This window comes from Melanotaenia boesemani, chromosome 11 (assembly GCF_017639745.1).
Source record: "Melanotaenia boesemani isolate fMelBoe1 chromosome 11, fMelBoe1.pri, whole genome shotgun sequence".
NCBI classification, from domain to species: domain Eukaryota; kingdom Metazoa; phylum Chordata; class Actinopteri; order Atheriniformes; family Melanotaeniidae; genus Melanotaenia; species Melanotaenia boesemani.
The window spans coordinates 36,148,561-36,291,957 of NC_055692.1; the positions used below are offsets into that span (position 1 = coordinate 36,148,561).

Here is a 143,397-nt window from a genome sequence, read left to right on the forward strand (position 1 = left end):
GAAGTCTGGACCTTTAAAAGGATGGGAGACGCGTTGTTCGAGGCCGCTGTGAACCATTAGGCCCACAGTTTGCCATTGGGGATTGTTTGTTCAGACGCTGGTCTGCGAGTACGAATTTGGTGGTTGGAGCCTTTAGATTTCCCTTTGTAAGTAGTTGAATGCACGGTTGTTCTTTTTATGTTAAGATTTGAGAAGAGACGCTCTCACCTTTTGAGTAGCCATTTAATCTGTCTCAGTAGGAGACTATTTTGGTTTGTTTATTGTATTAATAGTAACTTTTGTTTTGAAAAGCTCTTGTTTTGTTTTTGATTTAAGTGATAAGCGTTAACCTTAAATTAAGGACACCTTTAGTTAATTATTAAAGTAAACGTTTTCTTTTGGTGACCGGACTGATACAACCTGGAACACTTTTGTTGTTGTTTATATTAGCTTTTTGTTTGTTTGTACCTGGGAATTGTGATAAGTTAAATATTGTTGTACCTTTTTACGTTTGGGTCTGGTGTGTTTTTGTTATTGAGCCCGTGTCCCCTGGATGAAAAACATAACACCTAGCTTCTTTATCCACTTCATCCCTATAATGGTTAAACAAGCCAGGTGCAACAGAAATATTAGCATATGCACCGACTACAAAGATACTATTATTTATTCAAATCTGAGGTTTTACCACAGTTTCCTCGTGAAATCCGGTTTGTAATCCTACCCACCGACAGGATCAGGATAATCAAGTTTTCTTGGATCAACGTTATCTGGATCCAACTCAGAAGTTTTGAACAGCCCATACTGAGGGTTTTATCCGGATAACAACCAGGATCGGATTCCGTGATCCAAGCCGATTACACAACAACCCATTTTCAAGCTTTGATCCTATCTGATAACCGAAATCTGATCGGGTTACGTTTGAACAACTGGGCCACAGAGCTTTCATGCTTCTAGAGCTTTTTGCTGCCTTCAGGAGGGTCGGCTTCTTCCTTTCTAACAGACTCTGCGCTGAGGTACCACAGGGCTCCATGTTAGGGTCCTGTTTTATTGATCTATTTATTGTTTTCAGTTTTCTATGTATGCTTCGTCAACACCCGGTAACTACTGAGTTGGGCTCTAAATGAACTTGTTTGTTTCAGCGGTGTTTCTGGTAGGCTTTGCTGAACCTAGCAGTCACATTTTCTTTCTCATGATAAATAATCCAGATTATAAATGCAGCTGAATGCATTTAATCATGCATGTGTTTTTCCCACGAAAATGCCAAACAGCAACAAAAACTTTCTTTAAACGAAGTACCTTTGTTTCTTAATAAAATTAAGTTTTAAATTATCGACTTTATGAGCTTACTAGGTTTATTACAACATTATTTAATAAGAATAATTTAGTCTGTCCAGAATTCTTTAATATTTGAACAGAAGTCAAAGATGGAGCCAAATGTTCATAACTCAAATTTCCTCAAAGCTCTGTCACTCTGAATATTTCAGATATTCTTAGTTAGCTTGATGTTTGTGCAAACTGTGACCATAAACTATCTGAATACCATCTCTCAGTGGCTTTCATCTTCTGTTTGGTCGTGGACATTCTTCTCTACTTCCTTTCTTCTTTCTTGTAATGAAACCTTGTTCTCTATACCGTTTTTTCTTCTACACATCACCTCATTTTAATTTTTCTCCTCATTCTGCAGCTCATAACCGACACCATGCAGCTGATGGATGGATGATAGGTCATGCAAACGTAGTGGCAGCGCAGGACAAAAGATCTAAATGATCCACTTCATTCATCACCTGGCAAACCAGGCAGTAAGTTTTTATTTAGACCCACTAATATGAAATTTAACCTGGGTGGTCATTTAGAGTCCTGCTGCTGATGTTGCTGTATGTTACTCAAAGTACTAAATGGCAGCACAAACAGGAAGCCATTGCTTTAGCTTCCAGTACCTTGGAGGTATTTTAGACCAGGATCTGTTCTTTAACTCATACAGTATGAAAACAGGACCACCTTCTTTTATCTACGTTATAGTCACAAAATAAAAAACACCCTGTATCAGACAGGTGGAAGAGCTCCACTGTCAGGTTTACTGGTTAACCTTCAGTTATCGGACCCTCACTGAGGAACCGCTTCAGGAGCCAGACACCCTCCCTTCAGTCTCACCTCTGTTTTCCAGTGAGCTGATGTACGCCTCCATGAACTCTTTCTCTCTGCTGTCCTTCACCTCCTCCTTCTGCTCCCTCCACCTTCTTCTCTTTTCCTCCTGCTTCTTCTTCTTCTCCTCCTCTTGCCTCCTCTTCCTCTGCTCTTCACCGGCGGGGTTGTCGTACAGACGGATAAACCTGTGGGAGCAACAGAAACCATGCTTACAGGCTGCTGAAAATCCGTCGGTAGCTCTCAGAGCTGTGACGAGGCTGCCTCCAGTCATACTTGATGGTGGGGTTTCTGCACAGTTTGGTCGGTATGCAGGTGAGCTCGTCGCCGCTGACAACAATCATCTTGATTGTGCTGATGTTGGTGAGACAATGAGGGAGGTAAGAGAGGTTGTTCTTATGGAGGAACAGGGTGACGAGCTGCTCTAACCTGTAGACGAGGACATATTAGCACAACAGCTGAGGTCTACCAAGTGAAACTTAGCGATCTAACCCAGTGACATCATCCGTTACCTGTCCATGTCCTCCGGCAGGTCGGTCAGTTTGTTGTTGCTCATGTCCAGAACTTGCAGGCTGGTCATCCTCAGAGCACAGATGGGGATTGAGACAAACCTGTTCTCCGCAATGTCCAGGTGAACCAGCTGCTTCAGGCTACTGAGCTGCAGGCAGTGATGACAAGGTGACATCATCTCAGAGAAACCAGAGCGAATCGACAGGACAGATGGAAGACAGCGGACCGAAGCCCTCTCCTGAAAACCTCCATGTCTCTCTCACCTCGAACGGCAGCTCTGACAGGTTGTGGTTTCCTGTGAGTTCCAGTTTCTCCAGCTTCTCACAGTCTCCCAGCTCTGGAGGAATTCTGGACAGACGATTGTAGCTGGCGTTCAGCTTCCTGAGCTCGGTCAGTTTACCTTAAAACACAGAAGGTGGATCATGTGAATAGACTTGGGACCTGAGTCCTGAGTTGTCCCTATTATTTTCTGTCACACAGACTGCTTGAGTGATCCATGCTCTCCATCTACAACTAGCAGCTGGTAGTCGATCCATTAAGTCCCATCTTATAACCCATTTCACCGTTATGATTGGCTTCTCTTCTGTTTATTGCTACTGTGATTGGTTGACCATGCTGTCACTCACACTGTTGCAGGAGCTAGCGCTTGTGACTGGTGCTAGCTAGTGGCAGAGAGCTAATGATGGTTGTGTCTTAACATAACAGCTTGTCACATATCATTTTGGAGTTATTAATAGCATACACTAAGCAAAAAATCCCATTTCCTAAACATGCATCAATGTTTTATTTTGTCAGGAGACAGAATCAAAGCTGCCGTTCAGAGAGAGGAGAAGATGATGAGGAAGGTGAGTTTTAATAATCGGAGTTGTGACTTGGTCTAAGTGGAATTTAATCAAAGTCATACTGAATTGTTTATCTACCGTTGATACTTAATATTGTTCAGACTTCAAAAGACATATTCGTTGGTAAAGATCCTTAAAAAATACAGAACATAATGATGTTAACATGTTTTCAAATGAGAATAATAATGAGGTTAAAAATGTTCTGTGTAGGTTTCATTAAGCTGTTAGTACATTTCCTGTCTTTAAAAAGAATATTTTGCACCATTTTGCTTGTTCAGACTTCCTGGTCGCTCAGTTATATGATGAATAAATGTCTATCATAGGTGCAATAAAGCACTTGTCTTCCAGTGGACTCTGTGGGACACTTTCTGTCTCTACCAATGTCGGAATGAAACTCAAGCCCTTGTGATGGTTGTTCCACTACTGCAGCACTGATACCAGAGTCCTGCGATTTGAACTAGGCGTGTCGTCATGTTTCTGAGGGAAACATTTAACTGTAACCATGACAACTCGCATCACAGACTCACCGATCTCTGGCGGCAGCTCTGTGATGGCATTTTTAGGAATCTCTAGTATGGTGAGCTGGGCGAACAGAGCCAGGTAGTCGGGTAGCTGGCGGATCTTTGTCCCTCTGACGTACCACTCCTCCAGGTAGGTCATCCACTGCAGCTCCTTGGGGAAGTCCTGCAGGAAGGTTTTCTTACACGTGAACTTTACTGATCACGTCACTCACAAAGTTTGTCCACTTACAATCCAGCGATCTCCATCCAGCTGAAACACCAGTTTTTTCTGATCTGGATTCTTCTGAGCTCCCTGGACTGGCAGATCCTGCTGCTGGTCTTCGGAACAAAAGCACATCATCATCATCAACAACAGATGTGCAAAAATCTGTTTATGGATATAAACCTGTTACATCCTCCTCATGTAAAGCTGATTTTTTTTTTTCTCTCTATTTTCTTTTACCTGTTCATCGCGGGACAGCGGCCATGTTTACCTCTGCATGCGGCTGAATACGTGGCGGCCATGTTTACCTCTGCATGCGGCTGAATACGTGGCGGCCATGTTTACCTCTGCATGCGGCTGAATACGTGGCGGCCATGTTTACCTCTGCATGCGGCTGAATACGTGACGGCCATGTTTACCTCTGCATGCGGCTGAATACGTGGCGGCCATGTTTACCTCTGCATGCGGCTGAATACGTGGCGGCCATGTTTACCTCTGCATGCGGCTGAATACGTGGCGGCCATGTTTATCTCTGCATGCGGCTGAATACGTGGCGGCCATGTTTACCTCTGCATGCGGCTGAGTACGTGGCGGCCATGTTTACCTCTGCATGCGGCTGAATACGTGGCGGCCATGTTTACCTCTGCATGCGGCTGAATACGTGGCGGCCATGTTTACCTCTGCACTCTGTATATGGCTGTATATCCGTCAGTGTAGACCTCTCTAGGTAATGATGCAGCTGAGTGAGTTCTTTGCTTTTCATCTTCTTGCAGTAGATGCGATACTGCCACTGACGGTCAATCCTGGACAGACAGACGTGTGAAAAATCAGCATCGTATCAGATTCCAGTTCCTGCTCATCATCCACAATCGTGACCTTTGTGCTCTCTGCAGGCTGATCTCCAGTCAGCTCCAGTTACGCTGTGCTATAAATAGCACCACGCATGTGTTCATATTTCTAAAGTCAGCCTCTTCTGTCATAGTTCATGACTAACAACAGTCAGCTGTGTCTGTCATATCATGTTAAATAGTTTAATTCACTTCAAAATATTATGCCAGAGCGTGCAGGCTGGATCATACCGAGTTTATTATTTAATTTGCTTTTCATATTTGCAGTGAGCTGTGAATGTTAAAACTGAGCCATGTATGTATTTAAAAATGCAAATGATTGTATTTGTTTATTTGTCTATTTATTTGTTTGTGTGTATGTATGTTTGTTTGTTTGCTTGCATTTTTGGGTTCCAAGTTATAGTTTTGCTGCACATTTCCAGCCGGAATGAGCAGCAAACAGCAGAAGGATGTTTCCACCAGCAGCTGGTGGAGAACAAAAACTGATCTAAAAGAGACCCAGACTAACCAAATGGAGGATTATTTGCCTCCAACTAATTTCAGCTGCTACTTTATTTAAATTTAATTTAGTTTAATTTAATTTACAATGCCAATTCCAAAAAAGTTGGGGCTCTATGTAGAATGTTTGCTAAACGAATTCTAAGTTTTCAAAATCTCATTAACATATTTTATTCCCAGTAGATGATGATGAAACTGAGACATTTTAACATGAGATAAAAATATGAGTTGATAGTGAATCTGATGCAGTAACACGTCTGGAAAAGTACCTGGTACAAACCAGAAACACCTGGAGGAGCATTGGACAACTAACCAGGTTACCTGGCAACAGGTCAGTAACATGACTGGTATAAAAGGAGCATTTCAGAGAGGAAGAGTCTCTCACATAGAAAGATGGACAGCTTCACCAATCTGAGACAAACTGGATCTAAAACTGGAACAATTTCAGAAAAATGTTCCTCAGACTTTGAAGATCCTCCATCTACTGTGTAGAATATAATCAGAAGATTCATAGAATCAGGAGGAATCTCTGTATGCTTTTTACACCATGCTGAACATCACCCTGGAACTACTTTTTACACCATGCTGAACACCACCCTGGAACTACTTTTTACACCATACTGAACACCACCCTGGAACTACTTTTTACACCGTGCTGAACACCACCCTGGAACTACTTTTTACACCATGCTGAACATCACCCTGGAACTACTTTTTACACCGTGCTGAACACCACCCTGGAACTACTTTTTACACCATGCTGAACATCACCCTGGAACTACTTTTTACACCATGCTGAACATCACCCTGGAACTACTTTTTACACCGTGCTGAACACCACCCTGGAACTACTTTTTACACCATGCTGAACATCACCCTGGAACTACTTTTTACACCATGCTGAACACCACCCTGGAACTACTTTTTGCACCGTGCTGAACACCACCCTGGAACTACTTTTTACACCGTGCTGAACACCACCCTGGAACTACTTTTTACACCATGCTGAACACCACCCTGGAACTACTTTTTACACCGTGCTGAAAACCACCCTGGAACTACTTTTTACACCATGCTGAACATCACACTGGAACTACTTTTTACACCATGCTGAACATCACCCTGGAACTACTTTTTACACCATGCTGAACACCACCCTGGAACTACTTTTTACACCATACTGAACACCACCCTGGAACTACTTTTTACACCGTGCTGAACACCACCCTGGAACTACTTTTTACACCATGCTGAACATCACCCTGGAACTACTTTTTACACCATGCTGAACATCACCCTGGAACTACTTTTTACACCGTGCTGAACACCACCTTGGAACTACTTTTTACACCGTGCTGAACACCACCCTGGAACTACTTTTTACACCATGCTGAACACCACCCTGGAACTACTTTTTACACCATGCTGAACACCACCCTGGAACTACTTTTTACATCATGCTGAACATCACACTGGAACTACTTTTTACACCATGCTGAACATCACACTGGAACTACTTTTTACACCATGCTGAACACCACCCTGGAACTACTTTTTACACCATGCTGAACACCACCCTGGAACTACTTTTTACACCATGCTGAACACCACCCTGGAACTACTTTTTACACCATGCTGAACACCACCCTGGAACTACTTTTTACACCATGCTGAACATCACCCTGGAACTACTTTTTACACCATGCTGAACATCACACTGGAACTACTTTTTACACCATGCTGAACACCACCGTGGAACTACTTTTTACACCATGCTGAACACCACCCTGGAACTACTTTTTACACCATGCTGAACACCACCCTGGAACTACTTTTTACACCATGCTGAACACCACCCTGGAACTACTTTTTACACCATGCTGAACATCACCCTGGAACTACTTTTTACACCATGCTAAACATCACCCTGGAACTACTTTTTACACCGTGCCGAACATCACCCTGGAACTACTTTTTACACCGTGCCGAACATCACCCTGGAACTACTTTTTACACCATGCTGAACATCACCCTGGAACTACTTTTTACACAATGCTGAACATCACCCTGGAACTACTTTTTACACCATGCTGAACATCACCCTGGAACTACTTTTTACACCATGCTGAACATCACCCTGGAACTACTTTTTACACAATGCTGAACATCACCCTGGAACTACTTTTTACACCATGCTGAACATCACCCTGGAACTACTTTTTACACCATGCTGAACATCACCCTGGAACTACTTTTTACACCATGCGGAACATCACCCTGGAACTACTTTTTACACCATGCGGAACATCACCCTGGAACTACTTTTTCCAGACGTGTTGCTGCCAATGTATGATGTGGGGTTACAGATAATCACTTTTAAGTCCAAGATACACTTAAAAAAAACAATCAGCTTCTTTCTGTAGTTTAATGTTAAGTTATTTAGTTTTGTCATCTTGATTCTGCATTAAATGATCAGATTAAATGATTCAGATTTATCTTGCTTTGCATGAAAACCCTCCACTAGAGGAAGAAGCTGCTCTGAACTGAAGCAGTGAACAGAAGCATCAACACCTTCAGGCTTCTGGATAACACCGTTTATCAGACTGTTGTCAGAAAGGCTGGACGACTTTTAGCTAATGAGAGTTAACAAAGACTTAAATAGACATGTTATACTGGCCTGGCAAGAGCGCTCTTCTCCACCCTCTCCTGCTCCTTCTTCTGTTTCTTTCTGTATTTCTTGGCCCGGACCTCCCAGATTCCTCTGATCAGAGACAGATCATAAACCGGAACATCCACCTTCCTCTCTGGACTCATCTTTGATGCTGATGGAGGAAGGAGAACCATCCACAAAGATGATTATCTGAACAGAGTTTTGTACCATTAAATGAAAACATAAATATACCTCACTGTGCTGCAGCAGTAATGTTTCCATTCAGGGATCAATTAAGGTCATCAGGACATTACGTCTACATGGAGCAAGGTCAGCCCCAGGTCAGATCTACATCTCAGACTCTCCAGGCCTCAGCTAGCATGCTAAATGTTAAAGTTCGTGACAGTCCAGTTAAAAGGATGATGACTGGGTCAGACGGTGGCGGAGGGATGGTGATCTGGACACCCTGCAGTCATTGAGTGGACCATGAACTCCTCTGGATGCCAAAGTATTTTAGAGTCCGGTGTGAGTCCATCTGTCAGCTAAAGCTTGGCTAGAACTGTCTCATGCAGCAAGACAAAGATCCCAAACACAGCAGCAGGTCTACAACAGAACTAAGGTGGTGACCTGGCCCAGTCAGTCCAGACCTCACCCTGACTGAGATGCTGTGGTGGGACCTTCAGAGATCTGCAGACCTCAATGATCTGAAGCAACCATGGAAAGAAGAGTGGAGCATGAAAGCCATGACATCAGCTTCCTGCTGCTGAAGGAACTTCTAGAAGCTGCTGGATCATTAAGTGGAGGCAGTTTTTCTGGGTAAATAATGACGTGTGATCTGTCCTGTTGTTGTTCTGAAGCTGGACTTATTGAATTTTATGACAAATTATTTTCCCCATTTTTATGTCCTGATAATATAAAAAATTGATTTTATTCTCAGTAAAATGAAAAATATGACTCATGTTTGGAATTACTTGGATTTTCCAACTGAAGACAGAATAAATGTTCATTTATGGGCTGCCAAGAGTAAAAATGTGTTTTTCATTATTTATCTCGCTTTCCTCGTATCAACTTGAAAACACACTGTTAATATAATTGTTAACTACATTCATTCTTAACCCAGTGATGTATTTGCCACGTACAGTTTCTGAGACATTTTGCTTCAATTTATGGTTTAAACTTTGCTCAAAATCCTGTTGAACACATTGTGATACTTGTCTTCTGTCCCCTAATAGAGACCCAGAAAAACTATCACGTGGTAATAAATGGTAGATACCCTCCTCCCAAAAAAATGTTGATCTTCTGTTACATTTTGTTAAAGGGCCAAACAAAGACCTCATATTTAAAAAACTGGACTTTTCTTACCATTTTTTGATGTTAACGGGTTAACAGTCATATTCAGCATATAATCCTTAGATTTTATGTTTAGATTTAACACATATTTATATTTCTCTCAAGCGTCACCCAGAAGTTTAAATTTAACATTATACTTTTACTTAGATTTAAATGTTTAGATTTAGATTTAATATTTAAATGTTTATATGTGGTTATGGATCAGTTACATCATAATATTTTAAGTTTATTTCCATCTTAAAAGTTAGAAAGATGAAATAAATAATGAAAATGTCTCAGGTGCATGAATTACTTGTAAATAAATAAAACAAAATGAAAACAGGAAAAAAGTTGATATTAAATAATGATTAATAAATAGAGAAAAATATTAAAATAAATATATACATTTGAGTGAATAACAGCAAATAAATACAATAAATGAGGATATAAATAAATAAACTGGAAGGCAGGACGGCGCCTCGGTGTGTTGGTGCGGATTTCACCAGAGAAGAGCTCATGAACATGAGGGAGACAAGTCCTGCTGACTTCCAGCTTTCCTCGCCTCGTCCGTGGAATTACTGCATATTCTGGACAAAGGTGTCCTAATCTTTGTCCACGCTGTGAAACGCCGGAGGAGACGGAAACGTGCCGGTGCGCCAGTGCGTCTTCGCCGGTGATATTTCTCCTCAATGTGCGTCCACTGTGCAATGAAAGCAGAGATGTTTCTTGCGTTTCACGGAGACGTGGCTGTGAGGAGGATCGGTACCGGACTCTGCAGCTGCAGGATTCCTGCTTTTCAGGGCGGATCGCGACTCTCTGGCCATGAAGGGTGGAGGCATCTGCTTCTACACTAACAGCGGCTGGTGTAGCTGCACAGCATTGCTTTCCTGATCTGGATTATTTGATCATTAACTGCAAACCTTCTACTCGTGAGTTTGCTTCATTCATGGCCAACGCGCACGAAGCACGGCGCGCGCTCTCCGACCAGATACTGAGTGTGGAGCAGACACACCCGGACTCCTTGGTTATCGTTCTCGGTGACTTTATCAAAGGAAACCTCACCCACGATCTCCCAAAATACAGACAGTTTATCAAATTCCCGACCAGAGAGGGATTTTCTACCTGTCACGCCGTCCCCGTGGTCACGCTGACCACGTCACGGTCCACCTGATTCCTACAGGCGGAAATGAAGGCTTTCCAAACCTGTTGTGAGGTCATCAAAAGCAGTGGACCAGTGAAGCCAGGGAGGAGCTCCATGCCTGGACTGTACTGACTGGGATGTTTTCAGGTCGCTAGCAGCTGTCTGGGTCACATCTTACATCAGCTTCTGTGAGGAATTTAATAAACTGTCTGAACCATCACACACCAGTTAACAATAACAAGCTGCTGGTTCACAGCTGAGCTCAGACAGCTACGGCTGGAGATGGAGAAACATTCAGAAGTGAGGACATGGCCAGGTTTAAAGAGTCAAAGTACAGGTTTACCAAGACGGTGAGAGACGCTAAACGACTCAGAAACTCCAGCAGCAGTTGTCAGCTGACCGCTCCGCTCCTGTCTGGAGGGGCTGGTAACCAGCTAACCAGCTAACCAGCTAACCCAAAGCCTTCCTCTCCACTAACAACCTGCCGGCCAACCACCTGAATGACTTTTATTGTCGCTTTGAATACAGATGGGACAGTCCTGACACATCCACCATGACACCTTCCACCACCTCCACTCCACCATCTCCACCCCACCCTCCACAGCAGGGGCCTGGGTCCTCCCATGAATGCCCACCCTGGAGGCCCCCTCCTCCCCCACCACAGTGAGGACTCGCTCTATCCTGGAGAACGGCAGAACCCCCACAAAGCAGCCGGACCAGACTCGGTCTCTCCCTCCACCCACTGTGCTGATCAGCTGTCTCCGGTGTTCACAACACCTTCAACTCCTCACTGGAGACATGCCAGCCTGCTTCAAAACCTCCACCATCACCCCCGTCCCCAAAAAGCCAAGGACCACAGGACCTAATGACTACAGACCCGTCACCCTGACCTCTGTGGTAATGAAGTCATTTGAGCTCCTTGTGCTGTTCCACCTGAAAGCCATCACCAGCCCCCTCCTGGACCTGCTGCAGTTCACCTACAGAGCCAACAGGTCTGTGGCTGATGCCGTGAACATCGCCCTCCACTTCATCTTACAGCACCTAGACTCCTCAGGAACCTATGTGAGGATCCGGTTTGTGGATTTTAGCTCAGCCTTCAACACCATCATCCCGACTCTCAGGTGGAGGTGGATCACAGACTTCCTGTTGGACAGGAAGCAGCATGTGAAGCTGGGAGTGCATGTCTCTGACTCTCAGACTATCAGCTTCGGTTCTCCTCAAGGCTGCATCCTTCCCTCTTCTCTCTGTACACCAGCAGCTGCACCTCCAGTCATCAATCTGTCCAGCTCCTGAAGTTTGCGGATGACACCACCCTCAGTGGACTCATCTCTGGTGGGGATGAGACCGCCTGCAGGTGAGAGATTGACCATCTGGTGTCTTGGTGCAGTTAAAACAACCTGGAGCTCAAAGCTCTAAAGACAGTGGAGTTGGTTGTGGACTTCAGGAAGAAAGCTGCTCCACCCGCCCCCATCACCCTGTGTGACTCCCCTGTCAGCACGGTGGAGTCCTTCCTCTTCCTGGGCATCATCGTCAGCCAGAACCAAGAAAGCTCAGCAGAGGATGTGCTTCCTGCAGCAGCTGAAGAAGTTCAACCTGCCAAAGACAATGATGGTGCACTTCTACACCTCCATCATCGAGTCCATCCTCACCTCCTCCATCACCGTCTGGTACGCTGCTGCCGCTGCCAAGGACAAGCAGACTGCAGCGCATCATTCGCTCTGCAGAGAAGCTGATTGGCTGCAGTCTGCCTTCCCTCAAGGACCTGTTCACCGCCAGGTCCCTGAGGTGTGCAGGAAAGATGGTGGCTGACCCTCCCACCCGGTCACAAACTCTTCCAGACCAAAACCTCACGCCATAAAAACAGTTTCTTCCCCTCTGCAGCCGGCCTCATCAGCATGGCCCGGGACCCTCCATGACTCTGGTTCCACCATTTTACAACTTTAAACATGTGATTTCTCAGCATCTGAAGAAACTACAACCATGAACCTGAAATAATTTAATGTGAACGCCAGCGTTGATGTTAAATGATCCACTTTGTGCAGAGTCGGAGCTTCATGTTGAACCTTCGTGGTTTCCGTCACAGAGACGGATCTGAATATGAGAAGCTTCAAGTTTAACGGTTACAGTAAAGTCTGTTGTCCATAAAAAGAATTTCTCTCCGTCTCTGGTTAAATGTCGGTAAATTTCACTTCTTATTCAGCAGTTTAAACGTGATGCTAAAACTTCTCTGAACTCCGTTTCATCCATACAAAAGAAAAGAATGTCTAAATCATATTTTTAAAACACTTTGTACACTTTAAGACAAAAACTTTGAAAGTTTTAAAGCTAAATATGAACTCGTTTTTTAATCTGAGTCCCAGTCAAGCTGCAGAACCCACGCTGGTGCATCCAACACACGTCAAATAAGAATGACTGATGCAGTTTTTAATTAGAAATCATTCATGACAAAGAACCGGGAACCACTGCAGCAGCGAGCAGGAGGAAGAGAATCATCTGACCTGCTGCAGCATCTAACAAGCTTTAAATGTTTCTTCTCTCAGCAGGAAAACACAGACTTCAGATTAGTTTCTGAGTCTGAGTTGGACCTCTGCAGCTTTTTAAAAGCATTTTCAGCTAAATATCTCACCTATTCACCTAGTTCCCAGGATGTGACTCATGTGTAACATTCAGAAGTTTTCTGTTGAACTTTGAATGACTGGAGCTGAAATGATTTTACCTGAACGTGGCACCCTGACCCCCCGACTCCTACAAATATGAAACTACCGGTTAAAACCACACGAACACACCTGATGGACTTAAACATGCTGACAGAAATGTCTTAAACCTCGTGTTGATGGTCTCTAGAAGTCATTCACACAGAAAGGCCCCTTTAGTCGCCCTAACATCTGCCTGGAAACATCCTGAGGTCAGAAACACCCTGTGGCTTCTTACCTGAGCGTTACCCTCTGTCCACTTGTTTACCCACACTGACACACACTTGCTGCTGTGACATGACTCTATGTGTGCGTGACCCAACAGGCTATTTTTACCGTCACCCGGCTGCATGTGTGTATGCATCACATGCCTCTGGGAACAGACCCCCTCACACACCAGAGCTTAACTGGATCATGATGTGTAGCTCCTTTAAAACAAGGCTGAGTCATACATGGATTTCCTTCCTGTGGGGCCCCGGCATGAAGAACGAGGCCCCCTGCCAGGTTTAGAACCGAATGTTTTCTCTAAGTTCTACGTGTCATTCTACTACGAAGTGAATGTTATTATATTATATTATTATACTTGCAACTAATTTATTCAAATTTTTCATGTGTGTGCAGCATCCGTCATTTATAACAGTGAGACATGGAGGTGTGTAGAGAAAAGATGGAGCAGGATGACGGCTCTTTGGATGGATTTTGGGGGGGTGTTGGGGGAGAGGCCTGCCTCACAGCCAGAAGGTCGCTGGTTATAAAAAATGTTTTATAAAGCTTTGAGTTCTCTTGTTTCTTCTTCTTCTTTTTTTCTTCTTTTTTTTTTTTACCCCATCCTGTCCAGCATCCTAACATACAGAATGGTGGTCTGTGTGCCATATTTTGCTTGACAGATTTGCTCTACCAAGGGAGACATGTAATATACATGGCTGCCCTTGATATTTTAATTATTTTTATTGTAATCTTATTTTCTACCTGCAGATGAACGTACCAACACACAAACATCAGCTACATCTAGTGAGAAGCGGATGGAGAGACGAGCACGTTTGTGAACATGCACGTGTTAACGTGCATGTGTGGCCATGCAACAAGGAGGAAATGTGTACCCGCAAGGGGGCCGCGATCACGCCGCACCCCGAAGCATCAGCGGGGGACGGGGGGAGCCCGAGGCCCCAAAGGCCAAGCAGATCCACAGAGTACCAAGCCCAGGACAGCCAAAGCAGACAGAGCAGCGGCCCACCCGGTCCAGAGCAGAGGGGTCCCCAGACCGGAACCCCCGGCGCGACGGGGCAGGGGCACCGGGCCGCCCAGGGCGACGGCGAGCAGGCCCAGCGGGCGCCGGGTGCTGCGGTGCGGGCCGCACGGAGGGGAGGCGCCCCACAGGCCCAAGGGCCACCCATTCCCCCCAGCAGAGCCCCACCCAGGAACCCGACGGGGCCCGACCGCCCCAGGCAAAACCACCGTGGGCCAACCCAACCCAGCACCAAGGCCAGGCACCCCAGGGACAAGAACATGTCCGCAGGTCCTCCCTCCCGCCTCCCAAAAAAAAAAAAAAAAAAAAAACTTTTTACCCCAACCCTTACCCATTCATCGGGTCACAGGGGTCCACTGGGGGATCCCGCAATGGGGACCCCTCAGCCAAACCCACCTCCTCCACCCGCCCCACAGTGCCCTATGTGTAGTGTGTATGATGTGGGGTGGCGGGGGGAGGGGCACAACTGGGAGAGAGATCCCCGTCCCAGGCAGCCAACTCCTCAGCTGGCCGCTGTAGGCGCCCCCACCTCCCCAAGACCACCCGAGGGAAGAGGGGCAAAGGCCCGGCCCAGCCAAGAGCCCAACGCTTCAGTGCCCCGGACGCCACCCACCCCCGGCAGCCCACGCCACCACACCAGGGGACCAGAGAGCCCCAGGTTGCACACATATATCCTGGTCGGGTCCAAGGCACAGCGCCCCTATCCACCCCTAAGGAGCCCCCGGCAGGGGGGGAGAGAGCGAGAAGGAGAGCAGACTCCACCCCCATGAGCCCTAATCCCCCCCACTGCCCACCAGGACCCCCGCCGCCCCCCTTCCCCCTACCCCTCCCTTAGACCCAACGGACACATTGTAATCCCAAGGGTACCTGCCCGGCATCGGATCAGCCCGACCCCGATGGCATGCCCAGGGCGACCAAGCCCCCCCGAGGCCCAGGAAGGGCCCACTGAGCTGGAGGGAGGCAGCCCCCAGACCCCGGGGCACCCCCCCCCCCCCCCCCCCCCCCACCACAGCAACCCGGCCGCCCAGCCCCCCGACCGCCCCGGATCCCTGGTCGCCCCCCCGGCCCGCCCCCAGTGAGCACCAGCCCCCAGGCCCCGGATCCAGTCAGCCACACCGTCCCCTACCTAATGGCCCTTCCGACCACCGACCCAGAGAAATGGCCAGGACCGATGGACCCCCAAGGCCCCCCAGCCAGCCCCACCCCCGACCCCCACAGAACGACTAGACCCCAGCACCCCTTCCCACTACGTGATGTGACTAATCAGCGGGGTCCAGGGAAACTGAGAGTTAACTGATTGGTGTTTAATGGATGCTGATACAGTCTCTAGACTGATGTGATCCAACAGGAGATTTCTGTACTGGTTAATATTTAGATTGTTTTTAGACTTCCAGTTCACTAGAGCATAGCCAAAAGCAGGTGGAAGCTCTTGCTACGGAGAACAACACCCTCTGAGACTCGGTGAAAACCCTTACCGAAGGAGTAAGCCGACTATCAGTGGAAAATAAAAAAATGAAAGAATAAGTCCTAGATCTACAGGCTCGTAGCATGAGAGATAACTTAGTTATTTCAGGGATCCCAGAGCAGGTGGAGGAAGATACAGAGGCAGCTGTTAAACAATTTATCAGAACCAACTTGAAACTTCTAGAGGAAAAGGTAAAAGCCATCTCCTTTTTCAGAGGGCAGACCCAGGCCGATAATAGCTAAATTCATTCTCCACAAAGAAAAAGAAGAGGTGAAGCATTGCGGCAGACAGCTTCATGGGACTGACCTTAGCATGAGCCATCAGTTTCCCAGAGATTCCTGCAGCATCGCAAGATCTTGTTCCCCATCAGGAGAAAATTCCTGGACGGAGGAGCCCGCGCTGTCATCTCGGTGGACAAGCTTTACATCAATGGACGGCTACATCGTGACCATAACACCACTCCCTGGCTCTACTGACCTCAGATATGTATCCACACTCAGTGATATAAATGCTAATCAGACTCACTGGGCTTAAGTCACAGAGTTTAATGTTTGTTCACAATAGACAATAATACTGCCAGGTTCTAAAGTTCACAAAAATGGACTTATTTTTTATGGGTTCATTTTCTTTTTTCACCCACTTCCCCCTCTTTTTTGTCATTTTCTTCCCGCTTTATTCTTCTTTTCCTCTCTCTCTGCACTCTTTTTTGTTTTTGTTTTTTTCTAGCTGCCACCTCACGAAACTATATAACACTAATGCTAAGCTGCACAGTACATTTAGTAATACCTGCATATATAACCATAAACTCACATTTATTAATTCAAGTACATTTAATAATATTCAACACAGGCACACAACATTACGCATACATATTCATACACTTACACACACACACACACACATACACATTTATATTAACAAGAAGCATCCAACACTCACTTTCTCACCACAAGCATGACCATCCTGGGCTGGGACCAGAGAGAAGAGACTAAAAGTCTTTAATAGATTAAAGGACCTGCAGGCAGACATTGTGTTCTTACAGGAGATTCATATGACAGAAACATCAGTGAATGCCCTCTCTACAACCCAGTTTCCTCATGTTTACTCAGCCTGTTATAACTCCAGACAGAGAGGGGTGGCCATTTTGATAAATAGAAAAATAACATTCACAGAAATCAGCGTTATCACAGATCCAGAAGAAAGTTTCATCATAGTAAAATTATCTATTCAAAATATGAAGTTATGCTTAGCTAACTTATATGGCCCAAATGTTGACGATCCCTCCTTCTTTCACTCTTTCTTCACATCACTTTCTGAACACACAGATAGCACACTGATCGCAGGAGGGGATTTTAACACGGTTCTGGGCTCAGCTGATAGATCTAGTAACACTGTAAACCATAGAAACTGGCAATCCACAAACACTGTAAAACACTATATGGAAGATTTTGGACTTTGCGATATATGGCGGTCTTATCACCCTAATATCAGAGAGTACACCTTCTTTTCCTCAGTTCACCATTCATACTCTAGGCTAGATTATTTTCTGGTTAGCAGCTCTTTGGTGAGTGAGATTTCAGAGACCCAGATTCACCCCATCACTATCAGCGACCATGCACCAGTTTCCTTCACTTTGAGGAACATGAGAATCAAACCACCGACTAAAAGCTGGAGATTTAATACAGCGTTGCTTAAAGATCCCGACTTTATCAGCTACTTCACAAAAGAATGGGCTATATACTTAGAAAACAATGACAAACCAGGAGTCTCAGCATGTGTTCTGTGGGAAGCAGGGAAGGTGGTAATGTGAGGCAAAATTATTATTATTAAAGAAAACTAAAAAATATTAGAATTAGAAATAAGAATTAAATCATTAGAGGACGCCTACAGAGCTTCACCAGATGAACCTATGATGAACCAAATAAGGAAGGCTAGACTGGAATTAAATGAAATAATCAACAAGAGAACAGAATTTCTGGTGCAAAGATTACGCTTGGAGACATTTGAACACAGTAATAAATCTGGAAGATTTTTAGCTAACCAGTTAAAAATAAATAAGGAAAAATCTACCATATCAGCTGTTAAAGATTCAATAGGTAATATTACGCATGAGCCAGATGCAATAAACAACATCTTTAGAGATTTCTATAAAACTCTGTATACATCACACTTAGATCCATCAGACAATGATATCCATCATTTTCTTAACAACATAGATCTTCCAGGTTTACAGCAGGAACAAGTCACGGCCTTAGATTCCCCCCTCACAGTGGAGGAGCTACATGAAGCCCTTAAACATATGCCCTGTAAAAAAGCCCCAGGTCCGGATGGCTTCCCAGCAGAGTTCTATAAAGAATTCTGGTCAACACTGACCCCAACATTTTTCAAATGGTGACACAAATAAAGGAAAATGGTTACTTACCCCCAAACATAAACTCTGCCACCATTACTGTACTATTAAAACCAGGTAAAGACCCCACAATACCATCCAGCTACAGACCCATATCACTGATAAATGCTGACCTTAAAATAATCTGCAAAGCGTTAGCTGGAAGGTTAGAGAAAGTAACTCCTCTCATTATACACCCTGATCAAACAGGCTTTATAAAGGGCAGATATTCCACTGTTAACATGCGGAGACTAATTAATATAATAGATTATTCTACCATCAATAACCTGGAAACAAGAATAGTTTCTTTAGATGCAGAGAAAGCTTTTGATCGTGTTAACTGGAAATATTTACTAGCTACTCTAAACAGATTCGGCTTTGGCCCATCTTTCATTAACTGGATTAAAATCTTATACAGTTCTCCTAATGCGAGTGTTAGAACAAACGACCAGACCTCTCCAAGTTTTAATCTACAAAGGGGTACCAGACAAGGTTGTCCACTATCTCCCTCACTTTTTGCTATATTTATTGAACCGCTAGCCGCTGCAATTAGACAAAATAAAGCTATTAAAGGCATTCAGTCCAAAAATATATTTCATAAAATAAGTCTTTATGCTGATGACGTTTTACTATTCCTCCAGAACTCACAAACCTCTCTATCTGAAACAATCTCACTAATTAATAAATTCTCATCACTGTCGGACTACTCCGTTAACTGGTCTAAGAGTACAGTTCTACCCATCAATTGTAGCTTTCAAAATCTACCCAGCATCACCTTAAAATCAGGTAACATTAGATACCTGGGTGTAAATATTCCCTCCAGGCTCTCAGAACTAACAAAACGTAATCACACTCACCTTCTTAAGACTATAGAAGATGATCTTGCTCGCTGGAAATCTCTACCCATTTCACTCATGGGGAGAGTCGCCACCATAAAAATGATGGTTCTACCCAAAATCAACTATTTGTTTTCTATGATTCCTATGAAACCCCCCTCTACCTGGTTTAAATCGCTAGAATCACACATCTCCCGATTTCTCTGGAAAAATAAACCACCCCGGATCAGTTTAAAAACTTTACAGAAGCCGAAAGATAGAGGAGGATTAGACCTGCCTAACTTTCAACATTACTTCCTAGCTAATAGATTGCAATATGTCCTAAAATGGCTCAAACCTAGTCCACTAGATGACCTGTGGATAGACATAGAACAAACATTTTGTGACAATTTGGAAATTTCTGATCTTCCTTTTTTCAGCTTAAGTATAAAAAAGCAAAAGTGCTTTAAAAGTGTCAACATCAGCACTTCTCTGACAGCCTGGTGGGAATTTCTCAATAAAACCAACTCCTCAATAATACCATGTAAACTCACACCCATCTGGAACAATCCTGATGTTCTACTAAACAAAAATATGCTAAACTTTAACCAATGGATTAACAAAGGAATTAAATACTTTGAACATATTATCCATAACAGAAACATTTTATCTTTTAATACACTCTCATCACAATATGGGATTAACAGCAACAGATTCTTAGAATATCAACAGCTCAAAACCATAATATACACAAAATTCCCCCTTCACCGAACAGATCTGGAACTTCCTCCAATAGTAGCAGATTTTATGGACCTCTGTACCCCCAAATTACTTTCAAAAATATACAGATTAATGTTAAAAATAGATGACTTAAATTCCTCACCTACTTCAAAATGGGAGATAGATTTATCCATCAATCCTAGTCAACCATTTTGGTTACAAATATGTCTTAATGCCTTTAATATGACAGACAGCCCAAATTTACAACTCATACAATACAAAGTCCTCCATAGAACGCATTATACAGGACAAAGGATGTTCAAGATGGGTCTTAATCACTCCGATATCTGCACACAGTGCACAGGTAACACAGCAGATGATTACTTACACGCTTTATGGCTTTGTGCACCTGTCCAGAAGTTCTGGAATAAGGTTTGTGAGGATTTATCAACATGGGTTAGATGTAATATTCCTGCATGTCCAAAACTTTGTTTACTGGGTGACCTAAGTGACATTAATATAGACACTAACAAAGCACATATGGTCCTCACGACCTTATGTATCTCAAAGAAAACTATTCTAGTGAACTTTTTTTTTTTTTTTTGCCACCTAATTTCTTTAGTCAGTGAAATCTTGAATCCACCTCAGCAGTACGATGGTGAGGTGAACAGACTTCTGGGATTCGGTGACTATGGGAATCCTCATTTGTAGATTCTATACTTGTAAGAAGACAAACTCATCCAGACAGATTTTAGGGTTGCTTGTAAATCCTTTAGACCCGTGTTTCCTGGGACCCTGCTGCCCTCTTTTATATGGTTCCTTGCTTTAAAATAAGTGACACAGATGATCTCCTCAAGAGGGGCTTCTGAAGCCCGTTAATGCCCCACTAATCCAGAAATTTCACTGTAAATGGGTCTGCAGTGTGAAAGTTGTGATCTCTTTAAACTACATCCTTTGATGTGTTTCAGATGCAAGTACGAATCCTTTTGTTGTCTGTTAAGGGCACCAGGATTGGACCCCAAACCAGGTGATGAGAAGCCTGTCTTCCAGACATTTCCACAGACAGAGGAGCGACCGGCTCAGCACTTTAAAAACATTAAGTCTAAGCAAGACCCCATAAAAGAAAATTAATGAGAAAGTCTGGGGTTTGTAGACCATCAACACATAAACACCCTTTTTTACAGAATAAATTAGTTGTAAAATTTAATTAATTTATTCATTATTTAATTCAGATAAATAAAATACTATCTGGTGTCAAATCACAAGATTCCTGTAAAGAAGTTAAGTGAGAAAGTTCTTTCTTTCCGGGTGTTTGGGCTGCCATGTCCACGTGGAGCTGTTTATCCCACTAGGTTTAATCTCAGAGCTGAGAGCCCTGACAAGCTTCCATCATGGATCCAAACGTTACGTGTGACTGAGTCATGCTAACTGCAGACGACCTAAGATCATCTTCAACCACATGAAGGGAGATTGCCTCATCCGTCACAGGAAAACACCAAGCTGGAAGAAAGAGACTTGGGGTGAAGTGAACGTGGCTTCAGCACAGGACGGAACGAGAGGACGAGAACTGTGATCCTCTGACTCCATCATGTGATCATCATCGCTCGATGTTTTCCATCAAAGCAACAGAGAATCGAACTCGTTCCCGAGCTGGTCGGTCATCTTACAGCTACTTTCTTAATGTGCTCACTCCGTCTGAAGTGGACTTTATTTGTTGTAATTACAACACACACATTTAAAAATATCAGTGAGAACAGCTTCATTTTAACGGGTCACATGACCGTTTAAAAGAAAACAAAAATCTATGTTTTAAGTGTTGTCTCTATTTTTCCAATAAAATCTCACACTGACCCCAAATTAGTCCACCTGTTATTCTGCCTTTATCTTACTGTAATATTTAGTCCCAGTCAGAACCCTTTCTGTCCGCATTTGGTCATCCTAAGTCTGGATCTGGATCACAGTGATCCAGTGATCCAGTCCCACGTTGCTTTAGAGATGTGACGTTCATGAACGAATCGATTCTTTGAACGACTCTTTTAAATGAAGGATGGGAACCGATTCACAGTTGTGAGCCGTTCATTTGTGAGCCATTCTTTTTATAAACAAATTTTTGACCTTCATCAAATCAAATCAAATCAAACTTTATTTATAAAGCGCTTTTCATGCTATAGGCAACAAAGTTCTTTACATGATTAAAAGCACAAGAATAAAAACACTCAATGAAATCTTTCACACAGTCACACGCACACACATATACACAAACACGCCAAACCCAATCCCCCCCCACCCCCCTTCCAGCTAAAAATGACTGAATAAAGAAATAAATGAATAAATAAGTAAATAAGAAGTAGTACAGTTGAGTAAAATGAAAAAAAAAATGAAAAAAAATAAATAAATAAATAACATGTGTGACATCATAGAAGTCTGATGTCCAACACGCTCCATTCATGTGAAGCATCTATGGACAGAGAGTATTGTTTGGAAACAAATACTGTGAGTTCTATCCAAAACATTTACTAGAATTTGCACTGATTGGTCAGGTTTATCCTTTTTTTATCTACATTTTTCCTATAAATTTTTAATCTTGTATAGTAGATTTTATATAGGTACATATTTTGATTGTTGGTCATTCTTATATTGTGAAATTTTGTAAGATATTGTAAGAACGAGCCAGTCTTTTGAATGGCTCTTTGAAAGGAACGGCTCCTCAAGATCCGGCTCCCTTCAAAGAGCCAAAAATCCCATCTCTACCATAAATCCCATCTCTACCCATCTCTACTTTGAACAACCAGGATAAAAGGAAGATGGATTATGTGATCCTCCATCGGGAAAAATGTGATTCCCAAATCTGGATAACTTTTATCCGGAATAATCTTGTGAACACACGAGTCCTGGTGTTTACCGACGCTGACCCTCTCCTCTAGAAGAATACTAGTCTAGTCTGCTGGGGTCTGTCTACTAGGTTTTAGTCGTCAGTTCATCAAAACCTGCCAGATTAGACCAAAATCCTGATCCTCAGATATCCACCACCCCAGGATCACAGACAGGAAACAGGAAGTGAGGCGTAGTTGAGAATCAAAAGGCATTTACTCCACCCAGAAGTATAAAATAAGGTCATCAACTAGTTTACTGCTGCATCTAGTCAGTGTTTGCTCAGATTCTAACGCATGCTAGCTAATGGCACACTGCTGTTTGATGCTGGATGGACTTACGAGGCTACACGTGTCTGTCAAGACAACTATTAACTCATTCATGCTGCAACATGCTGACCTTTCTCTCAAGCTGCTTCTTGCAAGTTACATTAAGACAGTGTTTAAAAGAGGTCTCCACTATTTTGTGTAACAATGAAAATATGTACAGACATAAACTGTGTGTGTTTTAGTGCCACAGCAGGTGGCCTGGAGCTCAGCTTCCCACGTTAATGCTGTGGCGCCCCCTCCTGTTGACATGTTGCCACTCTCTGGTGTGTGAGTGTGTTTGCAGTCACACCGACAACGTTGGGCAGCTTCAGGGGAGCAAAGTGAGGAATGTGATTGGCAGATATAACCCAGCATGTTATATGAGCCATGAAACACCTTGTTGTGTTTAGAATGAAATGACTTAAAACTGCTTGAACTGGAGAACTTATCCTGACTTTGAGCAGGTTTGGACTAGTCTAGTCTAAAACTGTTAACAACAACGTAGATGTGACAGTAATCTGCAGTCAAACGCTCATCAGAGCAGCACAAGTCAAACACGAAGTTCGTCCTGCATCTAGACTATTTCATCGTTTGAATATAGAGAAACCAGAACTTGTTTAACACTGGTTTTAAATCTTGACAGAGATGGAGAGGTGTGTGTACCCGGTGATAATTCCAGTCTGCACCACGATGCTTCAGCAGCAACAGCCTCTTGTGGTGAGACTCGTAGACAGATGGAGACAGTTAGCTTTCCTCCTAAATCTGGTTTTATAGAAAAGTAAAGATTTGAATTGTGTTTATGTCGTAAACAGTGAACATTGATGGAGAAACACAGATTATTAATAAGTTAGATCGTTACAAGCTAAATGAAAGAATGAATGAATCCAGGTTTAGATGTTTACCTGGTGTTGGTGGACTGATCTGGGAGCATCCTCCAGTTCTGGGACAGCTGATTCTCCTCAGCTGCTCCGAGCAGTAAAATCATGTCCCAGAACAACTCACACTGCTTCGTCCTTATTTGTTGCACGTTGCAAACTACAGCTCGAAACAAACGCGTGAAAATGATGACTTTATTATTAAAATGTTATTTTAAATCTGGAAAGTCCAGAACTTTCTGGAGTGTGGACAGTGGAAGCAGTTGGAATGGAGACCTTCAGGCATTGTTTCTGCTCATGTGGAAAAAGTAAAAAGTAATGACTGGAAGTACTCTGAGAGAAAAGAGCTCTGCCAAAACACTTCACTGTTTGTTGACAATTATTAAACAATGCTATCCCCCCACAGTAAAGAATCCTTTAAATCCAGTTGGTGATCATTTGGTCATTTATTCCAGTTCTGAGATTTCCTGAAAATTTAATCCAAATCCATCCATTAAAATTTGAGTTATGTTGGTGACGGACAGACACTCTGAATACATGACCTCTGCCTTGATGGAGAGGAGGAGGATGCACAGCGCCCCTCTGTGGATGAAGAGGAGGATAATAGATCCTCAGTGTTGTAGGGATAATTTTCCTGACAAAAGTCCACTTTTATATGATTTCAGGTGTTGCTTTTCCACACACAAAAGACATAAATATCAGGTATCAGAGTCCTCATAGAGATAGAAGAACAAACGTATGGCTGTTTGTGGAAACGTTGGGTGACAACACATGTCTGACATTTCAGCCTCTCAGGGAGGGACATGACTCCCCCACAAGGTGTAAAACACACATTCCTGTGTGTGTGTTTCTGTCTTTGTGAGGATGCATTCCCTGGCCTCTTACATCATGTTTATGTTTGTTCGAGTCACCGTGGCTCCGAGCACGCGTGTTTTCTCTGTTGGAGTTAACACCAACTAAATCTTCTGCAAAGAGGCAGGAAAGTGGTTAATGAACAAGGCAAAGCGGGTTTATTTATAAATGACATTTCATGTACAAAGTGTGTCACATAAAGCATTAAAAGCATTACAGCAGGGTGTAAAAGAGACATTTAAAACAAACTAAACATAATTTAAATCATGAAACAAACAAAATGAGAAGTGAGATTATTATCCTAATAAAAATAAATAAAATAAGCAGATTAACTTCGGGGAAACTCTGATCGAGATGTTAAGATGTGAAGCAGAGGGGGAACGAAGGAGAAGAGAGAAAAAGGAGCTGACAGAAAACACCAACCTCATGGTTTATCTTTGCTCCGATTCACGTTCACCTTGTTTTTATTGACCATGTAGTGACTTCCACAGTCACTAGTGAGGCTAAAGGATGGGTTCTGTCTATTTGTGTGATGCGCCGTCCATGTCCACAAAGAAAACGCTTCAACCTGATGCCTTTCTTTCTTTATTGATCGTCTTTCATGTTTGCAGGCTGCAGCAATAAACTTGTTTTTTTCTTAACATGTGATCGTAAATATTGGCTTTACATACACTCTGGTCTATCCAGCTCAGTGTGTTAAGTTCAGCGTGTTAAGCTCAGCGTGTTAAACTCAGCGTGTTAAGTTCAGCGTGTTAAGTTCAGCGTGTTAGCGTACAAGTTTAACAAATAAGTTCAGCGGTCAACAAAAACTACGGCTACCCAGCCCTCCTCTCTCTGGCAAAACCACCCATGACTGACTGACAGCTCCTTCTTAACAGTTCATCCCATCACCTACCGCATCCACGTGACCCCACGCTGCAAATCACCATGACAACCAAAATAAAACAAATCATCAACCCAGTGATCATTACTTCAAACATGTTTTATGGCTCCTACAGACCAAATGCAGCCTGCGCGAGGTTAGAATAACCATGATTTCTTCCTACTGACTGCAACAAGGCTGATTCCCAGGTCAGACCTTTACAACTCCAGCTTGAATCTGGTGTGTTGGAGCCTACAGTGGTGACGCCATAACCGGCCTAGGCAATTATAAATCCAGCTTGAGTGTGCTTACATGCTGTTGCAAATATTTTTTAAACATTATTATTCATTTACTCATTTACATTTCATCCTTAGATTTTAGTAACATGCATTAGGCTCTGCTTTTAATTAATAGAGCTACATTATATAGTGGTGCTGAAGTGAAAACAGCTTAATTATTATTATTCCTTCACAGCTTACAGACAGTGCATTCACAAACAGGACACAAACTCATACAGGGTTACTGAGTTCAATACTGGGAAAATAACTAGGGACCTTGAAACAGGTCTGGGTGTCCAAGCAAGGGAGCTGTTGTGAATATTCTTATCTATTCCCTCCAAGCAGAGCAGAATTATTAAAGAATAGCCTTTGTGTGAATATTGTGGGAATGGAGGAAGGGAGTCAGTAGAAAGGCAGAAAAAGATAGTGAAGCAGAGCATAGTATCTTTTTCCTTTCAGCTCTGACGCACCTCAGACGAAGGACCTGGAGGAATCGAATTCCCGGAAGAAGGATGGACCACCTTGCAAAATACACATTCACATGAATGCGCACCACATGCACGCACATATCCACAATGCATTGTATCAGTATAAATGAGGAGGATAACTTAGGTAGGCGGGTCTTTTGGCTGAACCGAAGGGTCCCAACACTCCGTGTATTAGTTGACCAGAAGCTAAGCTAACAGGCCTCCTTCTCGAGAAGATATGTATTGTTTTCTTATTACTGGCTTAACAAAGAATTGTCAATTCTACTCAAACTCTGGTGTTTTTGCCTTCTTTTAAAAAAGTGGATTTTTGAACACTCTTCCTTCTGATGATTGATTTACAGGTGGTGAACAAATCTTTTAAAGCCAACAAAGAATATTTTAAAACTTCAATGCACACAAGATTGTAAATTCCCTAAAACCAACCACACGTGTTTGCACACAAACACACCTGACATGTCCTTCTAGAGAAGACGTGAAGCCCAGCAAGTCTTCATCCAAGCAAATATCAGTGGAGACTGGACTGAGGAGCAGAGGGCTCCTCATTCTGGCTGGTGGCAGAAGGAGCTTCGAAATATTTCCCTTTAATTTACATTCAAATACAACATAAATTCACACAGAACATTCAGCACGTGTTTGAAATAAAAATGTTACTATGCTAACTTTATTCAACTTTCAGAATGCGTAACACGACAGTTAACACCCACTTTTCTAAGATACACACACACACACTCAAGTTACCAGAAAAGTTTACCAAATATAGATTACAGTTTGTGTAGACACACACAAAACATTAAAAATTCCATTTTTCTGACCACAGGAGATGTTAAACTGTTACCTGGCTGGACTGTAAGTATGAAATATACGACCTCATGCCTCAAAATTACAAAGTTTTAGTTCAGCAAGAGTAAATAATAAATACAACTCGTAACAAGAAGCTAAAACAACATATTAACTCACTTTAAGCCGTTTCATTACATCCATTACACTCATAGACATGATACATCTGCAGACCTTCATGTTTGGTCCGTTTCTCCTCATCCTCCTTCCTTCATTTTCTAATATTAACACCTGATGGATTGTTTGATCTTTATTCAATATGTGTTTATTGGTCAAGACTACATCATGTCAATTTATTCACCTAAATGTGCAGATTCATGTTTATTTTTTAAATTTTCTTTCATTTCAGAACCTTATAGTCACTTATAGTATTTAATAATGATAATACACACACTACTTATTTTCATCATGAATGAAAACACTGAAACTCACCGATAAAACTAAAACATTGTGACTTCTCGTTAATGCTGGTCCTTGTCTGCAGCCGGTTTCTACCACGCCTGAAGATATGTTAAACTTCTTAAAATGATTTGAATAAATAACAATCTGAACATTAATTATGGACTTTTTAGATGTACTGTGATGAAATTTTGATAAGACAAGACTAAAATAGCCACTGGTGTGTAAAATCTAATCAACAAGTTAGTGTTATGCTGAAATTTGATTCCCTACCAAATCTGATCCCCTAAAATGAAAAAAGAATCAGAATGAGATTTTATTTCCACATCTGCACATACAAGGAAATTGTCTCGGGTGGAATTCCACAAACAAGAATAAAACAGTATCTCTGAAGCAAAGAGTGAAGCCCTTCAGTCAGTGTGAAGAAGAGAGTCTCGGCCAGGTGTTTAAGATGATTCTGGCTGTATGGAACACAGCCAGCAGTCGGTGAGCATGCAAACTTGGATCTGGGTCCAGGGTAAATCTTGGATGACTGTGAAGGTCATTAAACTTAACAGGCAGCACAGAATGAGCTGAAGACATGACGCCGAGTGCACAGCTTTCACCACTTGTCAGTCCAGGACCAGGTGATGCAGTTTTCACGTGTTTCAGGTCAGAAAATGTGTGTTATGACCACCGTTCATTACAGTCCGGTTGAGGTGAAGATGAGCTGATTAAGCTGATAAGTGGTTATTATTACACCAAGTGTCCAGGATAAGAGTGAAAATCGATGTGATGTCCTCTGAAGTGGTGGAAACATCAGCAGGAAAACCGACCCTGAAACTGATCTGAGTTCATAATGATGTCATGGACAATACATACGTATGTTTGTGTGTTACAGACCCTGCTGTCCATGAAGGCATGCTGTGTGGAAATAGAAAGCAATCCCTCTTTTAAATGACGCCCTGAACATGACAACACATTTTACAGGAGTGTGTACACGTGTGTGTGTCAGTCTCTTGTCTACTTCTGAGAGGACCTCTGTGACAAAAAAACACCAAACAGCTAACAGCAGTTGTTTAATGTTAGAATAATTTACCCGTCAGGTTTTCTAATTATCATCTAATGTTCTTTGTTTGACAGACCAGTCTCTCTGCTGCCATAATTCTCCAAAATACTAAAAACTCTTCATCAATAGACTGGATGAATTCATTGATAAACACAAGCTACTTTCTGACAGTCAAATACGCCAACATCACGTACTGGAACCGATAGAGGAAAAAGATCATTTGACACTATTGATCACAATAAATGACTATAAAAACTGTCACGCTGTGGTGTTAGAGGGGTCGTGCTGGAGTGGAAAAAAGTTACCTGAATAACAGACAGCAGCTTGTGAAACTGGGTGACGAGTGTTCTGTGTGGTTGGACATAACCTGTGGAGTCCCACAGGGCTCAGTGTTAGGACCCAAGTCCTTCATTTTGTACAGAAATGATATTTGGAAGGTGTTTACTTAAACTGATTCTATTTGCTGATAAAACAAACATGTTTTGTGCTGGCGTTAATCTACAGAAACTTTTGGATTATGTCACTTCTTAGCTTGAAAAGACAAACGTTAGGTTTGACATAAATAAACTTTGATGTCTTCAAACTTGAGCAAAGCTAAATTCATGTTATTTGGTAATTACAATAGAAACAATTATGTAAGGTGTTACACTTGGACTCCAGGGAGACAAGGGGACGTTTAACAGATGTATTAACAGAGTGGAATATTGAAGATACACATACAATTACCGACAGGGGCTTGAGGACTCTGGAGACGGAACGGGAGTGAGTCCTTAAGGTGTGTGGTTTAAGGTCCGACAATGAGTGACTGAACTGTTGGGGTATGTAAAGGACTGGGGAACAAGGGAAGACAGGTGTGGCAGGTTGACTTGATTACTGATGAGGATCTGGAACTGGTGTGGAGGATCAGGGAAGTGATGAGTGAATGGAGTGGCAGGACAGGGGAGTGCTGGAGTGACAGGACAGATTGTAACATAAGGATTCCAGCTGATAGTTTTCCAAATTAAAAAGTTAATGAAATGAAATTTCTTGGGGTTACAGTCAATAGTAAATTAAAAATCACACATTAAGCATTTACAATCCAAACGTTTAAGATGCATTTCAATCCTGAATAAAGTAAAACATGTTCTGGGTCATAAAACATCCACATTCTGTACTGCACATTAATTTGACCATATTTAAGTAACTCTTCAGAGATTTGAGGCAACACGAACATAACATCACTGCTTACATTACTTATACAACAAAAGAGAGCGATGAGCTCAGCATCAGGCTGAGTGTCAGCAACACACTTTTCCTACAGACAAGAATATTTAAACTCTGGTTAAATTTCACACAGCGCAAATGTTCAGGACAGGAAATAACACATTACACATTAGGAATGAGTAAAGTAATCCTGGGAATGAATAAAGTAGTCCTAGGCATCAGAGCCGGCTCTAGACTTCATTGGGCCCTGAGCAGAATAAGCTTCGGGGGCCCTACCCCTTCATTCCATGAACAAAGTTTTTGGGTAAATGTGACAGCCTAAGTCATGGTATATAGTACTGGGCAAAACCGGCTCTGCTAGGAATGACTAAAGTAATTCTCGGAAAAGAGGAAAGTAGTCCTAGAAATGAATAATATAATCTTAGGAATGAGTGACGTGTGATGAGGAAGTGTGCTGCAGTAGAAAGTTTAAGTGGATGGCAAACATCTTGTGTACTGCTCGTATTTCATGCTGCCTCCTGTACAGGGCTGTCATCAGAAGATTAGGCAGACGAGTCGTTCTGAACAAATCTTTATTTACAACGACGGCTGGGCAGCAGCTGACTTCTGAGCTCTGAATGACATGTCTGACATTCTTTGGTTAAAATAACACAGACTTTGTTGCAGCTCTGTTTTCTTACATTCGTGAACTCTGTTCAGTCTGAACATTTTGGGTCATGAAGTAATCCGTGACTTAACTCCGCCTCCATCCTCCTCCGGCTCCGCCTCTTCATGGATCTGAAGTCCTCAATAACCCCCAGAGCTGCTTATTACAGATAGAGAGAGCAGACAGGAAACATCCAGTTTTCTGTTAAACACAGAAAAAAAGACATTTTTAAAATCTAAACTATTATTAAACTCACCAACCAATCAGTGCAGACATCAGCGAGAAGGTGGAATAAGACCAGTTTATAAATGAATTCATTCAGAGCTGTGAGCTCTCCTCTGTCCTCTTTTCAGTTAACGGCCAGCACAGTGTGAATATAAAACATAGACAGACTGGTTTACTGGCTGCTTCACCATGTAGAACATTCATGTCTGAGGTGTGTGGGGTTGGGAGGAGTTGTGGGGTTGGTTAGGTTGGACACACTGAAGTCCAGCAGTCGAGTTCCTGCAGTGAAGCTGACGCTCAGCTGAGGCTCTGACTCCAGGTTTGTCTTTTCTCTGCATCAAACCGGTTTTAAGCTGCAGTCTTTGCTGTTCTTCAGACTAATTAACATATTAAATGTCTGAGCTACTGATCGTTCTTTAGGAAAACCTCGAAGTTTCTCCACAGCGCAGCAACTATTGAATATTTCCTCAGTTAATCAGCTTTAAATGCTTTGACAGGCTTTAACACCTAAAACTCACAAAATACTCAGTTTGCTTTAAAAAAAGAGAAACAGCATCGAGTTGTTCTCATGTATGAAGGTGCTTTCTGTAACCAATGCACTAAAAATCTGTTGTCTGGATTAATGCAGCTTTACGTCTGTGTGGGATCAGAATGGAAATTTCTGGTTGGAAAATGTTTGCATGTTCATGTTTTAATAGTTTGGCCACAGCGCAGGTGAATTAAAGAGGGTTGCATCCCAGTTAGAGGATATTCTGCTTATTTGTTTATTTTACAACTAACCAGCATCGTATGGCTACTAGTTTATTCATCACAAGGTCATATCACAACATTTAACACTTATAATCTATAAAAGCATATTTTCTTGATATCATGTAAAATGAATTGAGGCAACTTGAACATTTAAGTTGTTTAAACGTTTTCAGACATTTTCAGCATGAGTTGTTTCCCGTTTAAAGACATGAGTAGACCTGAATCTCCGTCCTAACGTTGTTCAGTTTTCTACTTTTAGTTATCCTCCTCATTTATGTTCACACAACACCAGCTATTTTCACAGCTTTTAGTGGTTTGGGTCATAATGTCGCCTTATTAATGATGTAACTTAAATATTTACAACCCTAATTTCAAAAAGTTGGATCTCTGTGTGAAGTGTAAATAAATACTGAATGCAATGATTTCCACCCCTCATCAAGCCATATTTTACTCCCAGCGGAGGATTAACAACACATCAGGTGATGAAAAAGCAAGTTAGTATTTACATGAACACGCTTTGTTGAAATCCAAAGCATTTACAAGTAAGGCAGAGGCTGGCTGGCAAAATATACAAAAATACACATGTACTGTGTTTACATATTGATCTGCTTTCATGTAGGGCTGGGTGGATCAATGCAACTATCAATAGTATCAATACCAAGGTAAATATCGAGATCGACACCAGCGTGATGGGATGGATATTTTCCTTGCAGCCGACCAGTAGCTGGTTTTGCTGATCTGCAGCGTTGACTTTATTTTTCGGAAATACAGTAGTTGTAATAAAACGGAACAACAGAGTTATTGTTTTGTTACATCGTTGATGTTTATTTTGTTTACGAACAAACAAATCTTAAATTAAATTTTCTCAGTTCTGCCATTCAGTCATTCAGCTGTGCTGAAGCGGGGAAACGTGGAAAACCTGCTGGACTGGACCTCGTAGGTCCGCATTGAGTAGCCCTGCTGCAGATGGAGGATCTTCAAAGTCTGACGAACATTTTTCTGTAATTGTTCCAGTTTTAGATCCAGTTTGTCTCAGATTGGTGAAGCTCTGTCCATCTTTCCATCTGAGAGACTCTGCCTCTCTGAAATGCTCCTTTTATACCCAGTCATGTTACTGACCTGTTGCCAGGTAACCTGGTTAGCTGTCCAGTGCTCCTCCAGGTGTTTCTGGTTTGTACCAGGTACTTTTCCAGCCTTTTGTTGCTCCTGTTCAACTTTTTCCAGACGTGTTGCTGCATCAGATTCACTATCAGCTCATATTTTCACCTCATGGTGAAACGTGTCGGTTTGATCATCTTCTACTGGGAATAAAATATGTTGATGAGATTTTAAAAAAAGACTGAATTCTGTTTTTATTTACATTTTACACAGAGACCGAACTTGTTTGGAATTGAGTACTTTCGGAGTACGTACGTAGTGATGTGACTTCCTGTTACTTTCTAAACTGCCGATGCGTGCAGTCTTAGCGTTAGCTGCTAATGTGGGAGCTAGCTTACCTTCTTTAAACTCCGACCTCCTGCTGCTGCACACCAGCAGGTTTTTCTTTCGTGCTTCACTCACGTTGTGCTTCATCTTTTAAGTGGAAGATGTTGAAAAAGCAGAAACAGTTGTTCTGCTTAGAAATCCAATAATGAACTGTAAAATGTGGACAGAGATTTTGGAAGACATCTTAAATCTGATTATTACAGTAATCTGATTACTCCCAGTTATCGGATTTTGTGAACAGGTTCTGATGGTCGGATTGGGACCAGTAACAGGACTAGGACTTAACCTGGACTTCACATCCACTGAGATGTTGAGTCCATTACCGCTGAGCAGGCTAGGGATCAGCTGGTGGTCAAACATACCCAACAGCGCCACCTGTTGATTACACCATGCACACACCAGCTTATCCACCCCACACCAGCTGGTGGAAATCTAAACACAGTGATCAGCAGCTACAGTACCGTTTCTGTTGAGATTATAGCAGAGAAAACAGAAACTTTGAGCAGGGGCAGATCGTACTCCTGGAGTTGGTGCAGAATCACCAGCTATCCTAAGATCATTGGACTGAAGCTGGAGAACCTGAAGGGAACCAACGCATGGAGGCGACAGTGTTTACCACCACACCATCAAACAGACCAAAAAGGAATCAAACAGCTGTAGAAAAAGAAGTAAGTCTTGCAATAATCTGATTTAGTTTCCCTGTGTTGTGTTGTTGCAGATGAATCTGGCTCTGGTCCACGATCGACTGCTCATTAAGACATTTTGGGAACAGAGGGTCAACACTCATAATCAGCGTGATGAGGTCGAGGAGCAGAGGATGAACAAAAGTGCCCTGAACAAGTCAGTAACATCACACAGTTCGGTCCAGCAACACTCTGTTTCCACCCACATTACATCATCTAAAAGTCACTGTGCAAAAGTCCCCATCCTACTCTGATTCCTTCCCAAATTTCTGTGAAAATATGAAACGGCTGCAGTGATTTATAAAAACATGTTTCCTCATAAATATAATCAAGCATTTGAGTCACAATCAAAGTTGGTCCAGTTCTAAGGATCTTTAAAGTGACGATTTGGTCGGATCAGCTTTCTTCTTCATCTCAGTCTAAACCCTCTAAAGACCCATTATGTCCTACTCTAAAAACAGGTACAGAGCTGTCTGTCCATCTCCTGCATCATTTAACTGCATGATTATGTCAGCAAACAAAGCAGTACCACTGGAAACGTGGGGGTAGTGTTGAGCAGTATAGCTGATGTTTCGCTGATGAGACTAAAATGTTCGACGGCTGATTGACATTAAAAATGACATTGACATTTCTAAACGCAATCTGTCAGTCAATCTGCCACGCCCACCACCAGACGTGCAGTTTATTCATTCATAGGTGAATCATGGCGGCAGCATGGACGAAGGGCTTCGGTGGAAGCGATGAAACGATATTTTAACTATAATCCACCATAGTTCCACTGGCAGACCAGGTCACGTTGAGCATGTGTTCCTCATCCTTTGCTCATATTTTGGGCATGTTCAGGGTGGAGTTTTACACTTCAGAAAATTCTCTGAAATAAATCCACAGTTACCAAAGTCAGGATGTTGTTGCTCGTTGCTTTTTTGGAGTAATTGATTCCACAGTTCAAACTTTTTCTGTGTAAAGCATCAACCTAAGTAGATCAGAAAGTATCTGCTGCTGGTTGGAAACCTTCTAAGTCTAAAAACATTCCTTTTAATTTAGTAATTATTGATGAAAATAACCAAACAACAAGCTCACAATGTGTTGTTATATGTCGAACTTACAGATCTGATGTTTTCTTGTGTGACATGTTTGTATGATGAAGCATCAATTCCTGAAATAAAGTTTAAATATAGAAATAAAAGTTTCTGTCCAGCAGCAGGTAAGTAACACGGCAGCATTTCATCCCTGTTGATGGGAACGTCTCGGCTAAAGCTTTCAGTCTGGTAAAGGATCTGGTTATTATGTAAAAGCTTTAAGGTTACTTTTGTATGAATTACTTGTTATAACATGTCAACCTTTATTCCACTTTTTAATACGTATTATTGACCTAAATTAATTTGTTAAAGACTAATACTTTTTGTATTATTTGACTAAAACTAGACTAAAACCTTTTTGAGTTTTTGTCGATTAAAACTGGACTAAAACAGTCAAACTTAGAAATTACTAAAATGTGACTAAAACATTTTCATCTTGAAGACTAAGACTGAGATGCCTGCAAAAACAACCCTGCATTCCAGCTGGTTTGTAATTCTGAGCGGTCGAGATTAGGTGGCGTCATTACCGGGTCGTTGGCGTTCCCGCTGCACCAGCTCAGAAAACCTTGCCAATTAGTGAGCATCTACAATTTAGCTGTATAAAAGTAGAAAATGACAAATAAATATACAAACGAGGGTCATGAGAACACCGGAGAATTTAGGAGAAATTAATAAACCACATATTGACGCAACATTTTACAAACAACATTAACAACATAATGATCAGTAAGAAGAACCCAAAAATGGGCACAAAACATATTAGTAAAAACATCTAATAAAAATAACAATGTGGTTCTGGGCACAGCCATGTTGAAATCTGGAATCTCGGGGTCCTCTGCATGTTACGTGGTCTCCGTTGGGAAAATCAAAGTCACTTTGTCATTTCTGGCAAAAGTTTCCTTTGAGAAACGACCTCGGAAGACGACTGAACGTACAATGAATGGCTGCATAGACCTGCTGTTTACCTCCGTTTTTCTCTCCTTCTGAGAATGAATTTTATCGTGATCTTGTCCACTTGAAACCAAATTTGCTGTTGTCTGAAACAAGCGTTGGAATTTAGAGGTGAAATCTCAACTCTGCACGGTCCCCTGGTGGAAGTACTGGCTAACGACCATGCCATCATGGGAGTATAGCCTCGTTTCCACAACGGGTCCGGCTCGGTTTGCTTCGGGTCTGGACATATGTTTTGTGTTTCTGCAGGTAAAAACTGGTACAGAGACAAGAATAGCTGACCCGAGCCATCTTACCTTTTTTGGGTCCCAATCTCACTGATCCGACCCTAAAGGGTGGAGCTCGACACGCTGCAGTCCACTGATTGGTAAAAAGAATCATGACTTCCGTGGTGACTCAGCAATCAGAACAAAGCAGGAACAGCTCCACGTTTAAAAACACAGAAGATTTATTGTTGTTTAAAGCCACATGGCACGAAGAAAGAAGACAACCTGCTGGATGTCCACCGTCCTCCTCCTTTGGTTCTGGGTCAAATTTTGCTTCATTATTCCAGGTCCACCAAACCGTCTCGTACCGAGCCGGACCGATTGGTGGAAACATGGACTATTATGATGTGTGCCTTTTTATTTTTAGTCCTATTCTTTGGTGTGTGAAGGCTTTTAAATTTTGTTTTTAACATGCACAAATTGTCTTTATTATGTTGTTTTCTGCATGAAAAGTGCTCTATAAATAAAATCTGAATTTGAATTTAAATGGTTAAAACAGACGTTCCTATGTCTGTATGTAAAGGGAGCTCAAACAGGCTTTTAGACAAACCTTCATTTCTTTCAGTTCTCCAGACTTCTTAAAGAACTTTCTAAAGTTCCTCTTTGTTTCTGCCTTTTGTTCTGTCCTCTGTCCAAATGATACCGCACTGTATCAGTCATTTTGAGATCCGGGTTCTGGGGAGGATCCATCGCTCCATCAGACCTGCTGCGGTCTGATGGAGGCTAAAGATCCAGTTTAAACCGGCTCTTTGCTTTGTTGTCTGTTACATGTCAACACAACTCTGTTCGTCCTGAGTTAGGAGCCTTTTGTCTGCCTGAAGGAAGTCAGTTAAGTTCTTCTGAAAATGTTCGAGTTTATTTATACAGCCCATTTACTGCAACCCCAGTTGCCCAAAGTGCTGAAAAATAAAACAACTAAAACATAAAACACTACAGTAAAAATAAAAATCAGTAAAAAACATTTGTTATAAGATCGGAATAAAAAGTAAAAGCAAGAAAATGTCAAGCTCAACTTTGTTAGAAAATGGTCCGGTAGCAGGACTAGACTGTAAACGTCCAGAGAAAAACTTTAAAAGACCTTCAGAAAGATGGAGAACTATTGATCAAGACCATTTTAAAGATGACAGCAAAGCCAGAGAGGACGGATCAGGACTCCTGCATGGTTTTCAGAATACAAGCCTGAACATCATGACATGACCTTCAAGACCTGAAGATTCTGCGTCTTATTATCTCAACATCTGAAATGAAAATAGGGATTAATTTAATCTAATGATACAAATCTTTTTTCAGTCAGCCAGGTCTGAACCCTGAGCTTTCCATGTGAATACACCACTATAAATGCCTGTTTCCACATATCTTCTTAATTAGTGTATCTCGTCTTTCTGCAACCAGCAGCTGTTTCAAGGGTAACAGTCCGAACGAACTATAAACACTTGGTTTCTGGACAGCTCGTCCTGCCAGCCTCAGTCCAGGCTGAGACGCCTCCGACAGCCAAAGTCACTGATCCATCCAGGTCTTTGAATCCGGAGTCTGTTACCACATCGTGAATGCATGTGGTTTCATTTGGGGTAGAGTAGACACATCTAAAAACAGCCTCTCTCATTACAAACAAGTGCATCTCTCAGCCTGCTGCGGGACATGCCAGGACTGACACACACTCGACCCTCACCGACAGTCTGGTTGTTTAAAGGTCTCCGAAATAACGAGCACTAACGAGCGGAAACATCAGCCGTCCTGCAACCCGAAGCCTCCTTATCCTGAAGCACTCCTCACACACCATCATGTCCAGAAGATTAATCCTGCTGGTTTCAATCATCATCCGCTTTCTTTTTCCTGCTTGCATCACCAGCTCTGCTATCACTGTTAAACATGAAGGAATCTCTGTAGTCATGTGACATCTCATCCTCTGCATTGGCTCAGTGTAACAGGAAGTGGCTCATTGTAGACCAGTGTGGTTGATGTGTTTTTGTTTTCTATGGTAAATCCCTCATGTTTGTGTTGTTTTTGGATGTTCTAGTTGTTACTTCAGGGCAGCTGTAGCTCAGGAAGATGAACTGTAGGTTGATGGATTGATTGGACAGAACTCTAAACAGTGCTGGGTAATAACACATTACTCTTTAAATAAAGACTCACAGCAGTCTGACTACTACTTAATGATGACGTCTCATCCTGAAAAGTGTCTGCTAAATGTAGAATAGAACAGAAAGTTTACCCTTCGGTGTATTACATCATTACTCAGCAGCTGTGAGCTTCCTGTTTACAGCAGCGATGCAGCACGACACGGGCAGTGTGGCAAAGTCCACTTCTTGGGCTTATTTTTCTCTGCAGTCGCTTGTAAATGTTGTCAGTCGCAGGTTTAGGTGTCGTTGCTTACTTGGCTTTCTCCCGTTGTAAAGCCGTCCTGTTTCTCTCACAGCTGTCTTCCACAGAGAGTGAGCCAGTAAGTCATTTATCACACCACAAACACCAGGTAGGAACATGAAAAGTGACATTTCTCCGTTTAACCGGCGTGTACGAGCGGCACGGTACGGTAGCCTGATGTATCGTATATTAGCACAAAGCTGCGCTTCGCAGCTTTCAGAATCCACATCGATAGCATAAACAGGCTAAGTTAAACGATTAATGCTGCATTTTCAAGTTGCCATACTTTGTGACATAGTTTTAATATCTTGTGTTTGTATTTGTTGATACTACAGTAAATGTATGTTTTTGAAGAGTAGTTTGATGTCATTGGATTATTTTAGGAGGTATTTCCTTTAAAGTTTTGGAACTTGTCTTGAGTTTTAATTTCTTGTAAAGCCACTTTGATGGACTATTAATATTAATATTTAATAGTTAATATTGAATAATAACCTTTATATATACAGAGACACGCAGTCTCATTTACAAGAGAGGCCGCTTTACCCAACCTAAGATCATGTATCTGGACACTGCCCTCCACCTAATAAATTGTTGAAATTGATGGTTGATCATAAAAAAACCTGCATATAGAATATGGACCAATACAGAAAAATGCTATAACTACTATCATTAATTTAATAACATTATTTAACATGCTGAAGCTAAAACCTGCAAGGCAAGTTGCAAATGAGCAGGCGAGAGAGAAGGCAATGTTTTCCCGCAGGAATTACTCTCTAAAATTTTACTGTTTATTGTCCACCCGAAAAATGAAATGGGATTTTCACATCTGGGTTAAAAACCCCTACATATATTTAGTCTGAAGTGCTGTATGAATTTGTGTGAAATTGGGTGAATATGATGTGCAGTGTTGAAGAGGCACTACTGAACTTTGGAAGATTTTCTCTGTAAGATACCCTCAAAGACTAATTCAGCATCCATCTACATCCTGTCTCTTCTCTGAGATCTCTCCAGCGAGTAAAAGTCAGTCTGATGTAAATGGTAAATGGACTTGTACTTATATAGTGCTTTTCCAGTCAGCTTGAAACGTTGATTTTTGCCATATCTCTTGCTCTATTCCGTTCTCTTTCTTTTCCTCTCTTCCTCTGAAATTGTGCCCTAGCGTTTCTGTGCTGAATCAGCTGCAGTGTGCATACACAGGGCGTTCAGATCTGGTTGCTGACATGGTACGTGGTGCGTAAAGTCACGTGGCATCCTGGAAGCTAAAGTTGTACCTTGTGGTTTCTCAGCCTCAGGACACTTCTGGGTAGCGACAGCTCCAGAATTGTACATAATCAATGTCAATGTGCCATCAAACAAGTCAGAAATGCATTGACACTGGAACTGTTTAGTCCACTTTTAACAAACCCTGGTCTGCTTCCACAAATAGTACCCTAAGTTTGGGGCAGTGTGAATGCTCATTCACCCTCTGGTGTGGACCAGTGAACTCTGGTCCTCTTGAAATCCAGGGCTCTCTCAGGGTGCATTCACAGCAGCCATTCTGATTCAAATCCTAGTTCACTTGATGGGGAAGTCTATTTGGGGAATTGTGAATTTGCAAACAAACTTGAGATTCGGATTAAAGAAGCAGCCTCTGGTCCCAGGACCATAAATGTAAGTCTCAGTCAACTTCAAGTGAAGCAGATACAGTGCAGGAAGAGGTTTACAACACAGTGGGGTTGTGTGTTAAAAAAAAAAAAACTAAAACAGACACGGGTGTAGGATGGTGTAGGTCGTTCTTGGAGAAATGTCTCATAGTCAGAACTTGGTAGAAGCTTGGATAGAAATCTGATCAACCCAAGGCCGCTAGGTTCTGCTGAAGCTCCATGTTTTACCATGATGGAAACAGACGTCCTGCATTAACCAACAAATGAACCAGTTTTCTGGTTAGTTGTTTGTTTTGTCCTCTGCTACACAGACAGGTCTTGATCAAGCAGCAACCTCCGGCGGTGAAATGTGAAGCCTACGCTAAGGGCAGGTAAGTGACGCTAATGCTGTAGGTGACGTAGTTCCGGGGGAGACGGCAGATTCAAACTAGGCGCCCAAACATTTCTACTTTCATTCGATTGTATTTTGTGCCAACTTAATCAAAATATTCTTTAAAGTAGGACTATAGTGTCTTTAAAAGGTACACTCTGGAGCACAGCGGGGAGGATTTGGCCAGCCTGACAGATTTTATAGATCGTTGTTACGACAGAATCGTCATGGGGAAACCAAACAACACGTCCACCCCCTCCACCTCATCCAAGTCCAAGAGACAGCGAAATGAGGATTCACCTGGAGCTGTTTCACCACTGGGGAACGACTCAACGGATGTTCTGATCTCTATAGATAAGAAACTCAGTAGTTTTGATGCGCGTTTGAGTCTGGTAGAAATTCTCCACAAGGAGTTCCAGGCGCTACGTGAATCGTTAGAATTCAGCCAGAAGCAGGTGGAAACTCTGGCTGCAGAAAATGCCGGTCTCAGAGAGTCGGTAAAATCCCTCACCGAGGGCTTGACCCGTCTCTCAGATGAAAATAAGAAGATTAAGGAAACGGTGATCGATCTGCAGGCGCGGAGCATGAGAGAGAACCTGGTATTTGCAGGGATTCCAGAGCAGACGGAGGAGGACCCCGAGACCACGGTGAAAAACTTCATCAAAACCCACCTGAAGCTCCCGGAGGAAACGGTGAAAAACATCTCCTTTCACAGAGTCCCTCGGCTCGGGGGGAGGAAACCCGGGTCCAGCAGACCAAGACCTATTGTAGTGAAGTTCGTCAGCTTCAAACAGAAGGAGCAGGTGAAGAACCAGGGCCGCGAACTGAAGGGAACCAACTTCGGAGTAAACGACCAATATCCGAGAGAGATTCTGGACCGACGGAGAGTCCTGTTTCCCATCAGAAGGAAATCTATGGCTAATGGCGCTCGCGCTGTCATCGCGGTGGATAAACTGTTTATTAATGGACAACTGTACCGCGACCCGGACATCACTCCGTGGCTCTTCTGATCCCAGGTGCTGTAAGTCAATCTCTCCAAATGATCACTCTTAACTCGCCATTATAGATCACTGACAGTAGAACACACTGCTCGTCTCACCACAGCCTCTACACCTAGATCGATGTATTTTTTTCTGTTTTACCACTCTTCTCACTTTTCACTTTTCACTATCTTTCTATTTCACGTCCTCACTGTTAATTGTAATCCAGCTCGTAATATCAGCAGCGCACGCAACACCGTCAGGACGCACAGCCGCACCATACATGATACATATAAACACTCGCGTTTTATGTATGAGAGAACACGCATTAAGGTAGACTACATATACGGACATTTAACATACGGACAAACGCGCGCAATCAGGCTGCACGCAAACACGCGCGAACACGCAAGAGGGGCGCACAAAGACACACTCGTCAGTAACACGCATGAAGCATTAAACCGTTCACAATAACCATGTTAAAAATCGTCTGTTGGAATGTACATGGAGCCGGTTCCAGGGAGAAGAGGTTGAAGATCTTTAATAAATTACAGGAGCTGCAGGCTGACATTGTCTTACTACAAGAGACTCATTTAACAAACTCAACCATAGATCTTCTTAAAACAGCTCAGTTTCCTCATGTTTACTCAGCCTGTTATAATTCTAGGCAGAGAGGAGTAGCTACTCTTATTAATAAGAGACTAAATTTTGACATAGATAGCACAGTAGTGGATCCGGAAGGCAGATTTCTGATAACTTTATTATCTATTTGTAATATCAAATTATGTATTACCAATGTATACGGCCCCAATGCAGATGATCCCTCCTTTTTCCACTCCCTGTTTGCTACACTCCAGAATTATTCAGATAACAGAATAGTGTTAGCTGGTGATTTTAATGTAGTCTTGACTGAACAAGATCGCTGCAGCACATCAGGTAGTCATCGAGTCTGGCAGTCGTCAGAAACTATCAAACAGTACATGAAGGATTTTGGTCTTTGCGATGCTTGGCGCTCTCACCATCCTAAACTAAGAGAATACACCTTCTTCTCTTCAGTTCACCACTCCTTCTCTAGAATAGATTATATTTTAAATAGTAACTCACTAATGGGCGACATTTCAGAGACTCAGATACATCCAATCAGCATTAGCGATCACGCACCAGTTTCATTCACTCTGAGAAACAAAAATAATAAACCGATTGGTAAAAGCTGGAGATTTAACACCTCTTTATTGAAAGATCCTGAGTTTATTGATTATTTTAAAAAAGAATGGTCAATTTATATAGAAAAAAATGACATGCCTGAAACTTCAGCGTGTCTCCTTTGGGAAGCAGGAAAAGCAGTAATGCGAGGGAAAATAATTTCCTTCTCCTCACATAAGAAGAAGAAGGAAACAGCAAGAGTTTTAGAATTAGAACTCAGGATTAAATCATTGGAGGAGGCTTACCGCATTTCCCCCGAAGAGCACACAATGAATAATATAAGGAAAACTAAATTGCAGCTTAAAGAAATTATAGATAAAAAAACACAGTTTTTAGTGCAAAGACTTCGCTTGGAGAACTTTGAACATAGTAACAAATCTGGAAAGTTTTTAGCAAATCAACTAAAAACAAACAAGGAGAAAACAACAATCTTCTCTGTTAAAGATCAAGACGGAAACATCAGCCATGACCCAGACAAGATAAATGACACGTTTAGAAGCTTCTATAAAACATTATATGAATCACAGATTAATCCAACAGATGAACATATTGAACAATTTTTAAACAACATTAATCTACCAAAACTAAAAAATGAAAATAAAATAAATTTAGATGCACCTATTACTGTAGATGAACTCCACGAAGCTCTCCAACATATGCCCAACAATAAAGCCCCGGGTCCAGATGGTTACTCAGCAGAATTTTACAAGGAATTCTGGACAACGCTAGCTCCTACATTTTATAATATGTTGTTAGAAATACAGGAAAAACAAAAAATACCGCAAAATATGAACTTAGCTAATATAACACTATTGCTAAAACCAGGCAAAGACCCCACACTTCCATGCAGTTACCGTCCCATATCTTTAATAAATGTAGACCTGAAAATAATTAGTAAAGCTCTTGCCAGAAGGATAGAAAAAATAACCCCTCTTATAATACATCCGGACCAGACAGGTTTTATAAAAGGTCGACATTCATCTACTAACACGCGTAGACTAATTAACCTCAAAGATTACTCTACTTTACATAATCTAGAATCCACAATCATTTCTCTAGATGCAGAAAAAGCCTTCGACAGGGTAAACTGGAAGTTTCTATTTGCAACACTAGACAAATTTGGGTTTGGACCTTCTTTCATAGAGTGGATTAAAATATTATATAATAACCCAAATGCATGTGTGAAAACCAACGATCAAACTTCTCCAAGCTTCCGCTTACAGAGAGGCACCAGACAGGGCTGTCCACTCTCCCCCTCACTTTTTGCCATTTTCATAGAGCCGTTAGCAGCTGCTATTAGACAAAATATAGAAATTAAAGGAATCCAGGGCAAAAACATAGAACATAAAATAAGTCTTTATGCAGATGATGTATTACTCTTCCTTCAGAACTCACAAACATCACTCTCTGAGACAATCACGGTTATTAATAAGTTCTCATCAATATCTGATTATTCTATTAACTGGTCTAAGACTACAGCCATGTCCATCAACTGTGACCTACAAAACATCCCTAATATCAAAATACAGACAGGAAACATTAGATATTTAGGTATAAATATTTCCCCCAGATTATCAGATTTAACAAAATTAAACTATGTTCAGCTACTAAAAACAATAGAAGATGATCTCTTACGGTGGAGGCGCTTACCCATCTCACTAATGGGGAGAGTTGCCACCATTAAGATGATGATTCTACCTAAAGTTAATTATTTATTTTCAATGATACCCACTAAACCCTCCACCAGTTGGTTTAAATCTCTGGACTCTTTCATATCCAAGTTTCTTTGGAAAAACAAGCCGTCACGTATCAGTCTTAAAACCTTACAGCAGACTAAAGATAGAGGAGGACTGGATCTACCAAACTTTAATCACTACTTTATAGCTAACAGGCTGCAGTACATCTCAAAGTGGCTCAAACCCAGTTATCTGGATGAGCCGTGGCTAGATGGGGAGCAGGCTTTGTGTGAGGACTTAGTCATCTCTGACCTGCCGTTCATCAGCCCAACCATTAAACCATATAAGTGCTTTAAAAGCCTTAACATCCGTTTTTCCTTAATGGCTTGGTGGGAATTCTGTAAGATAACCAGATCTTCCCTCTTTCCATGTAGACTTACACCCATCTGGAACAACCCTGACATCCTGCAGAACAAAAAGATGATAAACTTCACTCAATGGAAGACTAAAGCAATACAACAGTTAGGACAGATAATAGAAAATGGAAACTTTGTATCCTTCAACACAATTGTCTCACAGTATGGAATCAACAGCAATAAATTCTTAGAGTACCACCAACTAAAATCAATTATATGTAAGAAGTATACCCCTGTACAGTTAGACTTGCAGCTTCCTGTCAGAATAGCAGAATTCTTGAATCTTAATACTCCAAAATTATTATCAAAAATATATAGATTACTTGCAAAGCTTGAAGACAGGATATCTCTCCCAACTTCAAAATGGGAAGATGATTTATCTAATAACTTTGATCAGAAAAGATGGTCACAAATATGTTTAAACACGTTTAAAATGACTCAGAATTCAAATATACAACTAATACAATTCAAAATTCTCCATAGAACTCATTATACAGGACACAGGATGTTCAGGATGGGCCTTTCACCATCAGATATCTGCCCACACTGCTCTGAGAACACTTCTGATAGCTACATCCATGCGCTGTGGTCCTGCACACCTGTCCAAAGGTTCTGGATTAGGGTGTGAAGATCTCTCAAAATGGTTTAAAACCAGTTTTTCTGCAAACCCCACACTTTGCCTACTGGGCGACCTGGGTGACACTAACATAGGAATACACTCCATAAACTTGGTCCTCGCAGTCTTATGCATCGCAAAGAAAACTATTCTTGTGAACTGGAAAGATAAGAATAATTTGTCTATCCAGCAGTTTAGAAATCTCCTGTTAGATCACATCAGCATTGAGACAATGTCTGCCTCCTCCAGGAACCAATCAGATGACTTTCATTCCCTCTGGTCCCCTGTGACTGGCTACATCACCTAATGTAGGTGGAGGATTGCGGCTTCGCTGGGATGGGGGTGGATATGGGTGGGGGGTCCCTGGTGGCTTCGGGTCTCCGGTTGTCTCCTGGGTGGGGATCTCGGCTGCTCCGCTGCTGGGTCGGCTGGGGGTTCCTGTCTGGGCGGGCGGCATTGGGTGGGCCCCGGGGTGGGGCTGCCTCGTGGCGGTGGGGGGTGGCTGCCGGGGTGCCTGGGTCGGTGTCCGTCGGCCCCTGGCCGGGTGGCCGGTCGGGCCCGGGGTGGGCCGGGTGGGGGCCCCGGGCTCTGGGGTGTCGGGTCTCCCCCCTCTCCTGGGGGTGGGGGGTCTGCCGCTGCTGGGGGGGGGCTGGGCCCGTCCGGATGTGCCGTGCCGGGGGTTGGTCCGTGTCCTGGTGCTTGGTCGCAGCCCCGGAACCTGGGTGGGGGTGTGTTTGTATATAGGTGGGTGTGTATGTGTGTGTGTCTGTAGGTATGCTGGTGTGTGGGTGGGTGTAGAGGGATGTGTGTGCTGTATGTGTGTGTGGGTGTGTATGAAGGTCTAGGTGTGTGCGTGTATGTGTGTGTGAGTGGTGTGCGGGTGTGTGTGTGGAGGTCTATGTGGGATGTGTGTGTGGGTGTGTGTGAAGGTGTGTATATATGAGTGTGTGCACGTGGAGGTCGAGGTGTGTGTGGAGGAGTGAAGGAGTGGGTGGAGGCGTGAGTATGTATGGAGGTGCTTGTGTGTATATGCAGGTATGTATGTGAGTGCGTGTGTAGTGGTGTATGTGTATGGAGGGGTATGAGAGTGTGTGTGTATGTGGGCACCGGTGTGTGTGTTTATAGGTATGTGCGTGAAGTGTGTGTGTGGAGGTATGTGCACGTATTGAGGTGTTGGTGTATAGAGGTGTGTGAGAGGGTGTGTGAGTGGCTGGGGGGAAAAAAAAAAAAAAAAAAAAAAAAAAAGAGTGTGTGTGCGTTTGCAGGGGGTTAGGACGTGTCCTCTGGGGGGCGGCCTGGCCGGGTGTTGGGAGCGTGGGCCTGGGGTTCCCTTCCTTTGCCTCGCCCCCCTCCCACTCAGAAAAAGGAAAGTGGCCCCTTGGGCTGGTGGCTGGCCCCTGGGGGGGTTCGTGGCGTGCCTGGGTTGGGGTGCCTGCTCCGGGCCTGTGACGCCCTTCGGGGCCGGCGGGGGACGGGGGCGCCCTAAGCCACTGGCGGGTCGTCTTCCAGGGGGGAGGCTTACTCCCCTCTGGACCTACATCTCCTGACCCCTCCCCTCCCCCACTCTTCACTACATACACAGGTAGGGCTGTGGGAGGTGTGCTTGTTGCGCTGGGCGGGGCAGGGGGGTCATCATAGTGGCCCTGTTGCTTCGCCGAGCGGCAGCATGCCTCCCAGCTTTTAATTCCACTTAGTCACTGAGCACAAATAACATTTGCAACATACAAACACGTTTTGGGGGGTGGAACATGCGAGGTCAGGTGGGTGGGACTGCTCAGGTGGCCCCACCCCCTCCTCAATGCAGTTACTGCCCCCCAATTTTAACCCTCTTTTTTTAATTGCAAACAGCACATAATATATTCCATCACTAGTGGGGGAGGGAGGGGGGATGGGGTCTTCAAGCGCCCCTGTCTCCATGGATGGCCCGGGGGCGGGGCGGGCCGGGTGGCCTGTCGCGTTGGCCCGGGGCGTAGGCGGGCTGTCCCGGGGGGTTTTGGCTGCTGGCCCTGGGGGGAAGGTGCTGTTTTGGGGGTGGGGAGTGGGGGGGTGGGGGCCTGGCTCGTGTCTCCTCGCCTCCTGGCTGGGGCTGTCCCCCCTCGGCGTGGGGTGGCGGGAGGATGGTGGTGGGGGGATGGTGTTTGTGTGTGTGTGTGTTGGGGGGGGGGGGGGTGGTGTGTGGGTGGGAGAGGGGTGTGGGTGTGGGGGGATGGGTGGTGGAGGGATGGTGTGTGGGAGGGTGGGGTGTGTGGAGGTGGATGCGTGGTGTGTGGGAGGGGGGGTGGTGTGGGTGTGGGAGGATGAATGGTGGAGGGATGATGTATGTGTGGGAGGATGGGGTATGTATGGGAGAATGTATGGTGCAGGGATGGGGGAGTGTGTGGGAGGATGGATGGTGGAAGGATGGTGTGTGTGCGGGAGGATGGATGGTGTATGGGAGGGAGGATGGTGTGTGTGTGGGGGAGTGGTGTATGTTTGGGAGAGTGGGTGATGGAGGGGTGGTGTGTGTGTGTGTGTGTGTGGGAGGATGGGGTACGTGAAGGTGGATGTTTGGTGTAGGAGAGGGAGGACGGTGTATGTGTAGGAGAATGATGTATGTGTGGGAGGATGGGTAGTGGAAGGATGGTGTGTGTGTGTGTGTGTGGGAGGTGTGAAGGTGGATGAATGGTGTATGAGAGGGAGGATGGTGTATGTGTGGGAGGATGAGTGGTGGAGGGATGATGTGTGTGTGGGAGGATGGGGTAGGTGTGGGAGAGTGTATGGTGGAAGGATGGTGAGTGTGTGGGAGGAAGGATGGTGTGTGTGTGGAAGGATGGATGGTGGAAGGATGGTGTGTGTGTGTGGGAGGACAGAGTATGTGAGGGTTGAATGGTGTATGCGTGGGAGGATGAATGGAGGAGTGGAAGGAGAGTGTGTGTGTTTGTGTGTGTGTGTGTTGGTCTGGGGGGGGGCAGGACTGGTTCTCGGGGTGTGCGGCTGGGCGCTGGGGTGTGGGGCTGGCCTCTGGTGGTGGCCGTCTGGGCGGGCCGGGTCCCCCCGGGTGGCGTGCTGGCCCTCGGCCTGTGGGGGAGGGGGGTGTCCCTGCGCTCCTGGGCCCGGGCCCTCTGCCCCGTCTGTCCCGGGCGGCCGGTGCCCGGGGGGGTCGGGGACTGCTGGCCTCGGCCCGCCGGGGCCGGTGCCCTGGGTCCGCGGGGCGGCTCCTGCTGGGGTCTCCTGCTGCTGCCTTCCTGGGCGGGCGAGTGGTCGTCTCTGTGGACCGGTTGGGGTCTGTTGCCTGCGGGAGGGCTGGTGGCCTGGGTCTCGGGACCGCTGGCCTGACTCTGGCCTCTGTTCAAGTGAGGTGGCATCTGCATGATCACTCTGCATGGTCACTCCTTCCTGAACGTCTCCACACAGTCTCTGCGTCGCCGTGTGGCCGAGTTCTCCAACACATCCACACAGGTTTCTCTGCGCGTGTTCTTGAATACAGCAGTTTCACTTATATCTATTATCATATTTTTTTTTCTTTTTTTTATTATTTCTGTTCTTATTATTATTATTACTCTTACTCTTATTATTATTATTGTTACTATTATCAACTATTTGTGTAATGACCTACTGGCTAGGATGATCTTAGCTATATATGTTGTAAGTAGTATGGATTACATGGTCTTCTGTATGATGCTTCAAGTCCCCACCCGCACTCCCCACACCCTTTCTGTCCCTCTCTCTCCCCTCCCTCTTCTCTCTACTTTCTTGTCTCTCTCTCTCTCTCTGTCCCCTCCGGTCGAGTCCAGCATTAAGAGTCTGATTTAATAAAGTTTCTCATGTCATCAAGAGGGACTTTATACATGTAGTATAAATCCCTGCTTGATAGAGTAAAATTGCCCAGCACCAGACGGCAGCCAGACAATCATTCTGTTTGCAACGATGCTGGACAAGACAGGTTAAAAAAAAAAAAAAAAAAAAAAAAAAAAGAAATGTGAAGCCTACGCAAAAGTGCAAAAACTTGCAGTTCCCCCCTCATCCACTAGGGCTGGCTCTAAAACAGAGCAAATCCCCATGATACAAAAATTCATTTTAGGATTAACAGGTCAAGTTTACCTTCATGACAACTGTGAGAGGGGCGAATTTTTTTCTAACTCATCCTTTTGGATGTTATTTAATTTTGAAATTTGGCATAATTAGGGGAGAGTGTAGCACAAACACGGTTTTTAGCCGGCTAAAAAAAAACAGAGCTTTAGCCCACCTACATTCATTAGCCGGATTAGCTGTAGTTAGATCCAAGTTGGCTCAGTTAGCTCTTAGCTACAGACAGCTTGGAATTTGATAGACGTCATTCATCCACCCCCACGCTCACGGCCCCCTCTCAGCTCTGCCACTTTGCCCATTTTTGTATTTTCCGGGAGGGATGGCAGGTGTGACGCTGCCAAGATGGCGATGGTAGGAACCGCCCAACGAGCTTCACTTTTACTCTTCAGGAACCTACGGGTGACGTCACGGAGGCTCTGTCCATCTTTTATATAACATCTATGGTTTTGATGCAGCGCCATCTATGGTGAAGACAGAGAAAGTGCAGTGTGAAAGAATACTACTGAGTCTAGCAGGCTATCCGCTGTGAATGCACCCTAAAACAGACCTTCTAAGGGTTCTTGTGAAATCAGGGAGACAGATCCAAGGATTTATTGAAAAGACAGAGAGAAAAGACCTGTAGGTCCAAGATGTTTCCCTTCACATCTGATTCAAATCAAATGGATCTAACAAGCCTATCAAGTTCTGCACACAGACTTAATAAAGCAACAGCAGCAAGGAGGTCATACTGTGGTTTAATGTCTGCAGGCAGATCTGGTGTCCTGCTGACAGCTGGACTGTTATCACATTCACTTTGTATCACCATCACACCAACGCTGAGTCTCAGTCTAATTTATACTTCTGCTCCATCACATTTCTCTGATATTTACTGCACTACGTTCAGTTTATTTACAGCTGTTACTACGATCACTGCTGGTAGCTAAATACCTGAGCCGAGTCGTTTCGTTAATACCCCGACAACGTGCAGTGGTAAGGTGTCCCTTTCCATGTAAGGTTCAAGCTGTAGGCCTTCAGTAGGAGTGATGAGGACCTTCTTGAAGCCTACCATGAAATCCTGGAAAGAAAAAAAAACACTTACCAGTTGCCAAACAGAGGGGTCAAGCAAAGTAGAGGAATTGGTTACTCAGATTTGGTTAGAATTAGGTTCCTTGTCTGTTAGTTTCTGATACTATATGTTCCTGGTAAATTAACCTATAAAAGTCCAAAGGGATTTCTTTTGATATTTATTTTTTTCTCTTTGTGGATTCATCAGAAATATAGACGATATCAGTGATAGCCTTCTGGGATGCTGGAGATCTACTTTTAAAGGGTTGAAGCTCATTGGGTGTAATCTTGTTTATGTGTTGGTGTAGCTGCATTCTTCCAGGCTGGGTGCCTCAGGTGAAATTAAGAGAGTTAACAGATTACAGTCATGGTAAAACAACACGTCTGCTTCCTCTGGTTCTCTTTGTGAAAGCTGGCACTTTAATATAACATTATAAAGGGATTTTCAGGTTATACAGTACATCCTCTTATTAAACCTTCACCTCATGCCGTTACACCAGCTCTTAGTCCTATCCCTCCTAACTCCAGTCTTCTCTAATAACCCCCTTTAACCTCATGTTACATCACACCTAATCCCCCTGCTCTCCATTACCCTGTACCCTAATCCCCACCTATCAATACCATGTATCTCCTAATCCCCTGACTATCTATTACCATGTACATCCCCAACTTCACAGCCATCCACTCCCCCATCATCCATAACCCCGACTTTAGTAACCGCTAATTGTGTGCAGTATGTATGACCCGGCCAGAGGCTGGAAAAATGTGTTGCTGAGAGATGAGGCGATAATGTCAGAGTGATGAGTGATGGAAGCCAGCAGAAAGCACAGACACACCGGCTGGATTTAGACATTATTCTGATATAGATATTCAGATGCAGGCCTTTCTGTCCATGTGTCTAAAAATCTGGAGCTTGATCAAATTGAATTATATAAAATGATCCAGATGCAAAGTTTCTGTGTTTCACTGGAGCTGAAGAAGCCTCTGACTGAACTCACTCCGTTGTTTCTTCACAGTGTTGTGTGGAGGACGAGAAGAATTGCCCATCATGTCCAGCAAGTTGTGCAGCATTCTTTTCTGACCAGTTATCTGTACTCAGCTTCTTGTCCATCACTGATACTCCCCACAGCTGCAGAGTAATCAGAGTATTTCTCCAGATGACAGGACTCAGGACTGTATTGGAAGTCTAAGGTGTACAGTGTGAAGAGTGAGGTGTCTGGGCATGGCATTTGTATGGTACACACTTAAGTTTTTACCATATAAGGTTCTCTGTTCCACAGACTGGATTGACACAAGAACATGCATTCCATGCAAATGAGCATCCTATAGGCAAACTCTATGATTGGAGGACACAGGACTGAGGAATTTTCTTTGTTTAAACCCTATATGAGACAGAACGACACATCAGGTCTTTAGGTCTTCGTTCTGGCTTTGGGACCTCCAGATTTTGCTGCAGAAATCTGTTTTGATGTCTGAACTTTTGTTATAAACTTCTTTTTATTATTCAAGTCAGCGTCCAGAGACGTTTTTTGCCTGAAAGCCAATTTTTCCACATCTGATCAAGACACATCAAGAGAAATGGTGAGAGTACAGACCCTTGTGGTGCTCCAGGTCTGCTGACCATCTCAGACACATAAACTCTGATCTGGTTGTTAGCTAGTCATTCATCCAGTTGCTGGTGGAGGTTCCACCTGGAAATTATGCTTCTCACATAACAGAGCAGCTGAATTGTATTATAAGCATGTGAGAAATGTAAGAACATGATCCTGGTCCTCAACCAGAAAAGGGTGGCATGTCCTCTCCAGGTTGGGAATGAGGTGCTGCCTCAAGTGCAGGAGTTCAAGTATCTCAGGTCTTGTTCAGGGGTGAGGGAAAAGACCAAGGACACGCTGGAGGGTCTACATCTCTCAGCTGGCCTGGGAACACCTCAGGATCACCCTAGACTGGAAAAAGTGTCCAAGGAGAGGAACGTCTGGGCTTGTCTACTTAGGCTCCTGCAACCCAATCCTGGATGGATGGATGGATGGATGGTTGGATGGATGGGCGGGCAATAAGCAAACTGTTGGGGGTCCTGAAAAGTGCTGACTTGCTTATAGAGTTTGGGAATGTGACATCACACTACAAAGCATTGTGGGACTAGGTGTGTATATTATTTTAATTATAATGATAACAAAAGTTGGGAGTATGAGCCTAGTGGTTACAGAGGTGGGCTCAGGTTTGGAGAACCTGGGTTCAAGTCCACAGGCTGGCAACTAAGGTCAACCACTGTGGGTCCCTGAGCAAGGCCCTCAACCCCCCAACTGCTTCCTGGGCACTGGAACCTGGCAGCCCACTGCTCCTAGCAACTAGCATGGGTTAAATGCAGAGAAAGAATTTCCCAGCTTGGGATTGATAAAGCATAATATTAATAAGAATAATTTTAAAAAAATGCAGTTCCCACACGTCCATCAGAGGTCTGCAGGCTGAAAGGTCCAGTTACCAGTAGAAATATTATAGATAACATTGATTATTGAACACATACAGGAATTATTTTCTTAAAAATATAAGAATTGCAGTTCTTTCAGACTGACTGACAGGAGTGATATAAACCTTTTAAAGAGAGCTGGGATTGCATAAAACAAGGTGCACATAGCAAAGCTGTGAGGTCTCTCTGAAGCTGGATTTATACTTGCACGGTGTCTGCGTAAGGTCGGTCACAGTGTCACCGCCTTATGCTTTGAGGAGGTTTGATGTGCACCTCTTCCAAACCTGACGTGCACCCTGATTGGTCGGTTTGTGATTACATGTTTACGGATTTGTGCGGTAACTGCGGAAGAGACACTGCGACATGATGCTGTAACTACGCTTGAGCGTAAGAGCACATTTCACATTTTCTTTCACCATATGCAGACGACGTGTGAGTATGAATCCAGTTTAAATCAGTTTTAAATTTACTGAATCACTTTTAACCGTCTCTTTTATCTGTTGGTACGGCTCCCTTTCCCTCAAGAACAAGAACAGATTGCGGGGGATTGTTAAACTTTGTGGGAAAACTGCAGGGATCTCCCTGAATGAGCTCTCAGTCCTGCATCAAACCAGAGTGCTAAACAAGGCTCATTTAATCCTTGCAGATCAAAGCCACCCGTACATTTTTGCTGCTTCAGTCGGGGCGCAGGTACATCCTACCAAAATGCAGGACTAACAGACAAAAAGACTCTTTTGTCCCAGCAGCCATCGCCCTGTTGAACAAGTAGTTCAAATTTTTTATTTATTTATTATTTTTATTAGTCCTTTTAAACATTTATTGTTATTTGTGTGTTTGTGACTGATTGTTTTTACTGCTGGTTGTACAACAAATTATCTTCGCGGGATAATAAAGATTCCTTGAACCCTGAACCAAAATCTGTCTGCACACGGACTGCAGGCGCCGTGCTGAGCTGCACAGTCTAGATTTCTGGGACCCCACGCTCGTATAGATCAGTTCCACCTAATGTCCAGATTTGGTCCAGATAATGTTCCCTTGTCTGATTGTTCAGTTTCTCTCTGTATGGAACAACGTTTTTCTTCATCTATTTATTTGTTTATTTGGTTGCTGTTTCACTCTGCTGTGTCTTCAAACATGGCGGCCGCATCCCACAATGCACCACAAGATGACATAGTTGCTAGAACTCTACTGAGGTGAGCCAATAACAGTCTCTGTAGGACTTGAGGATTATCCAACCAGCTTTTTGATTTGTCTAGATGCTCCTTTTGCTTTTTCCATGTCTTCCAGCAAAGATCTGGAATGCTGGTTGGTCCGTCCCAGATGCCTCCGAGTCCAGAGAAGTCGATGCTGTATCTGGAACTCTGGACCAAGTTGACTTGGAGCCTCATGTGGCACCAGGTGGTGGTTTACATTGGGTCCATGCTTGTGTATGCCTTACGTGATGTATAGATTTTCATGCTTTCTATTCTTGGCCACCTCTTACTTTAATCTCTGGATCAAACCTGGCTGAGCCCTTTGGTTCAGCAGAAATTACAACTTTTTGCTTTTCGTTTTTCCAGTCAGACACTACATGAGAAAAAAGTCCTGCCCAGGTGATGATTCGAGAACCTCCAAACCAGGACTGCTAGAACAAAAAAAGTTCTTTTGTTGTAGCTTTGAGAGAGAGAACAAATTCCTCTCTTATGTGGAGGATGTAACAGCCTCAAGCCTTTCTCCCTTGTCCTTTACGCACTGAAGGCTGATATAAATTGTGTTGCATATGGACACTTTGCAGTCTTTCTCCCTCTTTTTTTTAAACTACTGCATGGACGTCATTTATCTGAGGGCAAGTTCTGCTCTTGGATACAGCTTCTGTGCAGATATTCTCGGCTTGCTCCAGACACGCTGAAACGATCACCTGGCTTGTTTTTTAAATAGTCAGACATCCGTGTTTATGCAGAGTGTGTGTTTGCATATTTGTCTGCTTATCTTTGTGTCTGTCTCTGCTGAGGTCAGGAGGATTATCAGCAGCTGAAAGAACAAATGGAATAATCCAGAAAACCCGACAGGAAGGTGATGAAGAGATGGTGAGGACAGCTGACAGAGAGGGTTCGGTTTCACACACTAAAACAAACACACAAGTCAGTCCGAACTTTCTTTGACTTGCTGACAGACAGACATTCATTTGTACTTCTGTCTTTGTGAGGACTCATTAACATGACACCTGAGACTGCACATGACTGATCTGAACTCTCAAACCTGGTCTGAGTCCAGCTACAGTGGCTGTACTCTGGTTTGTTGTACTTTTAACTATGTGTGTGTATACAGAGACAGTCCAGCTATCGACTCTATACTAAATAAGTCAGGTTGATGGTTCTTACACAAGTTGCATCTGGAAAATTCCACGTCACAGAGCACAGTCGGATAAATGAATCACACACACATTTACATCTATATGTGTGAAAACACAGCATTACCTCAGATTAAATCAAACATGGCTGTTAAAGTCGGTTCATCTACATTGAGGGAGCAAAGCTCTGTCATTTCCTTAAAAGTACTTTTTATACTTGATTACATTTAAAAATATCTTTTAAACTAATTGTATTTGGAAAGCAGAAGTAAATGTGTTATCTGCTGCAGCTACACACCTGGACAGAGTCAGCAGTCTTCAGCAGGTCTTCAGCTTGGTTTGGTTTTCCAGAGGAATCCAAGATCTCAGCTGCTCACCGCTGACCGGCGGGTCTGTTTCTTCTCTTCATGATGCTCCATTGTCAACAGAAGACCAGCACGAGGTCTGACATCATCCTGCTGGAATAACCACAGACCTCCAGGAAAAGGTGTCGTCTTGATGGCAGCATGTGTCTCTCCAAACCTATGCATCAGTTGTGCCTTCATACAGATGAAGTCCTCCATACCTTCACAGCTTCCTCTGATAAAAGTCTGGTTTTCTTTCCAGTCTTTGGCACAGAGACATAAGTTTTTTTTCCCAAAAGCAGCGGAAACGTGGACTCAGCTCTCTGTGGAAAATGTGTTCACTGTCTTTCTGTCCATCTGAGATGGGCTGACGTCCAGACCTCCTCATCTAATCTAGGTTCAGGTTCTGGATCTACTGGTGAACTGTGTTGAGTGAAAAAGGTCCTCCTGAGTCCATGTGTCTGCATTCACACCTAATAGTCATGTCCTTGTTCTTTCCACTGTGAGATTTTTCCAGACTTCCTTAATCTTTTCCACATAGATGATAAGAGACTGAAGTTCTTTACAAACTGTCACTGAGAAATATTTGTTGAACTTAATGATTCACTGATGGAGTTTGGACCAAAGTGGTGAGCCATGACCCATCCTTGTTGGAAAGACTAAACCTTTGATGGATGCTGCTTTTATGCCCAATCCTGGCACCCTCACCTGTCATCGGTTAATCTGCTGGTTGGAGAATCTTTCAGAACCATGTTACTGAATTCTCTAGAAACTTTTACATGATTTGAATCTAACAACTTTTACTGACAGCTTTGACATAGATTATGGATTTATTTAAATATAATGAAGATGGTCAGTGAAAACACAGATAGTTCAAATAATTAACCAAGTCTAGCATAGCTCCAGCTTCAGCAGAACATATCTAGTAGCTTTATTTTCATCCAGCTGCAAAGATAATCTCAAACAAACATTTTAAATGTTTTCATAGGAAGGGCTCACTCATTTCCATCAGTTGGTTTGCTGTGAAGAAGCAGGTGTATAATGTGGTCAGTAGGTGGCGCTGTGACAAACAGAACAGCCATTTCTAACTGTAAAAAAAACCCAAAGGAAGAAGACATAAGACAACCAGTAGTTTGGGTCATGCATGTCAGAAACAAGCAGATTCTCTCAGGTTAGTGATGACAGCAGCTCTGTTAACCTGTGCTTGACTGAAACCTGTTGCTGTGTCCACATGAAGGCGGTATTTTCTCGTGTTCCCCCCAAAACATCACATCTACTCACACCGTTTACGTGAAAACAGACATGACGGTTCCATGGACTACATTTCATTAATCTGACTGAATCAATCTGATCAGAGATTTCATTTATCCTCTTTAATACTGGACAGATTTAATACCATCGTAATGCTTTGACAAGCACAACGCCTGCTAGCTTGGAAGAAAGATTTGATTTTTTTCTTTTTAACTCTTTGACCATCAAAATGCTCAATAATCCTGAACTTTTTCAGTTTCTAATGAAGCTGTATCCGGTACAGTCCAGTTCTGGTCTGCTGTCGCCATTTTTCAAGTCTTCCCTGAAACTCATGTGACCTCACCTGGTTCAAGCATGAGCAGAAAGACCATCCGCCACAGAAACCTTCAGGAGTGTAGACATGACCATCTTTTCCTGCTGATCTGATGGTGAAAAGGTTTAAACCTCCCATGGCTCTGATTGGGACCAGCTGACATGTTTACAAGATGCTATTTTATTCTGATTGGACGATTGATCTGCTCAGAGGTGCTCCATGTAAACGCAACCATCCAGAGAGGTGGTTTAAACCTCTCCACTGCCTGGTCAGTAGGAACCAAATAACCGTGTCTATACTCATGATCGTTTCTGTGGTGGAGGATTGTTGAGCATCTTGATAGAACGTATCTAAACAACATGTTCACACAGATATTTGATTTAATAATGGATTTAATAGAATACTCGTCTTTTTTTTATTCTTCCAAATGAATCCACATTGCTCCTCCATCACAAATCCCTCCACCCTGCGATGAAACAGCTGATCGATCACAGGTTCCACGTAAACACGTCAGCTGGAATCTCTGCTACATGGACAAATATTTAATCTAAAACGTAGCTACTGTCAGGAACCAAACCAGATGGTTGGGATCTAGCCCCGCCTCTAAAACCATGCTGGCCAATCAGATAGCTGAAAAAACAAAACAAACTGGAAAGACAGAATCTTTAATGACAATCTGTGATTAACTGTATGTTTGTATGGAAACATGTAAAAAGTTCCTTTAACAAGATTAGCAGCAGCACAATTTTGTCTACATTGGTGTTTCCATGGAAACAAAGGAGATATATTGTGAGCATCCAGGGCGGCTGGGTGCTGTCTGCAGCCTGGCAATAAGACCAAGTTACAACAGGAAGGTGCGGTTTTTGTGGTAATCTAGGCTTCAAGATGGTCCTCATCACTCCTACTGAAGGCCTAGATGACCCCTACAGCTTGATCCTTACATGGAAGGGTCCCTTTATCTGACAGACATTAAACCACAGTATGACCTCCCTGCTGCTGCTGCACTGAAACTGATGCATCTACTGACGCTGAGCTCACAGTTAGGGTAGTTGTGTGTGGAAGGTAAACTCTGAGGATCACGTTGGACACAATATTTTCCTTAAGAAGGTTCTGATATGAGTGAAATGGTCCAGAATCTGACAGGCAGCCATGATGAGAGCTGGTGGGGTTTTCTAAATGTCAACTAAAGGAAGGAAAATCCTTTATCTTCTTCAGCAAGCTTTGGGTCATCTTTCTGTCCCACAGTTCCTTTCAGCTGCAATATTCAGACTGGTTAGTCATGACCAAATGTTTGATCCCAGTTTCTTGGTTTTTGTTTCATCATTCATCATTCAGCATTTCACCGTGATGACCTGAACCAGTTTGCTATGAGGGGCTGCTCCATCATGCTGGAAAATACTCAGATTGTCTCCAAACTGGTCCTGAATCACTGGAAGACGTTTTGGTGCCATTCCTTGATCCCGGCAGTGTTCCTGGGTAGAACTGTGAGTGAGTCCAGTTTTCCAGATGGATAGACAGAAGGAGCCTCACCTGATAATATAACTTTACTCACTCATCTACTGTCCACTTCTTTCAGTTTACTTTGTGCAGAAATTCACCCAGTTATCCAAGTTCTTGCTGGAGAGACAACCTGATCTCCACACCAGCCCGTTGTCACCCACAGTTAAACCTCTTACCTTCAATCTGTTAATGGTTTGATTCTCAGTTCATTCAGGTGCAAAACAGTTTCCCCCCATTCCAGGCCGTTTTTATACTAATCAGTGATGCCTGCTTGGGTTTCTGTAAAAATCATCGCTGCCACCAGAGGAAGAGCATCACCGAGAGGAAGAGCACCACCGAGAGGAAGAGCATCACCGAGAGGAAGAGCACCACCGAGAGGAAGAGCATCACCGAGAGGAAGAGCACCACCGAGAGGAAGAGCACCGCCGAGAGGAAGAGCACCGCCGAGAGGAAGAGCACCACCGAGAGGAAGAGCATCGCCGAGAGAAAGAGCACCACCGAGAGGAAGAGCACCACCGAGAGGAAGAGCACCGCCGAGAGGAAGAGCACCGCCGAGAGGAAGAGCACCACCGAGAGGAAGAGCATCGCCGAGAGAAAGAGCATCGCCGAGAGAAAGAGCACCACCGAGAGGAAGAGCTGCTTCAGTCTTCTTGTTTTTCTAATGTCACAGCTCAAAGGTTCTTTGTGTGAGAATTACTGACATCTAGTGATAAAGATGGGTATAGCACAGTAGTTATGTACGGTGGTCATCAGTGGCCAAAATTATTCCAGACATGGAGACATTTTAAACTGTGAGTGGATCCAGGTGCCAAGGCAGGCAAATATAAATGTTTCATTCTAAGAGAATAAAAACATAACGGTGTGAAATGAGTAGTTGTGGAGTTCCCTGTTCTTTGTGGTCTGTCAGAATCAGGACAGATTAACTGAATCTTTCTCCTCTGTGTGTGTTTTCAGGTTGAGGCAGGAGTGGCTGGTCCAGTTGGAGAGCAGAACCAAACACCTGAAAAACCTTAACGACAACTTCGTCAGGAAGGCAAAGGTTGAGAAGTCAGCTGATCAGACATGAACTAATCAGAAGGAATGAAGATTCAGACCACAGAACGACTTTTCTCTTAATGCTGTTCAAAGATAAATAAACTGCAATGTCATTAAACACAAACTTTTCTGTTTTCTTTGGAAAATCAAGAGACACAAACACAACATTTGTGAAAATACAAGCAGCCTGTTAAAAACAAACAAAAAGTTGAGACAGGGACAATTCAGAGCTAATAATGAGGTTTTGCATCAGATGATGATGATTAGTACAAAACCAGCATCCATGAAAGATGAAAGATGTTCAGAGGTTCTCCAGCTTGTCTCCAAATGTGAGAAAATCACTGACTGGTTTAAAACAAAGATAGGATGTTTGAAGATGTTTGAAGAAGATGTTTCTCCCTTGGAAGTCAGAATGTTATTAAAGTGTCAATGGTACAGGGTTGGATCAGGGTTCTGATAGTACGGGGTCGGATCAGGGGTCGGATCAGGGTTCTGATGGTACAGGGTTGGATTGGGGGTCGGATCAGGGTTCTAACTGTACGGGGTCGGATCAGAGTTCTGATGGTACGGGGTCGGATCAGGGTTCTGATAGTACGGGGGCGGATCAGGGTTCTGATGGTACAGGGTTGGATTGGGGGTCGGATCAGGGTTCTAACTGTACGGGGTCGGATCAGAGTTCTGATGGTACGGGGTCGGATCAGGGTTCTGATAGTACGGGGGCGGATCAGGGTTCTGATGGTACAGGGTTGGATTGGGGGTCGGATCAGGGGTTGGATCAGGGTTCTGATGGTACGGGGTCGGATCAGGGGTCGGATCAGGGTTCTGATAGTACAGGGTTGGATCAGGGGTCTGATCAGGGGTATAGCAGTATGGATGAGGAAGAGGAGGGTTCTGGACTGACCTTCCTGCAGGTCTAGCCTGAAGCAACCAGGACCCTGTACTGCTGGGCACCTGGAAATTACTTTTGTGTTGATGGAATTTATCTGTCTAGTTCCAGAGATTATAAAACTGTCCTGTAGTCCATGCTGAGACATGTGTCATTACCTTAGAGAAAGATTTTCAAACGTGGACTAACAAACCTGAATTTAGAGGATTAGCTGAGGTCTTTGTTCTGACTCGGTCCTCAGATACATTGAAATCCACTTGTACTGGTTGCAGTTTAACATTTCATTTAAAAAATACAAGAAAATCTTCTGTTTATTTAATTTCATTGAAACGTGCATGTTGTGTTTAGTGTTGCCTCGTTAATGTTGGAGTTTAATTTAGTTTTTCTCTCATGAATAAACTGTTTTATTTTATCAGATGGAGGGGAAAAGAAACTCAGGGTCTGATTCTCTAGCATCTGCTAAATATAAAGCTGAACCTTACAGTAACTGATTTAATAACAATTAAAGTCCTGCTGAGGAACGACTAGTCAGTACAGGCTGTGGATCGGCAGCAGGGACGTGTTTCTGCTTATTTCCAGCAGTTTCTCTCTCAGCGCTGGTCTCTGCACCTCCAGCCAGACGTATCTGGAGTTCTCCACAGGTGGAGGCTGCCCAGGCACCGGACACTCCACCTTCAGTCCGTCCTCGTCGCGCTGGACGAGGTCGGGTACCAGCACCACCAGCGTGTTGAAGCACACGCCGTCCGTCTTGCCATGCTGCCGCCCGTTGTGCTGCAGGCTGAAGACGCCCAGCGTGTTGACGTCGTAGTTGTAGTAGGAGGACGGCAGGGCTTCCTGCACCACCATGTTGGCCCCCCAGGTGACGGCATGGGTCCTCAGAGCTGCTGCTGTGGGGATGTGGGGCACCGGGGCTGCAGGACAGGATGGAGGGGGTCAGTTCAAACGCAGAGCGGGGATGTGCTACTGTCAGCTCCGCTGTCTCCACCAACCAGCTGGGAGCAGAATTTAACCCTTTTACACCAGAACTCATATCTTGGGTTCTGATACTCAGATGTTGCATCAGGTGTAAATGCGTTAAAACTGGTATTTCAGTTTGGAGATGCACGATATAATCGGCACAACATCAGTATCGGCTGAGATTGGCTTTAAAATTAATTAATGGATATCAGCCATTCATACCTCACCGGTAAAATAACAGGTGCTGGGAGAAGACAATGCAAGTCTGTTTGAAGTAGGACAGGATGCACAGATGTTTAAAACTGCTGTCATGATGCAGTTTGACATGTTGCACATAATGCAGGTTGAAATCTTTTTCTTATTTTGCACAATAATTGAATATGACATTTTCAGTCTTTTTTTTTACCTCTGCATTTCCCAACAACATACTCTGCACTGTCCACAACTATTAAGAAATATTATTTAACACTAAATAAACTCATTTAGCAGAGGCATCTCTCTAAAGCGACTCACCACTCTGGGATTCAGACTTCGATCTTCTGTATGACAGACGGATGTTCTACTGACTGAGATATCCATCCCTCTGACTCCTCTGGTGTTTCTTCCCTTCTGACGCTGTGATGACAGCATCTCCACCTGCTGCCACTATTCTGTCTTTCTGACACCACTAATGTCCACGCCGTGTCCACCAGTTAAACATTTTTACGTTTGTCAACGTGGTCCATCAGGATCTCTGTCTCACACCCTGAAAAATTCCACTTCTTCCCTCTTTTTCCCTCCTCAGCCATCATGGAAATGACGTGATGAATATGTATTACAAGCGTCCACCTGACCATTTGCGCCTCAAACGCCACCTGTAGTTTGATATGCAGCAGAGAACAGGTGGGTCTTTAACCTGGATTTACATTAAACTAGACTGGACTGATGTGGTCCACTTTCTTGGTCTTAGTGAGGACTGGAGCAGCAGAGTTCTGGATCAGCTGCAGGTGTCTGACTGATGTTTTAGGTAGAACCTGTAAAAACTCTGTTACAATAATCAAGCCGACAAAAGATGGAAGCTGGACTAGTTTTTCCAGGTCCTGCTGAGACATCACATCTTTTACCCTTGATATGTTCTTAAGCTGATAGTGGTCTGGCTTTGTGGTTCCCTTCATGTGGTTCTCAAAGTTTAGGTCTGAGTCCATCACTACACCCAGATGTCTGACCTGGTTGGTGGTTTTTAGTTCTGAGTCCATCACTGCATCCAGATGTCTTTTTAGGTGTATAGACTGAAGCTCTCTGGTGCCCTTTAATCGTTTCTCTTTGGGTCCAAAAACCATCACCTCAGTTTTGTTTTTGTTTAATTGAAGAAAGTTTAGACACATCCAGTCATTAATCTCCTCAATGCTTTTACCAACAGCCTCAGTCTCCTGGTGACATTGTAATATATACCTGTGTGTCATCTGCGTAGCTATGGTAACTAATGTTGTTTTTCTTTATAACCTGTGCCAGTGGAAGCATGTAGATGTTAAACAGAAGAGGCCCCAGGATGGAACCTTGGGGAACTCCACATGTAATTCTTGTCTGCTCAGATGTAAAGTTACCTATTGACACAAAGGACTTTCTATTCTCTAAATAAGATTTAACCCAGTTCAGCACCAGAGAGGCCCACCTAGTTCTCCAGTCGGGAGTAATATATTTTGGTCGACTGTATCAAATGCAGCACGGAGGTCCAGTAAGACTAAGACTGACATTTTTCCATCATCTGTATTCAAACATATGTCATTAATGACTTTGGTCAGAACATCTGGGTGCTGTGGTGCTGTCTAAAACCTGACTGGAAGACATTGTAGCAGTTGTTTTAGTTAAAAATTTGTTTTTAACATGATCTTACTTAAAAGGAAGATCTAAGATCGGCCTGTAGTTGCTCATTTGGGTCTAGATTGTCCCTTTTTAGCAGAGGCTTGATTACAGCTGTTTTGAGAAGTTCTGGGAAGATGCCCGAAACTAAAGACAAAATAACAATCTGGAACAGATCTGGCTCCAGACCAACATGACCAAGAGTTTGCAGAATAATGCTGTATTTTAATTCCACAACAGAGGAAACTAGATAATCTCTGCAATTAGGTTTGGGGGAGAGGCGAGGGGTATAGGTATCGGTTATCGGGTAAAATTCCAATTTCATGCATTGTAGGAGCCATTATTTCCTTTCCTTATTTGGTCCAGGCTCATCACGGTGGTGGTATTTGTTTATATTAAGAACGGCACAGGTGACTTGAATTCCCCTCCGCTATTGGTGGCGGGGTGGAGGGGAAGGGCATATATGAGCGTGGGGGGGTGCTTGGGTAACAGGAGGTCGTTCGGTTTTTTACCGCTACGCTACGCTAAGGAACGCTAGGAGGATAGAACACTGACAGAGAATGCTGAGACCACGCTGAAAGCCACGCTGATAGTCAGCAGAAAAGTAAAGGTTAAGAAGTCAGAGAATGCTAACCAGCTTAGCGCCTGGACACATCTTACCTGTTGGTCGTCATAGTTCATTAGACTCATCTTTATCACTTCCACCTGCCGTCGTATACCGCCATCTCGGAATGCTAGTAACTATATCCTTTGTGCAATAAATGGGAGCTAACCAGAACAAACCTTATCGTCTGGACAGTGTTTCATTGAAGCGCGTTATAACCAGGATCCCCCGTACCCAGAGCGACTAATAAAGGATAGGACAAGATAGTCGCTACATGCATCCCTACTTAGTTTTGACTCAGTGAGTTAATCAAGTAAATGAGGTCAAATAAAAAAGTTACAAGTTAAAATTGAGATTTTTTAGTCACAGATTTCAGATGAGATACTTTAAAACATGACAAAAATAATTCAGATAATTTGTGCTCCATTACTTTATTTTTTTATAACATGCCAAAGAAACTAGAACAAACAAAAGAAAAAGGCCAGTATAGTCAATTTTATCTTCTTTTTCCAAATAATGACTTATTAGAATAAAATTCAGCTTTTTAGCACTTCTAAGTTGTTTTATTGAGATTATTGTTTAATATTTTGATAACTGTATCCACATTTTTAGATTCAGATTCTTTTATTTGAGAAACATGTAGAATTATTGAAAGTCGTTTATATTTATTAGATGGACTGACTCTTGTCCGTCCAGCTGATGGAGACTGGCTGCTGTACGTCTGTTACCTCTGATCAGCAGGATCCAGATCTGCTCCCCGGCTCCAACGAAGGCCAAGACGAGCCTCTGAACCACGTGACGGCAGCTCAAGTCTACAGGCAAAGTGACAGGGTGCCAGGGATCCCGATGGTACCTGAAAGCAGCACATCAGCAGAGTCAGAGCAAAGTCAGAGATGATGTTTGTGTGAACAGGACTGAAGCAGAAGATATACAAATTTTCTGACAGCGAACGGAACATTTTGATGAGGCTTTAACAAATTAATAATCAGCTGATTATCAATAGGTCAGCAAGTCCAGACTATGATCTGAGGACTAGATTTTCCCATAATTTCACCAAAACCTGAATGACTTTTTAGAGTAAACACGTCTCTGATCCTACTTGAGTCCACAGTCGATAAGACGGAGGATGTCTCGTCCTCTGAGGGGGAGGGTGGACTGTCTGTCCCACCAGGCAGCCTGAAGAGACTCCTGATCTGCTGCTGATGGACTCTTTAAACTCCCACCTGAAAGACGCTCCATTAAAGTCTGCTCATCAGAAACAACCTGCCTGCCTCATACACAACATTCATGATGCATTCAGGTGCTGCAGGTCTGCAGGGTAACTGAAGTGTGTGACCTCTGACCTGTGATCTTGGCCAAGAAGATAAAGCGGATCCACTGCGGTCCCTGTTCCTGGATCAGCAACAAGGTGATTGGCTCACAGTCAAACCCTGCCTCCTCCTTCACCTGCAGACCAACAGAACCAGGAGGACTCAGGTAACCGGGTCTGGACAGCAAAGCAGGACTTCTGCAAATGATCCAAACTAACAGAAAAACTGCAACAAATTTGTTTAAATCCAACTAAATCGCTGAAGTTTGAACACACACAGAAAAGAGACACTGAACACATCAAATTCTTCTTCATTTGATTTTGGCCAGGAGGTGGGGTTTTAACCTGTTAAGGTCCGACCCATGAAAAATGGTAAGAAAATTCAAATTTCTTAAATATGAGGTCTTTATTTGGCCCTGTAAGAAAATGTAACCAAAAAAATATATTTTTTCTTTTTTCTTTGGGGGGGTATCTACCATTTATTACCATGTGATAGTTGAAAAATATTATAACATGGTTTTCTGCTTCTGGGTGTCTATTAGAGGACAGAAGTATCAGACTGTGTTCAACAAGATTTTGAGCAAAGTTTATACCATAAAATGAAGCAAAATGTCTCAGAAACTGTACGTGACAAACACGTCACATCGGGTTCTTATGGGTTAGTGTGTGTTATCGCGTCATAAGCATGAGTTGCTATGGTGATACAACCTGGAAACAGCTGAAACCCAGAGCTGAACCTGAAGTCGCCTCGCTGACATTCAGCTTTAAAGGGCACACATCTGGACAGGTGCAGGTGTGTGTCTCACCTCCCTCTTCAGCGCCTCCTCCAGGCTCTCCCCCACCTCCATCCTCCCTGCTGGAAGGTACCACTGCTTATAACAGTCAGGCTTCGCCTCCTGCACCATCAGCACCTCCTCCTGAAGGAAAGACACACACATATAGAAAAAACAAAGATTTTTGCTTTTCTTTCACTGGTTTAGAAACATGAAAATGACAAACTGAGATGATTTTTCATACGTTAAAGTACAAATATTTGGTGTTTCCACTTAAAAATCCACCAATAAATCAATGGATGTGTTGATGGTCTGGCTCTGCGGTCAGCTCACCTTGTCATTGAAGATGATGGCGCAGACAATGTAGGTGTTGTTCTTCCTCAGAGCCGCCGGCTTGCTCTGATCCAGACCGATGTCACACCTCGTGACTTCTGACCCCTGGCCACTGAGCAACCGCTCCACCTGCTCCTCCACCTGCTGCCTCTCCTCTGCTGTAAGCTCCATTTCCACTGAAAACAGACTCACCTCTCCGCCCGCCGTCACACAGCGATGCTCTGACAGGACGGCGCTTCATCATTTAAAGTAGGACCACAGCTGAAATCAGTTTAAAATCTACAGGAGTTTTTCAGTTATAGAAACAGAGAAATGCTTTTTATCATGTTTGGTTGTTTCTAAGCAACTAGAAACAGGGGAAATAATTATGTTATGATACTGAATTAATGATACAGAAAGTGAACAAAAACATTTTAAAGCCATTTAGTCAAAAACATCTATTTAAAAAGAGAATATTTTCCCATTGGATAATCTTTTGATAATTAAAAATAACAAGAGATGACAAAGCAACTGACCAGATAGAAAAGTGTCAATGAATGAATGAATGAATGAAGGAATGAAGGAATGAAGGAATGAATGAAGGAATGAATGAATGAAGGAATGAAGGAATGAATGAATGAATGAATGAAGGAATGAAGGAATGAATGAATGAATGAATGAATGAATGAATGAATGAAGGAATGAATGAATGAAGGAATGAAGGAATGAAGGAATGAATGAATGAATGAATGAAGGAATGAATGTATGAATGAAGGAATGAATGAATGGTGACAAACGATAATTGAAGAATAAAAATATTAAGAGCATCTCAAACTGATCATGGATCTAGATAGTCTTTGAAGCTGTATTAAATGTATTTTCTAAATTAATATCTTATCCGACCAACACTTTCAACCTCATAATGTTGAATAATTAAGTACATTTAATTGTTGGAAAAATAACACAGTTTCATTTTAATCGAAATCTTTATTTTATTTTAATTGAGTGTTTATTTACCACAATAATTAAATTGTCTTAGATTCGGAAATGTTTAGTAGTGAAGTACAACACAATGTCACATTCCTGAGTGTCGTATTAAAGTAAAACTACTTTTCTGTTAAGCTAACATACGTTAGCTAACCAAAGCCAAATGTAAAATATTTCCGTTTACATTAAACCACCCAAATTAATAACTGTTCAATATTCACAAAGGATCACCCAAATAAAAAGACTAACCTGTTATTATTGACCCTTTCTGTTAAAGATAGATCCGATCATTGCGGTTTTGTTTTGACGTTTAACATCAGGAGGCGAAACAGGAAGTCGTAACACTTCCGATTCCGGTGTGACGTAAAACTCTGGTTTTACCTGTATTATTACCTTCACATACTCTGTTTTCATGTATATTCGCAACAGTAATGCAAAATGTTTATGAAGAGTTTGTAAATACTTGTTTATTGTTTCTCTCCCAGATCCTATTTGATATTTAAGGTTCTGAGTTTGTATTTTATTGTGAAATGTCTTAGGAAGTGACGTATTTTGTAGGTTTTTTTTTGTTTGTGGTTCGGTGACGTTGGATTGAAACGCTGTAAGGTCACAAAGAGGCAGCGTACAGGAGCTAACACAGCTAATACCGACCAGTTTACACCATCATATTAGTTTTTGTTAGCCAAATAACTTGAAACCGGCGGTAATTAAAAGTTTATCCGGTGGAGTCACTTTGCTAAACAGGTGGGTTAATCTGGTTTGGTCGTTTACGTATTTGTCCTTAAGTCTGAATGAACATCTGCAGTGTTGTTTCTGGATTACTGGAATATTAGCAGAAGCTGGATTAGTCTTGTACTTTGTTAATGGACCACATCTGCTACTGAAACTATCTGCTGCTGGTAGAAAGTCTAGATATAAACCGCATTAGTTTGAGGTGTGGATACCAACTGTACTTTACAGCTGATTTATGTTGTTTAAAAAAAAGAAAAGAACAAAAAAAGCCGTTAAGCAGCATCAGAAAGTCATCACCTGGGCTGGTTTCCATTTAACAGGTGAGTCTTATCAAATGAACTTCAGTTTTCTGGTCACATATTTCCATCTTTTTTCATTTTGTCTTTGCAGTTGTGTTTATATTGTTTCTCGTTGTGTGCTTTCAGCCCTTTGCTCTAAATACTGGAAACAAAAACAGACGCATATCCAGCCCTGAAGGGGTCTGCTGCTTCTGTACTTCGGCTTCTCGAAAATGCTGCTGTTACCTTTATACTGAAATTATTTTATGCTGCTTTTACTGGATAGTTTAGCCTTTTTTCTTGTTGGTGCTGTTTGCCATTTGAATTGTTTTATGTGTTTTTTTTTTTTTGTTTGTTTTTTTTTACCCTAGATTTTGTTAGATTTTTCAGTTAGAAATGAATAAATAGGCTCATCTGTTTGTTCACATAATGAAACATGGGTCCGAAGCATCCATTACCTCTCATCGCTTCACCTGAACTCTGTTTATCTTCCTCCTGCAGTCAAACATCAGAGACATCTGCTGCTGTAGAGGAAGAATCAAGTAAAGCTGAGGGTTGTGGTGTGTTCAGAGTCTGCAGCAGCTGTGACGAACAGTAGAAGAAGTTGACTGAGCTCCTGAGCGCTGCAGCTGACTGAGCTGGGTCCTGCTGGCAGCATGTCTTTGTAGCACCCCGCAGAGCTGCTCCCTGATCAGATTCCTCCCTGTTTGCTGCTCTGAAGTCGACTCTGTGATGTCGCGGCACAGCAAGCTGCAGAAGCAGGTCCTAGCTCTGTATCGGCAGTTCCTGCGAGCCGGTCGGGACAAGCCGGGCTTCATACCTCGAATCCGCGATGAGTTCAGGGAAAACTCTCGCATCAAGAAGGCGGACGTGATGCACATTGAGTATCTGTATCGACGAGCCCAGAGGCAGCTGGAGCAGCTGAAGGACATCAATACCAAGCAGCTCGGCTCCTTCTCCAAAACCAAAGACTCTGACTGAAACCACAGGACCCCCAATGACTCCACAAATACCTCAAGACTCGCACACCACTAGCTGCTGAGCAGAGTGAAGGAAACATGGAGTATAGGTTGTTGATGCTATATTAGAGTGCAATAAGCTGTAATTAAGCAAACAATGAAACAATAAACTGGCTGTTGTTGATGTGGACATTAAACCTGATTTACGTTTCCTTTTGGAAAATATAATTACAAGAGGATCTCCAGTTTGTTACCAAATGTTGGATGAAATCATCAAACTGGTTGAGAATAAAGTTTCTTAAAGATTGAATGGGTTTTCATTTTTCTCCATCTGACGTTGGAAAATCATTAAATAATTGTGGAGGATGTGGAGGAATTTCACTGTGTGAAGGACAAGAAAGCAAGCCTTAACCCGACATCGTGATCTCAGATCTCTCACAGACCTGCATCCACCCGTCAACAGCTGCATGAGCATCATGAGCAATCCAGATAAGAACCAGTGTTTACGCTGTAGTTCTTCAGCGGTGCTAATGGTGGCGCTGCTGAGCTTTGAGCCGCTTCAGTCAGAACGACGACGAAGAAGAAGGTAAACAGGAAGTGAGACTACCCAGCAGTTTCCTGTTCTTCATTTAAAAAAAAAAAAGAAATTCTCTCGTTGAGGTCAATTTAACTCCAGCTGTGAACTTCGGGGTAACTTGTAAGGTTTTGTTTGTGTGAAATCTTCCCGCTCTTTCAGTTTTTGGTCGGTTTTTGGATCGTTTTTCAGCCATGTTCGGTTCTGGAGGAGAGATGAGCAATGCGCAGTTGTTCCAGCAGGTGAGAACAGACGCTGCTCGAGCCCACCACGGTGCTGCTTTCTGGCCCTCACCTTTGCTGTGGATGTCCAGAGCTTTTCCACAGCTGCATAAAGTTTCACGTTTAGCTCGCAGGGACGTCAGAATTAAACGAAAAAAAAGCTCAAAGCAGCAAACCAGTTAGGAAACTGAACAGAATGAAGATGGAACAATTTCACAAACACGAAGTTATGCAAATTACTACAAAAATACATCAAACATTTTAACACTTTCTTAGTTTCTTGGTTTGTAAGATTTGCCTTGTCTCACCTCACGGTCACCTTTTATAAAGATAAGCAAATGAATAAACCCCAGCATATCTATCAACATACATGCACACCTGTGTAATTGTCAGGTAGAAGTACACGTTCCTGATAAAATCCATTTTTATCTTTACAGTAACAGTAGCATCACAGCAACATAATAAAACTCCCATCCTGTTGTCATGACGATAAATCTGCCAAAAGAAAGAAAGAAAAATCCTGTCATGGGGTTAGAGTAACTCAGGGCTCTGTCTTTATATAAAACAAGAAATCCGGGTTTTCTTTGTCATGAACGTTTTTAAACTAGTTTGTCTGTTTGGTTCATTTGGTGTCATTTTATAAATAAATAATAAATCTAATAAATCTAATTTTTATCACACATACATCTGTTTCTGAAATTTCAATCATTTTCTAATCTTCTGAACTTGTATTGTTATTATTGAGAATGGGCTCTCACTAACTCAGCGATGCATCATGTCTCTCTGTCCTGCAGATGGCGCTGCTGCGCTGGTTGTCCTCTCAGACCGACGCAGACCGGAGGATGCTGGCGGCGGTGACAGGTGTCCAGGTCGGGAGAGAGCTGCTCAACCGGATCACCGGTCAGGACAAAGTGGATGCTTACAAGGTGAAGCAACCGCATACTGGTTTGACTCCAGTGTGTAGAAAGTGATGATTTTCATTTTGCCTCCCATATATATAAATCTGAGCATCCACAACAGCTGCAACTCCAAGACACGTCATCCTATAAACCCATAATTCATTCACAGCAGAACCAGGCCAGTTCAGCAGCTGGACTCTTCTCCTGTGAAGCCATGCTGCTGTGATGGATGCAGGACGTGGTTCAGCATCGTCTTGCTGAAATCTGCAAGGCCTTCCCTGAAAGAGACGTTGTCTGGATGGGAGCAGATGTTGCTCTAAAACCTCCATGTACTTTTCAGCATTGATGGAGCTTCACAGATGTGGAAGCTGCCCACGCCATAGGCACTAATGCAGCCCCATCCCATCAGAGATGCAGCTTTTCACCTGTCCACTGATAACAAGCTGGATGCTCCCTCTCCTCTTTAGTCTGCAGGACACGCCGTCCATGTTTCCACAAACTAGTTCACATCTTCATCCAGGTTTCCACTTTACCTCAGACCGTTTTAAATGAGCTTTGGTCCAGAGAAGACGGAAGAAGTTGTTTGCATGTTCTCCCCGTGTATGCGTGAGTTCTCTTTAGGTTCTCCGGCTTCCTCCCACTGACCAAAGACATGATGTTAGTTTAATTGGTCACTATATTCTCCCTAGGAGTGGTTGTTTGTCCCTTTCTGTGTTGGCCCAGCGATGGACCGGTGACCTGTCCAGGTGTACCTGCCTCTCACCTGTTAATGCTGGGATAGGCTCCGGCTTACCCGTAATGGACTAAGCGGTACAGAGAGAATGAATGAATGACTCTGACTTGAAGTCTCGCTAAATGTCATCTTCAATAAATTCGAACCTCGCCATCTGTTCTCTCCATTTTTCAAATGATTAAAACACAGAGTTAAGTTTGTCAAAGTAAAACCAACATGTTTTTAGCTGCACTGTTCCACTAATCAGAGCTCTCCAGCACACAGCTGTGTTGGTAAATATGCTGCAAGGTTTATGAAAATCCCGGGTAAATGGAAACATGCCTGCGTGAGAAAGGAGCGGTTCTGTTCCAGAGATGATGGAAGATGGAGGTTTTACCTCCAGCAGCGTTGCCCTGAAGTTGCTCCACAGTCTGCTGACCTGTTCAGACTACTGGACATCTGTCCATCCTTCCTCCAGAGAGACTCTGCCTCTCCAGCATGCTCTTCTTATAATGTTATATCTGACACGTTGATAGTTAGCCTAATTAGCTGCAGCAGATACTTCCAGATGTTTCTCTTTACTTTTCCGGATTTTGACGTTATTAAGACGTGTTGCTTCAACATGAGCAAATATTCCTCGTTTTATGTTAAAAATGTCTCTTTTGATGTTTCTTTATCTTTTTTACACGTTTTATTTCGGGGAAAATGGTTTATTAGAATTTCAGATCATTTTATTGTTTTTGTTTCGTCCTGACTTTTTATAGATTAATAACAAGCACAAAGGTCACTGTGTTCGCTCTGATGTTTTCATCCTGTTAGACACCACTGCTGACCACACCAGTTATTCACTCCAAACCAGCTGATTCCTGTTTTTATTTATTCCTGATGATCTTCCAGTGTGAGACCAGCAGGTCTGTGGGACGGTCGGGTGGAAATAATGATGAAAACCATAATGTTGAAAGTTCCAGACGGTTTGTGCCACGTTGTTGTTATTTATCTGTCTTATTGCCTTCAGCCTGCTGGAAAATCTCACATCTCACCGGGTTGATTAAATTCAGGCTGAAATCCTGCTTCCTCGTTAACGCCGTCATCATGTCTCCCCTCAGAGCGAGTGCATCCTCGGCATCGCAGAGTTCATCCGGCAGAACCCGCGAGCCTCGCAGGCCCAGATCAGCGCGGAGGTGGAGAAGAAGGTTCTGCTCTTTGCTGCCCGGGTCAGAGCTCTGGAGGCGGCTCCGATACTCTGAGCTGCAACTAAAGTTTCCTCTTAGAAGTTTGCTCTTGTCATGTCTTTTTGAACTAAATGTTTCTGATGCAGATGAAGCTTCTGACCTGTTCACCAGAGAAAGGCCTTAAAAGTTACTGAAGGGTCCTGGAACTAGAAGGATCCGGTCCTCAGTGCTTCTGTCTGCAGACGCTTTGTCTTCTTTATAAGACGTTTGGACACCTTCCATTAAAACATGGAGGCTGTTTCCTGCTGTCTCATTTCTTCATTCAGATGCTTTTTTACATTGTTTTATTCCACTTCTCCGTGCTTCTAACCGACTTTAATTTTTATTTTTAGGACAGTATAACATCTGTAACTTTTACAGATCACTATATTTTACATTTTATGCTTCAGTTATTTTATATTAAAGTGTTTTAGGCATGTCTGGAATGACCCTGAAAGACGGCTAAACCTAAACACGCTGCTTTACTAAAACATTTGACTTGGCTGAACATCAGTTTATCTTTAATTATTTGGAAAAATCTGGATTGTTAAAGGGAAGAACGATGTTAAATCATCCGTAGCCAACCAGCAGAAGGTGTCCCCTCTTTCTTTTCTTTTAGTTTGAAAGACGTCTCGCTGAGTTGTCACATTGTTGATGTAACTCTGATTTTCTCTGAAGCTTTAATACGGAAACCAGTGGCTCAAATTTTATTCCAGCAACATATCTTGGAGCCACTTTCAACAAGGATCAAAATCTTAGATGTTCTTTAAATTTCCTCCTGTAATAAAAAAAAGTTAAATGAACAACACACAGCTTTATTTTTTCCCTCTTAAAATGGGGACAATATGTGGACATTAATCACAATGTTCAAAGCCTCAAGGACCCCCTGTGCTCTTTGGGGGACCCCTTGGGAGGTCCCGGACCCCAGGTTGGGAACCACCGATGTAGACTGTAATATACGTCACAGGTCATTTTTATTGTCGTCAAAGAGAAACGGCTTACAGACAGATCTTAAAAACATTAGGTCTACCCTAAAATCCACTCGCATACACCAAACATGTCCAGGAAAATCACAAACAACCAGGAAAATACAACTAAAACCATCTGTCAGTAATAAAAATGCCCCAAATAAAAACAACGAAAACACTAAACATGATCACTGAATAAAAAAAAGGTTAGAGTCAAGATTAGAGCCTGGCTTTGTGTGTGCGTGCAACTGTCAAGAGTATGGAAAATAATTTTATTCAATTTATTAAAATTCCCGGATACGTTTTATTTACATGAATATTTTCAAAAGTTTATAAAAACAAACCCTGTTTTCTTTGGGTGAAAATAGAAGTGTAGTTTAAGGTTTGCAGCCAGAGGCCTGCAAAAACAATTCATTGGTGTTTCTCATTTAACATAATTGTGCAACTTTTTGTTTGTGTAATATGCCTGCAGTGGCACCCTGATCACACTTATATGTGTTTCTGTGTTTAGTGCAGGGGTCTGCAACCTTTCCAATCCAAAGAGCCATTTTCCCCCCAGCCAGCTAAATAAAGAGCTGCAAATGTTACGAGCCCCTTTACAAAAGACAACTCATAATGTCATTTATAAATATTTACTATAGGAAATTCATTTAAATTTTTGAAGAGGCACATTTTTATTTCTATTTTATGTTTTAAAATAAAGAAAAACATAGACAGACTTTCTTTTATGGGATGTAGATATTGTTGAAAATGATGTTAAAACAAAAACAGACCATAGTTTCCAACCTAATGACAAGAAAAAAATCAAAATAAAAATACTGGTACTTTTAGTGTCATTATTTTGTGGAAATTCAATGTAATTATTCCATAAAAAAAAACGAAAAATTGCTAAAAACCTGCATTTGTTATTATATCTATATTTAAAAACGTTACTTCGTTCTATGTATTTACAGCCATTGTGGAAGGTCCAGAGAGCCACTTGCTCCGGAACCGCAGGTTGAAGACCCTCGATTTAGCGCCTCTTCAAAGCGATGATGATTTTGTTGACACGAATTTAATGTTTGAATAAAGTTTTTTGTTTTTTAAGAAAAAAAAGAATAAATAAAACGTTTTTCTCTGCGACTCATTGGCTGAACTTTACTTCTGGTCCCGCCTCCTTCCAACAGTCTTTTACGATTGGACAACGACGCTCAATGCGTCAATACAGCGTGCTTTCTGATTCGCTGGAAGAAACTGGCGGGGGAAGAGAAACCTGAATTTGAACACGAAGGGCCAGATTAGGCTGTGAAGTGTTTACTCTGTGAGCTTGTTAGAAAAAAGAATAGTGTTTTCTTTGTTTTAGTGGACATTACTGCAGCAGAATGGACTATGATCAGGATAGCGGCGAGGTATTGGAGGTTTCAGAGAGACTGGAAAAGTGAGTAAAGCTATCTAACGTCTGTGTCATTAAAAGCGAAGGGTTAGCATTAGCGCTAACTAACTTCTTTCTGGTTTTCATTAAACACGAGCCAGCCCACTGCTAACAGTATTCGTAGTTCGTGATGGTTAATGTATGTTCATTTTTAGTCAGAAGGAACATTGCGGAGTCTTGATTACTAAAATAAACGTGTTTTGATTTTATTCGACTTTAATGTAGCTAGCTGAACTGTTTTAGCCAGCGCTGGCTGGATGATAGGTGAGTTTAAGACGTCATGTTTCACGTGTCCAGGTGGACATCACTGCCCCAGATTTACCTTTTAAATAAACTTTCATGACTGACTGTAAATAAGAAATTGTTTTTCGGGACCCAGAAAGTGAACATTTGTATGTGTGTGTATGTATGTATGTATGTACGTATGTATATATATATATATATATATATATATATATATATATATATATATATATATATATTTGTGTATATATATATTTATATATATATATATATATTTGTGTATATATATATTTATATATATATATTTGTATATATATATATTTATATATATATATATATTTATATATATATATTTGTATATATATATATATATTTATATATATATATTTGTGTATATATATATATATATATATATATACAAATATATATGTGTATATATATATATATATATATATACAAATATATATGTGTATATGTGTGTGTGTATTTATCATTATGATAACATCCAAGTTGGTTTACAACACAGTTGATTTTAACAGTAGTTTAAGCACAATAGAAGAAGCAGTTGGAAGTTTGTTGTGTGCTTGAGTTCACGTTTCTAACATCTAGTTTCTCTTGGCAGGTCTTTGTCCATTGATGAAGAGGACAAAAAGGACAAATACAAGAGGTATTTAACACACACAGGTTTATGTAGAATAACCAGGTTATTTTTTTTAATCACATTCAACTTTATATGTAAGCGGTGTCATAACTACAGGAGTGTGTTACCATTGTATTTAATTACAGTGTAAAGAAGGGACTGTGTTAATTTCAGACGTGTCTCTCTAAGAAATCAAAGTAAATCTCAAAGTACTTGGCACAAGAGTTTTCAAGCAGATTTCCCTGATGATTAAAATGCTTAAAAAGGACTTTTACCAATGAAGAAATCTTTAAGGTTGTGACAACCTTAACGTTTTTCTGGATAAAATTATTGTCAAAGAAATTATTACTATTTTATAATTATCACAATTAATATACCTCAATTAATTTCCCAACATTATAAATGTGTAAAATCACATCAACACTTCTTACAGGTGTTTAAGTTTAGTTTCTTTCTATTTTTGATGCCAACAAACACACTATCATAGTAAATTCTCTTCTGCTGTGCAAAGAGTAAATAAACTCCGTTAATTAACCCCAGATTTCTCTCAGAAAATGGATGGGAAGGCTACAGGACCTCTACCTGAACTTGGGAGGTTTCTTTCTGGAAACAGCATTATAAAAATGCTTTTCTTTAGACGGCAGGAAAAACATCTAACTAGCTTTGACTCCGAGCCATCCTTCAGCAGAACAGCTGTTGTTTAACACATAAATAACAGTGGAAATAAAGAAAGAGGACCACAGATCTGGAATTAATACGCTTTCTTCTACAGGTCATTGCACACTGATGAGTCAGCTGTGTTTGAACAGTGAAATTATCAGTCAGAAAAGACAAGGTTTCCTCTCCTGTATAACGTAACTTTCTGTGAATTAACTTGTCACATCGGACTGTAAACTCAACCAGAGTTCTAATAATTAGAAACCCAGTTAATGAGCTTTTCTTTGTGCTGCAACGCTGCTGGTTATCCTGCAGGGCTGAAACATGGCGGATGGATTTCCTGTTTTATGTCCTGCCTTACAAGCCGATGGTCAGTCCTCCACAATGACACTTTATTTTTTAATAACTAGATAACTCTGACAAGGATGATTTAATCTGTTGGTTTGGAGAGAATAACTCTTCCTCTGCTGCACGTTCCCATGAAAACATGGAAGGGAAACAAAGCAACACAAGTGCATGTTCTGTAGCTTTGTTTTCCTTCCTGATCTGCTCATACAGTTCAGATGCAATCCTTCATGTAAAGAGACAATATTAAAGGATTTTTACAAGTAATTAACTGTAAAAACAGGTTATCGTGACATCCCTACATCAGGGTTATAGAAAAAGAAATAAACTTAGACCAGCCTGGAACACTGGTCTTGTAGAAAGTTGCAGAGAAAGGAGGAACAATTCTTTACACAGCAGAGGACATTTAGTTGGAATCAGTCTTCTTGGTTACTTTGCTTAGCTGTTATATTGTTATTTTGACATAAAAACAGAAAGAAACTAAACTTAAATACATATAAGGAGTGTTGATGTGGTTTCTTGTGTTGGGAAAGTTGTGTTGAGCAGCCCTGGTGGAGTCCATACCGCAGCAGATATGGATCTTACTTTGTGGCAGTAATGTGGACCAAGCTCATACAGTCCTTATCAGAAGCTGAGAGGGTATCAGAGTTTGGGGGTTACGTCCATGACCGGCACCGGCCACAACTCTGGTCAGCTGCCTTGACAACGGAGGCCTGAACATGGCCCATTTGAATGCTGTGTCCTGCCTTGCTTGGGACACAAAGTTCTGCTGGGTTCAAACTTCTGACTAGGGTCAGATGTTCCCAGCAGACTCTGTCATTACCCACATGAGCAGTGAAGTCTGCCATCAGGACAGTGAAGGCCCAGGCAGGAGCGCCAGCTTCAGACACTCCAACAGCTGGCACAAATAACAGTCAGGACCTGTCCCCCCACCCACAGGCCGAGGGAGGCCACACCCGTCTGCTAGGGTAAACCCTTATGTACAAACCCATACCAGGGGACAATGAATATCTACACACCTGCTCTGCGGCAGCAACTGCAGAGTGAAGAGGGGCCAACTTGTTCCACAGCTCAAGCCTTTCATCAGGGTTAGCCTGAATATCCAGCTGGTACCCCTGACCTCACGCACCAGCTCAGACCATTTCCCTCTTAAAGTGATATTCCATGTCCCAGTGGTCAGCCTCTGTAATGCAATGTCACTTTATTTATATGGCACATTTAAAATCAACAGTGGACTAAAGTGCTTCGCAATTCACCAGCAGTCGTAAAATGGAACGAAACAGTAAATAAATAAAAAACAGAAGCGTTAGGATTACTAAAGACTATTCAGTGTCTCACATTCAGTCAGTGGAAAGCCAGAGAGAGTAGAAACGTTTTTAACAGCCAGTTTTTTCCTTTTTTTTTTTTTTCAGAGCAAAAACTCTGCAAGCCGGAGTCAGAATACTTTCAGCCCTTAAATTAATCATCCATTTCAAAAGCTGCTAAATGAAACAACAGCTCCACTGGCTTGGTTAAAAATAAAATCATTGTCCCAACGTGTGGAGCTTTTCCACACATACCGCTCCGCCGATATAATGCCTCTCTGAACCTTCACTGCGCAGGTTTCCCACGTAGCCGCTGAATGTGGTGCAGAGCTGGTGTGACTAAGTTCCAGATGGCTGATCCTTTCGCTCGCTGCACCTTGAAAACAAATGAGAGCCTCTGCATGGCGCACCATTACGCCACTTGAAGAGCACAGCGTAGAATTATACTAAATAGATCCGTGCCTACAGAACCCTAAACCAATATTGGATTGATGCATCCCTAATGGCAACCTGAATGTTCTCCTGAGCTTTTCAGTTAATCGTTTACTTTTAAGAAAGAGGTCAAATGATCATTTGGTTAAGTTTTTCCAAAACCTTAAAATATTTAGTTAAGACTGATATTCATCAAACAGAAAATCTTCTCGTTTGACTCACCGAGTCATAGATTTAGCTTCTTTGCTTTTCTGCTTCAGCAAAAGGAAGAGCTTTTCTCATTTCCTACGACAAATATGAGTTTTAGTCAGAACTGTAGTCTGAACTTGAACAATAGCCACTAACATTCTTCTTGTCTTCTTTCAGATTGGTTGCACGTGGTAAAGATGTTGCCAAACAAAGGGATATTCAGAAAGCCCTGGAGCTTTTCAAGCTAGCATACAACATCCACCAGTCTACAAAATTACAGAGCAGGATAAGTAAAATTGAAGAACTCCTGGCTCAGAATGATGAGGAGGATGAAGATGATGAGTTTGTCAATGTGAATAACAGCGGTTTAATGCTGTTTAGAGAACTGCACGACAAACTGTACGACTACCAGAGAGATGGAGTCTCCTTTCTGTACGGTCTCTACAGAGATGGTCGTAAAGGGGGGATTCTTGCTGACGACATGGGGTTGGGCAAAACCATCCAAGTTATATCGTTCCTCTCTGGCATGTATGATAACGAGCTGGTAAAACATACGCTGCTCATCATGCCAACATCCCTCATCACAAACTGGATCAAGGAGTTTGCCAAATGGACTCCTGGCATGAGGGTGAAGGAGTTTCACGGCACCAGCAAGATAGAGAGGACCAGGAGTTTGGAGAAAGTTCAGAGAAGAAATGGGGTCATCATCACCACGTACACCATGCTGATGAACAACTGGCAGCAACTGTCCTCATACCGAGGAAAGGAGTTCTGTTGGGATTACGTGATCCTGGATGAGGCCCACAAAATCAAAAACACATCCACCAAAACAACCAAAAGTGCCTACGCCATCCCTTCAAAGAACAGAATTCTGCTGACAGGAACTCCAGTCCAGAACAACCTGAGAGAAATGTGGACTCTCTTTGACTTTGCTTGCCAAGGTGCTCTCCTGGGGACAGCAAAGACTTTCAAAGCAGAGTACGAGAACCCCATCACCCGAGCCAGGGAGAAGGATGCCACCCCAGGAGAAAAGGCTCTCGGGTCACGGATGTCTGAAAACCTCATGACGTTAATAAAGCCCTACTTCCTTCGTAGGACTAAATCAGAAGTGCAGAAAATGAGGTTGGTAGACAAAGAAGAACATTTAGATAACAGGGACATTAAAGTCCAGAGTGATCCAGCAAACTCAGGGGCTGTTATGCCCAAACTGACACGAAAGAACGACCTGATTGTCTGGACTTACCTGAGCAGAATTCAGGAGGACATTTACACACAGTTCATTGGCTTAGACCACATCAAGGAGCTGCTCCTGACGACCAGATCACCTCTTGCTGAATTAAACATCCTAAAAAAGCTGTGTGACCACCCAAGACTCCTTTCTGCCGGTGCCATTGCAAAGTTAGGCTTGCAGGAAAATGGAGCATCAGACTCTCAGAGTGAGAACATCGAGTCCGACAATAACAGCATCGCCAACGTTCCCGATGAAAACTTAATATCAGAGTCAGGGAAACTCGTCTTTCTGCTGGCGCTCCTGGAAAGGCTTAGAGAGGAAGGCCACCGCACGCTCGTCTTTGCTCATTACAGGAAGGTGCTGGACATCATCCAACGCATCCTCAGCAACAGAGGCTTTAAAGTTCTCAGACTGGATGGCACAATAACACAGATTACTGAGCGAGAGAGACTCATCTCTCTCTTTCAGAAGGATAAACGTTACTCCGTCTTCCTCCTCACCACTCAGGTTGGTGGTGTTGGTATCACCTTGACGGCAGCAGACAGAGTAGTCATCTACGATCCCAGCTGGAACCCGGCAACAGATGCCCAGGCTGTTGACAGGGCGTACCGCATTGGACAGACTGAAAATGTCATCATCTACCGACTGATCACCTGCGGCACTGTGGAGGAGAAGATCTACAGGAGACAGGTTTTCAAAGACTCCCTCATCAGACAGAACACTGGCGACAAGAAGAACCCGTTTAGGTACTTCAGCAGGCAAGAACTGAGGGAGCTTTTCACCCTGGAGGACACAAGGTCCTCATCCACACAGCTGCAGCTGCAAGCTATGCACTCCAGACACCGACGAACCGACCCAGAACTGGATAAACACATCGCCCACCTCCACACCATGGACATGTTTGGGATTTCTGATCATGACCTCATGTTCTCCCTGGACGTCAACCACGACGAGGCCCTTGAAAACCAGGAGGAGCACCACTACATTGAAGGGCGGGTCCAGAAGGCTCAGGAGCTGATGAAGGCCGAGTCCGAGCTGAAGGTGGGTGAAAGACAGGATGGCAAATTACATCTACAGAATTGATGTTACTCAACAAATATGAGTTGAAGCAGGGATCCTCAATATTGGTACTGAAGTTGAAGTTGAAGTTGTGTATATATATATATATATATATATATATATATATATATATATATATATATATATATATATATATATATATATATGTATGTATATGTATGTGTGTGTGTGTGTGTGTGTATATATATATATAAACACATATTTAATATATATATATATATATATATATATATATATACACATGTGTGTGTATGTATATATATATATATATATATATATATATATATGTGTATGTATGTGTGTGTGTGTATATATATATGTATGTGTGTGTGTGTGTATATATGTGTGTGTGTGTGTATATATATATATATATATAAACACATATTTAATATATATATATATATATACACATGTGTGTGTGTATGTATTTATGTGTGTGTGTGTATATCTATATATATATAGATATATATATATAGATATATATAAAAACACATATTTAATATATATATATATATATATATATATATATATATGTATATATGTATGTATGTACATACATACATACATATATACATACATATATATATACACATGTGTGTGTATGTATGTGTATATATATATATATATATATACATATATATAAACACGTGTATATATATATATATATATATATATATAGTGTGTATGTATATGTATATATATCTATATGTGTGTTTATATATATATATATGTGTGTATATATATATATATATATATATATATATATATATATATATATATATATAGTTGTTACTGTAAACATGCTTCTTTTCCCACCCTGCTGGTGTCTGCGCCTGGTTGCTGTGCTTTCACTCAGAAACCAGATGTTTATTCTTAAATCAAGCGAGACGTCACAGTTTTTGTCTTCTCTGCAGATGCAGCTGGTAGAGAGCATGGCGACCAGCACCGAACCGGCCTGGCTGAGACAGCCACCAGAAACCAGCAGCAGAGAGAAGAAACCAAGAAACCTGAAGACAAGTCCTTCACATTCTCAGCCTGTTAACCACTTCCACATGTCACCTGTTGTGGTGGATTTGGACCAGTCTGCTTCTGGAGAGGACATCTGTCAGAACCTGCATAATGGTTTTGTTGATCTGACTGCAGAGTCCTCTCCTCAGCAGGACTCAGAGCCTGCTGATGCTGCAGCAGCTGATGTCTCCGTTGGAGGACTAAGGGACAAATCTGAGACGTCTCGGGTTGCTGACTCTTCAGGACGTGAAGACAGTCTGCTGCACATTACAACAGGAGACATCAAGGAGAACTTAAATGGAAGCTCCCGCTCTGAGATGGACCTGAACCTCATCCCGAGACATTCTGTCCTACAACAGTCCAACTGGAGCTTCAAAGCAGAAACGAGCTCTAAACTGGACTCCTTACATGGAGACTTCAACTTAAAGCTAGAGGACAGCAGCGATGATGGTCTGGAGGACATAGAGACTGAGGAAGAGGAGCAGAAGCTGCTGTCTAAGCTTCAGATGAATGGCAGCTTTGACATTAACAAGTCTCTGTCAGAGAGTCTGTGCAGACAAACCGTCAACAGCTGTCAGGCATCAGTCATGGACGAGTCCATGAATGAATCCATGGTGGTCACCAGGAAGAAGACAGCAGTGCTGATTTATGACAGTGAGGAGGAAGAGGAGGAACAACAGATGAAGGGGCAACTAAGCAACTTCTTCCAGGTGCTTGGAGCCTCCACACCTAAATCAGCAGCCTCTGGTTCCCCCCATCATCGGTCCAGAAGGAGTCTGGGAGGAAATGCTTCTGTGGTCTCACACCGGTCATTCATTCAGTCCATCATGGAGGACATGGACGACCAGGAGGAAGACGAGGGCAGTGATGGTCCAGTAGTACAGTCTGAGGCAGAAGAGGAGAAAGCCATCTTTTTAAGCTGTAATGAGTCTCAGCCAGAGAAGAAGACCGGAGAGATGGAGGAGGAGGAGGAGGATGAACAGAAACATGTTAAGTCAGTGGAGGACATGAAGTCTATCTTGGAAGATGAAGAGGAAAAGAAAATGGAGTCAGAGGACGATGTTTCAGAGTTGTACTCTGAACAAGAAGAAGAAGAAGAGGAGGTCATCGGTTCAACTAGTGACGAGCTTCAGCTGGAGGAAACCAGGGAGGAAGACTCAGCAAACATTACACCTGCAGAGGACATGAAGTTAATCCTGGATGAGAACAAGGACAGTGAGGAGAAAGAGGAGCAGGACATGAGCGTCAGCCTGGAGGAGTCGACCGGAGAGCCTGAGCTGGCTTCTGGAGAGAGGATGGATCAGTGCACCGTGGAGGCTGGAGGGGAGCTGAGTCTGGAGTCTGAGAGCTACGAGTCTCTGGTCAGCAGAGGGAGGGAGTGCTACAGCCAGGCCAAGCTGGACCAGGCCCTGGACCTCTTCCTGAGAGCCATCGACATCAAACCAGGAGATCCTGAAGTTCAGTTCCTGACCATCCAGCTGTACCGGCAGCTGAGTCAGAGACCATGAGAAGGTTCGCAGGTTTCCTCTGAGCCTGAAGCTCGGTGCTTCAGACGGACAGAAACACGACAGGACGCTCGCTCTGGGACAAGTTCCTCACCATCTTTCTTCTCTAATGATTCAAGTAAAAACGTAGATTTCTGTCTTTGCACGTGTACACGTTAGAGAACCTGCTATGGTAAAAGCTTCTTTTGTTAAACAAGATAAAATAACATTGTAACAAAATCACTTTTATTCCCTTTTATCACAATTATTTCAGAAATAAAGTCAACGCTCAACAAAAGCAGCTGGTCGGTCCTCGTCCACGTTTTTTGGCTTTTTGCCCCCAACGCCCTCTGCAAGGAAAATGTCCATCTCATCAGGCTGGTGTCCATGATGCCGGTACTAGCCTTGGTATTGATGATGGTAATATCTGGATCGATGCATCCAGCGGTAGTTAGTAGAGATTTAATGAGGCTGCTCTTGATGAGGAGTGTGTGCTTTAGTGTTCGGCGATTCAGGAACGAATCGTTCAGTACTCGAGAATCACTTTACTGAGTCATGAGCAGTGATTGGAGTAATGGTGTTTAAAATCAGCATAGCTTTTTTTCAGTAACAGGTAATCTAATTACTCTTTCCATGGTTACAACGCTGTCACCGTTACGGAGGACAGCGCGTTGCTGTTGTAAGAGAAGGTTCGTTTGGTTTTGGGTGTGATACGACTGAAAGTGGAGAATACACTCTGTAGAGAAGCTGCTGTGTGGTGACCGGGTCCACACCGTTTATCAGTTTTCACTGTATTTAAGCCGGGCACCAGCCGGATGACCCGCTCAGATCCGGCGGCTTTTTTTTTAACCACTGAACGTAGAAAATGTTCCAACCCGATAACGTTGATGTGTGGCTGTTTGTTCCGTAGATAACTTCACGTTGACATGATTACTCAAACTTCTGCTGATTGTATGCATCTTCCAGCTGCTCCAGGCAGCGACGTGCAGATGGACACTGTTACACTTTGCAGATACAACCTGAAAGAAAGGTGTACAAACTTCTGGCTTCATTAACTTTTTATTATTTTTATGATTCATTTCGCCTGAAAAATGATCCATACTTCTTTTGGTTTGGTAAAGCATCTTTCCACCAGCAAACGCTTGCCTCTACGTTCATCATCACTTCTCCCCGAGTCACCGCCCGGCTGACGGTAATGGAGCGGACCCACTTCTCCCCGGGTCACCGCCCGGCTGACGGTAATGGAGCGGACCCACTTCTCCCCGGGTCACCGCCCCGCTGACGGTAATGGAGCGGACCCACTTCTCCCCGGGTCACCGCCCCGCTGATGGTAATGGAGCGGACCCACTTCTCCCCGGGTCACCGCCCCGCTGACGGTAATGGAGCGGACCCACTTCTCCCCGGGTCACCGCCCCGCTGACGGTAATGGAGCGGACCCACTTCTCCCCGGGTCACCGCCCCGCTGACGGTAATGGAGCGGACCCACTTCTCCCCGGGTCACCCCCCGGCTGACAGTAATGGAGCGGACCCACTTCTCCCCGGGTCACCGCCCGGCTGACGGTAATGGAGCGGACCCACTTCTCCCCGGGTCACCGCCCCGCTGACGGTAATGGAGCGGACCCACTTCTCCCCGGGTCACCCCCCGGCTGACAGTAATGGAGCGGACCCACTTCTCCCCGGGTCACCGCCCCGCTGACGGTAATGGAGCGGACCCACTTCTCCCCGGGTCACCCCCCGGCTGACAGTAATGGAGCGGACCCACTTCTCCCCGGGTCACCGCCCCGCTGACGGTAATGGAGCGGACCCACTTCTCCCTGGGTCACCGCCCGGCTGACGGTAATGGAGCGGACCCAGTCAGTGTGTGCAGCCACACACAAACGAACAGGAGACGCAGCGACGGAGAGTCCAGAGAAAACAGGAAAAGTTTTAATGTGGAACCACAAACATCAGTTTTCCCTCAGAGACAGAGCCGGCTCTAGACTTAATTGGGCCCTGAGCAGAATAAGCTTTGTGGGCCCCACCCCTTCATTCCATGAACAAAGTTTTTGGGTAAATGTGATAAGTCATGGTGCATTGTCCTGGGAAGTAACAATGATTGATAAATTGTTGGATAAGTATGATATTCATGTGTATTTGGGATGATTCTAGGTTTCTTCTAGCTAGGGTTGCCAACTTTCAAAGTGAAAATAAGGGACGCCAACCACAGCTCCTGAAGGCCATGACCACCACGGCCCGACTCCCGTGGGGTGGGGAACGCGCAGCGGGGGTGTGTTTTGTTTCGAGCCAGCGTTTTCAGTGAAGGGGGGATTAAAAAGCAGTTAGTTATACTTAATAGCTTGAAATGCTTTATTACCAATGAACAAGTTGATTATTGTGCAACATTATTACATATAAAGTGTTAAATAGGCTCCATAAAGCTGTAATAACATGCATCCCTATTCAACATTCAAGAGGAAAATATATAAAACAATCCCATATGTGTGATGTCAGACAGCCGACCACTGAAAACACGCCGACACGTTTACAGTCCTGTAAACGCCTCCACTGACCAGCTGATGACAGCTTTTTCAGTTTCGAGGACGTGGTGGAGGATCGGGTGCAGAGGACATTTTAAAAAGACGCAGGTGTTGTGAGCGCCGCTGGAATGTGGCGTCTGTCCCTAGGCAACCGTGACCGGTACACGCAAGCAGCAAGCATGGGGTCCTGCCTAGATCCCGCTGGCCTGAGAATTTCCTCTTTTGTTTAGTCCATAATTGTTAAATTTAGTGTTGATGTGTGTGTGGCAGACGTGTAATGTTGGACATTTATGAAAATCCGGAATAAATTGTGTTCAATACAACCGTCCCATTGAACCAATAAAATGTAGGGAGGAGATGTTTGATTGTCACATAAGGAACAATTCTGTATTTTACTGGACGGTTGGCAACCCTCCCGCTAGCTTGAGCTACAACAGCAACCAGTCGGTCTGTGTCAGACACGTGACCTAACTAGTCAAAATGATTCATGTACTTTACAATGTTGTAGAAGAAACACCTTCATATTTATATTACATAACTCAGTAAAGGTGTTAAATGATGTAAGAATCCTACCAGCTAACACGTCAGTCTGGCATCAGCATGTAAACGGAACCTGTAATAATCTAAACGTCCTTATAAATGAAGATAAATAAAGCAAACGGGTGTAAACGGTTGATGTTTGTCTGCCAGTGTGTCTACAGGTCCTCCCAACACCTGACCGACTCTCCACCGAAGCTCTGGTCATCATGGAGGTCTGGTCATCATGGAGGTCTGGTCATCTTGAAGGTCTGGTCATCATGGAGGTCTGGTCATCTTGAAGGTCTGGTCATCATGGAGGTCTGGTCAGAGGTCTGGTCATCATGGAGGTCTGGTCATCATGGAGGTCTGGTCATCATGGAGGTCTGGTCATCTTGGAGGTCTGGCCATCTTGGAGCTCTGGTCATCATGGAGGTCTGGTCATCTTGGAGGTCTGGTCATCATGGAGCTCTGGTCATCATGGAGGTCTGGTCATCATGGAGGTCTGGTCATCTTGAAGGTCTGGTCATCATGGAGGTCTGGTCATCTTGGAGCTCTGGTCATCATGGAGGTCTGGTCATCATGGAGCTCTGGTCATCTTGGAGGTCTGGTCATCATGGAGCTCTGGTCATCTTGGAGGTCTGGTCATCATGGAGGTCTGGTCATCTTGGAGGTCTGGCCATCTTGGAGCTCTGGTCATAATGGAGCTCTGGTCATCTTGGAGGTCTGGTCATCATGGAGGTCTGGTCATCTTGGAGCTCTGGTCATGGAGGTCTGGTCATCTTGGAGGTCTGGCCATCTTGGAGGTCTGGTCATCATGGAGCTCTGGTCATCATGGAGGTCTGGTCATCTTGGAGCTCTGGTCATCATGGAGCTCTGGTCATCATGGAGGTCTGGTCATCTTGGAGGTCTGGTCATCATGGAGCTCTGGTCATCATGGAGGTCTGGTCATCTTGGAGCTCTGGTCATCATGGAGGTCTGGTCATCTTGAAGGTCTGGTCATCATGGAGGTCTGGTCATCTTGGAGGTCTGGTCATCATGGAGGTCTGGTCATCTTGGAGCTCTGGTCATCATGGAGGTCTGGTCATCTTGGAGCTCTGGCCATCTTGGAGGTCTGGTCATCATGGAGGTCTGGTCATCTTGGAGCTCTGGTCATCATGGAGCTCTGGTCATCATGGAGGTCTGGTCATCATGGAGGTCTGGTCATCTTGAAGGTCTGGTCATCATGGAGGTCTGGTCATCTTGGAGGTCTGGTCATCATGGAGGTCTGGTCATCATGGAGGTCTGGTCATCTTGAAGGTCTGGTCATCATGGAGGTCTGGTCATCTTGGAGCTCTGGTCATCATGGAGGTCTGGTCATCATGGAGGTCTGGTCATCTTGGAGCTCTGGCCATCTTGGAGGTCTGGTCATCATGGAGGTCTGGTCATCTTGGAGCTCTGGTCATCATGGAGCTCTGGTCATCATGGAGGTCTGGTCATCTTGAAGGTCTGGTCATCATGGAGCTCTGGTCATCTTGGAGGTCTGGTCATCATGGAGGTCTGGTCATCATGGAGCTCTGGTCATCTTGGAGGTCTGGTCATCATGGAGCTCTGGTCATCTTGGAGGTCTGGTCTTCATGGAGCTCTGGTCATCATGGAGGTCTGGTCATCATGGAGCTCTGGTCATCTTGGAGGTCTGGTCATCTTGGAGCTCTGGCCATCTTGGAGCTCTGGTCATCATGGAGGTCTGGTCATCTTGGAGCTCTGGTCATCATGGAGCTCTGGTCATCATGGAGGTCTGGTCATCATGGAGGTCTGGTCATCTTGAAGGTCTGGTCATCATGGAGGTCTGGTCATCATGGAGCTCTGGTCATCTTGGAGGTCTGGTCATCATGGAGGTCTGGTCATCATGGAGCTCTGGTCATAATGGAGCTCTGGTCATCATGGAGGTCTGGTCATCATGGAGCTCTGGTCATCTTGGAGGTCTGGTCTTCATGGAGCTCTGGTCATCATGGAGGTCTGGTCATCATGGAGCTCTGGTCATCTTGGAGGTCTGGTCATCATGGAGCTCTGGTCATCATGGAGGTCTGGTCATCATGGAGGTCTGGTCATAATGGAGCTCTGGTCATCTTGGAGGTCTGGTCATCATGGAGCTCTGGTCATCTTGGAGGTCTGGTCATCTTGGAGGTCTGGTCTTCATGGAGCTCTGGTCATCATGGAGCTCTGGTCATCTTGGAGGTCTGGTCTTCATGGAGTTCTGGTCATCATGGAGGTCTGGTCATCATGGAGGTCTGGTCATCATGGAGCTCTGGTCATCATGGAGCTCTGGTCATCATGGAGGTCTGGTCATCATGGAGCTCTGGTCATCATGGAGATCTACAGCTTGTAGCAGATAAAGAAGATTTCTGGATCTGCTCTCATTGGTCCTCTTGGTGACTAATTTACACATAGTTTGCAGTTTTTACCACAATTGCAGGTTATTTTGTTTCAGTGCTGAAATTTCCATCAAAGATTAAGTAAAATTCTCTCTCCACATGACTTGAAGAAATTTCTCCACAAGTTCAGTGTTTTATTATATTATTTGTTTATATTCTGTATTTTATTTTATAGAAGTTTGATCTGTTTAACGTTGTGCTGCTGCTGTTTATTCTGACTGAGAATTTAAAAAAAAAACTTATATGAAGTAAAACTGTCGAACTTTTCATCTGGTTAACAATCATGTTTCTATTCAGTGTTTATCTCCACAAGATTTTAATGTAAATAAAATTTTATGTCATTTTCATCAACTGACACTGGTTATTTATTTTCTTAAGGGTCAAAAATGTCTTTAATTCACTTTATTATTTATGTTTAAGTCGTGTACAAAAACAAAAAAATGCACATTTTTGCTGCACAAATAGTATAAAAAAACTTCCAACTGTCACATCATCATCATCATCTTCATCATCATCTTCATCGTCATCATGCGTCTCATCTTCTGATCAGCTGATCTCCATCTTCTCCAGCCTCTCTGGTCTGTATCTGAAGCTTTCCTCTCCAGCATCAGGAGTCCTCTTAATGGTCTGTAGATCTCCAGGGTCTGCATCCTGGTGGACTCCATGGTCTGTAGATCTCCAGGGTCTGCATCCTGGTGTCCTCTTCATGGTCTGTAGATCTCCAGGGTCTGCATCCTGGTGTCCTCTTCATGGTCTGTAGATCTCCAGGGTCTGCATCCTGGTGTCCTCGTCATGGTCTGTAGGTCTCCAGGGTCTGCATCCTGGTGGACTCCATGGTCTGTAGATCTCCAGGGTCTGCATCCTGGTGGACTCCATGGTCTGTAGATCTCCAGGGTCTGCATCCTGGTGTCCTCTTCATGGTCTGTAGATCTCCAGGGTCTGCATCCTGGTGTCCTCTTCATGGTCTGTAGATCTCCAGGGTCTGCATCCTGGTGGACTCCATGGTCTGTAGATCTCCAGGGTCTGCATCCTGGTGGACTCCATGGTCTGTAGATCTCCAGGGTCTGCATCCTGGTGGACTCCATGGTCTGTAGATCTCCAGGGTCTGCATCCTGGTGGACTCCATGGTCTGTAGATCTCCAGGGTCTGCATCCTGGTGGACTCCATGGTCTGTAGGTCTCCAGGGTCTGCATCCTGGTGGACTCCATGGTCTGTAGATCTCCAGGGTCTGCATCCTGGTGGACTCCATGGTCTGTAGATCTCCAGGGTCTGCATCCTGGTGGACTCCGTCTCTGCTGCTGCAGCGTCTCTTTCCTCAGCTCATCGTCTTCTTCGTCCTGCAGACCTGCAGCGTTTGTGGGTGGACCTGATGTGTCCTAGAAGCAGGGATGGTGTCCAGTCTGAGCCTCCATCATTTCTTAAGCTGGTTGACCTGCAACCACGTTAGTTATTAAAAACTAGTTAACACTGGATGCTTCCATTAGTTTAACAATCTGAACCACTTCATCCAACCAGTTAACACCCATCAGGTCTCAGAGAACTCTTGGTATTTACCTGCATGTTTAAAATCATTCACTCTGTTTTATATAAAGATGATTAAATAAAATAAACACTGATCAAACACAAACAGATGAAACCGTTTCTATTTCCCTCCATCTTTGCCTCTAGTTTACAAGTGAAGTTAGCCAATGTGAATATAGCGACTTTAGAAAGCCAAATAAAGTATATTCATTAACAAAACTTACACAATAAAAGCAACAACAAACTCTCCTACTTGCCTTTCTGAAAATGCTGAGAGCAAACAGCATGAAGGGAGATGGTGGTGGAAGTGATTCAGTTTCACCGCTGCGACCAGGACATCCGACACCTCAGTTACATCCTCAACCTGCTGTCCACAGCCTCGTTTACAAGTGTGAAACCAGAAAATCTAATGTTGTGTCTACTTTTCTACCTTTTTTAATCATGTGACTTAGTGTGGCCGTTTTTCACACGAGACTCCCGTTTTATCAACGATTATAACGCAGCAAAGACGACGAACAATCGTTTACAACGAGGATGCAACCAACATGGAGATCGACCCACAATGCACTGCGGCTATCCTGAGTGTTACGTCACCTGACACAGAACAATTGTGTTTTCAAAAAAGTGCCATCACATGTCTAATCTTCATCATCACTGGACTAATTCTTTACTTTACAGTATAACTGCAAAATAAATGACCTTTTCTTTGCATGGCTGCGTCGCTAACCTTCTTTCTTTTTTCTCTTTTTTCTGCCCCTGATGGATAATTACTCTTCATAACGATGCCCATAAACCACTCACTGAAGCAACCTTCTTCTGCAGGGGCCCCCTGGTGGTGCGGGGCCCCCTGGTGGTGCGGGGCCCTAAGCAGTCTCTTAGTCTGCTTAGTGGCAGAACTGGCTCTGCTCAGATATATATATATATATATATATATATATATATATAAAAATAGAGAAAGTTGTGAGAAACAATTTTTTTTTTGTCGACAGTTGTCCTCGTCTTCATTCTTTTTCTGCTTTTCTGATCCCGTCCTCATCCTCTTCTTCGTCACTGGTTTCTGTCGTTTGCTGGTCACATGTCAGCTATTCTGCTCAGCACCATCCCCGGGTTTTCGTTGGTATTGCTCCATGTTCTGTATCAATTAACGGATAGCGAAGCTCCCACAGAAGACCAACGAAACTGTCCGTCTTCTGCTTCCAGCATAAATGGACCTTAAGCAGCAAGCACCCCACCGTGATGCTAGCAGCACATCTGCAAATACTCAGCAAGAGAATACAAGCTGACAAACATCAGGTCAGAACAACCACCAGTAAAGACAGCAGAGGCAGTCTTACATGGAAGCATTTGTGTCCAGACCCAGCAGCAAAGCAAGGTAGACCAGGCTCTGGTTCAAATGATTGTCAAAGATTTTCAGCTTTTTTTATTTGTAGATGAAAGCGCTTTTAGAGAAAACACCAAAGTACTGGAACCAACTTCACATTTTAAATATAATCGTCAGACATGGAATCCAGCAGCCTCAAATTCAAAACATCAGAAAAGTTAAAGCAACTACCGAATAGACCCGCCGAAGCACCGCAGCCTCTGCTACACTTCAAGAGACGCAGCAGCAGATGGGCCGGCCCCAGCCTAGAATACAACAAGACGTGTCAACCAGGGGGAACTCCACTTTTTACCTGATCAGCCATCTCACAGAAGTGAAGGATCCCCTCATCTCCACCTGGCCTTGGCAAATCCTCAGTGTTCCTGGATCTGTGGGCAATGGTCAAAGAAGCCTGTGAGGTCCTGCAGCCCTTTGGAGAAGTGACTGGAACCGGGTTCGGAGCAGGAGGTCGGCGGTAATGTAATAACATTTTTTATATATATGAGGCTGAGCATGTTAACGTGTTAATTAGTGCCATTCATTTTATTGCAATTTTTTTTTCTTTAAACTTCTTCCTCACTAGTCACATGTTCAGAGGCTGCAGCTTAATACAGAACTTTAGGAAAAAAGTCTAAAAGTCTATTACTTATAATTTACTGCATTAAAAAGTATTGTACCAGTGTCATTACTGCATTACGTTTATTTATTCTATATACATCCCATATTTAATATTTATAGATTAATGTTTACATATCTGAGAGGTGTTTTAGTATTTTCTTCCTTTGGAATATTTTAGTTTATTTTAAGATGGTTTATATTGAACAAGTCTATTCTATTCTATTCTTCTATTTTCTTCTCTACCCAGAAATTCACAGTGCCGTTGATAAAAAGTAGCTCCTCCTCCTCCTCTGTCAGGCAGCCAATCAGAGGAGGGGGGCCGCGCAGTGTGATCTCCATGCAGTCTGGATAAAAGCAGCCTCCGCTGCTCAGCACATCATCTCACTGCTGCAAAGTTGGAGAGGAAAACATGCCCGAACCCGCCAAGTCTGCCCCCAAGAAGGGCTCCAAGAAAGCGGTGACCAAGACCGCTGGCAAGGGAGGCAAGAAGAAGAGGAAGACCAGGAAGGAGAGCTACGCCATCTACGTGTACAAGGTGCTCAAGCAGGTCCACCCCGACACCGGCATCTCCTCCAAGGCCATGAGCATCATGAACTCGTTCGTCAACGACATCTTTGAGCGCATCGCCGCGGAGGCTTCTCGTCTGGCTCATTACAACAAGCGCTCCACCATCACGTCCAGGGAGATCCAGACCGCCGTGCGCCTCCTGTTGCCCGGTGAGCTGGCTAAGCACGCCGTGTCCGAGGGGACCAAGGCCGTCACCAAGTACACCAGCTCCAAGTAAACGGCTGTTTACACCACCCACCCAAACGGTCCTTTTCAGGACCACACACTCCCTCTCAGAGCACCTTCATCCTTCTGGTTGCCCTCTGCTCCTGGTGTGTAAATGAAATGGGTGTTTTTTTTTTTTTTTTTTGTTTTTTTTTTTTTTTAAATTCGGTGCACTTTGGCTGCTGTAGTTACTGAAAAATGGACCGCAGATTGTGTTAACGTTGCATCTGAAGGGCTATTTGAACCTGAGAAAATCTTTTCCCACCTTAGACATGAAATTCTAAAAATTAATTAGAAATTTTGTCACTTAGTCTCTTTACAGGGTTGAATTTATCTGTATGATCATTCTAAGATGTATTAAAAGAGAATTTACCAGTTCTTGGTAATAACGTGTCCATTGTGTAAAACAACTAATTGTAAGTAAATTTTTTGATTCTAAATGTCAAGACATGACAAGTTAATGGACAAGTGTTCTTAAATCATGAAAATATACTTTGACAAACTTTCACATATTTTGTACTTTTCCTCTAAAATTTGCATACAGTTCAACATTTATCTACCCCAATTTAATAATATTAAATGCATCAGGTAACCGGGTTGAATGGATGACAACCTTTAATCAGATTGAAATTGATGAATTAAAACAAGGAAAGAAACATTAGGTTTTGTAATGTTAAACCTTGTTTAAAACATTAAAGATCTGTGTTATGGGAAGAAAAGATGAACGACAGCAGAGCCTGAATACAAAATCTGTCTCGCTTGGAATCCGTTTAACAATTGATATAACAGTCACAATCTTAAAGTAATTTCAAATGAATCTGTAGTGTCAGCAGAAAAAGAGCACTGCAACGCTGTCCGCTCTAAAATCTGGAATTATTCTAAGTATTCAGTCAACTACCAACTAACAAGTTTGATAAATGAAAGTAGATGATTTCTTCTTCTCTGATGTTTATCTGTTGTTTCTGCTCTTTAAGCTTCTTTCATCCTTTTAGTCACACAGTCTGTCCCAGGTCTCTTTCTGAATTTGGACGTGACGTGAATCCGCCTGTCGCGGGCTGAGGAGGCGGGATGAGCTCAAGCACATCATCAAATGGATCCCACAGCACGTCGTCTAGCAGAGGCCACAAGAAGCTGTTTCTGTTACGGGTTGAACAGAGATGAGGGATGTGATTACATGGTGCTATTTTAGAAGTAATTCATGTATTTCTCTCATATTTCTTTTATTTAGGTGAAAGCAGACAGGTAAATGATTATATTAGCATAAAACCTGCAGGTACTGGTTATTTTTGTTTCATATTCAGTGAAAAAGTAACTTTGGTCAGTGGGGACATGCTCATTTGGCTGACCTCTAGGCCTCAGCAACCCACGAAACTTTTAAAAACATCATTTTAGAAAATGTTTGTGTGCTAGAACACAGACACACATGGATCCATTCCCTGTTTTAAAATGCATTTTGTGGTTTACTTTATATGAAAACCTTTGAGGTAAACCTGTGGGACACAAAGTGATTTCAGAGAAACAGTCACATCCTAATAAAACCATCCTGGACCTGAACAGCCTAAGAGGGTCCAACCTGGTTCCAGGGTGATTGTAGAAGTTCTTCTGATCATGTGAAGTCTTTTCCTTCCTGGTATAAAATGTCTGGAAGTTTTAATAAACTGAAGCTAAATGTTGGTGAATCTCGACTTATTTTCCTCCAGTTTTCTGAAAGGATAGCTTAACATCTTGGACTTGCTCCTCTGCTGGTCTCCATGAAAAAGCCACAAGCCCAGCAGGTGATGATGGGGGGAGGCAGCAGGACTCTTCTCCCCCAGTTAGTCTGGTTAGTCCCCCCCTCCTCCTCCACCACAGACAGGGAGCCTCTGGATGAAGGGGAGAAGTTACTGGGAGAGCTCCTGCTCCACCCACCATTCCCATCATAGATGTAGTTCCACCTCCACTCAGTCAGGGTGGAGTACAGACGGGCGTTGGATGTCTGAAGTCCAGCTGGAGGTTCTTTGCAGCACGATGAGCAGCTGCTGCTGCAGACTCCACTGCTTCTGTCTTCCAGGTGCTGGATCAGAGCAGCAGGAGGTGAAGATCAGGAGCAGATGTTTTCCAGCCAGCCTGTCTCCAGGACACGTCTTTACCCATAAAGTACTAAATAAAAGCTGTGAAAGGAGCTCGGAGACCTTTCATCTGCTGCTTGGTGGAGCAAACCAGAAAAATGGGACTTGGTGACTGCTGGTGGTGATGCGGGGAAAAAGGGCCAGAAATGCACTTTTTTCTACCACATTTAAAGCTGAAAGACTTTGCAGACAAACCATTTAACTGGTATCCAGAGAAATGAGCTCAGCTGTGATCAGACCACAATGCTGGCGGACCGGGGCCATGAGAGGATTTTCTCTGCTGGATAAAAGCCACGTCCTCTAACATCCAACCAGAACGGCGGTGAAGAGCTGTTTAAAGGGCTTATTCCACTTTGTGTGTGTTATTGTTTGACGTTTCTTCTTTTTTCTTGCTTTCTGGCACGTGCAGGTCAACGCTGGAAATAAGAATTTGTTCTCGATGTTTTGTTTGGGAAAATAAAAGTTAAATAAGTTAAACCAAGAGGAGAACGGATCAAGTAGGATTTTTAACAGCATTTCCACAGCAGCACCATTTATTCTCTCATTTCTCTACTTTCATTTCATTTTCTTCATCTGAACAAGTCACGTGACAATAACCTGAAAATCAGAGCATCAAAGTTTTATTTTTCTTCTTCAGCCTGAAACCGGTTGTTGTTTTGGAGAGCTGGATTGATAAAGTGGATGAGAGCGGATTATAATTTCAGCAATATTAATAATGACATCTTTATTAGTTTTCATGTTGAGGTCGCGTGAACGAGACGCCGTTGATGCACAAGTTTACTACAAACCCTCCGACCCTTTAAAAGACGTCATTTCTTTTTTATCTCACTTATTCAGCTGTCATTTACATATTTATTGTGATTTAAGTGTGCTTTGGTTGCAGCTGCTGGTGAATCTGCATCCAGTGGAGACGCAAGTTGCTCCAGCGGATCATCTGGGACGTGAATATCCGCCCGAACAGCGACCGCGTCCGTGTGTTTACTTCCACACAAAACGGGCTCGTTGCACCTCAACAAATCCCACCAGTGGGACCATTTCACCGTGGTTCGGTCCGCAGACGTCTCTGCTAACGGGAACAGCGCTCTCACGTGTCATACAAAGCGCCTTTACGTGTTTTAGGAGAGAAAATGTGGAGAAAAGTCGCTGCGAGCCGCCGAAAGCGACCGACGATCCGACATGTTTGAGTCGTCCTGGGAGGAAGAGAAAAAGTCCCGGAAGCCGAACATGAGCTCAGTCTGGAGGGACGAGACTTTCCTTCCTGCTCCGGCTCCACTCCTGCTGGAAAAGCCCGCTCTTCTCTGGGGTTTCTGCTGAAAAGGCGGCGGAGAAAACACAAGTGTGTCCTGGTTTGAGGCGGCAGCAGAGCCGCGGAGCGTGTTGCCTCTCCACGGTTCTCATGGCTCTTATAAGTCCCGCCTCCTGCTTCCAGCTCCACACGTTCAGACGAACAGCGCGAGACAAGCACACGAACATGGCAGAGGAAGCTCCAGCAGCCGCGCCGGCCAAAGCCCCGGCCAAGTCCCCGAAGAAGAAGTCTGCTCCCCGGACCAAGAAGGAGGGACCCAGCCTCCCCAAGCTCATCGTGGCCGCTGTGGCCGAGTCCAAGGAGCGGAAGGGGGTGTCTCTGGCGGCGCTCAAGAAGGTGCTGGCCGGGAAAGGGGTGGACGTGAGCAAAGCCAACAAGCGCATCAACACCGCCGTCACCAAGCTGGTCACTAAAGGCACCCTGAGCCAGACTAAAGGAACGGGGGCCTCCGGTTCCTTCAAACTCGCCAAGAAGGAGCCCAAAGCCGCCAAACCAGCCAAGAAGGTGGTGAAGAAGAAGGCTCCCGCCAAAGCCAAGAAGCCCACCGCGACCAAGAAACCCACCGCGGCCAAGAAGACCACCGCGGCCAAGAAACCCGCCGCTAAGAAGGCTGCAGCCAAGAAGTCCCACAAGAAGGCTCCGGCCAAGAAGGCCGTGAAAAAGGTGGCGCCCGCCAAGAAGAGCCCCAAGAAGCCCGCTGCTAAGAAGCCAAAGGCCACAAAGAAGCCCGCTGCCAAGAAAGCTGCCGCAAAGAAGCCCGCAGCCAAGAAGGCCAAGAAGTAAACCTCATCATCCACAACCTCACCCACCCAAAGGCTCTTCTCAGAGCCACCACCCTCCCATCTGACATGATTCCTCACACGAAATATCTTCTCTCTCATCATCACTCACCTGTTACTGATCACTAGATAATAGAGATGGGATTTATGGGTCTTTGAAGGGAGCCAGATCTTAAGGAGCCGTTCCTTTTAAAGAGCCATTCAAAAGACTGGCTCGTTCTCACAATATCTTACAAAATTTCACAATATATAAGAAGGACAAACAATGAAAATATGTACCTATATGAAATCTACTATACAAGTGTAAAAAAATTATAGGAAAAATATAGATAAAAAAGGATAAACCTGAGCAGTCAGTGCAAATTCTAGTAAATGTTTTGGACAGAACTCACAGTATTTGTTTCCAAACAATTTTCTCTGCCCATAGATGCTTCACATGAATGAAGCGTGTTGGACATCAGGCTTCTATGATGTCACATGTTATTTATTTTATTTTCATTTGACTCAACTGTGCTACTTCTTATTAACTTATTTATTTATTTATTCATTCAGTCAGTCTTAGCTGGAAGGGGGGGGGGGGGGATTGGGCTTGGCGTGTGTGTGTGCGTGTGACTGTGTGAAAGATTTCAATGAGTGTTTTTATTCTTATGTTTTTAATCATGTAAAGAACTTTGTGTTGCCTATGGCATGAAAGCGCTTTATAAATAAAGTTTGATTTGATTTGATGAAGGCAGTGTCAAAAATTTGTATATAAAAAGAATGGCTCGCAAATGAACGGCTCACAGCTGTGAATCGATTCCCATCGTTCATTTAAAAGAGCCGTTCAAAAGAATCGATTCGTTCATGAACGTCACATCTCTACTAGATAAGTCTGTGTGTGTGTGTGTGTGTGTGTGTGTGTGTGTGTGTGTGTGTGTGTGTGTGTGTGTGTGTGTGTGTGTGACTGTATGGATGTTTTTAGTTAGAGATGGGATCTGGATCTTGAGGAGCTGTTCCTTTCAGAGAGCTAATCAAAAGACTGGCTCGTTCTCATATCGTACAAAATTTCACAATATATAAGAATGACAAACAATCAAAATATGAGCCTATAAAAGTCTACTATAAAAAATTTATTGCAAAAATATAGATAAAAAAGGATAAACCTGAGCAGTTAGTGCAAACTCTGGACAGAACTCAGTATTTGTTTCCAAACATGAATGGAGCGTGTTGGACATCAGGCTTCTATGATGTCACATGTCATTTATTTCATTTTCATTTTACTCAACTGTGCTACTTCTTATTTACTTATTTATTTATTCATTCGGTCATTTTTAGCTGGGGGGGGCTTGGCGTGTGTGTGTGTATACATGTGTGCGTGTGACTGTGTGAAAGATTTCATTGAGTGTGTTTATTCTTATGTTTTTAATCATGTAAAGAACTCTGTGTTGTCTATGGCATGAAAAGCGCTTTATAAATAAAGTTTAATTTGATTTCATTTGATGAAGGCAGTGTAAAAAAAGTTGTATATGTAATGTATATATGTATTTGTAAAGAATGGCTCACAAATAAACGGCTCACAGGTGTGAATCGGTCCCCATCGTTCATTTAAAAGTGTTGTTTAAAAGAATCGATTCGTTCATGAACGTCACATCTCTAGTGTTAGTGGAGTAAACTGGTGGCCTGTTAGTTTATAACAACAAATGTAATGATGTTTGGGTCGAGTGAATACTGTTATTGTCCTTATAAACTTTTTCAATTACTATCAAATTCGTTTATTAAGTGAGACTAAGGGGAAACTGCTGCTGACCAGCATTTTTTGATTAATGTAGCTTTTGTCTACACTCTATTTTATGCTAACGTAAATTAGCGCTAGCATTGCAGAGCATAGCAACTTACTGTGTGTGTGAATCATCTTCGCTCCTCATCATGATGTTTGCTGCCGCTATGTTCTCCGTCCTCCATAGACACTATGGTACACATAGTTCACTACATGTACATTTATAGGAAGTCTGACAAATATTTTTAATGCTACAGATAAGGTGACATGGCTTTACAGCGGCTGCCGGAGCTCCTCCAGCTGTGTCCGACGAAGCTGGAAGAAGAATTGTGCTACCCATGGGTCTGGAGATCTGCAGCTCCTACTGACGTCCAGCTTGAGTTGATGATAGAATCTGACATCCTAATCCAAAGTCATGGTTAGCTTCAAGATTTGTTAAGTTCTCGTTTCTTTTTTGATGCTTCTCCTCAGATTGGACCAAAACAGGTGGAGTACCTGATGCAACAGAAGAGGATCCATGTTCCTTATGCTGGCAGAGGAGCTGGGCTACCCGAGTATATCTGGTAATAGATGGGACCGCCACTCAACATCCTTTTCTTCTGAGTGCAGTTGAAGGGTGTTTCAGAACATTTGTGTCATGTATATCAGCTCCACAAAACCAGATGGGAAATAATTAACTTGAATAATCACTTGTTTTTATCATTTTTTATTTTAGTTTCACACATTGTAATTTTACACATTTTACACAACTAAGATGCTTTGCCCCTTTTTCAATAAAAGACTGAAACGTGTTTTATTATTTGCCATTTATAAATGCTGATTTAGGATAAACTTATTGGGTCATTTTCACCCAATTACTAGTAGGTTAATAACCCACATTTGGGGTTTTCTTTTTAATCCACTTTTAGGTGGATTTAACTATATTAATTTTAACTCATTGTTTGGGTAGAAAACATAACCCAACATGTTTGGTCGGACCCATAACTTAACCCTGCTGGGTTAGATAACCCATGGCTGGGTCGGTCCATATTTGACCCAGCAGAACAACCCAGCAGTTTTAATCTCCAGAGACGGTTTAATTATCTCTAAATAACAGCATAATTACTTTTAAATCATTAGTTTTATTAACTAATAATAGTGGTAGTAGTTTTACTTCTTACCTTCCTAGAAAATGATGAAACCATTGGCCTCTTTTTATGTTCCAGTCATGTCTGCTCTCAGCTTCTATATGATCTCACTGAAAACATCATTTTCACCCTTTTTGTCTTGTAGTTTTCAGCTCCAGCCGTCTGTATTTCCATCGGTGGAACATCTGTCCTATAAATCTGATCTGTACATGAGTTTAACTCAGAAACATGGAGGATGAAAAATAACTTTCAGCCTCCAACCAAGAGTTTGTGAAAGCAGGAAGAGAAGATCCATCTTTTCCACATGTTTGAAGCATCAGCTTATTCCGGTTTTCTAGCGTGTTCTCTGATCAGATGCTGCAGATTCTGTCACTTTATAACGACTGCATGTGATCTGCATGGCCTTGTATGAAAAGTTCTTTTAAATGACTTTTCTGGGATTTCCTTCACGTCCAGCGTTGGAAAGTCACTGGACTCAAATCCAGATGTGACACGAGGCTGAAAGGTTTCTGGGACTATCCAGAAGCTTGTGAAACAGAAAGCAGTTCTCCAGTAGATCCTCTTTTTCTTGTTCATCATGACGGGACAACACAGCCGCCGTGTCGTCAGAGATTGGTTTGATTAGAAGAAACCTTCATTCAAAGAAAAATGAACGTTTCTGTAAATCCAGAATGTTGGGTCACCAGGAAAACAGGGGGGTGGAGGACATTTTTAAGAAGCTTGGGACTGAGTAAAGCTGATGTCAGTCTGTTTGATTCAACCTGTTTTCATGTGTTTGACAGTAATACCAGGTATGCTCAGTGAACAAAGATGATTTTATTCCGCAGAAATCTTTTTCACCACTAGTCCAGACTAGTGATGCAATCACGTGAGGCAGACAGCCATGAGGAGAGTACGAGTGTCATCAAGCCTACTCCGAGAGGAGAAACAGGATCGGTCTTCCAAGATGTGACATCTTATTTACTGAATGCCAACCTGCACGCGGACGTTTATGCTACTTTCCGTTTGCTTCTCGTTCTGCGGGTTTGTTTTTGTTCATTTGTGCAATTTAAGAATTTTGTGTAAATTAAAAACTGGTTTCGTTTCAGAATAAATGCACAAAAGGAGGCTTCTTGTAAAAAAAAAAAAAAAAAAAAAAAAAAAAAAAAAAAATGCAGAACACAAACCAGAGGTTAGGTGAATTATGGCGCTAGAAAAGAGTCCTTCCAGAGCCAGCTCTCTGAAAAGAGCTGAACATCCCATCAGTAGTCCAGACGCACCCCTTATACAAGAGTAATAATTTTAAACACATTGTACCCATAAACCATCTTTATTGAGAACGTCCTGACAATGAAGTACCGCCAGTAATATCATCACCGTGTTTAATGAGATCAGAGCTCTGTGGATGAAGCGTGTGGCTCTGAAAAGAGCCGTTTTTAATAAAGATGGTGATTTAACCTCCGAAGCCGTACAGGGTGCGGCCCTGTCTTTTCAGGGCGTAGACCACGTCCATGGCGGTCACGGTCTTCCTCTTGGCGTGCTCGGTGTAGGTGACGGCGTCACGGATGACGTTCTCCAGGAAAACCTTGAGCACACCGCGTGTCTCCTCGTAGATCAGACCAGAGATCCGCTTTACTCCCCCGCGGCGAGCCAGACGGCGGATGGCGGGCTTAGTAATTCCCTGGATGTTGTCCCGGAGGACTTTACGGTGGCGTTTAGCGCCTCCTTTACCGAGTCCTTTTCCTCCTTTTCCTCTGCCGCTCATCTCTGCTTGACTTAAGCACTGATACAAGTGGGAGGGACATGCACGCATTCCTATTTACCTTCATTCTGCGGACGTAAAAGAGAACAACTGGGGCTCTGTCAGTGGAAACTTGGATAAAATGGAATAAAGATATAATTTTACACGTTTATATATATATATATATATATATATATATATATATATATATATATATATATATAAAACCAAACCAAAATAAATCATAAAAAAATAGTTTGCTTCTCAATCAATAACAAAAACATCATATTAATGATTTTTTTTTCATTTCTAGTTATTTATTTTCCTTATTTACTGTAAAATTGCACATTCAGAAAAACAGAGCTTTGGTTTTTTTTTTTACGTCGCCTGTGGCTTGGCTGGAGGAGGGCAGCGATTTTCGCCTCATCACAGGTTCCACAGAAAATGATGGAGGAAGAGCGACGTTGTCTCCCCTGTGTTGAGCCCATAACAATTTTCAGACCCAAACTAAAAACTGAAAGGCTTTAGTAAATCTTTTAGTTTTACTGAAGTCCTAGCACCCTCGATTATGGTGGTAATCTGCGTTGTTTCACGTCAGCCTTTCCCTAGTCTTGGGTCTGTGACAATAGGTTCAAGGTTCAAGGAATCTTTATTATCCTGTGAGGGCAATTTGTTGTACAGCCAGCAGTAAAAACAATCAGTCACAAACACACAAATAACACAACATATTTAAAAAGATCAAACATGTTTGATATTGAAGTGTGATTTATGTTTCCTCAAGTTCTGTAAGATTAATTGATGTCATATATATATGAAATGTACTATTTTTCCTGGGCGGAAGGACATGTGTGGACCATTGGTCCCGGGGAGACGTTGTAGAATTGAAGGGCTCTCTTAAGAGTTGGAAGAGAAATAAACACCTGTCTCGCAGAGTTGATCCCTCTCCGTGTGCTGAGTTTCCCACGTCCATCTACGGACTTGTAACACCCATCAACAACGCAAGAGTAAATGTGGTACAATATTACACAGTGATCAACAACCAATTGATGAGCTCTGACAAAAGCAGAAATGGGTACCCTGACAGTCTGAACAACGGCAAAAAAAATAAATAAATAAAAAAAAGACTAACAGGATCAACGATGAAACGTCGTAGGTGGACCGTCCAGAAAGAGGAGCAGCTGGTGGTGTTTGTGGTAGATCAGCCCTGCCTGTTTGATATTAACTGTCCAACATATCACAAAAAATGCTCAAATAATCTAGTTGTAGTCTTGTAAACAGTGGCCCTGCAAGATTCACAGTCTTTGTAAAATCTGGGCTGTGACTAAAAACTCTAAGCACTTGTATTTATATGAGAGCAGGTGTGAGCTGATAGTTTTCCAAGAGTCTTTTCAAAGTCTGCTGATGTAAGGCTAGCATAACCTGGACTTTGTCTCGGCAGGTCTCTGTCCATCAGTGCAGGGGACAAGATGGACAAATACAACAGGTAGGATTAAATAATCAGAGATCACTGATGATTTCACTCATGATGTTACTCAGAAAATAACTCAGTAGCTTGACAGCAGACCAGAATAAGGCCTTGAAAGTAAACTACAGTTACCTGATTGCCACAGGGAGAAAACAGATTTTCCATTCTCAGTCCTTAGCAGCACTGGATCAGGCTATTTCATGGCCTAATCTCTTAAAATCTGTCCACACACATGCTACAGAACTGAATCATTACTTGTAAAAATGCCACACATATAAAACATATTTTTATCTGTTGGGGTCGTACAAAGCATCTTCACAGATTCATGCAGCACCTCTTACACACAACATATAAATTATAAATGACTGAGAGACAGGCCAACTGAATAGTCACCGGTCTCATGTGTCATTTAAGGAACCATTACAATAAGGATCAAACTGAATATTGTCAGGTCACAAGTAAACAGACTCATTTAGAAGTCCAACAAAATTTAATTATAAAGTTTAGAAAGAAATCGAGTGACCAGTATTGTTGTTAGAGAGAATTGATCATCTAATTACAAAACAAACAAACAAAAAAAAAAATGTTGACAGAGATCTTTCAAAATGATGAATTTATCTGGAAAATGAACCTGAAATGTTTTGATATGTGAAAACACAAATGAGCAATTACAGGCCGATCTCAGATCTTCCTTTTCTAAGTAGATCATGGAAAAAGCGTTTTTCATCAGCTAAACAACTTTTTAACTAAAACAACTGCTATGACATCTTCCAGTCAGGTTTTAGACAGCACCACAGCAGCAAGATGCTCTGACCAAAATCATTAATGACATATGTTTGAATACAGATGATGGAAAAATGTCAGTCTTAGTCTTACTGGACCTCAGTGCTGCATTTGATACAGTTGACCAAAATATATTACTCCCGACTGGAGAACTGGGTGGGCCTCTCTGGTGCTGAACTGGGTTAAATCTTATTTAGAGAATAGAAAGTACTTTGTGTCAATAGGTAACTTTACATCTGAGCAGACAAGAATTACATGTGGAGTTCCCCAAGGTTCCATCCTGGGGCCTCTTCTGTTTAACATCTACATGCTTCCACTGGCACAGGTCATAAAGAACAACATTAGTTACCATAGCTACGCAGATGACACACGGGTATATATTACAATGTCACCAGGAGACCGAGGCCCTGTACAGGCTGTTGGTAAATGCATTGAGGAGATTAATGACTGGATGTGTCTAAACTTTCTTCAATTAAACAAAAACAAAACTGAGGTGATGGTTTTTGGACCCAAAGAGAAACGATTAAAGGGCACCAGAGAGCTTCAGTCTATACACCTAAAAAGACATCTGGATCCAGTGATGGACTCAGAACTAAAAACCACCAACCAGGTCAGACATCTGGGTGTAGTGATGGACTCAGACCTACAAACCACAGACCAGGCAAGAAATCCGGGTGGAATGATGGATTCAGACCTAAAAACCACCAACCAGGTCAGACATCTGGGTGTAGTGATGGCCTCAGACCTAAAAACCACCAACCAGGCAAGAAATCTAGGTGCAGTGATGGACTCAGACCTAAAAACCACCAACCAGGTCAGACATCTGGGTGCAGTGATGGACTCAGACCTAAAACCACCAACCAGGCCAGACATCTGGGTGTAGTGATGGACTCAGACCTAAAAGCCACCAACCAGGCAAGAAATCTGGGTGCAGTGATGGACTCAGACCTAAAAACCATCAACCAGGCCATACATCTGGGTGTAGTGATGGACTCAGACCTAAAAACCACCAACCAGGCAAGAAAAGTGGGTCTAGTGATGGATTCAGACCTAAAAACCACCAACCAGACCAGACATCTGGATGCAGTGAGTGACTCAGACCTAAAAAACACCAACCAGACCAGACATCTGGGTGCAGTGATGGACTCAGACCTAAAAACCACCAACCAGGTCAGACATCTGGGTGCAGTGATGGACTCAGACCTACAAACCACCAACCAGGTCAGACATCTGGGTGCAGTGATGGACTCAGACCTAAAAACCACCAACCAGGTCGGACATCTGGATGCAGTGATGGACTCAGACCTAAAATCCACCAACCAGACCAGAAATCTGGGTGCAGTGATGGACTCAGACCTACAAACCACAAGCCAAGCAAGTAATCTGGGTGCAGTGATGGACTCAGACCTAAAAACCACCAACCAGGTCAGACATCTGGATGCAGTGATGGACTCAGACCTAAACTTTGAGAACCACATAAAGGGAACCACAAAGTCAGCCTACTATCAGCTTAAGAACATATCAAGGGTAAAAGATGTGATGTGTCAGCAGGACCTGGAAAAACTGGTCCAGCTTCCATCTTTTGTCGGCTTGATTATTGTAACAGTGTTTTTACAGGTTCTACCTAAAACCTGGGTTAGGGTCAGAAAGTGGACCACAGTCCAGGTCTGAGGTCTTTACACTGGCTGCCGGTCCGTCAAAGGATAGACTTTAAAGTTCTGCTGCTGGTCTATAAAGCTCTAAATGGTTTAGGACCCTTTGACCACCAACCAGATAAACCTACCAGAACCCTCAGGTCATCTGGATCCAGTTCCCAGTTCCCAGAGTCAGAACCAGACATGGAAAAGCTGCATTCAGCTTCTATGCTCCACATGTCTGCAACAAACTCCCAGAAAGTCTCAGATCAGCTGAAACACTCAGTTTTTTTTAGATCCAGGTTAAAGACCCACCTGTTCTCTGCTGCATGGAACTAGTTTTTATTTAGAGTCCAGATCTGGATCTGGTTCTATTAGGCTGTTAGGAGAATCTTCATCCATCTGAAGGAGGAAGAGTCTGGATGGAGCATCTTCAACGATCTGAGGACGAGTCTGGATGGAGAATCTTCATCCTTCTGAGGAAGAGTCTGGATGGAGAATCTTCATCCATCTGAAGAAGAATCTGGATGGAGCATCGTCAACAATCTGAGGAAGAGTCTGGATAGAGAATCTTCATCCATCTGAAGAAGAGTCTGGATGGAGCATATTCATCCATCTCAGGAAGAGTCTGGATGGAGCATCTTCATCCATCTGAAGGAGGAAGAGTCTGGATGGAGCATCTTCAACCATCTGAAGGAGGAAGAGTCTGGATGGAGCAGCTTCATCCATCTGAAGAAGAGTCTGGATGGAGCATATTCATCCATCTCAGGAATAGTCTGGATGGAGCATCTTCATCCATCTAAAGGAGGAAGAGTCTGGATGGAGCAGCTTCATCCATCTGAAGAAGAGTCTGGATGGAGCATATTCATCCATCTCAGGAATAGTCTGGATGGAGCATCTTCAACCATCTGAAGGAGGAAGAGTCTGGAGGGAGAATCTTCATCCATCTGAAGAAGAGTCTGGATGGAGCATATTCATCCATCTCAGTAAGAGTCTGGATGGAGCATCCTAAACCATCTGAAGTAGGAAGAGTCTGGATGGAGCAGCTTCATCCATCTGAAGAAGAGTCTGGATGGAGAATCTTCATCCATCTGATGAAGAGTCTGGATGGAGCATATTCATCCATCTCAGGAAGAGTCTGGATGGAGCATCTTCATCCATCTGAAGAAGAGTCTGGATGGAGCATATTAATCCATCTCAAGAAGAGTCTGGATGGAGCATCTTCATCCATCTGAAGGAGGAAGAGTCTGGATGGAGCATCTTCAACCATCTGAAGGAGGAAGAGTCGGGATGGAAAATCTTCAACCACCTGAAGGAGGAAGAGTCTGGATGGAGCATCTTCAACCATCTGAAGGAGGAAGAGTCTGGATGGAAAATCTTCAACCATCTGAAGGAGGAAGAGTCTGGATGGAAAATCTTCATCCATCTGAAGGAGGAAGAGTCTGGATGGAGCATCTTCAACCATCTGAAGGAGGAAGAGTCTGGATGGAAAATCTTCAACCATCTGAAGGAGGAAGAGTCTGGATGGAAAATCTTCATCCATCTGAAGGAGGAAGAGTCTGGATGGAAAATCTTCAACCACCTGAAGGAGGAAGAGTCTGGATGGAGCATCTTCAACCACCTGAAGGAGGAAGAGTCTGGATGGAGCATCTTCAACCATCTGAAGGAGGAAGAGTCTGGATGGAAAATCTTCAACCACCTGAAGGAGGAAGAGTCTGGATGGAGCATCTTCAACCATCTGAAGGAGGAAGAGTCTGGATGGAAAATCTTCAACCATCTGAAGGAGGAAGAGTCTGGATGGAAAATCTTCAACCATCTGAAGGAGGAAGAGTCTGGATGGAAAATCTTCATCCATCTGAAGGAGGAAGAGTCTGGATGGAGCATCTTTGTGATGATGTGCTCCACTATCTCTGGCATGTTTTGTCCCACGTTGATCAGTGGTTTCGGTTCTTGGTTTTCATGGAAGTTTTTATGTAAGGGAGCATAACCGGGCCTCTACACACTCGTCTGGTTCTTCAGCAGGATGTGGAAAGTTACTGTTTCTTCTCTCTGAGCGTCTCCGCTGACTGATAAATTAAGCATGTCTGATATTCAGCTGGAATCTGGACCACAAGTCTCACACATCACATTTTCCATGATGACCAGATCAAACTGTTTGTCTCAGATCTCAGCCTTTTGTCTGGAAACTCCAAATTTTCTCCAGTATATCTACAATCTAGTCAGAACATGTTTTAAATTCTTATCACATCATTGTCAAGGTGGGCTAAATACAAGACAGAATATGTATGAATCCGTCCATTTGTCCATTTTCTTCTGCTTATCCCGGGTAGGGTTGTGGGGGCAGCAGGGATGCTCTGATTTTCCTCTTCCAGGCCACTTGTTCAAGCTCATCCGGGGGATCCAGATTTGTTCCCAGGCCAGCTGAGAGACCTAGACCCTCCAGTGTGTCCTGGAGCTGCTAGGAGGTCTCCTGCTGGTGGGACCCGACCAGGGAGGCGTCCAGGAGGCATCCTGACCAGATGCCCGATCCACCTCATTTGGCTCCTCTGGATGTGGAGGAGCAGCGACTCTACTCTCTCTGATCTCCTTCAGTAGAGCCCATTTAAAGGCTGTTTTCTGGTATATGGATGAGTGAGGATGGTATATCTGCAAATTAGTGGATCTAGGTGAGTCATTACCACTCACTAAAGAATAAATACATAAATAATAAAATTTCATATACACACACTGTAATTAGATAATCTGCCTCAGTGAATAACAGGAAAAGAAAATAATACAGAGGAGTTTTAATAGAGTAGATATGATTTATAAATAATGTAGGACAGAATATTATTTCATGATTGTTTTACAGAATAGCTAAAAACAAATAATCAAAGGCCAAATAAGATTAAAAATAAAGCCAGTGTTACTATTATGCAGTTGTTACTCAAGTCACTACATGCTAATACCTAATCATCATATCTTTTAATATCTCTTCTTGTCTGAACCTCAACTATAACATCTTTTGACCGAGCTGTTATGTAAATGTCTAACAACAGGTTTATTCCAATCATATAATCATTAGGTGGCAAAAAGCTGCAGTCACACAGTTTTCACTTCTCACAACTTTATTAAGCCGAATAAAACCAGACAGACACTGAAACAATGATTACACTGCGGTTATAAGAGTTAACACTCAGAATACAGCCAAGAAAAACTAAGTGTGATGGAACTAGTAGTTGTAGCAGCTCATGTGGCTTCAAACATTCAGATTCAGAAGCAGAAAGAAATCCAACCTCAGAGACATGAAAGCATCTACTCACAGTCTCATGGTCCATATTGGTCTGTTTTATTGGATGTTTGCACCAATGAGGTTGTTTCAAAATCTCAGATCCACATCCACAGTTTACAAAAGAAGTTTCCCTCCACCAAAGCATCTGTTTAAATCACAGCACAGTTTGGACCAGTTCCTGTTCCTTATTTCCCTTTTTCATCAGCCTGGGTTTAGCCAACACCCTCCAGTGTTCAAATTGACACACTATTTTCCACCACCTCTGGGTCCAGGTACGTGTACGGCACCTTCATTTTTTCGTTTCTGGCTTTGATTTCTTTACTCAGCGTTGCAAGTTCCTCTCTGAACTTCTTGATCTTCTCGCAGGGTTCCGTCTCGGTGAAGTGGTCCTCTGGGAACTTACCCAAAAAGCGCTGATGAGATCAAAGACACGTTTAGTTTGCTTCTATCGACGTTTAATGTTAATGAGCACTGAAGCTTAAAGGCTTTAAAACACTGAGCCGACAGTGACATGAGGAGATGCTAGAAGCTCTTTCTCTGCAGTCATCAAACTAAGTTCTTTCTAAGCTTTTACACATTAAAACATTAAAATTCACCAGCTGCTAAAAGTTAGTAAGTGCAGCCTCAGATGGACCTCGTGAGGGATCACACTCAGCTAAAAGGTAGAATTTGTGTGAAAAAATCTTTCCATGAGAATTCAGGAGGCCAGTAGCGGCCTGGAACTGCTGCTCAATACACTGATTAATTGATCATCATCAGTTTGGCATCGGCCATAATGCTGCATCTGCTGTGGAACTACAGTTCTGGGCTCAGCCTCATGTTTCAGTGATGCAGAATCACGGCTGGATGGTGGAGTTTTAGCTCGTCTGCTGCAGGAATCTCCATGAAAAAGCTCAACGATCAGTCATCAGAAGCACCTGCAGAGGGTTGTACAGGCACAGACGGTAGCAACCAGCAACCATGTGCCCAGTCCCGAAGGCAGGGAGGGGCCTGAGACCCCAGGGTCCAGCAGGCCCACAGAGTACAGAGCCCAGCAGAGCCGAAGCAGGGAGAACAGATCCTGATTTTCATTCGAATTCAGACATCAAACTCTACACAAATCTGAATCTGATTCAGGTTTGGAAGCCTGGAAACTTCTAAAACCTGCAGGACATGGCCCTCAAGGACCTGGATGGAGGATCTCTGACCCACAAGCTGCTGGATCATGAGATGAAAGCAGGTTTTTATGGATTCTGACTTTTAGTTTCTGGTCAGGCGATAATGACAGTGTGATCCGTCATGATGCAGACCTGAGGCTGGACTTACTGAATCTGATGAGGACCTGCTGGTTTTTATTATGCCCTGATACATGAGATCTGAGAAGTGGAGGAAAGTGTGAATATCTTTTGATGGTGACTGGAGGAGTCATCTTTTCAACATGTTAGAAACAACACGCCTCTACTGGCACATGAAGTTACTTCTTTAGTGGTCTGGGACATTGTTCATGAAGTCTTCTGAACTTACTGTGTCAGTGGACGGTGTGCTGAGCAGCCAGAGAGTAGCCATGATGTAAGCTGTTGTGTCCATATCAGGTAAAGTGTTCAGTATCGTGGCCTCAGTAGTTTTCCCCTTTGTGGTTGGTGGGGGACGTTTCAGGGTGCTGGGGGAGTTGGGCATCCAGCCACCAAAGTCATACTGTAGTGAATGAACACAGGTTTGTGAGCATATGTCTGTGGCTGTGGTGGTTTATAATGCTCATGTTTTAAGTTTTGCTGATGCTTTTCTGGTATTTTGGGAACAAAGAGACATTAGAAGTGACAGCGGCATATTTCCACTGCTGTTAGATGAGTTTTATCCAGACAACAGCGGAGCCGATGGTGGCTGATCAGCACCGAGGCTTCCACCATCGCTGAAAGCGCCAGAATGAGCTGGGATTGAGAGACTGGTCATCCTCTAACGAGCCATTATAGTACTTTCATTCCTACCAGCCGACAAAAAAAAAAAAACAACTAATTTCTTCCAGAACTGGGCTTTATTCCCATTCTGACACAACTGAAGCTATGTTGACGGAAAACATTATTCCAGCTGAAACAAGGCTGCTAACGGACTCAGACTGACGTTATAACCACGCCAACGCTATGACCTCATGCACTTTGTCCACAACCCATTCCCCAGAGACCCGGATCAGTCTGGAAAGTGACTGGAACTCACCTGTCCTGTGTTTACCGCCGAGTGCTGTGCTGAGCAGGTGAATATCACCATGGTAACAAACTTTACCAACGCCTCCACAGACTGAAATTCCGTTGGAATTCCTGACATTTTGGGAAAAAAGAAGATGAAACAACATTTTTTTACTGGTTTGTAATCTTCAGTTGATCAGATTAGAGTTGGACTTCTCTGTGACATCAGCAGCTGGACTTTCCTGATCTACGGAAGCTGAGAGTGGCCATTCCTGCTACTCATCATTTTGATGTTGTTATCTTGCCATCAGAAGCTTGTTTTCATGTGAAAACTGTAGCCAGTTTGAAGTTATTGAGTTATTTTAGCATCTAACTGAATTGTCTCGTTGGTGAGAAGCTGTACCAGTAAGTTGAGGCATACATGTGGTTTTCTGTTTGCTTTTCATCCTTTAACTAAGGAAGACTCACAGCTTTTAAAATCAAGTATCTTGAAGAATTAGTCCTGGTTATCTGAAGGTTCAGGCATGGATGCTCTCAGCTTCTGTTCTGATCTGACCGTCCTGTGTTAGCTCGGACCAAACACAAAGCCAACTGTGTATTTTTACAAACAAACTAACCACAAACTAAAAACGGCATTTAAATGAATAATCTGTGTGACATTTAGTTGGGCTAAAACCTACTGGGGTTTCGATTATTCAGATGTCACTGGGAGGATTTATTTAGGAACGAATGACAGTGATCCAACAAATAATGGAGGACCAAGGACGAGTTCTGACGAGGACCAGAGGAAACACATCACACCAGGTTTACAATGGCTGCGTTGGCTTCCCGTGCGTTTCAAGATGATTTCAAGCTTATTTTACTGGTTTGTAATCTTAATGGTCTTGGACCTTCTTATTAATCGAACCTGCTTTTAAACTTTGAGCTCTCGTAGGCCCTGAGGTCCTTTGGTACCGGCCTCCTAGTTGTTCCTAAAGTCAGGAATAAAACCTACGTGGAGGCCTCGTTCTGTAATTATGGTCCTCGTCTGTGGACCAGCTGCCATGAGAACCGCAGGGCTGCAGAGGCTTTTAAAAAGCAGCTCAAGGTCTACTTAATTTAGCTTATTGTTATTGTTATTATTATTATTATTATTATTTTAAACATATTTTAATATGTAACAATAACATGAGACATCCAGGACCTCAACATGTCAAATAAAAAAACAACAGAGGGTGGCACAGTGGCCTTTCTGTGTGGGTTCTCTCCGGGTTCTCCAGCTTCCTCCCACCGTCCAAAGACAAGCATGTTAGGTTAAGTGGTCACTATAAATTCTCTCTGGGAGTGAGTGTGTGTGTGAGTGGTTGTTTGTCCCTATGTGTTGCAGGCGTGGCTGCAGCGCTGCAGTAGCAGCGCGGCATGTCAGCAACATGGCGTGTCAGCAACATGGCCTGTCAGCGGCGCGGCAGCAGCATGTCAGCGGCTTGGCAGTGGCATGGCGTGGTGCGGCAGCAACACATCGCGGCGTGGCACGGCAGCGGCGTGGCAGTGTTGCGGTTCACTCACTGCTCATAGATCAGTCTGACAGCAGTGATGCACAGTATATATTCTTACTAACTGGTACTACTAACTAACTGGCAGTTTTCTCTGTCTGAGCCACCAGGTTTAATATTTTTTTAAATATATTTTTTGTAGGGCACTTTTGTTTACAGACCAGAGACTTTATTTTCAGTCTTATTGTTTTTGGTTGTTTGGTTTTCATTCATTCTTAATGAGACTGAGAGTCTATTTATTGTTTTTGTTTTATTTAAAATTTCTTCCAGTTTCAGTGTAAAATGTTCTTTAATGGCTACTGATGACGTGTGTGATTGTTGAAGGGGTGTCCCAATTCTCAGGGGTTGACTTTCAGCCCCTTCTAGCTCCGTTTTAAGGGGAAGGGGTAACAAAGAGCAATGAGATTGGGCCTAATCTATTGGTTTAATCTGTTTTTAATCTGTTTATTCTTTTAAAATTGTTTATTGTTATAAAAATAATGAACAATTATTTCATTATATTATTTATTTCCCTGTTGATTGTTGTGTTTTCTGTGTTGCTTTGTCAATTTATGTACAGCACTTTGTTTACATGGTGGTTGTTTTAAAGGGCTTTATAAATAAATTTGAGTTGAGTTGCGTCCCAGAGAAAAGAAGTCCCAACAGCTAGGGTTGATTCTACTTTAAGCCATCGTGGAGATCCATCCAGACGATCTCTAGAAGGCATCCTCTGCCAAAAGTAGCCCGATTTACATTCTTTTGTTCTTTTTTGGTTAAAGAGACAGAAACTAGAAGTCAGAGTTTACTTTTACAAAAAAAGGGGTGGGTGGGTATCTGGTTGTGATGATGTGTGTGTGAGAAAGAGAGTATGATCAGGTGTGTGTTATTGAACTTTGATGTTTTTTACTTGAGTGTGTAAAGGCTTTTATATATATTCAAACTTTGTTTTTATCATTAACGAACCTTGCGCTGTTTGTGTGAAAAGTGCTTTATAAATAAAGTCTGATTTGAATTGCTCCTGCTGCTGGTTGCATCTGAACTATTCTGCTCAACGGTTTGCTACATCAGGAAAGAATCCGCAAGCTCTGAATGTAAACCACACATAATAACAGCAGAGGACAGTCTTGGTTCGTTCGCATCAACATAGTTGAGTATAAATGAGTCTTTAGATCAACCAAACGGTAGTTCGGCTCTTCTTCATCACTACAAGATGTTGGAGGAAAACTACAGCAGCAGAGATCTAAATGAGACCTCTGACATCAAACATAAAGATGGCTGATAAACATCAGTTTTACTTTTCTTCCTGTCAGAGTATGATGTTCTATCCAGCTCACCTGTGGCTTTGTTAGACAGAAATCCCTTTTCATAGATGTCCTGGATCCAGTTCTTCAGTTCTGGGTCCTTCTCCACATCGGCATCATCCTTGTAGTAGTACTCGAGCACCCCTTTCACAAAACTTTAAAAAACAAAGACACATCAGTGTTTGCTATCAAGATTTGAAACCCTTAGAACGAGGTCAGGACTTTTCTTTTGCTGGTCCTGTTTCCTGGTGGAGCCATCACATTAAGCAGGATGTGTGTGTGTTCCTCATCAGCATCACTTCAACAAACCTTGAACCGATCTGAGACACAAACTAAACAAACATGAGCAGCAGTTTCATTCTTATTTATGCTGGAGTGGTCAGACTGCATCACAAACAGCTGGTGGAACCTGTAAATGATGTCCCAGAGCTTCAGTCCATCTTCTCTGTAGTAGAAATTTGGAACATCTTTCAGCCCACGATCTTCGATATCATCATGTATGCAGAGGGATTTGTACGTCAGTGAGGCCAGAGATTTCTGCAGGATGGTCGTCAACCCTTCTCCACCAGAAGCTGCATGCTACAGAGGAGGAAAATCACAGTTAGAGATGAAAACCTAAAGTCCTTCTCCACAGCACATCTTCATCTTTCCATACCAGGCTGAAGATTCCGTCCTTAGATATGAGACGATCTCGAGCCAAGACATTGATCTGCAGAGTGTAACGAGTGTGAGGGATGAGAAGCTGGAAGAGAGACAAGAGTTAGTCCCTTCAGTCATCACATTTGTGTCTGTGTTACACCGCTGCACAACCAGCACATAGCCACCACCCAGATAGACCAAAGACATGTCATGAGAGTGCACATCAGAGCAGAATGGAGGATCAGCTTCAGGCACCTTGTACAGAGGGTGCACCATGGGGAGGTTACGCAGCAGTGAGACGGAGAAAACTTCAGCCAGCAGGTGGGTGCGCAGCAGGTGAGTGTTGAGCTCATGCAGGTTGAAATCTGCACTTCGCACAAAAATCTTTGCCAGCAACCAGTCGTACTCAGAGTCATGAGGAGTGAAGATGGGGTTGTCCTCCGTCGCTTTCTGCTTCAGCTGCAGGAGAAGAACAGTGGATTCCATCATGAGCAACATGGATGAGTAATCTATCTATCATCTATCTATCTATCTATCTATCATCTATCTATCTATCTATCTATCTATCTATCTATCATCTATCTATCATCTATCTATCTATCTATCTATCTATCTATCTATCTATCTATCATCTATCTATCTATCTATCTATCTATCTATCTATCTATCTATCTATCTATCATCTATCTATCTATCTATCTATCATCTATCTATCTATCTATCTATCTATCTATCTATCATCTATCTATCTATCTATCTATCTATCTATCATCTATCTATCTATCTATCTATCTATCTATCTATCTATCTATCATCTATCTATCTATCTATCTATCATCTATCTATCTATCTATCTATCTATCTATCATCTATCTATCTATCTATCTATCTATCTATCTATCTATCTATCTATCATCTATCTATCTATCTATCTATCTATCTATCTATCTATCTATCTATCTATCTATCATCTATCTATCTATCTATCTATCTATCTATCTATCTATCTATCTATCTATCTATCATCTATCTATCTATCTATCTATCTATCTATCTATCTATCTATCATCTATCTATCTATCTATCTATCTATCATCTATCTATCTATCTATCTATCTATCTATCATCTATCTATCTATCTATCTATCTATCTATCTATCTATCTATCTATCATCTATCTATCTATCTATCTATCTATCTATCTATCTATCTATCTATCTATCATCTATCTATCTATCTATCTATCTATCTATCATCTATCTATCTATCTATCTATCTATCTATCTATCTATCATCTATCTATCTATCTATCTATCTATCTATCTATCTATCTATCTATCTATCATCTATCTATCTATCTATCTATCTATCTATCTATCATCTATCTATCTATCTATCTATCATCTATCTATCAATTCATCCATCCATCCATCCTTTCATCCATCCATCCATCCATCCATCCATCCATCCATCCATCCATCCATCCATCCATCCATCCATCCATCCTTCCCCTGATAGTCCTCAGATCACCTCATCATGTCTGTTTCTGTGTTGTGGTTGATTCTCAGATGTTTGTTTGTGTCCTCACACATCAAACTGTGTGTTTAGGATGGAACTACAGAAGAAGTAATTCCTACCTGTCCTGATAGTTTTCTTTCTACTGTGTTCATTTTAAAGGGGTAGTGCCCCCAAAATGTGTTTTTAAGCTGTAAACAACACATTTTTACTTAATTGTGATATAAACCACCTATACTGTTAATCAAATTTGTAATTTTTTTCATTTCTTAAAAAAAAAAACTGATTTTGTGGGTAAGAAATGGCTCATGGCACCCTCTACAGGGTAAACCCAGGTTTTGTTCTTCGTGATCTAGACCAGTCCAGACTTCAGTGTCCTCAGTTGAAGCTTTGGCCTTGTAGTTAACAGACATGCGAGACACACATACCTGACTCACGGCTCTCAGCTACAACTGATCTCTTCTCACCTGGATGGCGATCGGCTTTAGTTTATTATCCGAAGTCTTGTGGAGCAGGACCAGAGGAGCCATCAAGTACTGCTGCTGCCCTTTGATGATGTTCGCTTTCACTCCATCCAAAATCTTGTAGTCGCACAGGAAAATGTTTCCTTTCTGTTTGAAATTCATATAGAAATGAGACACAAACTGACCCACGTGCACACAAGACTGTGTTCATAGCTAACATGGACTCCAAGATTAACAAGATAATTTTAAGAAAGATGCCCTCAAGATGACCTCAATGATCACAGTGAGCTTGGAAATGAGCAGATAGCACATGAGAATGTAACCATAGGTTGAGACAAAGAGGGGTTCTCTTTTGCTTCTTTACAGGCCAATTTGCACCGGGTGCATGTGTAGCGTGTTACAGCTGCACTGTGGCCTAGCTGCTGAGGCCGGGCGCCACGGTGCGGACGGTTTGGTTCCCACCAGGCATCACATCAGAAATGTCTTGTTTTTGTGATCTTGTTCTCTGCTAAACATAATGCACCATGTCTATTTTTTGATGGAACACGCGTCCAGAAAGCATCAAGCTCAGCAGCTCAGATCAGGTCAGACAGGAAGTCAGTCAGTCAGTGTAGAAGCTTCTGTGAATGTTCTAACTCAAAGTCCCTGTTCAGATCTGTGCTGCTGAACTTTGTTAACATCACGTCACTAATCGGCTCAGAGTTTGTTTTTTTTTTCATCATGGGTGATGAGATGTTTATCTTTGAAGTGGAGAATCTTGGGATCTTGTGGATCCAGCTAGGTGAACTACACTCTAGACGTTCCACACCGGACACGCTCCCGGTGTGGACTGACCTGCCATGGAGGTCGGAACGAAACCGCAGCGCCCACACACCCAGTGGAAATTGGAGGTAACACTTACAGAGACCTCTTTGTTCATCATAGTCTAAAGGATCACAAACTAACGGTAATCTCAAGAACATTCATTGTGTGAGATAGATCATTAAATCAACTAAATGTGGCAGCAAAGTGTCCAAGCATGACCGCTCTCAGCTTCCACACTGATCACACAGGTCAGAGCCTCCCTCCGTTCAGCTGCGTTCAAACACAAGCTGAACTTTGTGGGTGACGCCGTTACATCTAAAGTCAGTGGAATCGCCTTCAGTTACCTCCATTTCATCTTCCAGAGAGCATAGACCATCTTTGAAGACCATCTCATGTGTGACAGGAAAGTTAGGGGGCAGTTCGTCGCAGAGTCGGATCAACGTGGGGTTAATGCCATTTAGGAACTGGAAGCCAAAGAAATCATCGTCCTTCCAGTGGTCATGGACATAGTCTGAAAACAAGCTCATTTTAATTCAGTCTCTGCACACACACACAATTAATAGTTGTGGTTGAATATATTGTGTATCAGATTAGTCTGAAATAACAGTACCGGCTATTTTAGTCTGATGGTGGTTGTACACTCGCTCAATATCAGCAATGCTGGTCCACTCCTTCTTACACTCAACAAATTCTGCCAGTTTCAGCTTTGCCACTCTAGAAAAAAGCCCAAAAGAACTTAATTACCGAGCTATTCATCATTTCAGGGTGTAGATGAATAAATAAGTGGAGAAATATTGGACAGAAATGACGTCTTCACCCATTGGCTAAAGTATAAATAAACTCCAAACTCTTTGTGCAAGAAAAGTCTTCATCAGCAGGCAGTTTTCCCTCTTTGATGCAGTGAGGAATTCCCTCTGCAAACTCGTTCCAGCTGGGAAAACAGAAGAAGCTGTAAGAATAAATCCTGGTAGGCGTAACTCTGGGATGTGCTGACTAGTTATGATCAATTAAAAAGTCATTATTTATTAGAAGTTCACATCTGACAAGCGTAATAAACAGAATGCATTCAGCCAAACGTGAGGGAGGTTTTCAAATTTTGGTGTGGGAGGTGTCGTGTTGTGTGTCATACTTCTTACCCATAGACTTCCTTTCGGGTCTGAATCTCCTGCTGTCGAACATACTTAGCAAGAAGGTTTGTTTCATCACCCTCTAACAGAGCTGATAAGAAAAGAACCACAACAAGGTTTCATTAGTTCACTGTGTTGTTTTATGTCCTCTGGACTCAGTGAGACATGTCCAGGATCCACAAACCTTTCCCCTCCCTGAAGCTGTGTGTCTTCTGGTCAGTGATCCAGTGGTAGATGGGAAAGTTGAAGACATCTCCGATGGGGGATTTCACCACAATCTTAGCAGGGAACCAAGAATCTTTCATGAACCAGAACCTCAATTCTTTGAATAGCTGTATCAGCAACAGCGGTCCAATGTCCTCGGAGCAGGACACAGTAAAGGTTGATTCCTAGAAGATGAAAATGATTTGAAATCCCCACCACGGACCATGTGCAGCTGTTTGACTGAGAATTGGCTGTAGTCTGTGATATGATGGGCCTGGACAGAACACTGGTCCTCTGAAGTTCACTGTGGACATCTTTACTTGGCTGGACACTGAATGTTTTTCCAGTTTCTTTAAATCAGTGTTTAATGAGGCTTTAAAATGTTTTCCCACAGGATTCAGAGCAGGCAGCACATAACGCCGTCACACAAGCTCCCAGATGTCGTTCAGAGTGGGGAAGCTGGTTTTATGACACCCCCTCAGCCAGACCTGGAAGTGGTCTCTGTATGTGAGTCAAGTGCATTATTGAACTAATGAACAGTGGACTTGACTCATGAAAAAGAGCAGCGGGCACTGATAGATGGTTTAAACTATCAGCCAACCATATCACTCCTGCTCGGTTTCTATGGAAACAGGAGCCTCTCGAACACGTGTGAAACAGAAGGTGTGTCCCAGTTCAGGGTCTGCACACTTCAAAGTGCGGATTCATCGGCTACATACGCCATCGAGCACTGTCCCAGTTCGGAGATTTCGAAGGAGCCTTTGGATCCACCCTACAAATCCGCACTTCGTTTCAAACGAAGGCTGCTGATGATGCACCCTTCACAGACTCTTTTCTCCCAGAATTCATTGCATACAAGATGGTGGCGATTGAGCAGCCTAGCTCAGAAGAGTATGTTTTAAGTTTCAATAAAGTTTTGTTTAAAACTTTTTTTTTAACTACACTTTAGTAGGAACGTTAGAAAACTTAGTACAGTAAAAGCATCTTCGTTAAATGGTGACAAATTCTGTAATATTTGATATTCTTGGATTTTTAAGGGGTTAATGACGTGTGTACCGGCTGGAAACCAGCCTCCTGTTTTTTTGTTGTTTTTCTTTTAACATTATTACGCGGTTGGTGTTAGCGTTCGCTGAGTGTCCAATGATATGCAAACAGTAATTTCAGAGGCTTAAGTGATTCAATGTCCTGTGTTGTTGCTGTGGGGAATTCTTGTTGGCTAGGTAGGCTACTTCGGAGTGTGCAGGCTATGTAGGACGCTCCGTAGTCTAAGTAGCCTGCACACTGCAAAGTCGGCAGACCTTGAATTAAAACACAGCTCAAGTCAGGAAAATTTTTGCTGTTCAGTAGAAAATATTTTCACTTGAATTGCTCTGAAACAAAATGCATATAGAGCATTTCAACAGAGTTTTTAAAATGTAATTAATGTTTTATAGGCAATCACTAATAGGCTCTGTTAGTTCCAGGTTCAGTATCTGCAATAAGGTTATTTTAATACATTTTTAATAAACATTGCAGCCGTCCGGCCCTCAGCTTGTTTAATTGTTTTTCAGCCTGGCCTGCTGTGTGTTTGAGTTTGACTCCCCTCTAGCCCATCCGATGTGAGCCCCTTCAATCTGGAATTGTGCATTGGAAAAATGCTCCAAACTTACGTTTCCTATGTAGAAGTATGGACCCAGTTTCTTCAGTCGATGTGGTCCACTCTCCCCTTTTGTGCCAACCAGTTTGATGTAAACTTTGTCAAAAGTGCCAGCAAAAGCAAGATATCCGGTGGAGACAGTCACTTCATAGTCCCCCATTTTCTGTCTTGGAAATAGTGGAATCCTGACTGGAAAACAGCTGTCAATCAAACATGACAGGAGGGATTAGCCGATCTTTTCTCAATAACTCAGCACTTCTTTAACAAAGACCAAGAGTTCTCACCTCTGTTAACTGGACCGAGAGGTTCCTCTGCAGATGTGAAGGAAACTCAGCAGATGTCTCTTTTATACACGTTTTGGTGGCGTGTTCAACCAGTTTAGCAGGGATGATGATGCCCAGTAAACAAAAACTGCCCCTGACTTCCACGGAACTCAGTCCGTTTCTGTCCGTTAGCAACATAATTAAAAAAGTTATGTTTGTGTGGGTGTGAGAGGCTGGGAGTGATGCAAGCGTGCATGTGTGAGTGACTGCAACCCCCCCACTTTAAGGACAATTACACACAGGTGTGTGATTGAGAGAAGTGTGGCAGGTCTCCAGACGTGCAGCAGATAGAGGAAGGTAACCTGCCCAAAATGGCCTTATAAATAAAATACACCAATGCTGCATCCTACGAATATTTAAAGAAGAGAGTCCAGTGAGTGAATATAAAGTACAACGGTGAGTCCTAAAAACTGAATCTGTTATGTACCTAAGAGCAGCCTGGTAAAGAGGATCCAATTTGACCAAGGTCATGGGACATGCAAACCTATCATCGTAGTCCAGCTGAGATAAAAAATAAGCTGCTTACGCTTATGTGACGACCCAGAAAAGCAGGATTTCAATCTAAAGAAAAAACTTTTGTGAATTTTAACTTTGTCAGACATAAGATATGTTTAAAGGATACGTCCTTATCAAGCCAGATACCCAAATATTTATATGTATCTACTACCTCTAAAGTAGTACCATCCAGTGTTTTAATAAGAGGCAGAGCAGCCAATGAACTCTGGGTAAACATGACTTTAGTTTTCTTTGCATTAAGGACCGATTTAGCATTATAGAGGGCTTGCTGCAAGGAACTGAAATTGGCCTGAAGATTAGAACAAACTGTCTCTAAAGAGGGAGCAAAGGAACACAAAATTATATCATCGGCATACATGTGGTGCAGAGAGAATTTTAACTGATCATATTATTGTAAATCAAAATAAGTAAAGGCCCTAAAATAGATCCTTGTGGGACCCCCTTATTCACTGTGAATGCATCAGACACAGACTACATCTAGTTTAGCAGTTAGGGACCATGTCTTGAACAAATCAAATTTCAGAACCAAACTCCTTGCATTAAAGTGGAGAAAACCAAGCCTATGCCAAAGGCTAAAGTCTTCAGGTGTTGAAAAATGGTGCAGGTTATCCAAAAAAGGCTCTGGGCCAGGATTACTATTTACATTTCCTGAGACCAGTAACAAAATAACCGAGAGAAACTGCTATTGGACTTTGATTTGATTGTGTATTATGTACAGTAGGACAGTTTGTTAAATGGAGTATCCAGGATTAAAAATGTATAAGGTGAAAGTTTTTATAGATACCTTGTAGAAAATCCCTTTCATGGCAACAAACAGGCAATAGAGAGCATGTTCCTTGTTTACTAACATTAAGATCAACTGATAAATTTATGTATACTAGATGCACATCAACCTTTTTAAAATTGTAATAAGACAATAAAAACAAGGAAAAGTGATGTCATTAAGGTAACTCTGGACATTTTGATTGAGTCAAAATTAAATTACAAGAGGGAGCAGTGGGCTGACTCAATATGAAAACAAAGGAACTACTAAACCGAGAGAAACTCACAAGTTCATATAGATCTGGGAATTAAAAGGCCATCTTAACATCAATCCTGAAGACAGGGGTTAAAACAAAGCTTATCCCAAGTTTTTGATGAGTTGTCAAGGGGGGGACCCGGAAATTCAGCCACACAGTGATGGAGTATTAAACAAGAAATGTGTTTGTTGAAACAGGGGCTCCAAGGTAATATCCAGAGACAGTCCAGAGGGGAGTGACAGAGGCTGGAGTGTGTTTAAGTAGGGCGTGGAGCAGGTGGAGAGAGTGGGTCATCGGGGCAGGTGGAACAGGTGAACTTAATGAGGGAGTGGAGGTTCCTGCAGGCAGTAATCATGACAGAGCCTGGACTGTTTTCTTCTACTAACCTCCATATCATTATTAAATTAAATTCAACTATGTGCTGAAAACTGTATTATGACCCTTTAGGAATACATTTATAGCTAATACAACACATAAGTAGTTTTCAGAGGCATAAACTGGACATGGAAAATAAAATACTGTATAAACACCACTTGCACACAAGAACTTTCATCCATAGACTTCAGTTTTACAGATCAGATTTCTTGGCTATGAATTCTACGATTTAGCATTCTTAGCTTTACACTCAAGCTGAACTAGATAGCTTCAATTTGATATTATCCAAGTTATCTGCTGTTATTTTAAACCTTGTGACACCCAAGCAGTCACCAGGAGGACAGACTGAGCTGCTCTGAGCTAAATTAGCTTCTGCATCATCTGCACTACTTACCTCTGTCTTGCTCTCTTCTTCACACTTCCTGTTTTTTTATGTCTTTCATTTGTCACGAAAGACGTGTGGTGTTCGTTTAGTAGGAACAACCAAGGAGTTGCTGGATATTGGTAGGAAATATTCCCATCATCCCTACTCAACTCTACACCCGAGCATCAGTATAATCGATGTACCTGAAACTCATGCATTAAAAAACATTCTGAAATGTTTAGAGTTGAAACTGTGAGTAAATGCGTAAATTTTTAAAATGCTTTTGTAATTAATTGATAGTAATTAATGCGTTAAAGTCCCACCCCTACTTTTAAAACATTTACTGTAAAACCAAGAACAAGAAATCAGCCTTCTTTCCTGTTTCTCCATCTCTGTCTTCTTTTTCTGTCTTTCTCTCTTTCTGTCTCGTCACCATGGATACGTGCTTTGTTGTTTGTTGCCTGAAAAGAGTCCGAGCCAACAGCCGGTCCGCTCGTATTTAGTTGTGTGTTGTTTTCTGTTGCCTGCTCATTTGTTCACCTGGTCTAATGGTTCATTCACCTCACCTGTGTCTTGTCCATTGGTTTCTGGTCTTCCTCACCAGTCTTTTGCTTCTTTCTACTGTTTTCTGTTAGACGTTGGATGTAGTCCATGCCATGTCAGAGTTTTGCCTCCAGAGTCTGTTATGTTGAGTTTAGTTTTACTTCATTAAAAACATTGCACCGGTCTGCCTCTCGCCTCCTTAAGCCTGAATTTGGGTCCTCATGTCCACGGCATCGTGACAGTTTCAGAGGACCCCAAAATTCCAGATTTAAAAATGGCTGCACCCATCACCACTTGTAGACCTTTGTTGTCCTTATTAATTTTTCTTATAAGACACTTCTCCTCTTTGGCACAATCACTACTTAATAATGGGAGCAGAGTATTTACAAGAAGCCCATGGGTAGGTAGTTGCATCTGGGGAGGACACCTGACTAAGTTTTGGTGAATTGGTTTGTCGTCACAAGATCCTTAATATATCTCTGTTTTACTATTTTAAGCTCAGCCCTCAAGACGCATAGCGTCGAGTGGGGCTCCAATCTGAAACTACATCCAGTTGTTGATCTCGTTTTAAATTCCCCTGAGAAGATTGTGTCATTTCTTGACTTGCAACAGTCTAGTCATTTGAAATTCTTCTGTAGCTGCACAGGTCCAAAGAAATACTGACCACGCTTCGTACTGATGTCTTTTCAAGTTTGATTTTACTCTCTCGTCTCTTTACAGTCGACACCGTGAAAAGCACAAACTACAGAACATTCCGGTTCACACAGTGTATGTTCTTTCTCCTCATGCTTCAAGCTAATGTTTGTCATTGAAGCAGGTTCAGGAATAAAATCAATCATTTTATTTTAATAGCACATTTCACAACTAAACGTTTCCAAAGTGCTGCACACATAACCATCATAACCAATCACATTTCTCAGAGAAAAGCGATGCATGGCGCTTCCACCGTCGCTGCTGTTTGTCGCATCGCTTTCAGCTGCGTGCCGATGAGATTCTCTTCATGTAAATCCAAGATTCAAGATCTTTATTGTCATTATGCAGCAGAGTCTCTTGACTTAGCACACATAAAAAAGAAAATAGAAATTTAACAGGCACACATAAGTAAAAGATAAAGATATAAAATAAAAGATATCAGAACTTTACATTTACAGAAAATGAGAAAATTCCAAGCAGACAGTAATATTTACAGGGTGGATAAAGTTCATCCTGGTGTGTGTGTGTGTGTGTGTGTGTGAATGTGTGTGTGTGTGTGTGTGTGTGTGTGTGTGTGTGTGTGTGTGTGTGTGTGTGTGTGTGTGTGTGTGTGTGTGTGTGTGTGTGTGTGGAAAGGTGTAAATCTTCAGTGTGTGTGGCTGTGGAAGGTTGGGTGTAATGTAATCATCTAAATTCCTGTCAACATGTTTACCGAGTTTTTTTGGAGCTGTACTGGAGATTTCCCCTCTGACTAAATTCTCCAACTTCTTTAACACACTAACTTCTGCTCTCGCTAAACTATACTTAAGAATTACTCCTACACTATCCAAACCTGGCTGAAAGGAACTGAGGGAGTGAAGATGCTTCTCACTGATGTTTGACCAGCTGTCGCTCTGTTAATATCATGATGTCATGTTTTTTCTCTTCTGTTTCAGTTTTAGAAAGGTTCAAGGGAAAATATGATTGTCAACTGTGTAAGATTGGAACGTTTGTTTTCTTTTGCTTAAATGATTAAAACCTGCATCACAAAAAAAAAAAAAAAAAAAAAGAATCTAATATGTTTTGTTTCCAGTGCAAACAGCAGCGAGTTGTTCCTGATAACCACCTTGTTACCGCGGGCTTGTTGGTGAACATGGTGTCAGTATGTGTGGTTTATTCATCGTTATCACACAAGTTTGCTGCTGTTCTCATGGTGACATTTTTACCATGCGTTTGTGATTTTCTAGCTTTATACGTCCTTTGTAGATGCTCACCGATTGGCTGTTCTGGAGGCATCCATTTTTTCCGGGTTAGTGCACATGGAACGCCAGCTATCTGGTAATGATGTCACCAAACTCCTGACTGCTCAGAATTCCGAGACAACTGGAACGTACCGTTATTCCGCTGTTCTTCTTGAGGTTTTTGGGGATTTGGCAAAAGTGAACTGGATGAGTTACTGGCACCAGCTGGTCTGGAGTGTGGATCCGAATGTTTCCCAGAGCCTGACTTGTCCAAACATCAGTTCCACTGCAACCGTTTTCCAGACTGCCCACACTCCTGGAATCTGAGGTTACAGTTTGCAGCCGGTGGACTAAAGCCTGCAGGCTATCAGCCTCCAAGTCACATCACGCTGACCCAGAGCTGATGGCTGGCTGAAGGCGGTTACTGGAAAAGGGTGGAATGGGTAAGACAGGCAGATCAGATGATTGAGACATGAGGTTGTTACTCCCAAGCATTTCTTGGGAAAAACACAAGCTGGAGATGATTTCACAATGAGCAGCAGTGTCAGTACAGTAAGATAAGACCAACTTTATTGTCTGTCAAAGATGAGAAATCTCTGTTTGGAAAGGTTGTTCTTCATGTTGAAATGATTAAAAACGTTTTCTCTGAAGACGGCATGTCACTGCCATTAAAAGCTGTGATTTCTGTCTTTGATATTCAAGTTTCAGGCTTGTTATTGTCAGTTTCTGCAGTCCGTGAGTACATGCACATGAATTAAAAAAGACATTTCTCTTCACGGTGCAAAAATGTAAAGAATAATTTAAATAAAAGGAAAACTGTAGGGAAAATGTAGTAAAGTTGTATTTAAGTCTAATAGAGCAGGTTGCATCCTCGTTGTAAACAGCTGTTCGTCGTCTTTGCTGCGTTATAATCGTTGATAAAACGGGAGTCTCATGTGAAAAACGGCCACACTAAGTCACACGATTAAAAAAGGTAGAAAAGTAGACACAACATTAGATTTTCTGGTTTCCCCTTGTAAACGAGGCTGTGGACAGCAGGTTGAGGATGTAACTGAGGTGTCGGATGTCCTGGTCGCAGCGGTGAGACAGATCATTTTCACCACCATCTCCCTTCATGCTGTTTGCTCTCAGCATTTTCAGAAAGGCAAGTAGGAGAGTTTGTTGTTGCTTTTATTGTGTAAGTTTTGTTAATGAATCTTCTTTATTTGGTTTTCTAATATGGAAGCGATTCTGTACCTTATTTCAATTTAAAATGAATTAACAGAAATAGAATGTATAAATATATATAGAATTAAGCTGCATTTTATTTTCACCTTCAGAACTGCTCGTTTTATGACACAACTAAAAAGAAAATGTAGAACTGGCACAAAGAAGAAGAAGAAGAAGAAGAAGAAGAGCAGCCACTGACGTCACTGCACCGCCTGGGATTGCAAATTTAAATTGAATTTTGCAACATGTTTTGTGGGGCAGACATATGTGGAAGAAATTTTACTTATGTTCTACATATAATATTATAATCACACTTATAATTACTTCCTTTACTATATTCATTTATAAATTGTATTTACACTGATTGTTACTATATTAAACTTTTTACATGGTACATTTTTACTCATCATGCTTTAATACAGTTTTAAGGTTTCTTCTCTTCATATACATGAATTGAATTGAATTTGAATTTATTTCGAATAAGCATGAACGCAAAATAAAACAAGACAAAATTTAATACATGCTTTGTTAAAAGTTCACTACGAGGGTAAGATGACCTTCATCTGGTCCTTCCTCAGACCCTTAGACTGGTTCTGGTGGAGACACTATGTGAGGCTGTTTTGACGCCAACTCTTGGAGTTGTGTGTCCACCCAAGGTCTTCAGGAAGGAGGATTCTTTCTACAGAAATGAACAACTATTGTTTTTCCTCTTGCCTCCCCAGAGTCTCTCTCCACTTCATGCGAGTCGGGACAGAGGAGCTGTTGCTTGGAGTCTACGTTGCCCATTTTTACCACAAAATGGGGGGGAGAATGGGGGGGGGGGGGATCCTGGGGATCCCCAATCCCCTTACAGTCGTGAACGTCTTCATGGACTCCGAGTAATAAGTTTACCCAGCCACTCTTACCCGGTGGCCTTTTCCACCGGGGGACCTCTGCGGACACAGAGGGATTAACCAGCTGCAGGCCTGTAACCCGCAGCTACCACCACGTACGCCCACACGGTCCAGACTCTCACAAGCCCAAACAGACCCCTCTGTCTCCAAACCAGCTTCACAACTTAATTAAACAAAGTACTTTTAACTCACCAGACTTATCTTTCAGACTATATTTTGAGTTCGTTGATTTCGGCGATGACTTCCTGAGAACCAAACGAGGGTCCCCCTTTCAAAAACAACGCCTGAAAATCAAGTTCAGGTCGGTCAGACACCGTCATTGGATCCCCCTGGTCACTCGTGAAATCCTACCCGACAACGCCAATTGTTGTAGAAAAATTACCAAGAGTCTGGAATAAGTAAAAGTATATAAGGTTTATTTACAGGAAAAGTATTGAATACAGAATTACTTGCAAGTAATGAGAGTGGTCGTCCCGACTCGCGTGAAGTGGAGAGAGACTCTGGGGAGGCAAGAGGAAAAACAATAGTTGTACATTTCTGTAGAAAGAATCCTCCTTCCTGAAGACCTTGTGTGGACACACAACTCCAAGATCTGGCGTCAAAACAACCTCACATAGTGTCTCCACCAGAACCAGTCTAAGGGTCTGAGGAAGGAAGTAAAATTTCTTCCACAATTATCTATTATTAATTTTTATTTATGAGTCAAATAATGCAGCTATGACCTTGAAATGAAAATGCCTTTCTGCTAATGCATTTTAATTTTCAAATTTGACATTTCAAATTGAATTTTGGTACCTATTTGCGGGGGCATGTTTGTAAAATTAAATCTTCAATGTCCTTTTCTTTATCATTTTAATTTAGTTACTAAGTGAGCAGTCTTGGAGAAGAAAATGAAAATGCAGTTTGTATTATTTATTATTCATTTTATTTATGATTCATAAATGCAGCTTTATTCTGAAAATGAAAAACCATTTCTGTTAATCCATTTTAAATTGAAATAAGGTACAGAATCACTTCCATATCCTAAAGTCGCTATATTCACGTTGGCTTCACTTGTAAACTAGAGACAAAGATGGAGGGAAATAGAAACGGTTTCATCTGTTTGTGTTTGATCAGTGTTTATTTTATTTAATCATCTTTATATAAAACAGAGTGAATGATTTTAAACATGCAGGTAAATACCAAGAGTTCTCTGAGACCTGATGGGTGTTAACTGGTTGGATGAAGTGGTTCAGATTGTTAAACTAATGGAAGCATCCAGTGTTAACTAGTTTTTAATAACTAACGTGGTTGCAGGTCAACCAGCTTAAGAAATGATGGAGGCTCAGACTGGACACCATCCCTGCTTCTAGGACACATCAGGTCCACCCACAAACGCTGCAGGTCTGCAGGACGAAGAAGACGATGAGCTGAGGAAAGAGACGCTGCAGCAGCAGAGACGGAGTCCACCAGGATGCAGACCCTGGAGATCTACAGACCATGGAGTCCACCAGGATGCAGACCCTGGAGACCTACAGACCATGAAGAGGACACCAGGATGCAGACCCTGGAGACCTACAGACCATGGAGTCCACCAGGATGCAGACCCTGGAGACCTACAGACCATGGAGTCCACCAGGATGCAGACCCTGGAGACCTACAGACCATGAAGAGGACACCAGGATGCAGACCCTGGAGATCTACAGACCATGGAGTCCACCAGGATGCAGACCCTGGAGATCTACAGACCATGGAGTCCACCAGGATGCAGACCCTGGAGATCTACAGACCATGGAGTCCACCAGGATGCAGACCCTGGAGATCTACAGACCATTAAGAGGACTCCTGATGCTGGAGAGGAAAGCTTCAGATACAGACCAGAGAGGCTGGAGAAGATGAAGATCAGCTGATCAGAGGATGAGACGCATGATGACGATGAAGATGATGATGAAGATGAAGATGATGATGTGACAGTTGGAAGTTTTTTTATACTATTTGTGCAGCAAAAATGTGCATTTTTTTGTTTTTGTACACGACTTAAACATGAATAATAAAGTGTGTTAAAGACATTTTTGAAGTATTTTTGACTCTTAAGAAAATTAATAACCAGGGTCAGTTTGACCCATTTAATGAAATTGACATAAAATTTTATTTACATTAAAATCTTGTGGAGATAAACACTGAATAGAAACATGATTGTTAACCAGATGAAAAGTTTGACAGTTTTACTTTTTCATATAAGTTTTTTTTTTTATTCTCAGTCAGAATAAACAGCAGCAGCACAACGTTAAACAGATCAAACTTCTATAAAATAAAATACAGAATATAAACAAATAATATAATAAAACACTGAACTTGTGGAGAAATTTCTTCAAGTCATGTAGAGAGAGAATTTTACTTAATCTTTGATGGAAATTTCAGCACTGAAACAAAATAACCTGCAATTGTGGTAAAAACTGCAAACTATGTGTAAATTAGTCACCAAGAGGACCAATGAGAGCAGATCCAGAAATCTTCTTTATCTGCTACAAGCTGTAGATCTCCATGATGACCAGAGCTCCATGATGACCAGACCTCCATGATGACCAGAGCTCCATGATGACCAGACCTCCATGATGACCAGAGCTCCAAGATGACCAGACCTCCATGAAGACCAGACCTCCATGATGACCAGACCTCCATGATGACCAGACCTCCATGATGACCAGACCTCCATGATGACCAGACCTCCATGATGACCAGAGCTCCATGATGACCAGAGCTTCGGTGGAGAGTCGGTCAGGTGTTGGGAGGACCTGTAGACACACTGGCAGACAAACAACAACCGTTTGCTTTATTTATCTTCATTTATAAGGACGTTTATATTATTACAGGTTCTGGTTTACAGGCTGATGCCAGACTGACGTGTTAGCTGGTAGGATTCTTACATCATTTAACACCTTTACTGAGTTATGTAATATAAATATGAAGGTGTTTTGTAAAGCACATGAATCATTTATGTTCAGTTTAAAGAAGACAAGAAATCAGACAAAACCAGTAAAGTAACTCTAACCAGCATCATAACTTCACTAACAGCAGGTGAGCTTACCTTTGCAGTGAGAGAGAGAGAGAGAGTGTGTGTGTGTGTGTGTGTGTGTGTGTGTGTGTGTGTGTGTGTGTGTGTGTGTGTGTGTGTGTGTGTGTGTGTGTGTGTGTGTGTGTGTGTGCAGTCCTGCGGTGGAAGTGTGAACAGATCTGCACCCAGGCATTCCTGAAATGTCCGTGAGCTTCCAGAGATTTCTAGTTTCTGAACTGTTCATACGTGTAAACACTGATACCATAAACGAGGTCGCTTATGTCCAGCGATGAGGTTGGAGGTAGAAATGTAGTATCGTAGCTCCGTTCCTTATCTGCGGGTCGTAAGGCTCTGTGTCATTGATTGTTGACAGTTTGGCCAAATACCGATCCTGGGCCTCCTTGATAAGTTTGTCCCTGTACGGTGTCCTCTCATCATTCTCCTTTTTATCCATATTAACTTACTGAGGAAACGGTTTTTAAAACGTATTAATAACTGAAGAACAGTCCTGGTGTTGCTTGTTTATATCCGCGATGCAACCAACAAGGGGCGTCGTGTTGGCTTGTTACGTCACGTGTCTGACAAAGACCGATTAGTCGGGACATTATTTATTTTATCTAAATTGGATTGTCCCATATGGGACGTCTCTTGTCCCTTATTCTGAGTACTGCTCGTTGTCTTTGTTAGTGTGTTGCGTTCACGGTTGCCTAGAGACAGACACCAGATTCCAGCGGCGCTCACAACACCTGCGTCTTTTTAAAACGTCCTCTGCACCCGATCCTCCACCACGTCCTCAAAATGGAAAAAGTTGTCATCAGCTGGTCAGTGGAGGTGTTTACAGGACAGACTGTAAACGTGTCGGCGTGTTTTCAGTGGCGTGGTCGGCTGTCTGACGTCACGCATCAGGAGAGCAACACACAGAAGACTAGAGCGTCAGGGTCCCAGTTCTTCATCCTCATCATCTCCTGAGACTGACCCGGTGTGGGACATCATGTCAGGACTGATCCATGTCTGGAATTTAGGACGATGAGTTTTAAAGTCCAATGAATGATCATTTATTTAATATACAGTATATTAGCCATTATAATTATTATGTATGTCCATTTAAATAAAAAGTCAGGCTAGTCGATTAACAGTTAATTAATAAATGTTGTTAAGAGGAAACGTTTATTTTTCTCTGTTTTGCATCTGTAAATCCAGCTTGTCGCTCTCTAAAAACAAAGTGCTGGAAAAATTCAAGTTTGTAAAAGTGCAGAAAGGGCATGGTTGTAAAACAGATTTGTATTTATGAAGAAAAAAAAGTTATTTTGCGAACACCCTGTTCACAGATGCAAAGCACAAAACTGTGTGTGATGTCCATGTCTTTACACTTCTATCTGATTGGATGGAAACAAATCAAACTGTCCAATCAGAGAGCAGACGGCTTCTCGCATCACTGCAGGCTCTTAAAGGGGAGCAGAGTTTCAACATGGATGAGGTACGTCTGTTACACTGGTGGGTTGTAATTTAAAATATATTTGGAATTAAAGTTATTAATTTATGTTACGAGTTTATTGAAGTGTTCAGTTGTTTTACCATCACTCCAACGAAGTTGTGCTTTTTAATTTGTTAGACAAAGTGTGTTTAAATATTAGTTTACAGGCAGCTAAGAAACAGCTTCTCCCAGCACAGATGTAACTGTGTATTCGTTATAGCCTCTAATGCCACCGGGGCTTCGGCCGCCATGTTGATGGAACCAGCTACTGCTTCCAGGTTCTCCGCAGTAAACTATGTTAAAACATGTCTGAAAACACTCCATAGAGAAACGTCCTCACCCCCATCAACTGACAGAAGTGAGTCACCGTTACGATGCAGAAGCACTAATTATTAATAACTTAGACGGTTGCAGTCTGCAGACATGTAGAGAATAATCAGAGCCACCAGAGAGAACACACAGAGGGAGATGCAACGGTGTGTGTCCACTTGTTGAACTGCAAGTTCATTATCTGTCCATTTGGCTGTTTGCTTTAAAATATTGTAATGCTTCATATGAGTTTTTTCCATTTGTTTATTAATAAATGAATGAAACGTCTATCAGCAGGGAGCATGGTTGTACGATATTGCGGGATTTAAACTGGGACTTGTCATTTTCTTATCCTAATTAAAATAATAACGTAATGTTTAACATCAGCACTTTTTTCAGCAAAATTCAGAAAGTTCAAATTCTGTGTAGACAGCCGCTACTATCAGTCTCTTGACCAGTGAATTGCCAGCTGGTATTTTCTGGAATGGCAGCACTGTCCACTTTAGAGCAAACAGCCTGTGTTAAGGTAATATGTAGAATCCTGGTTTAGGTTGTTGTTGATGTGTTGTTGACGGCTGGTGTTCCAGCCTTTACTCATTCACATCATCAGTTATTGTGCTGGTTTGTCCAACATGTGGATCAACCTCACTTTGCATACTTTAAGTCATTAATGAAACCTAACTGGAATTTTGTGTTTCTCTTCAGCCTTCTTGGTTCTGGTAAGTCCTGGTTGTGGCAAGCAGTTTCCCAGAGAAGCCTCAGTGTTGCATGCCAGTACATGTGGTGGGAGGCAAGTTCATTTTACTGTACAAGTCGAAATAAACATCAATTATCTCAAGATCAGTTACTTAAAATAGAAAACCTAAATACAAAATAACCTCTTCCATGAAAATGAAATCTCAACTAAAACACAATCAAAAACAAAATGGCCGCTCGTTTTTTATGATTTATTGTATTGTGAGCGTTAGGATTGAACATTATCCATGAACAAGAGGCAACAAAAATTCATAAACAATGAGTAATAAGCATCTGTTTCGGCTGCCCTCGTCTCTGATAGCAGAGCAGCTTGCTAATCGTTTGCCTGTGTCGATTATTTGATTAAAACAGTGAAATTAAATAAAATCCAGTTTTCTTCAGCAATATGAGCTTATATGGACAAAGTTTAGAAGAGACAACAAGCTGATGTTCTACAACTTTCCATCAGACGAACTAACAGACCACCTCGCCTCTGGAAGAACTGGGTGACGTACTGTCCACCCCTCTGCTTTTTCTTTTTCTTTTTGAACTCCCCGATTTTTGAGGCATCCTGCCGTCTTACCATCCACTCGCTGTCTGTCTGTAGCGCTGATGGAGCAGCTGATGGAGCAGCTGATGGAGCAGGTGGACTGAAACATTTAAGAGAAATATAGAGGGGTAGTGGTGTTCGGAAATGTTTCCAAAACAAAGAAACTTAGTGACACCAATGCACTGTAACTAAAATGTTTGCGTGATTGTAAGTTTATCATTGAGTATTTGATCATTTTGTTATTATTACAATTGCATTGAGGGCCCTTCTGGGCCCCTGTCAGTCATGGGCCCCTAGAATCCTTCCCCTTTACCCCCCTTTTCGGCACCCAGGCTGATACACTCCTGATATACAGCATATGTGTCATAGTTGCAGAGCTGCGATCAGGGTGATCTCCTACACCTGCCCTGATTGTGATTCCCCTCACCTGCTCCCTGCCCTACTTATACACTCTTCACTCTTTGCTTCCCTGCCAGATGGTCAACAGTACTAACCTTGTTGAGATCCAGCTATTTTCGTCTTCCAGACTTTCTTGTGATCGACCCTGTTACGTTTGTGGAGATTCTCTTGCCTGACCCCTGCCGGATCCCTTTAAGTGCCCACCTGGATATTGACCCTTGCCCGTATGACCACGGAGATTGCCTGTCCCTCTGGATAAGTACTGCACTGAGCCTCACTGTGAATGAACATTGCCTGCCCTGACTACGTCTTTTGGATTTGTGAACTTATATTCCTGTCTGAAGTTCATTTCAGGAGTCCTCACCCACAGACCTGGGATTGCCTGACTCCTCCTGCTAACCACAACTGGTTTCACTCCCTCCATCCCCTGGCCCTAAATAAACCTTATTCTGTTCTACGTGTGGCTGAATTTCCGGGTCTTCAGGAGCAAACCTGACAATATGTCTTTGTGTTCAATCAACACAGGAATTAAAGCACTTAACTCAAATTTATAGCACAGCAATAAAATCAAAGGTTAAATTTCAGCTGAATCTGCATTTCCCATAAACCTTTGCGGTCCAGATATGTTGAGTTTTGAAAATAGCCCCGCCCCCTCTGACAGAAATGCTGAGTTTTCTTGGCTAATCATTTTAATTACACTACACAATGTAGAAAACTATTAGAAACAACTTATTTTTTTATTAACAAGACGCTGTTTATACAAAACATAAAATGATAATCAGCCACTGCTAAAAAGTTTATGTTCAAGCTAATTCTAGGCTAAGAGTGTGGAGTCACTGTGTGAAGTAAAACAAGCGCACCCTGAAAAAGGTGAGGACTAGTTTCTCAAATTATCTCGTATTCTATTGGCTGGAAGAGGTTTGACAGGCAGTAAAATGTTGTTACGCTAATTTACGGCTGTGATCATGGGACTTGTGTGGGATAACCAGCTTCAAACTTTCAGAGTTAAGCTAAAAGCAAACCGGTCTTTTTTCCCGGGAAGAATTGTGTGGTCCCCAGACTGTGGAGCGAGATGAAACAATAACAGGGTTGACCTTATGGCCTAAAGGACTACTTTGTGTCTATAGGTAACTTTAAATCTGAGCGAACCAAAATAACCTGTGGAGTTCCCCAAGGCTCCATCCTGGAGCCACTGCTGTTCAACATCTACATGCTGCCACTCGCTCACATTATGGAAACAACTAAACATGTTACCACAGTTATGCTGATGACACACACATCTACATAACCATCTCACCAGGAGACTACAGTCCGATCCAGACTCTGATCACCTGCATGGATCACATTAAAGATCGGATGGGCCATAACTTCCTTCAGTTAAATGAAGACTAAACTGAAATAATAGGTTTTGGAGTCAAAAGAAGAAAGATTAAAAGTCAGTTCTCAGCTTCAAAGAGCAAAGTTCAAAACTACCAACCAGTAGTTGAGTAGTCCTGGACTCAGACCTGGAAGTAGTCCTGGACTCAGACCTGAATTTTAGCAGTTATATTAAGACAGTTGAGAAGTCGGGCTGCTATCACTTAAGGCGGTGTTTACTAATCCAGGTCCTCTGGACCCTCTGCCATGCATGTTTTAGACGTTACCCTACTTTAACACCTGAATTAAATGGATAGCTCATTAACAGGCTGCAAAGAACTTGATGAGGAAATTCACTCATTTGAATCAGGTGTGTTGGAGTGGGAACATGTCTAAGACATGCAGGCCAGGGGGTCCCGAGGACCTGGATTGGAAAACACTGACTTAAAGAACATCTGGAGGATTAAAGGACTGATGACTCAGCAGGATTTAGAAAAACTGGTCCACATTTATCTTTAGTAGACTGGAATACTGTCCTCACAGTTCTCCCTCATCAGACAGCTGCAGTTAGTCCAGAACGCTGCTGCAGTCCTCACTAAGACCAGGAAAGTAGATCCTAGAACTCCAGTCCTCACTAAGACCAGGAAAGTAGATCCTAGAACTCCTGTCCTCACTAAGACCAGGAAAGTAGATCCTAGAACTCCTGTCCTCACTAAGGACAGGAAAGTAGATCCTAGAACTCCAGTCCTCACTAAGACCAGGAACGTTGATCCTAGACCTCCAGTCCTCACTAAGACCAGGAAAGTAGATCCTAGAACTCCAGTCCTCACTAAGACCAGGAACATTGATCCTAGACCTCCAGTCCTCACTAAGACCAGGAAAGTAGATCCTAGACCTCCAGTCCTCACTAAGACCAGGAACATTGATCCTAGACCTCCAGTCCTCACTAAGACCAGGAAAGTAGATCCTAGACCTCCAGTCCTCACTAAGACCAGGAAAGTAGATCCTAGAACTCCAGTCCTCACTAAGACCAGGAACGTTGATCCTAGACCTCCAGTCCTCACTAAGACCAGGAAAGTAGATCCTAGAACTCCAGTCCTCACTAAGACCAGGAACATTGATCCTAGACCTCCAGTCCTCACTAAGACCAGGAAAGTAGATCCTAGACCTCCAGTCCTCACTAAGACCAGGAAAGTAGATCCTAGAACTCCAGTCCTCACTAAGACCAGGAACGTTGATCCTAGACCTCCAGTCCTCACTAAGACCAGGAAAGTAGATCCTAGAACTCCAGTCCTCACTAAGACCAGGAAAGTAGATCCTAGACCTCCAGTCCTCACTAAGACCAGGAACGTGGATCCTAGAACTCTAGTCCTCAGATCTTTACACTGGCTTCCTGTCTGGCAAAGAACTGATGTCAAAATCCTGCTGTTAGTTTACAAACGCCTGAACGGTTTAGGACCAGAATCCATTCAGGATCTTCTGGTTGGTTATTAAGCAGACAGGTCCCTCAGGTCATCAGGGTCAGATCTACTTTCTGTTCCCAGAGTCAGAACTAAACGTGGAGAGGCAGCGTTCAGCTTTTATGCTTCTCACATGTGGAACAAACTCCCAGAAACCTGCAGGTCTGCTGACTCAGCAGTTTTAAATCAGGATAAAAACTTTTCTATTTGCTGCCTTTTATCAGAAAACCTGTTAATTCCACACTGGAACTTTATTTCTGGCTTTTTATCTATTTTATTTGGGTCTTTTAATCATTTTTTTCTTTTTTATTTAATTATATTTCTTTTAAAGTTTGTTTTTAATGCACTTGCTTTTTGCACCCGGCTGTAATGAGTTTAATGTTTATGTAAAGCACTTTGAATTGTCTTGCAGGTGAAATGTGCTATTTAAATAAATTGCCTTGCCTTCTTGCTAGTGTCGGTAGTTGCCTTCAGTCAGAGCTTCAGGAGCGATGACAAGAAAGAACATCAGGAGGTATTTTAGAGTGAGTCAGTGTTAACATTTACGTCACAAATAAATTATTTTCCCAGTGCCACTGTGTCATGAATACTGATAATAATAGCTGCCACTTAGCCAAAAAATGGTTTCTTCATCATGAATCAATGTGTTATTTGTTCAGGTGACAGAATCAAAGCTGCAGATAGTTCAGAGAGAGGAGAAGATGATGAGGAAGGTGAGATTTAGTTTTAAAAGATGTGACTTGATCTACGTAATTGAATTGAAATCTAATTAAAGTCATAATACCTCTGTTATGGAAATTTTAATTAACAAATCCAAAAGACATATCTTCAAAACAAGTTTATTCAAGCTGCAGCATGAAGAAACATACGCTCGCAGGCAGAGTATCATCCTTTTTACGTGTGAACTTCCTCCCCCACCCACGCTCTGTTTCCAACAGATAAACCACAGCACATGAAAGCTGTCTGTTCCTCCTCGCACAGGAGGAGCACAGTCGTTATGTAGTTACAACACCCTACACATGAACCCAAAAACAGGCGGGTAGAGAGGGCATGTGTTCTGCAGAAGTATGCTGTTTTTGCAAAAGTAAACACAAGCAGTAAACAATTACACAACACTGCTTATATATTTAATCACACATCTATGTCCTAATATGCTACTCGTTACACAGAAGCAATAATCTAATTTTCCACTACACCGCACGGCCTGCTGAAGTGTTTCTGACCATCACTTAATATTCTACAGACTCAATTTAAAAAGTTTGTTTGATGTGGATCCCTGCAAAAAAACACCATAATAATTTTAACATGGGTTGCAATTTAAATAAGAATAAATAAAAATAAACATTTCCTCTAACGTCACAAACTTTAAGCAGTGGCAGTTAGTCAGAGTGATCACTTAAGAGTTTGTTGTACAAAATGATTATAGCTCTAAGGATGATGATGTGTTGTGAAACAATGGTTTGTAGTTCTGTCTGTTAAAGGTCACATTTTCCTTCAAGGTTTCATTAAGTTGACATAAGTAGTGGCTTTCTGTGTCATCAAAGAACATTTCTGTTTATGAAGGTAGATTGCACCACCGTGTGCACAATATTGATGTGAAGTAAATCTGCCAACAGATGTGTTCATCTCATAAAATCCCAGAAATCATCAAGTAAAATAGACCTGCATTAAGTTTAGCAAGAAGACCAGATTTTAATGTCAGCCACTCAATAGAATATTTTGCATTAGAAACTTCTGCTTGTTCAGATTTTCTATTCACTCAGTTTTATGATTCTGCTACTAAAGGTCAGCCATAATGAAACTCTTGTTGTCCAGTTGCTCTGTGGACCAAAGTTATGTCCCTACCGAAGTCAAAATCAAAGCTACTCCCTTGCCTGGCAGACATGGACAACCTGCTCATCTCCATTCTTTAGGATTAAAATGTCAGGTGCACAAAAACAAAATGATTGAGGAGATCACGCATGACGTCGTTAACTAAAACAGCTTGAAAAACTGCAGGAGCATTTGTGAGGCCAAAGGCATGACCAAATATTCAAAGTGCCTCATGGTGTGTTGAAGGCAGTCTTCCACTCGTCTCCTTTTATTCGGACCACGTGGTAAGCATTTCTCATGTCCAACTTGGTAAAAATGGTGGAGTGGAAGTGCATCGAAAGCCGAATCTATCAGATGAAAAGGATATTTCTTACTCACAGCAATCTCATTTCGACCACAGAGGTCATTGCCGGGATGAGTCTTGTCTTTTTCACTCGAAGAAAAAGCCGGCTCCTAATGGTGAGGAAGAAGGTCGGATTATGCCTGAAGCTCATTGATGTAATTCTCCATGCCAAGATTTTCTGGTTGGGAGAAATTATACAAGCAAATGCTGGGCAGGAAGGAGATGAATGGCACAGTCATAAGGCCGATTGGGTGGAAGTAAAAGTTCTTCAGATTTGCTAAATACATCACCAAAATCTTCCAGAAGAGCAGGAGTCAGGTCTGGTTTTACGGTGTCCTTAATCTTCTTTTCTAGTGTCGGCGTAGCTGATCTAAGGCGGCTGAGATGACACTTAGCGCTCCAGCTACATACAGGAACAGTAGTTGATGGGAGGATTATGCAAAGATAAACAAAGATGCACAAGAATCAAGGCAGACTCAGGTTTAGCTCCAACATTTTAAAATGGTTTACAGATAGGTCTAGTTTAACTGGTACAGTGGGAGGAGCAAGTCACCCCTTCCTGCATTTGCAAACTTGAATTCTTCCGGTAGATTGTTTTTAAAGGGCGAACAGCTGGATTTACAGCTGCAAAATCTTTATGACTTAATACTGAGCCCTTATCATGTCACCGTTTCATCTTCGCATCCTTGTTCCTCATTAATGATGTCTTATTCATTTGTGATCTTAGTGTTGTGCAGGGGGCTGGAGTCCCTCCCACCGCAGGCTGCTTTGTGGGTGAGGTGGGTGTTAAAAATGTCCAGGGAGGGGGGAGTGAGACGCCAGTGATCTTCCTGCACTGTGTGCTGCAGGGTTTTTCTGTCCTGTGCAGCTCCTGAACCACACAGTGACCCAGCTGGTCGGGATGCTCTCAGTGCTGCCTCGGGAAAAGGTGCACATGATGTGGGGGAAGTAGAGGTGCTGCTGGGCTTTCTCCACCACACCACAATCTCCTTTGTTGTAAATGAAGTCATAGTCATATGTGTAATGTCACTGTTTCATCTTTGTGCCACATTTCCTTTCTTCCATGATGAATAGAATGTGACAAGTTTGCAATAATTTCAGGTATTTTCAATGTTTGTATCTTACCTGTGATGACAGAAGTGACATAGTTAGGGTATATTCAAGATTATTATTATTAAAACCTGCATTTAAAAAAAAAAAAAAAAGAATCTAATATGTTTTGTTTCCAGTGCAAACAGCAGCGAGTTGTTCCTGATAACCACCTTGTTACCGCGGGCTTGTTGGTGAACATGGTGTCAGTATGTGTGGTTTATTCATCGTTATCACACAAGTTTGCTGCTGTTCTCATGGTGACATTTTTACCATGCGTTTGTGATTTTCTAGCTTTATACGTCCTTTGTAGATGCTCACCGATTGGCTGTTCTGGAGGCGTCCATTTTTTCCGGGTTAGTGCACATGGAACGCCAGCTATCTGGTAATGATGTCACCAAACTCCTGACTGCTCAGAATTCCGAGACAACTGGAACGTACCGTTATTCCGCTGTTCTTCTTGAGGTTTTTGGGGATTTGGCAAAAGTGAACTGGATGAGTTACTGGCACCAGCTGGTCTGGAGTGTGGATCCGAATGTTTCCCAGAGCCTGACTTGTCCAAACATCAGTTCCACTGCAACCGTTTTCCAGACTGCCCACACTCCTGGAATCTGAGGTTACAGTTTGCAGCCGGTGGACTAAAGCCTGCAGGCTATCAGCCTCCAAGTCACATCACGCTGACCCAGAGCTGATGGCTGGCTGAAGGCGGTTACTGGAAAAGGGTGGAATGGGTAAGACAGGCAGATCAGATGATTGAGACATGAGGTTGTTACTCCCAAGCATTTCTTGGGAAAAACACAAGCTGGAGATGATTTCACAATGAGCACTTTTCAGTTGGCCAACATTTCTAGAAATCCTTTTTTTGTATTGGTCTTAAGTAATATTCTAATTTTCTGGGATTTGAATTTGGGGTTTTCATTCGTTGTCAGTTATAATCATCAAAATGAAAAGAAATAAACATTTTAAATATGTCAGTCTGTGAGGAACGAATGTCGACATTATACAAGTTTCACTTTTTGAATGGAATTAATGAAACAACTTTTTCATGATATTCTAATTTTATGATGAGCAGCTGTATATATGTGTGTGTGTGTGTGTGTGTGTGTGTGTGTGTGTGTGTGTGTGTGTGTGTGTGTGTGTGTGTGTGTGTGTGTGTGTGTATTATGCAATAACGCAATTAACACATGCACGACATAACAAGCCCCACACATCCGTCATTTCTCCGTTATGATGACGGGACGTGGCGGCGTCTAGAGGCCGGATGGAGAAGGTGAGCCGGCTGACGGATGGATGGATGTGGGCGTCGCCCCCCTCGCCCCCGCCCAACATGGCTGGTCTAGAGGATCTCTGGTCATCTCTGCGTCTGCTCTTCCTCTCCTCTCATGTTGCTCCGTGAATCATGACGGCTGTCGATGATCAGCTGATGGGCTTTTGTTGCTGCGTGTTTATGGATCAGCTGAGGAGGAAACTAGCGGTTCATGGTTCACACAGTAGCTGCTGGTGGTAGACGGGGTTTATACTTCAGCTATGCAGGGGGGGGTCTAGAAAAGTTCTGCTGGGGGTCCCTTTTTATTTATTTTATTTTATTTTATTTACTTTACTTTTATTTAAAGTTAAATAAGTTGTTTCATTTTCAATGATGATTCAGGCCAGAGGCAACAGCACTAACAGAGAAACGCCGCCATCAAGTGGTCAAGACATTTTCAATCATTCAGTAAACGGAAAGAAGTGGAAAATAAACCATTTCACATGGATGATGTTTAAACTGGGATTTATAGTCAGTTATAGGAGGTTTAATGTCTCTAAAACAGAAACACATGATCAGCTGATCTGCTCAACATTTCCTGGGTGAAGCAGAGGAGATGAGACATGATCACCATGACAACTGAAGGTGTGATGATGATGATGTGAGATGGATTCCTGAGTGGCCACATGGACGTGTTTATTTCTGAAAACATGCTGAACTTAAAGGTCTTTAAATGCCATCTTCAGATAAGTCACCACATAAAAACATGACACACATTTCCACACAACTCAGTCAAGTCCAACAATCCATTCTCCATGTCAAATGTAATCCGATTACATCAGATCATTTTAGTCTTTTTCAGTGACTCCACATCTTTTATATCTAGATATCTAGATATCTAGATAGATAGATAGATAGATAGATATCTAGATAGATAGATAGATAGATAGATAGATAGATAGATAGATATTTTTTATTCTCCTGTTTTCTGTTCCTACCAGTCAGATCCAGCAAGATTACGTAAATTCCATAAATCTTAATAAATGGATCGGATTACCAAGAGGAGCCTTGTACCCATGAAGCTCGTCTTGGCAAATAAAATTTGTTCAGCACAAAGCAGCAGCCAGACCATCATTCTGCCGCCACCATGCTGTAGAAGGTAGAAAGAAAAGACAGATTGTGTGTAGTTTTTCCCACTTTCATCATTTTAAGTCATTACATGCCAGTTTTTCTTTCACTGATTCTACGTTTATTTATCTTCTCGTCTTTTTTCATATTCACATTTTCTAAAAAAGTATAGAGAAATAGAATTATCTCAATATTTCATTGATCTCATTGGGATGACATGACGGGTTCACTTTTAAAATCAAAACACTAAAAGGCCTGTCTGAGTTCAGGTGAGCCAAACAGATACAGGTGTGTTTTAACTTACTGGTTTTCCTCTAACTGGGACAGT

General features: G+C 42.7%; 9 protein-coding genes across 12 annotated transcripts in view; 5 read left to right on the forward strand and 4 right to left on the reverse strand.

Moving 5' to 3' along the window:
* The window catches only part of lrrc2 (leucine rich repeat containing 2), a 16,128-nt gene extending 2,500 nt beyond the window's left edge, over positions 1-13,628 (reverse strand). The window contains exons 1-9 of one of the 2 annotated variants that reach the window (XM_041999498.1): positions 13,594-13,628; positions 8,220-8,364; positions 4,875-4,999; positions 4,224-4,312; positions 4,001-4,157; positions 2,895-3,031; positions 2,634-2,779; positions 2,398-2,550; positions 2,131-2,309 (exon numbers count right to left, since the gene is read on the reverse strand). In XM_041999498.1, the coding sequence (XP_041855432.1) occupies positions 2,131-2,309; positions 2,398-2,550; positions 2,634-2,779; positions 2,895-3,031; positions 4,001-4,157; positions 4,224-4,312; positions 4,875-4,999; positions 8,220-8,356 (1,123 nt within the window). In that variant the 5' untranslated portion in view covers positions 8,357-8,364; positions 13,594-13,628. Of the gene's footprint in view, positions 1-2,130; positions 2,310-2,397; positions 2,551-2,633; positions 2,780-2,894; positions 3,032-4,000; positions 4,158-4,223; positions 4,313-4,874; positions 5,000-8,219; positions 8,406-13,593 lie in introns of those variants that run through there. The other variant, XM_041999497.1, reaches the window with a different exon arrangement.
* Positions 13,629-30,826: 17,198 nt separating this feature from the next.
* Positions 30,827-59,833, forward strand: LOC121649002 (protein FAM240B). Its single transcript, XM_041999536.1, has 3 exons — positions 30,827-31,201; positions 33,836-33,957; positions 59,629-59,833. The coding sequence occupies exons 2-3, from the start codon at positions 33,836-33,838 to the stop codon at positions 59,738-59,740; spliced, it is 234 nt and encodes a 77-aa protein (XP_041855470.1). The 5' UTR covers positions 30,827-31,201; the 3' UTR covers positions 59,741-59,833.
* A 503-nt stretch (positions 59,834-60,336) lies between these two features.
* On the reverse strand, positions 60,337-67,900 carry nudt18 (nudix (nucleoside diphosphate linked moiety X)-type motif 18). 2 transcript variants are annotated; one of them, XM_041999508.1, is made up of 7 exons: positions 67,626-67,900; positions 66,411-66,631; positions 66,111-66,221; positions 65,339-65,441; positions 65,095-65,218; positions 64,724-64,848; positions 60,337-61,506 (listed from the first exon to the last, which is right to left on the reverse strand). In XM_041999508.1, the coding sequence occupies exons 2-7, from the start codon at positions 66,579-66,581 to the stop codon at positions 61,124-61,126; spliced, it is 1,017 nt and encodes a 338-aa protein (XP_041855442.1). In that variant the 5' UTR covers positions 66,582-66,631; positions 67,626-67,900; the 3' UTR covers positions 60,337-61,123. The 2 variants fall into 2 exon arrangements, with proteins under 2 accessions (XP_041855442.1, XP_041855441.1); XM_041999507.1 differs by having other exon boundaries at positions 66,411-66,645; positions 67,626-67,899.
* Positions 67,901-67,935: 35 nt separating this feature from the next.
* sdhaf1 (succinate dehydrogenase complex assembly factor 1) lies at positions 67,936-69,655 on the forward strand. Its single transcript, XM_041999535.1, has 2 exons — positions 67,936-68,120; positions 68,888-69,655. The coding sequence occupies exon 2, from the start codon at positions 69,119-69,121 to the stop codon at positions 69,365-69,367; it is 249 nt and encodes an 82-aa protein (XP_041855469.1). The 5' UTR covers positions 67,936-68,120; positions 68,888-69,118; the 3' UTR covers positions 69,368-69,655.
* Positions 69,656-69,908: 253 nt separating this feature from the next.
* Positions 69,909-84,231, forward strand: ercc6l (excision repair cross-complementation group 6-like). 2 transcript variants are annotated; one of them, XM_041999485.1, is made up of 4 exons: positions 69,909-70,161; positions 70,935-71,066; positions 79,329-81,423; positions 82,377-84,231. In XM_041999485.1, the coding sequence occupies exons 2-4, from the start codon at positions 71,056-71,058 to the stop codon at positions 83,976-83,978; spliced, it is 3,708 nt and encodes a 1,235-aa protein (XP_041855419.1). In that variant the 5' UTR covers positions 69,909-70,161; positions 70,935-71,055; the 3' UTR covers positions 83,979-84,231. The 2 variants fall into 2 exon arrangements, with proteins under 2 accessions (XP_041855419.1, XP_041855418.1); XM_041999484.1 differs by lacking the exons at positions 69,909-70,161; positions 70,935-71,066 and adding exons at positions 75,166-75,347; positions 76,207-76,251.
* An 8,894-nt stretch (positions 84,232-93,125) lies between these two features.
* Positions 93,126-93,760, forward strand: LOC121648995 (histone H2B 1/2). The gene has a single exon (XM_041999529.1). It carries the CDS (start codon positions 93,309-93,311, stop codon positions 93,681-93,683), a length of 375 nt encoding a protein of 124 aa, XP_041855463.1. The 5' UTR covers positions 93,126-93,308; the 3' UTR covers positions 93,684-93,760.
* A 3,469-nt stretch (positions 93,761-97,229) lies between these two features.
* LOC121648986 (histone H1-like) lies at positions 97,230-98,023 on the forward strand. Its single transcript, XM_041999519.1, has one exon. The coding sequence runs from the start codon at positions 97,250-97,252 to the stop codon at positions 97,865-97,867; it is 618 nt and encodes a 205-aa protein (XP_041855453.1). The 5' UTR covers positions 97,230-97,249; the 3' UTR covers positions 97,868-98,023.
* Positions 98,024-102,015: 3,992 nt separating this feature from the next.
* Positions 102,016-106,679, reverse strand: LOC121648998 (histone H4-like). Its single transcript, XM_041999531.1, has 2 exons — positions 106,664-106,679; positions 102,016-102,495 (listed from the first exon to the last, which is right to left on the reverse strand). Exons 1-2 carry the CDS (start codon positions 106,677-106,679, stop codon positions 102,179-102,181), a joined length of 333 nt encoding a protein of 110 aa, XP_041855465.1. The 3' UTR covers positions 102,016-102,178.
* A 2,975-nt stretch (positions 106,680-109,654) lies between these two features.
* On the reverse strand, positions 109,655-121,297 carry LOC121649153 (arachidonate 12-lipoxygenase, 12R-type-like). Its single transcript, XM_041999761.1, has 15 exons — positions 121,264-121,297; positions 120,993-121,179; positions 119,324-119,528; positions 119,149-119,230; positions 118,830-118,943; positions 118,623-118,726; positions 118,357-118,523; positions 117,212-117,355; positions 115,485-115,688; positions 115,246-115,332; positions 115,000-115,169; positions 114,624-114,745; positions 111,810-111,910; positions 111,123-111,293; positions 109,655-110,032 (listed from the first exon to the last, which is right to left on the reverse strand). The coding sequence occupies exons 2-15, from the start codon at positions 121,137-121,139 to the stop codon at positions 109,853-109,855; spliced, it is 1,998 nt and encodes a 665-aa protein (XP_041855695.1). The 5' UTR covers positions 121,140-121,179; positions 121,264-121,297; the 3' UTR covers positions 109,655-109,852.
* Positions 121,298-143,397: the final 22,100 nt, after the last annotated feature.

What these genes read in the sequence shown, in the direction of transcription:
- LOC121649002 (XM_041999536.1), top strand. Translation starts at nt 33,836, where the DNA reads ATGAATCTGGCTCTGGTCCACGATCGACTGCTCATTAAGACATTTTGG. An exon ending in AACAAAAGTGCCCTGAACAA is followed by an intron (nt 33,958 to 59,628) that starts GTCAGTAACATC and finishes GTGTGTTTTCAG; the next exon opens with GTTGAGGCAGGAGTGGCTGG.
- LOC121649153 (XM_041999761.1), bottom strand. Translation starts at nt 121,139, where the DNA reads ATGGGGGACTATGAAGTGACTGTCTCCACCGGATATCTTGCTTTTGCT. An exon ending in ATTTATACTTTAGCCAATGG is followed by an intron (nt 118,727 to 118,829) that starts GTGAAGACGTCA and finishes GCTTTTTTCTAG; the next exon opens with AGTGGCAAAGCTGAAACTGG. An exon ending in TAAAGCCGATCGCCATCCAG is followed by an intron (nt 115,689 to 117,211) that starts GTGAGAAGAGAT and finishes CTTCTCCTGCAG; the next exon opens with CTGAAGCAGAAAGCGACGGA.
- ercc6l (XM_041999484.1), top strand. Translation starts at nt 75,292, where the DNA reads ATGGACTATGATCAGGATAGCGGCGAGGTATTGGAGGTTTCAGAGAGA. An exon ending in GTTTCAGAGAGACTGGAAAA is followed by an intron (nt 75,348 to 76,206) that starts GTGAGTAAAGCT and finishes TTCTCTTGGCAG; the next exon opens with GTCTTTGTCCATTGATGAAG. An exon ending in AAAAAGGACAAATACAAGAG is followed by an intron (nt 76,252 to 79,328) that starts GTATTTAACACA and finishes GTCTTCTTTCAG; the next exon opens with ATTGGTTGCACGTGGTAAAG.
- LOC121648995 (XM_041999529.1), top strand. Translation starts at nt 93,309, where the DNA reads ATGCCCGAACCCGCCAAGTCTGCCCCCAAGAAGGGCTCCAAGAAAGCG.
- nudt18 (XM_041999508.1), bottom strand. Translation starts at nt 66,581, where the DNA reads ATGGAGCTTACAGCAGAGGAGAGGCAGCAGGTGGAGGAGCAGGTGGAG. An exon ending in CCATCATCTTCAATGACAAG is followed by an intron (nt 66,222 to 66,410) that starts GTGAGCTGACCG and finishes TCTTTCCTTCAG; the next exon opens with GAGGAGGTGCTGATGGTGCA. An exon ending in CTTCTTGGCCAAGATCACAG is followed by an intron (nt 65,219 to 65,338) that starts GTCAGAGGTCAC and finishes AGCGTCTTTCAG; the next exon opens with GTGGGAGTTTAAAGAGTCCA.
- sdhaf1 (XM_041999535.1), top strand. Translation starts at nt 69,119, where the DNA reads ATGTCGCGGCACAGCAAGCTGCAGAAGCAGGTCCTAGCTCTGTATCGG.
- LOC121648986 (XM_041999519.1), top strand. Translation starts at nt 97,250, where the DNA reads ATGGCAGAGGAAGCTCCAGCAGCCGCGCCGGCCAAAGCCCCGGCCAAG.